This window comes from Xiphophorus hellerii, chromosome 8 (genome assembly GCF_003331165.1).
Source record: "Xiphophorus hellerii strain 12219 chromosome 8, Xiphophorus_hellerii-4.1, whole genome shotgun sequence".
In the NCBI taxonomy this organism is placed as follows: domain Eukaryota; kingdom Metazoa; phylum Chordata; class Actinopteri; order Cyprinodontiformes; family Poeciliidae; genus Xiphophorus; species Xiphophorus hellerii.
Genome location: NC_045679.1, coordinates 8015224 through 8137967, shown reverse-complemented (window position 1 = coordinate 8137967; position 122744 = coordinate 8015224). Strand labels below are relative to the sequence as shown.

General features: G+C 37.8%; 7 protein-coding genes and 2 long non-coding RNA genes across 17 annotated transcripts in view; 3 read left to right on the top strand and 6 right to left on the bottom strand.

Annotated features, from left to right (window-relative positions):
- The first annotated feature begins 1758 nt into the window (after positions 1–1758).
- On the top strand, positions 1759–10814 carry adra1ab (adrenoceptor alpha 1Ab). Its single transcript, XM_032570299.1, has 2 exons — positions 1759–3394; positions 7387–10814. Exons 1-2 carry the CDS (start codon positions 2476–2478, stop codon positions 7866–7868), a joined length of 1401 nt encoding a protein of 466 aa, XP_032426190.1. The 5' UTR covers positions 1759–2475; the 3' UTR covers positions 7869–10814.
- Positions 10815–17336: 6522 nt separating this feature from the next.
- On the bottom strand, positions 17337–48629 carry dpysl2b (dihydropyrimidinase like 2b). Of its 2 annotated transcripts, XM_032570248.1 has the most exons (15): positions 48518–48629; positions 48007–48430; positions 33902–33990; positions 33642–33826; positions 31361–31525; positions 30921–30982; positions 29323–29403; positions 28111–28179; positions 27553–27673; positions 25915–26071; positions 25636–25777; positions 23491–23661; positions 21805–21984; positions 21559–21724; positions 17339–20376 (listed from the first exon to the last, which is right to left on the bottom strand). In XM_032570248.1, exons 2-15 carry the CDS (start codon positions 48277–48279, stop codon positions 20285–20287), a joined length of 1953 nt encoding a protein of 650 aa, XP_032426139.1. In that variant the 5' UTR covers positions 48280–48430; positions 48518–48629; the 3' UTR covers positions 17339–20284. The 2 variants fall into 2 exon arrangements, with proteins under 2 accessions (XP_032426140.1, XP_032426139.1); XM_032570249.1 differs by lacking the exons at positions 48007–48430; positions 48518–48629 and adding an exon at positions 45208–45858 and having other exon boundaries at positions 17337–20376.
- A 158-nt stretch (positions 48630–48787) lies between these two features.
- On the top strand, positions 48788–52056 carry LOC116724662 (uncharacterized). 2 transcript variants are annotated; one of them, XR_004340219.1, is made up of 3 exons: positions 48788–48900; positions 51612–51828; positions 51934–52056. It is a non-coding gene; the product is annotated as an uncharacterized LOC116724662 (long non-coding RNA). The 2 variants fall into 2 exon arrangements; XR_004340218.1 differs by having other exon boundaries at positions 51612–52056.
- A 3284-nt stretch (positions 52057–55340) lies between these two features.
- On the bottom strand, positions 55341–66135 carry bnip3lb (BCL2 interacting protein 3 like b). Its single transcript, XM_032570361.1, has 6 exons — positions 65884–66135; positions 61578–61803; positions 58571–58649; positions 58363–58466; positions 57347–57496; positions 55341–55941 (listed from the first exon to the last, which is right to left on the bottom strand). Exons 1-6 carry the CDS (start codon positions 65939–65941, stop codon positions 55893–55895), a joined length of 666 nt encoding a protein of 221 aa, XP_032426252.1. The 5' UTR covers positions 65942–66135; the 3' UTR covers positions 55341–55892.
- Positions 66136–67648: 1513 nt separating this feature from the next.
- ppp2r2ab (protein phosphatase 2, regulatory subunit B, alpha b) lies at positions 67649–80449 on the bottom strand. Its single transcript, XM_032570320.1, has 10 exons — positions 80147–80449; positions 77289–77357; positions 75736–75833; positions 75476–75641; positions 74725–74837; positions 74436–74613; positions 73161–73325; positions 71731–71900; positions 70820–70911; positions 67649–69584 (listed from the first exon to the last, which is right to left on the bottom strand). The coding sequence occupies exons 1-10, from the start codon at positions 80151–80153 to the stop codon at positions 69305–69307; spliced, it is 1338 nt and encodes a 445-aa protein (XP_032426211.1). The 5' UTR covers positions 80154–80449; the 3' UTR covers positions 67649–69304.
- Positions 80450–83334: 2885 nt separating this feature from the next.
- gsna (gelsolin a) lies at positions 83335–105254 on the top strand. 2 transcript variants are annotated; one of them, XM_032570239.1, is made up of 17 exons: positions 83335–83499; positions 90119–90319; positions 92234–92388; positions 93783–93944; positions 94085–94234; positions 94312–94401; positions 95176–95308; positions 95381–95685; positions 96550–96683; positions 97535–97625; positions 97782–97808; positions 100065–100235; positions 101922–102099; positions 103071–103192; positions 103316–103393; positions 103480–103540; positions 104679–105254. In XM_032570239.1, exons 2-17 carry the CDS (start codon positions 90124–90126, stop codon positions 104846–104848), a joined length of 2223 nt encoding a protein of 740 aa, XP_032426130.1. In that variant the 5' UTR covers positions 83335–83499; positions 90119–90123; the 3' UTR covers positions 104849–105254. The 2 variants fall into 2 exon arrangements, with proteins under 2 accessions (XP_032426130.1, XP_032426131.1); XM_032570240.1 differs by lacking the exon at positions 97782–97808.
- On the bottom strand, positions 84577–90122 carry LOC116724631 (uncharacterized). Of its 3 annotated transcripts, XR_004340186.1 has the most exons (4): positions 89913–90122; positions 89037–89162; positions 88166–88429; positions 84577–84588 (listed from the first exon to the last, which is right to left on the bottom strand). It is a non-coding gene; the product is annotated as an uncharacterized LOC116724631 (long non-coding RNA). The 3 variants fall into 3 exon arrangements; XR_004340184.1 differs by having other exon boundaries at positions 89037–90122; XR_004340185.1 differs by lacking the exon at positions 84577–84588 and having other exon boundaries at positions 87162–88429; positions 89037–90122.
- Positions 105255–106438: 1184 nt separating the features above from the next.
- On the bottom strand, positions 106439–113151 carry LOC116724582 (erythrocyte band 7 integral membrane protein-like). The gene is made up of 8 exons (XM_032570354.1): positions 112985–113151; positions 111467–111576; positions 110724–110796; positions 109719–109801; positions 109333–109536; positions 108302–108436; positions 106728–107199; positions 106439–106474 (listed from the first exon to the last, which is right to left on the bottom strand). Exons 1-7 carry the CDS (start codon positions 113016–113018, stop codon positions 107011–107013), a joined length of 828 nt encoding a protein of 275 aa, XP_032426245.1. The 5' UTR covers positions 113019–113151; the 3' UTR covers positions 106439–106474; positions 106728–107010.
- A 3223-nt stretch (positions 113152–116374) lies between these two features.
- The window catches only part of stom (stomatin), a 10197-nt gene continuing 3827 nt past the window's right edge, over positions 116375–122744 (bottom strand). For all 4 annotated transcript variants that reach the window (XM_032570345.1, XM_032570346.1, XM_032570347.1 and 1 more), the window contains 5 exons: positions 120920–120992; positions 120127–120209; positions 119208–119411; positions 117419–117553; positions 116375–116673 (listed from right to left, as the gene is read on the bottom strand). In XM_032570345.1, the coding sequence (XP_032426236.1) occupies positions 116485–116673; positions 117419–117553; positions 119208–119411; positions 120127–120209; positions 120920–120992 (684 nt within the window). In that variant the 3' untranslated portion in view covers positions 116375–116484. The remainder of the gene's footprint in view (positions 116674–117418; positions 117554–119207; positions 119412–120126; positions 120210–120919; positions 120993–122744) is intronic.

The following is a 122744-nucleotide window of genomic DNA, read 5'->3' as shown; positions in this document are numbered from 1 at the left end:
ATACATTTCTGAGCTTGAAAAGTGAAAAATTTGAATGCTAAAAATTTTCAGAAATTTCCACAGTTTCTGAGTTCTTTCTCAATTTTCAGCTTTTCAAACTCAGAAATTTCCAAGTTTTTACTAAAAAACTAATCTAGTAAAATTTCAAAATTTCAGAGTTTTTTGGGGCAGAAATCTACTTTTACCTACAGCAGCCTTAATACTTTACTAACACACACTAAACAGGTGTTAAAAATTGTCACTACTAATAATCTCTCCACCATCGTTTGGCGCCCCTCTAGAGCAGCACCCACATGTGCTGCATAAAACACAACCTGTTGTTTTTACACCACTGACTCCTCACACTAAGAAATCTCATTAAACTGTATTCAGAGTCACAGTTCATTCAAGCCGTTCGCCTCTTTCATTTCTGCCTCAGGCTCCTGAAATCGCAGCATCCAGTGATGGCGAGTGTGTGGTTCCGCCTCACAGCAGGACGTGCAGCACAACAAGTCTTGATTCTGCACAAACATGCGACAATTACTTTTTTAAAAAAAAAAAAGCTTTTTCATTCTGCCGCAGCTCATCTCTGTCAGCGACATTTCTCACTCTGAAAGGTATGGAGTGAGATTATCGGCACTCGCAGCACTCAGGGGGGTTGTGTAGCGCCCTCCTCACGGTTCAATTCTCCGCCTGTCATCCGACGAATGACATAAAGCCCAACACACACACACACACACACACACACAGAGACCTTCAGCAGAGCTGTCGCGGGCGCTTGGTGGACTGTTTGCCCTTAAAAACATAATTATATGGCTTTCATTTATCGTCTGGCTGCATGCTTGGTTGGGTTTCTCATAATGCCGCGAATGATTTTGCTGTTGCTCCCTGGAGATCATCATTTCCACTCTGGTGTCTTTGTGTTTACATCTTATTTTTATTCAAAGTGATGATGCTGAGGGCTAGTTCAGAGCTTCAAAACTGCTAACTGAAGCTACAGCTCAGATAATATTAACCAGGAGGTCCAAAAACAAAATCACTATTATTTTGAACTTTAATGTGAAAGACTTATAAATTTCTACAAAATGACAACAAATAAAATGATTCAACGAAAAATAAGTACATCAATATCCATTCCTTTCAGCATTTATGCTATGTTTGGAAATCCTGACTTCCCAGTCGGAAAAATCAACTGGCCCACCCTCCAAAGTCACATTTCCCACTGGGAAACTGGGAGTAGTTTAGTGGATCCAAATTGCTCTTTGTATCCAAGCCGATCCAAGAAAATCGGCTTGAAAAATTCAAAAGTTTTGAGATTAATCTTTTTTCATTTTTTTATTATTATTTCTGAGCTTGAAAAGTCAAAATTTGGCAAAAGAAAAACTCCCACATTTTTTTTATTAATTTGAGAAATTTTATACAAAAGTACAAAATTTCCCAATTCAAAAAGTTTAAAATTTCCTCCAAAAAGACAAAAAAAAAATGTTTTTTAACTCAAAAATTTTGTAAGAAAAATGTATTACATTTCTGAGCATAAGAAGTTAAGAACGGATGTGAAAAAACTCAGAAATTCTCTAGAAAATAATTAGGTTCAGAGCTGCTGTGAAAAACGGAAAGATTTTGAAATTAATCTGAGAAACTTTATAGAAAACAACATTTCCAGAAAAAATTCCGCCATTTTAAATAAATATCAGAAATTTTGTAAGAAAAAAATGGAAATTTTTGAGTTTGAAAAGTTGAAAATTAGCTTGTAAAAAAATAAACTTTGTAGAGAAGAAATTAGACTTTTTGAGCTCAAAGTCAAACATTTCTGACTTTAAAAATTTAGCAAATTTCCAAAAGTTGAAAAATTTAAGTTCACCCAAAGTGGGGCAGTTTAGTGGCTCTAGATAACTCCTGGATCCAGGTGTGAGGGGTGCAGCTCACTACCAATAGACTCTTAGATCACGTATTGGAATCAATGCTTTCTGATCAGTTTCTTTCAGTTTGTTTCACACAGTTTTTCCTTCGACTCCATCTGGGCGTCTTCACTTTGTCTGATTTCGCTTGCAGAGGCAGAAAGACAACAGGCTGAGATACTTCTGGATAATTGTGTGTATTCTCTACTTCATTACTCGGATCTCTGCTGCAGATCTAATGAAGGGAGAAGATTGTTATTTAACCACATCGGAGATGTAATGAGCTTTGTTTTGCCATTTGCGTCTAATGTGTTTTGTCATTTGGCTTCTCCACCAGCAGAGAAAGAGCATCACTTCGGTTTGTTTACTAGTAAATGTCACTATTATGAATATTTTTTATTCTTCTACAGATATCCTGATCAATGGCTGCTTTTTGAGTATTTCCAGACCGACTGTGACCAAATTTGACGTTCAGCCAAAGGAATCCGAACCACAAGATCTATGGGTTGTTGGCAAAAGTCGGTGTATCTGCAAATGAAGCGGCAGAGCGGTTTGTGCAGCTGGGGAAGCTTTTGTCCTCTGTTGGAGCGCGACCATAATGGTTCCCACTGAGAACACAAGTGTTTTGTCGCCAGATGACTTCTGCCCCAACTGCAGCTCGTCCCCCCAGTCGGAAGTGCATCTGGCGAAGGCGGTGGCGTTGGGGGCGGTCCTGGTGGTGTTTCTGTTGTTCGGCGTCCTCGGTAACATCCTGGTCATCCTGTCCGTGCTGCTCCATCACCAGTGGCGATCCGTGACGCATTATTTCATCGCCAACTTGGCGGCGGCGGACCTCTTGTTGAGTTCGGCGGTGCTGCCGTTCTCGGCCGCCTCAGAGGCGCTTGGCCGGTGGGTGTTCGGACGCTCCTTCTGCAACGTCTGGGCCGCCCTGGACGTCCTCTGCTGCACCGCGTCCATCCTCAGCCTCTGCGTGATTTCCATCGACCGCTATCTGGCGGTGAGCTACCCCCTGCGCTACCCTGCGATCGCTACCGGACGGCGCGGCTTGACAGCAGTGGCGGCACTCTGGGGAGTCTCCGCCGCCATATCGGTGGGCCCTCTATTCGGCTGGAAGGAGCCCGACCCGGAAGACGAAACAGACTGCCGCATAACGCAGGAACCTGGATACGCCTTGTTTTCCGCATTGGGGTCTTTCTACATACCGCTAGCCATCATCCTGGCCATGTACTGCCAAGTTTACACTGTGGCAAGACGAGAAACCAAAAGCATCAGGGAGAGCACAAAGGGAGAGGAGGTGGAGATGGGAGGAGTCACGTTGAGGATGCACAGGGGGAACGCGGCGGCCCAGGCGGGGACACACGAAGACGGCGAGGAGGCGGGGACGCACAAGCGGCCGTCGTTTCCTCTGCCGAAGCTGCTGAGGTTCTCAGGGGAAGAAAAGGCGGCCAGGACTCTTGGCATTGTGGTCGGCTGCTTCATCCTGTGCTGGCTCCCCTTTTTTCTGGTTTTACCAATAGGTAGGTAACTGGAAAACAACTTTTTTCATTACTCATTTTTTGCGTGACATTCATGATGCAGGGTTTTCCCAAGTGAATTATAAGCCTGGCGGGCCACCAGGCTTCACTTGTACCCCCACCAGGCTTAGCATTGCTTATTTATTTAAGTTTTTTTTATGTTTGCATTTTTAAGACTTTATATTTGGTATTCAGATATTCATCTTCCAATAACACATATTTATCAAGTCATATTTCCAAGTTTCCTGTCAACTGTAAACATTTTTCAACTAAAAAACACGGCGGGCCGCTGGATGATCGAACCAACCACCTGGCTTAGCTGGTTTTTGGGGGTAAATCCTCAAAATATCATGATACTGTATGATATTCTGTTCTCCTGTCACCTAAAGACGTGGTTATTCATAGCGGAAAGCTGCAGGCGTCGCTTGTCTTTTGTAGTTTAATCATTTTCGTTCAAATTACTATTCCTTTCTACACATTTTCTTCACACCAGAATATAAGATGATACAAAGAAAATATACAGCACCTGAGCTTGTAAGACGTTTTATAAATGTTTGATTTTTTTAATTATTATTATAGTCCCACCAACCCAGTGTTGTCATAGTGTTGACAATTAGTAGCAAAGCACCTTTTTTTAAACGCATACATTTCAGATTGAGCGCATTATATTGACAACAGCTAAAACCAATGCTAATCGTCATTAGCCAGCAACTGTGGCCCTCCACCTGAGAGATGGGGTGACATCACACTGCAAGGGGTCCGTTAGTGAGATAAATCAGATCTATGGATGCACTAAAATTAAATTTTCTGACATTTTGGTTTAGACATTCACTACACATTCTAATTTAAGAGCATAAAACATGTATAACTGAATTTTCTACCCAAGTAGAGATTCAGTTTCTTTCTTTTTTTGCAGTGTTTTTTTTTTTCTTTTGCTGCAACCATGAGAAAGCAGTGCCTCATGTTGTGACGAGAGTTCAGAGGTGCCAACATAACATGTCTGAGTGTTTATTAAAAACAAAAGTAACAGAGTCGCCAAAAAAACTGCAAAACCACAGTTTCAACCTTTTCAGAAGTGAGTATCTAGTAGCAAATTGCCATCACTGTGCAATTTGAGCGATTCAACCAGAGGGAGCAATTAAGCTCTGCTTTTCCAAGCGAGGCTCGGGTTTGATGCGCCTGCCAAGAAAACAAGTTATTATGTCAGATGATTTATGCAGTAGAAAATAGATATGTCACCAATGTCTGTGTTTGGCTTGGATGGATTCACGCAAATTGAGCGCTACTGTTATTCAGTTCCCCTAATCTTATGTTGGCGTATACAAAGTAAACTTAAAAAGTTCACTTTAAGTCTGGAAAAGTTTTTTCCAAGATATTTATTGATGAATTTTCACAAACAGGCAAAGTTAAAGAGACATTACGAACATTTTTGTTTGTTTGTTTTTGCTTTTGCAGCAAAACTATTAAGCTTAACAGTTTTAGACGGGAAAAAAATGTGATTAAAATACATAAAAGTACATTGAAAATATTTATTAAAGAAGATAATATTTACAATTTGAGAGGATCGCCAAATACGTCAAAACTATTTACAGTTAGCTTACTAACAAATGGAACATTGCATTTCTATTTAAGCCAAGTGTAGTTAGCTTACCATCTGTAAACCAACTACAGTTAGCTAACAGTTGGTAAGCAAACAGTCAGTTACCTTACCGACAGCAAGCTAACTCTTGGCTATGTATTGTAATAGTATTCAAAAACCAAAGTTCTGCAACTCTCCGTGAGAAACTTTCCATCGCTATCTTTTTAGCAATTCGGTTTTAAGCTACTAATCCATTATTATTTCTTAGTACAATCCTTTGGTAAATTAACTATAGCTTATCAAATTTCCTTTTACAAAATACCAACTAACAAATGGAGCATTGTATTTCTATTTAAGCCAACTGTTGTTAGCTTACAGCTACAGTTGTAAGCCAACTGTAAGCTAACGCTCAGCAAATAAACGCTTGTTTACATGCAGTACCTCTCAGACCACTAGGGGGTGGCAACGGACCACAGTTTGAGAAAGACTGCTCTAAATCATCAGGTCCAGTGGAGCAATTTTAGCCAGGATGTGGAGGAACAAACAAATTTCTTTAGGTGAAGTGCAGAAATGCATCATGTTTCCAAGCCGACCAAAATCCCAGAGGAATGTTGAATCAATGCCACAAAGAACAAACGCAACTTTCATTTAATGTCCGAGGAAAGATTAAATCTTTAAAATGCAAAGCTGTAACATAAATTAGCGCTTTAGCAGCCGCTTCTGTTGAGGCATGAACCTTGGCGCTTTAATTAATTCGCTGTGAGCACAACAACAGGGAAGCCATCTTTTGTTGACTCCTGTGTCTTGACCCAAATCGGCCTATTGCGTCGCTGAAAGGAGACAAAGAAATTCAATTACAAGCAAGCAAATAGAGCAAACAAAACGGTACAATGGGCTTCCTCTGCGAGATGAAATGGAATAACCCACCTATTGCTCTCATCTAAGAGAAAACTATTATAGATAACACGCAGGAGGTTTAATGGACTGCTATACCAGAGTCACCACTAACTTCCAAAGCAGCCAGTCATATAAGCAGAGCCGTGCATTTCAATGGAGACAGACCTTCACCGCTCATGAAGCTGCTCTCAGACTTTCACCGCCTCAGCGTTTTGTATGACATTCACAGAAAAACCGCATTTTTGTTCAAAACTCTGCGAATGAAAAGCCCGTTTCAAGCTTATTAATGACGGCTTTCAATGAAGCTGCAGAGATATTGCAAGAGCGCCAGTTGTTTACAAGGCAGCTCCGTTTTCTGAACGCCAAAGAGTCTGTAAAGTGCGTGTGACGCATTGATGTAAAGAGAATCAACAGACCAGAAAACTGGACAGATTTGTGAATCTATGAGGAAAGGTTCAAAGTGGTTTCCATCGGATTTTGGTTATAAAAATTTATATTTTGTGCGTTTTGGATGAGTGCACATGCATTTTGAGTCCAGCGACCAGGCAGGGAGCCCCAACAGGATTAATTTAGTTTGGAAACGGCTGGAAAAATGCCACATTTCAGCATTTTCCAGCTTTGGATTAACACGCAAACAGAAAAGAGTAAATATTTCCAGCTTCTGACCCTTATTTCAGGTTCTTTTGTCTACATGATAAATACCAGACTTTCTAAACATAAGTTGCTGCAATCAGATGGGTTTGACCTGTGTTAGTCTTTTCATTATGTTTGTATCTTAAAATTAAATCACCAATTGATTGAGAATCCTGGACATTTAAGACCAAACTAGCTAGATGAAAAGCTACTTGTAAGTTAGTTAAATCTTACTTGGTAATATTTTGTATTTTTGAAGTGTTGCTGATGCATTACTATCAAATACAGACGACTAGCACTGAAAAAACACAAGGTAATATGGAGTCGACTTATTGCAATGGTGAGCTATTCTTCTGCTGAAGAACAACCAGTTTATAGTTTACGTTTCTAAATTAAAATGAATTCTGATTTAATTTTTTTTAATCAATTGACTTAAAAATATATATTTGTGTTACATATTTGTTCAAACTGTCACTAAGTCATTGTGACAGTTTGGTTTGTGACAGAAAATGTGTGAAAAAAAAGTATCTCCGCCTTCTCCCAGTGCTAACTAGAACCAACCAATCAAAGCTAGGGGGTGGGTCATAGTGCTGTCAATCATGCCCGTGTGCTTCACTACATATTATTTTGGTGCCACGCCCTCAATTTCATCCGCCATTGTACACAGACACCAGCAGCAGAAAATAACGGTTTGTTCCAAAGAGCATCTAGAGCAAAATGTCAAGCGATTATGATGCGTTCAGTGTGAATGCACCAAAATCCTTTGTGAATTACAGAATATTCAGAATTAATTTGTGCAACAAATTCTTGCACAGTAACTTTCTCCAGGATGTTTAAACCTTCCCTTAAACTTCTACCTAAGTTTTTTTTACTTCTCTTTCCCCAGGCTCCATCTTCCCATCCTGTAAGCCTCCTGAAACCATCTTCAAGATAACCTTCTGGCTGGGTTACCTCAACAGCTGCATCAACCCCATCATCTACCCGTGCTTCAGCCAGGAGTTCAAAAAAGCTTTCCACAACATGCTGAGAGGGCGCTGCGTAAGAACCGCTGTTCCCGTTACCAAGCAAGGACACGTCGCTGCTCATTCCTCCAGCCCAGGTCCGACATCCAACGCATCCGTTAGCTTTGTCCAAAACCGCGCCGCCGCTTCTTCTTCTTCTTCGTGGGCTTGCTGCAGGACGCTGTCAACGTCATCATCGTCTGTTGGTGGTCAAGACCCGGATCGGATTGGACACGTTCAGGGGAAAGGTCTATTAAAGGCCTGGTGCCTTTCAGCCCGGCGAACCTCTGTACCACAGAACCCGTCCACAAATGGGTCAGCTAAAGTCTTACGGCTCTCTCTTGGCATTTCCGGCGACGCCGTTTAATTTGCTTCTCAGCGTTTGGGACATTCAGTCTTGTTATCCAGCCTCCTTGGAGGAACAATTATCTACAACTCTGTCGTTAAACGCGAGATAAAAATGACTGCAGAAAGAGAAACATGCATGCTCAGCAGGAAACTTCTGGACCAGTTCTGCTGTTGGACTGAGCCAAGAACACAAAGATAGATGGCAATTCCATGAGTGCTTGCCAAGGATTAACAGATACAAGCAATCTGCTAAAAAAGAAATTGCACAGCAACCAACGGGACGTGATTGATCTAAACAGTCTACAGTTTGCACCAAAGGGAACGTCTGTAAGGATAATTTCTACAAAGGAAGCTGTTGTTGGGCTGTGTTAGCTAAGATTGAAAGAGAAGCATTTCAAACGACAATGTCACAACAGAAACTTTCGGTGCCTTGTTTTCACACTCATTTGTCAGGCTATTGCCACAAACCCAAACATGTTTGATGTTGGGATTCAATGCGACAGAACATCATGAAGTATAAGCCCAGCTGTACTCTGATAGCGTCAGAGGTTTGAGAGAGAACATTAGTGAACTTTAGCGCCAAAATTAACACTATTGTGCACCCAAAGGTGGCTACTTCCTTGTCACAGGAAATTATATCGAGTCTAAAGCCAATTACTGGTCTGAATAATGATAAACAATGTTACTGGCATGTATGCTAGTTGTTAGCTTCTGCAAAGCTAACTTAATGATTACTCTCCTTCTCATTTGCTCATTACTAGCTCCAGTCTATAATCAGATCAGTTGATGGGTTTATTTAGGATATAAACTTTCACAACAAGGACGTAGCCACTGCTGCCTCAGCAATAGTCTTAATTTTGGCCCCAATGACGCACCATATTCAACAAATCGCATCATGAAGACCAAGAAACAGATCAGGCAGGTCAGGAAAGAAGCCAGAGAAGTTATAGGGTGTTTTCACACCTGATAGTCCAGCAGGTTTGGTTCGATTGGAACATTTGTTCAATTTTCAGCTGCTGTGGTTGTTATTCACACTGCACTGTGTCCAACAAGCCAAACAAATCGAAAAAGATGTTCCCCTCCTCACCTGTGGGGGCGCTGCACAAAGAACCACTGAAGGAAACGACACGAAAACCTCAAGAGAAGACATTGAGAGCAACTTCACAACACGTAAACAAAAAAAAAGCAGTTGTAGGATTTCATTTTTGTCTTTGGTAAAAGACCACGAGTCGTTTTTCCTGCTAGCGCTACAATCACATTTGTTTGTTTTAGTTGTGTTTACCCAGAATGCAATGCACTGTAGTTCACTTCCTGATTTTGGAGCGGTCTCCAGTCCACTTAGTGTTCACATACAAATTTGAACAACAACAGAATTCACTTTAACCGAACTGAGACCAAAGTTTATAGGTGGACCACAGTTCGATTTTGCGTTCACTTCCCCAAACGAACTAAACTTTGCAGAAACTAGATTACAAAACACAATTGTATGAATTCACCATTAGTGTCAGTTTGGGTTGTTTGTAAAAAAACACCAATGAGCAACCGACGTCTCTATCCTTCACTCCTATATGTTAAATCCTCACACATTTTGCGCGAGAGCAGCTAATAAACCAAGATTTCTAAACGCACAAGGCTTGCTAGCTTGAGAATTGGGTTTGAATGTTGAAAACATTTTCAAAATGTTCTTATGAGAGTTGAACATGAGCCTAAAGTGGAAACTCTGTGCTTTAATTTCACTCTACCCACACCAAATTAAAAGGAGGAGATTGGAAATTATAGTTTTGTAGCAGAGTCATTTGACGAATGCACAATTAATTTTTTGTTACTCTGCTATCACTCCTCGAGTTTTGAAACAGTCTGATCAAATAAGTACTCTCTAGTGATACACGTTGCCAGGTTTAAAATATTCTGAAGTTACCCAGAACTTGCTTCGTTTTGTGAAGAAGAAAAAAGGTTCATTTTTATTTTTCAAGTCAATATAAGAGCAGCTCTTGTAGTGGTGAAAGCTTCAAAACACTGCTAGCCTAAACTGAGCGTGTCCATCATGTCTGCATCTGATTTTTGCCTTTACAGCTGGTTTCTTGAGTGATTGTCTTGAAATTAAGTCAAGAAGTGTCACATCTGACTCCATCAGTTTGGCTATTATTCATGGAAATAAATGCACAAGCCTCCTATTAGACATTCAGCTCTCATTTTTCGAGAAGCAGCGGATCCAAAGGGTGACACCGCAGCCGTCGCATTAAGGCAACGGCTGTCGTGATGAATGGATCCGGGCTCCCGTTACTGGAAAGACGGGCTTTAACCCAATCAGTCGACTGGAATGTGAAGTCATCACAAAGGGTGATTATGATGAATAATGTCGAGGCAGCAGAGCGACGCAGATGACGTGGATTGAAACTGAATCGGGAGCCTCTGGTTTGTGTCAAGCTGGAAGTCTGTTCCTGCTACAGAGTATCAAAGTTTCTCTGAGTGAATTAATGTGAAATTTACATTGATTAAAAAAAACCCTACTTGATTTGATGACTTGTAAAAATCATTTTCTTTTGTGAAAATGTGCAAAAATGGACATTCTTTGTTTGCCACACAGGAAAAAGACCAAATCCTACCAAGAATTTTTGTCTTGTTTATAGTGCAAATATCTTACTACATTTTAAATAAGACAAAACTAAGTTTTATCAAGATATAGGAGCTTGTTTAAAGTCAATAATTATTGAATATTGATCAAAAGTACTGGTCCTACCAGCAGATTATTTCACTTGTTCAAAATGTCTTGTTATAAGTTGAACTAGTATTTTTGGAAAAATCAATTTTAAGGAATTATTGACTTAAAACAAGCTTACAAAATTTACTTTCTTTTACTTTTATCTTTTTAAGATATTTGTACTAGAAATACTTTTGCTGTATTTGCAGCATATTTCATGTTGTGGAAAGAATTATCCTGATAAAGTTACCAAAGTTCCCTTCAGTGTTGTCTTCTGGAATTATTTTCTGTCTTGTTAAATGTAAGAACAATATATTGTCTAATCCTGACAGAATGCAACTTAATACCTGGCTATGAGGGACTAAAATGCTACTGTAAAGCTAAATAAACATCATCGACCTGCATAGTAAAATATTTTCTTCTGATACAGTAAGACAGGGACTCTATTGGATAACAAATTGAATATTGATCAACTATATTTAATTAATCAACAAGAGTCTAAATAAGAATGATATAATCCCACAGAGTAATCAACTTATTAAGGATATTATATTATTGTACTCAAATTTAACAGCAAATCAATGCAAATATCGTCTTTTGTCAGTTCAGCTGCTTTCTGGGTTCCCAAATGTCTGCTTAAAAGTGCAAACTTTCAGACTTGTCCAACTATGTTTTAGGGCCATTTTGTAGGTAGAAAAAAAAATTAACTAAATAAATTCTACCCCAAAAAAATTTTCTAGGAAAAAAAAAAATTTCTGGGTTCCAAAAGATTCTGATTTGCAAGAAAAAAAACTCAAATTTTGAGATTAATCTCAGAGGTTTTTTTGAAAATCTTGACATGTTTTGAGCTCCTACAGCCGAAAATGTTCAACTTCACACAATTTTTCAAAAGTTTCAAAAGTTGAACATTTTGAACTTTCACCTCAGAAATGTTCAAAATGTCAAGCGATTATGGTGCGTTCAGTGTGAATGCACCATAATCCTTTGTGAATAAAATATTCAGAATTAATTCGTGCAACAAATTCTTGCACAGTAACTTTCTCCAGGATGTTAAACCTTTCCCTTTTTTGTAGAAAATTTCTGAGATTAATCTTAAAATTTCTGAGGTTTTTCACTCTAATTTTTGACTTTCGGAGCACAAAAATGGTTGTTTTTTCTAGAAAATGTCTGAGATAAATCTGAAAATTTCCGAGTTTGTTCACAATAATTTAAGACTTTTAGAGCTAAAAAATTTCCACATTTTTTATAGAAAATTTCCAAAGTTAATCTCAAACTTTCTGAGGTTTTTTGGCTGAAATTTATTGTTTTTTCAAAGGCCCTAATATGAAGTCATAGACCCATCCTACTGTACAGTTAGCCTCAGCATTTTTATGTAACTGCAGTTTAACCACCATGTTTGATGCTTTTAAAGGAAAATAAACAGACATCCTGATACTAAGAGATCATATAATATCCCACAAAATCTTATGTAACTTACAAAAGTGCCTTGAATTGGCTCAACACGATCGATGAAGGTGACACAGTATAAGCTAAATATTAGCTGAAAAACACTGCAAACACAGGATAAACCCATTATACTAAGTAAAACTGGTTCTCTATTGTCCATTTATCATCTTTACCTGCGTTTCCTCCCAGGGTCCAGCGGCCATTGAGCCGGAAGTACGGACTCTGGACGGGTCACGTTCCCTTACAGACAAATACGACAAGTTAGCTAAACATGCTACTCGCTGCATTAGCTTAACGTTGCGCATATTTAAGGTGATTTGTCTTTCGACAGTTTTACATACATGTCAGATTTGTGAAGAGTACGACGTACAGTTCTTCTATGAACAGGTTCTCCCACCTGAACAGTTTCAAAAAGCAGCTCCAGATTGATTTCAACATGCTAAACATGTTAGCCTGTAGCTAACTACCGTTAGCCGACCGGAAGAAGTAAAAATTAGCTTAAAATGAGGTCTCCGTCTCCCTGTAAGATCAGACAAGGGATAAATAAATGTTTTTAGGATGATGCATAAAATATATCATCATGAAAATATCTTAAAAATCGAACATTTTATATTACTTTTTGGGGAAATGTACAACTCCAGACTTTTCTCAGACTTACTTGTCTGTCATGCTCTTAAATTGTAGCGTAGATGTCACTGTGGGTGAAGCAGAGCTGGTTTAACCAAATCCTAAAGTGAAAGTGATGGGCAGGCAGGTGGAGAGGTGAAGGGTAACTACATGCAGCAGCGCTCAGTTACCTGTCAGGTAGTCAAGCTGCTCGTTCTCTGCTTTCCTGCAGAAAAAAGCCTCTGTCCAATCTCTTTCCAACTTCTCTAAAAATGTTATAGTAATTTACAGAGTGCTGATTTTTAATATCTGCACATTTTGAGCTATTTGTGCTTGGTATAGTTACCTTTCAAATGATTTCCATTACAATTTATCACCCTACATCTACTAACTTGTAATCTTTTAACTGGAAAATCTGGAGCAGCTGCAGAAATCTCCACAAATTTGGCTTATATAAAACTATCAAAAGAAATCAAAATTAAAACATTTATTGTCCGGAAAACAATATATGTGGGAGGAAAACAAAAAGAGCCCACAGCTATGGAGGGTTAGAGGTGACAAAAGTAAACAAATAAATATACCATGAAATACATACCAAATCATAAAGTGATTAAAGTCATTAAATAATTAAAATGACCTTTAAATATTTAAATATATTCAATGGCATATTAGGGCCAAAAAAGTTAATTCCCGCCAAAAAAAACAACTAGAAAAGAAAACAAGAAAATTACTGAGTTTGAGAATATTTTCTTGAAAAAAACTCTCTTTCTTCTCAAAACTTGTAATGCTTGTACTCGCGTTTACTTAGTCGCTGCTCAGACTCTCTGGTCGCTTTTGAAAACGCCTTTTGGCACTGTCGCCTGGCAACCTCTCAGCCAATAGAATGAAAGTGTTGTACTGGGTGCGTTTGTTTTCTTCTAGCGGGTGTGCCTTTGTGGCTACTATTGATTGTAGCAACCTGCGCCACCCACTGGATGTAGAGAGAAACAACAATGTCAGCTTTCCGCTCCGTAGTACACTGAACATCTGCTAGCAGTATGCTACTGATTGCTAATAGCTACTGATCTTAGGCAGGAATTTGTTCACCCAAACAACTCCCTACATCCAGTGGGTGGTGCAGGTTGGTACAATTGATAGTAGCCACACAGGCACACCTGCTAGAAGGAAACAAACGCGCCCAGTGCAACACTTTCATTGAGAGAAGTTGAGAGGTTGCCAGGTGACTGTGCCAAAAGGCGTTTCCAAAAGCGAGCAGAGACTAACTGTGAGCGTGAAGAGAAGTTTTGAGTACAAGGGTTACAATTTTGAGAAGAAAGATATGAAGTCCTGCTTTCAAAATAAAAATGTAAGCAAAAGTGTTAAAGGTTTTGAGAACAAAAGACATGAAATCTTGTTTTCAGACTGAAAATGTGTGCTCTTGGATTACGGCAATAAAATTCCCCCATATCTGTGTTGCTTTTCTTCTTGCACATCTACAGTATGCATCTCCACAGCAACTGAACCGCTCACCTTGAAGTTCTTGATGAGAAAGAAAATTATTCTTCCAGCTGTAAAACTCTGACTTGTGAGGTAAATTTGTTGCAAAGTGATGATGGATGCAGCCTTTTCTTTGGCATTGCTAACCGAAGAAGATAAATTCTGCATTTCTTTTAAATCAGTCTGTTAATTAAAGTGATTTCAGATTAACCTGAAATACATGAGCTGGATTATTTTGTGTAAGTGAGAAATGTAACTTAAATATGTTAAATAAAGGATAGAAATTGATATGTAGCCCTAAAAGGTTATTTGGTTTTCAGAACATAAATGTAAGGCTATTGGAAAAGATTAGGGCCAGTTAAGAAAAAGTCCAAATTCTGACTTTTTTCCCCAGAATTTGAAAAAAAGGAAATAATCAGAATTATCACTTTTTTCCAGGAATTTGGAATTTAATCTTTAAAAAGTACAAATTCAGACGTTTTCTTTCTATAATTTGAATCTTAATGTGAAAAAAAGGAATTCTAACATTTTTTTCTAGAATTTGACATTTAATCTGGAAAAAAAAACTGAATTCTGACTTTTCTTCTAGAATTTGAATCTTAACATGAAAAATAATCAGAATTCTGCTTATTTCAGTGAAATTTAACATGAAAAAAACCTCCTCTGAATTTTTCAGAATTTAAAATTTAGTATAATAAAATCTAAATTCAGAATCTTTTCCGCCCCAGAATCCCAAATTTGATATAAAACCATCTCAGATTTCTCTTTTTTTTTCTGGAATTTGGAATTTCATCAGAAAAAAAGTCACAATTTTGACTTTTTTCTTTCCAGAATGTGAGATTTAGTCTGAAAAAAAGAATTTGAATTATAACTTCCAGAATTTGACATTTAATTTAAAAAAAAGAATATTCTGAATACTGAATAAACAAGTTTAGACTTTTTCCCCCTCATAATTCTGACTTTAATCTGGAGAATAAATGTCAGATTATTGCTTTCCTAACACTCTTCCATATTTTTCATCAGATTTTAAAGAATCCAAGCAATTTTTCCTTCCTTTTTCAAGCTAAATATTCTGAGAATTTTTCTTCTTAGAAATAAACACATGGAAGTGTAACTCTTAATATTTGGAAATATTTACACAAACTGGCCAGTAGGGGCCACAATGCTCTCATAAACCTTGCAAATAATTTCTTTGAAAGAAAATTCATTAGTTTAGCATTTATAAAATAATAAAAAGTTAATTTAAACATTAAAAGTATCAAGTTAATTCAGACTTCCGGTAAATATGTTGTAGTTGATTATTTAAAATGCGTAACTGATGTATTTTATTTAGCAGCTGCTGTTGAATGATGAAGGATTTATAGAAACAGGCGTTGGGTCTCAACAAGCTTGATCTGTACATAGGACAGCACCGCCCCCTAGTGGAAAACTATAATATCTCTGGATTCCTCTAAAAAGCTTTGAGATGCCACACGATTAGAGTTACTTGCTTATATTTAATTCAATATTGAAAGAAGCTATTTGGGAAATGAATTTGTTGTTGCTATTTTAGTTTTACAAATAAAAATCTGAATAGTGTGGCATGCATTTGTTGTAATTACAGTTCCAAGACCCTGGGGTGTGTCTGTACCAACTTTACAGTTCTTGAAACTGAAGTTCTGCTCTTTATTCTTTAAAATAAAAATCTTTCACAGATTCTCGATTGGATTTAGGGCCGGACTTTGACTGTACCGTTCCAAACACATGGATATACATTGACCTAAATCATTACAGTGGGTCAAGGGTCAACATTATACACGACTTGGTGACAATTAATTAACCATTGACTAATCATTAATGATGTCACTTTGTTGCCATTGCCAAAAGACCTTCATATATTTCTTTAAACTTTGACTATAGGTCAGTTTAATTATGTACAAAGGTGATAGAAAAAATGCCACCCATCAAGTTTCAGGACAGATTTGTAAAAAGAGGAAACGACTTAAACTGATTTGATGTTTTCAAAATATGTAGATTCATTACAGCAGCAGTGGAAAGCATTTTAACAATCCTGAATGTGAAATAAATCTTTCTGCCTCTTACAGAAATGTGAAAGTCATTTTGATTAAGCAACATGGAAATGAATAAGCTAATGTTTTTGTTGTGTCATTTTTGCATATTTGAAATCATGGCTGAAAAAAAGGTTTTGTTTTTTTTTATCAGTCGACATCGATAATTATTGAATAGTTTTTTTGTTTTAAATATCTGAAATAGAAAATCTTGTTTTCACTCCACGTCGTTTCGTTTTAAGCAGTTGTGAAGCACAGAGTCAAAACCTTAAAAACTGCTGCTGCGTAAGTTACTCAACAAGTTGTTGCTAGGTAACCAAAGAATGAGTGAGTTGCTAGGCAACCAAAGAGCAAGTGAGTTAGCTGATAGCTGCTTCAGTGGATATCTTATTTATTGAATATTGACTATTCTATCAGATGTATTATCTACTGAGATATATAAAGTTATTGATTTATTGTCCAGACTTATATGAAATATATTTAATATAAGTATTTTTGAATTGAATCTGAATTTATTTGAATTTGGAATAGTCTTTGGAGTTAAATATCTAACATTCTCTTCATGTGACTACAGGTCAGGTATATGTTTATACCTTTTCATTTATGATTTCCTTTAGTTGTTACATTAATTATTTGTATTTATTGTGAAAATTAAAGAAAAAAATAATAAATTTGTGTAGTCCAATAAATACTACAAGTAGGACAACTAATCGATAGCGATAATGCAGTAGACACACGATCAATATCAACCAATAATACATCAGAATATTAACTATATAGAATTCAAGATATAGAATCATTTAATTTAAAAAATATATGAAATAATAAAAATTTAATAACATTTCTTTTGGGATTAATAAAGTATTTTTGAATTGAACTGAACTGAATCTCTTACGGCAGTTGGTGGAATCAACAAACTCACTCTTTGGTTACCTAGCAACTACTTGAGTAACTTGCGCAGCAGCAGTTTAAGATTTTTTGCTTCATAACTGCTTAAAAATGAACAACAACGGTTTGAAGTGAAAACTGTATGTGAAACAAGAAAGGTCACTTCACATGTCTGGCAGTATTTCAAATATTTTAAACAAAAAAACCCCAAATCAATAATCATCGATATCGACTGATATGAATCGCCAATGTGAACAGCATTAACTAATGAGTGAAGCTGCAAGTGTCAAACGAGAACAACAAAAGAAAACGCTTAATACTCTGAAGTTCTTGTTTCGTTTATTTTATTTTCCGCTGCCCACATGATCTTTTCGTCATAACAAGCAAGCATCCCAGAAACCCTACAGCCACCAGGACGAACACCATCACACAGTTTCACTTTCACAAAAAGTAGGGGGAGAGCTTACAGAGGAGGAGGTTTGGGGTGACTACGGGCCTCAAGGGGGGGGAAAGGCGGCGTTCAACAGCATCAACAACCTCAGAGCAGAAGGAAGAACCTGTCAGTCTGCAGCATGTTGGGTACATACATGTCACTCATATAGCGTTAGCGTAATATGGCATAGAAAGAAAGCATCCAAGCTGACAGAGCATCAAAGGAGTAAAGCTGTGCGTGTAAACGGAGGAGGCATGAGACACACCGAGGACGCCAGTGGAGACGTTTGCCGTTTTTAGCATCAAAGTCAATTCTTCTAAGCCTGCAGAATCTTGTCGGAACCATCTGGAGTCCACACAACAACATAATTTAAAAAATATGTCGGCGCAGGGTTGTCGGTAATAGCGCCGAGTTGCCATGACAAACAGAGGTTAGAGGTTTGTCGCCAACAGCCAAAGGAGTGGGGAGAGAAAAAGTTCAGAGGAAGGGGGTGAAAGCGCGGTTCGCTGCCAAGTCGTGTTACTGTGTTTTTAGACTAACTCAACTGCATAATAAATCTTTAAAAACAGTGGGCTTCCAAAAGGTTTCCAGCCATTGCAAATGGAATAATGCTTCATGTAACGGATGCCAAAAGAGAAAAGTAGTGCTTTATTATTCAATACTGTTCACAGGCCAGATTAGCACAGGCTAGCTAGCATTAAAGCTAAAGCCATTCAATGCAAATTAAATCTTTTGCTTTGACAATATGATTAAAATAAAAAGCTTAATTTCTTAACACTGAAATTTCAAATGTTTACTCATTTACTTAAGATACTTTGAATGAATAAGTAGTGGATATTATTACCCAGCTGTTCCTGGGTATAATTCACGATTTGCACTTTATACTGTAATTTATGCATTTAAATATTACTCAAATCCTAGAATGACAACAAAACTGAAAATTGCAGTTTTATAGGTGTGAATACAAGCTTACTAACATTAGCTACTAACATGCTAGCATAAACAGAGACTTGCAGGAATTGTCTATCAAAAGAAATCGTTAAATTAAAAAATACGCCCAAAGCTAATTCACTTAATTAAAGAATTAACTCCAGGTTGTGGTTTTAGATTTGAATCAGGATGCTAACAAAAGCAGAAGTACTTGTTTTTGGGAGCATGAAAATGACAATTATTAGCTTTGAACATTACCATACTATAGTTAGTTGTTAGCATTCTAATATCCATCCATTAGCTGAGCCTCATACTTAGATGTAGATGTCAATGTTAGCATTCTAGTGTTAGCATAATAGGTATTAGACTGTTGTTTTTGTGAATGCTAGTGCTTCTGTAGCATGCTAAGAATGAGCACATATTTGTTCATGGCCCATAATTAGCATGAATGCTAACAATAGCATGCTGGTATTCACTCTAGCGGATATTACCATCCGCGTACCATTAGTTGCCATCATGCTAATGTAGCAAATATTTAGCTGAAGCTAAATATTTGGTGAAAAATTAACTCTTTTTTTGCAGGCGCCTCCTGTAGGTGTCCCATCCCTCATCCGCATCAACACTAAATATCAGTCAGAACTACGTTAGCTCATGTCTATGTTCAAGCGTAAATCAATAGTGCTCAGCCCTTAGGCACCTAGTTACAGAATAACACTAAAAAGCAGTTTGACAACAAGGTAAAAACTCTAAAACATTAGAACATTTCAAGATATCAATCTCGTTTTTCCTTTGCGTAGGGCTCAATCGAGCTGAATAGCCCCTACGAAAGCACAAAAATCTGGCACCTTTGAATCGGTTAATCCTGGCTATTTTACATCTTTTTATCTTACATCCTTCACTTACTTCAACAACAAATTAAAAAAAAGAACAAAATCAAAATATCAGTACAACTTCTGTTTGTTCAGGCACATAAAAAGTGGAAATGAAGGAGAGATTTCGATGAGTAGAAAACAGTCTGTATGCTAAAGCAGCAGTTGGTTGGTTGGTTGGTGGAGGACGGCTGGGAATTTCGCAGCTTTTCGCAGCTTCCGCTGTGAAATTTGGACCTTTGTAACTCAGGAATGCAAACAAAGTGGAAAATCAGTCACTTCCCAGGCGGGACAGATCGAGGATGTAAAGAGACAATAAGGCATGGAAGGGCTAAGTCTGACAAAATAAAACTTCTCAACCACCAATTCTGCAATGCAGTTATGACCGAAAACAGAAATGAAACGTGACGGTTTTCCAACCATCACATGCCACAGATACACTGCAAAACAAACAAAAAACAAGATCTAAAAAATCTCTTTCATTATTTCAACTCTTAAGGCAGCATTCATTGTAAATTATCAACGGAATTTGAGATTCTTGACCTTACTGCTGCAACACCTTTAAGACTGATCAATTTGTTACCCATTCTTCATTTTAGCTACAACCAAAACAAAAAGTAAAAGAAATGAACAGAAATACAGCATCTTGCATAAACACAGCCTTTTTTGTCCTAACTGACTAACCCGACAAAAACTGCAAAGCAAAAAATAAAAAGGACAAACGGAATAAAGTAAGAACAATATATATATAAAAAAAACCAAAACAATGCAGTCAAAAGTGCTCAAAAAGCAGTGTTATTTTTTTCTCTTTCTTCCTTTATGTTTGTTTTCTATTTATTTCTAACTGTGTCCAATAGAGGCTGGGGAAACAGGAAAGTTGGTAGGTGAGAAAAACTGCATAGGAGGAAGTGCCGGGATCTACGGTGAGGCGCAGTGAAAGGTTCGGCTCCTCTCGACTTGATCTCACCGGCTGAATGCTATCCTTTGACAAATTTCCTCCTAGGCAGGGTTAAGGGTCAGGGTTTGTGAGGCGGAGCTTTAACCCAGGCTGGTGATGTTGGCCCTGCCACCCGGGGGCGCCACAATGCGCTGGGTGTTCCTGCGTGGAACGTTGTCGTCGATCTGAGCACCTGTGTAGCCAAACAGAAAGTGAGCTGTTATGGTTCCTTGAACACGTCAAAACAAAACATGTTCATTACATTTTTGAGACGTTTTAGGTTGTCTTGCCACTTTAAATCCAAGTAATCTGCTGCTGGCCACGCCCCCCAACTCAACTCATATGGTTGTATGTTTACAGATGCGCAAACATACAGCTGTACATCTTTGAAACCAACAAGAATGGAGCAAGTGGTTTCCTAATGGTAAGTCAACAACAAAACATTTGTCTTTTTCAGCAGCCATTGTACAGCGCATTCATCCTGACTATTCTCTTCATGATTCTGTATTAGAAAAACAGAGTGTCTTTAGTAAGAGGTTTCTTCAAATTTGCTGTAATACAGACTGCTACAGGCGGTAACCGCCATTTACAAAAAACTCTTGTTTTTGAATTAATATGATTTACAACAACATTTACTTTCCCTTTGGGTTCAATAAAGTATTTTTGAATTTGAATTGAATTAATACAGCAGTAAAACCAGCTGACCTAATGTCTTGGAGTTCATCTTGTGTTGCTAGGTAACGGGCGGAATTCCGCTGGGGTTGCTAGGTAATGGGCCAGGCTTCTCTGGGGTTACTGGGTGAAGGGTCGGTGCGTGTTGATTTGTGGCATTGCATTCCTCAGGTTTTTGAAACGGCTCATTGTCCAGACAACAAGAAACGTGAACTTATTGTCAAAAACCATCTGGGATTTTTTTTTTTTTTTTTTGGAAGCAGTACAAACCCAAATGGATGAATTAATTCTCAATTTAATCCACAGTTTTATATATTTATCATGTTAAAATCATGGTATCATCCACGACAGTGGATTAATGGCATTATATGGTTTAAAATGGTTGATTAGATCATAAATATCTCATTATTGACACAGAGAAACGTAAGCCAACCCCATGTCTGACACAGTAAAAATAAAGCAAAGCTCCTCATTGGTTCCTTACATTTTCAAATATGACCAAAATATTCTTTAAGTTTTCTAGAAGTCTTTAAAAATTTTCCAAAAGCTTGGCTTTCTTCCAAATGGTGGCAGTGTCTGAAATCTTCAACTGGGTTATATTTTTGAAATAAACTCAAAGTATCACCTTTCTCCTACCAGACAGAAACAATCTACAGGTTCCTGACTGTCAGTAAAGTTTATGGACTGATGGTTCCTGACTGACCGGACAGGCTGAAGCCAGACTGGTGCAGGTTGCGGACAGGCTGGTTGGGTTGTTTGGCAGGTGAGGTCTTCGCAGAAGAAACAGGGGTCATGGTTTTAGGAGTGACGGATACCTCGCACACCGGTCCGTCGTACAGTCCTCTAGGCACACCCCTCAGCTCAGCCAGCTGCAATAAGAAAAACAACACGCAATATTAAATGCAAGAACCAAAACGACAGTCCTCAAAACAACAATGCAGCACTATACCCTGCTGCGAGCCTTTATCCTCTTGTAGACGTAGTCAGGGAAAGGTTTACGGGCCACGAAGCGTCCTGAGCCCTCAGTGGCGTGGAGAGTCCCCTCCTCCAAAACAATCTTTCCCTGACTGATGACCACCAGAGGCCCGCCGCGCACCTCCAGGCCTTCAAAGATGTTGTACTCTACAGTCTAAGAAAAGAAAAGTAAGCACATAAAAAATAGGGTTATTTTTTGCAAACTAGAAGAATTTGAATTCATTCTGTCAATTTGTTTATTTTGGTATGTTTCCCAAGTTACAACTGCTGAAATAACAAAACTTAAAAGAAGCTCAAGACAGACTTTTTTCCCCGTCAGAAGACTGAATTAATTTTTGGTCTTTTAACTGCAGTAGACGGTAACCTTTAGATAATAACCTACATAAATTATCAGAAACTAAAGCCAACAGCTACAAAAGCTAGCAGTTAACAGCTATAAACACCAACAGCTACTTTAACTGACAGTTACTAACACTAATGGCTGCCTAAACTAACATCTAATAATACTAACAGCTATCAAAGCTAACAAATACTTAAGCTAACAGCAGCTCGAGCTAGCATTTCGCTAAACTAGCACTTACCTAAAGCTAACAGATAATACCTAACATCTAACTAACATCTATTCAAGCTAGTATCTACCAAAACTAAATGCTATTTAGTCTAGTAGATATTAAAGTAAACCGTGCTTTAATAATAACATCTAATTAAGCTAACAGTAATGGACTAATTCAAGCTAATGGCTACTTAGGCTAGTAGAAACCTAAAAAACCATTAGATTAGATTATTTTAAATGACACAAGAACAAAATATTTTCAGTCAAGAGAATAGTTGACAATATTAATAGTTGTGAAATGCAGAAAGTGACCAGGTTTAAACAGAATTTGTTCAGTGTCTGGAGGTTTTGGGTTTGAGTTCTTTTAGGTTGAACCGGTTTTAAGCTCCTTTTACCTTGACTAAGATTACAAGTCCTTCCAGATTCTCCAAACTGGAGCTCACTCTACCAGGTGGACAGATGAGACTCCACAAATCTGACTTACAAAACATCCACAACTATTCCTTTAACCGATTTGTTACAATGTGTTTTCTGTGGTCTAATGCTAATAAAAGAGCTAATTGTATGGACAAGAGGGATAAGCTGATGGGGAACAGAGGCGTTCATTTTTGTCGCAACAGATGAGGAGGCCTGGCCAATGAAGAGGTTTGTGTGTTTGTGTGTGTCCACTCTGGAAGCCTTATAATGCTCTTTCCTAAAAGCTACTGAAGCTAACGCTGAGGTCATGGCAATCTGGCAAAACTTTATCCCAACATGAGCTCACCAGTAGGATTAGCCACCCCATTACTCACACGCTGCTATACATAATTTCTCCCATGGAACAAAAAGAGGCTCGGGGACATAACAGGATTAAATTATCAGATTCCCAGAACATCCACAGCAATGGTCTCCATGTCTTTCTAAAACATACATACACAGACAGGCAGCCTGCAAACAATCAGACCCTGATGTGTTTCAGTTCTCTGGCAGATTTTATGAATGACATCACTCCCTCGACACCGTGTGAGGCCCACGCCCTGTTCAGCAGTCTTCCCAGCCACCACAGCAGTGGACTAACACCCCCTCGCTCCCACTGACACCGGTTTCAGAAAATGGAGGACATCGTACGGAGTTGTGGCTCTTGGCAGAGATGATCTTCGTGACGTCCGGGTCCCAGAGCACCAGGTCCGCGTCCGAACCCACTGCGATGCGGCCCTTGCGGGGGTACAGGTTGAAAATCTTGGCTGCGTTGGTGCTGGTGACGGCTACAAACTGGTTTTCGTCCATCTTACCAGTCACCTGGAATACATTACAACTGAGTGTTAGAACTGGCTTGATTCTCTAAGCTCCCATGTTGCATGTTTAGTCTATCGTTCCTGACCAATTGTTTGACTGTTCTCATTTGTTTTGTTTCACCAAAAGTGGTTTGTTTTTGCCTAAAGCATTTTTTGAAAGAAAAAACTTTTTGTCAAAAAATATGCAAATTAAAGAGCTGCTTAGGGCCCCCACACCACCAGGGGGCCCCAAGAGAACCAAGCTAGCATAATAAAAATACAAATATATTTAAAATAACATTGAATAACACAAACTAAATAGTATTACACATGAAAAAGAAACTATTTCTATTCACCTTAATCCTGGGAGGCTTACTGGGGAAACGATTATGGGTCCTACTTCCGGCACCCACCGGAAGTAGCAGTATTTCATTGTAATTTGTAGGGTTTTTTGCTAATCTATATTCATGATAGAAGTTACATCTCTCTTTTCGGTTATAATACAATATTTAGTAAAACTTGTTTACGGACACACCGTCTGCTATCAGAGAGCTGCTCAGTACAGAGAATCGTAATTGTGAGTTTAATCACGGGGAGCGACAGGAACACGATCGTTAAGTTTCGTAACAGAATGACCGTGAATTAGCAACGCTAGCTAGCAGCTCGTTTCTCTGGAGAACTGACAGTAATAAAGAGAAAAGCAGGTCAGAGATCTGAGCTGCTGTTTTGCGCCGACATTGTAAAGCACCAGAACTACACAATATTAGCTTTGTGTGATGTGAATTTTTTTGTTTTGTTTTGTTTGAATTTAAAAAAATAATAAAGTTCATGATCTGAGTCTTTATCATTATGATTGGGCCAAAAAAATTTATTTATAAGACAAAATAAAATATCTGGGATTATTTAGTCCATCACAACCAGAACCTCGAGGTTCTCCGTTGCTGAGTGTCGCTGCGAATCAGCGGAGAAATAATAGCGTAATATGGAGAATCTCCCCACTGGACTAGAACCGAACCGAATCACACATTAACCGGTTATAGAGAGCAACTTGCCACTGGAAAGTGTCGTAAGATGCCCTTGTGGAGCTCGGGTAACTGTTGTGCTGTTCGTCGCTGTACTCTAATATTCAGACCACGTTTAGTTTGTGGCTGCAGCAAGTGTGTTTTGAACGGGCTCCCAAAACAAAAGCGATAGTTTCCATCGCCTATCGACAGATAAGCAAACAAAAAGAATTTGGCTAAAAATTCAAAACTTGAAGAGAGAACCCAAAATGCTTTATGTATGATCATTTCATTGTGTGGACAAAAAGCCAACGGAAGAAAACCCGCATCTGCATCCGAAGCAACTGAGTCAGTGAAGTAGCTAACTATGCTAGTGCGACTTGAAGAAATGCAGCCATTTCTTCAAGTTGCCATCCCTCCCCGCAATAGCTGTAGGTAGCGGTAAACCAATTTTGTCACATTTAAGCTTTGATAGCTGGTGTTCTCACATATTTTATAGCCTAAAAGCTCTGATGAAAGCTGGTTAGCGAGTTCCTAAGATATAAACAAATGGCGGTTCTGGTTTGCGGCGGAAGTCGCACCCATAAATCACGCAAAGCCTTATGGGGGCTAGGAATAAGGTGGACATTGTTTTTATATTTGTAATAATGGTTTTCAGTTTTAAATCTTTTTTCTTCTTCAGTTCAAATCTTTCTTTTTTTTTCTTCAGTCCTATTTTTTTCTGTTGACCAAACTTTTTGCCTCAATTCAGCTCCATATACACTTAAATACCACACTCCAATTTTTTTTGTTACTCCTGTAAAATTAAAATCAATATAATAACATTGGTATGATTTTAGTTAATAAAAAAGAATGATAATAATAATAGGCCTGTTACACACAGAGTTACTCAGGAATTATAAAGAATTTGTTGTTGACAGGTTGGGATGGGGGGCCCCAAATAAAAATCTGCTCTGGCCCCCAAAAAGTCTTGGGCCGGCCCTGGCCAGGACACGTACCACACATTTGTCCCAGATGATTGACATCCTCTCTTCTGTGCCATTGACACCCTCAGGAATCAAGGTGAAGTCATCTTTCCCCACAGCGCGCTGGGCTGTGTTAAAGGGACAGTGCGCACTTCCTGTCACCTGCAGGTCGCCACTAGAAAGATTAAAAAGGACAACACACACACACACACACACACACAGAAAGAAAAAAGAAAGAAAGAAAATGAATATAACCGGAATGCTGAGACAGAAACATTTCCAAATGTGTCTCCAGTTGGATCCAACTTTTACCAGGACAGCAGGGAGTTCAGATAGTCCGGAGTGGCCGGGTCAGGACTAAGCGGAGGGGACGTGACATAAGCCGCAGCCTTGGCCCAGTTCTTACTCCAGTAGTGCGACCCGTCCGTCCCCAGACTGGCCGTGATCGGCTCTCCATAGACCACAGTGCCTGGAAAAATGGTACAATAAGGATCTGCTACCAGACAGAGGCAGGTTACTACAACAGCATGTTAGGGACACTGTGGACAGAAAAATGTCTGCCAAAAAACTCAGGCATTTTTAGAATAATAATGAACATTTAGGAGATTAATTCCAAACTTTTGGAGCTTTCTTGAAGCAATTTTTATACTTTTCTAACTCAGAAATGTCCTTGTTTGTTATATCTACTAGGACCTTAACAGACCCTTGTAATTTACAGGAAAAAGGTTTTAAAAACTGATTTTTTCATTTTGCCACATTGATTTTTACTGAATAAGCATTTACGACCACTGACAACAAAAAAAATTCAAACTTTTTCTTCAGAATCAAAAGTCAGAAAAAATGAAAAATTTTGAGAAAAATGTCAGAATTTTGATAAAAAATTCTAATTTGTTTTTCTATTTTACAGAGGTCCTCTCCTGTAAGCACGAGATAATATCAATAAACTTGAAAAGTATACCTTAAAAAATTATATATAATAATTAAAAAGCTTCAACAATTTCTTAAATCTATAAATAAGATACTTTTTAAAAAATCATAACATTTGTACGTCGCCAATTTGTACATATATAAGTTTTTTTTTCATGTTGCTGTGTTGCATAGATTCTCAAAAGTGTCTCAAACCAACAAAAATTATCATTTGCCATATAAATATTTACGTATGTAAAGCTTAAATAAAATTGGAAATACATATATTGAGTTATTTACTAAAAACATAATGAATTATTCCTGAAATATTTGTATTCACATTATAATTAATAATTATAATCACATTATAATTTATAATTAACAACAAATTAATCAAACAGCTGCAGCTGATCCAGAATGCTGCTGCTCGCGTTCTCACTAAAACCAGGAAGATAGAGCACATAACACCAGTTTTAAAGTCCCTCCACTGGCTCCCTGTAGCTCAAAGAATAGACTTTAAAATACTGTTGTTAGTTTATAAATCACTGAACGGCTTAGCACCACAATACATTAAAGATCTGCTTTTATTGTATCAACCTTCCAGACCTCTCAGGTCTTCCGGTTCTGGTCTGCTCTGCATCCCCAGAACCAGAACCAAACGAGGAGAAGCAGCTTTCAGCATCTATGCACCACGAATTTGGAACAAACTTCCAGAAAACTGTAAAACAGCTGAAACACTGACTTCTTTTAAATCTCAACTGAAAACCCACCTGTTTAGAATTGTATTTGAAATGTAATCAATTACAAATTTATTGATGTAACTTGACTTAATGATTGATTCTATATTGCATTGTGATTCTGTGTTTGTTATGATGTAAAGCACTTTGAAATGCCTTGCTGCTGAAATGTGCTATACAAATAAAATTTGATTGATTGATTGATTGATAATTAAAGCATTTTTATCAAAATACTTATTTGTTTTTGTTCTGCTTTGTAAAAATGGCCAAAATTAGCAAAAAAGACATTTACATATACTTTCCTCACCCTTCTTCCTAGCCTGAGCGATGACATCAGCAGCGCTCTTGCTCATCACCTTGGTAACGTACAGCGGGCAGTTCGTCTGATTGGCCACCGTCACGGCGCGGTTCACAGCTTCCGCTTCCACCTGGAAAACAAAGGCGGTTTCATGAAAAACAGTGTAGATATAGACATCACAATCTTCTCTAAGCGTCTAATTGGGTGACTTTATTTAGTTGTATCAGTAAAAGCAGGTGAACACAAATCAAATACAATCTTTTTGTGCCCTGACTTATGTTTTACAGTTAAGCTTAAACATCAACGTTGTACTTTTTCCCACCAGATAGAAGGAAAAGGGGAAGAAAATAAATGTTTTAGCAACAACACAGTGTTATCTTTATAACAGATGTCCTGATGACAAACCCCATCCTTTGTTTTGGCGTCTTGTTTTCGCCGAGGCAGAGAATTGTCCAACGATTATAAAACTGTCAAACACTTTAGTACCAAGCAGAGAACGACTGAAAAGGTCAAACTGTTCTGGCAAAGAAAGAGGCAGGAGTAGAAATGCAAAGTCCAAGCGTTCACCTCCTCTGGATGGCTCAACACGTGTCCTTCAGGTCCGGTGATCCCCTGCTCCAAGATCCGCCTCTGCTCCTAAAAATGCACAAACACACAAACAAACTCGTTGGAAAAGTCAACCGCTGAGTCACGTCCAGGTGTTTCCGATCAACAGCAGAGAAAACCGATCACAGCCATGACCCCCCGTCACCGACTGTCCTCATCTGGTGGCAATTACAAAGGTCATTTGGCGGCCATCGAGCGCGACTCGTACATGTTAGAACAGGACTACAGGCCACACACAGCATGGTCATTACATTTTCTGCACAAAATTATTCTTAAATAATGACGTTTTAGTCTGTGTATCTTGAGCTCCTTTCAGAATGAGCTGTTTGAGTGCATCTTGTCACTTTAAATCCAAATAAATTCCTGATCACCCCCAAATCAGCGTTTACACATGAAAATAGCTTTATTTTGAGACAGAAAGTAGTCCATACTATTTAAAAATAATAAAAATATATATTGTGTCATAATTCATCACGTCGACATCAGAATCAGAATTCATTTTATTGTCATTGTGCATGAACAAAAGCACAACGAAACTTAAAAAATAGCAACTCTCAAAGGCAACAATAAATATGTACATATCAATGAATAAAAACACACAGAAACGACTGAGATGTTAAAGCAAAATAAAAAATAAATAAACGATAAGATGATCAGCTTTCAAATGAATTTGCTGTGTTCAGGGAAACAACAGTTCTCCAAGCAACCATTGTCCAGCACATAAAGCAGTAAAACCAGCTGGCCAAATGTGCCAGAATTCCAATTGAGTTGCTAGGTAACGGGCAGCGGAACTCTGCTTTGGTTGCTAGGTAACGGCTGGGCAGTGCCTGCTAAATTGTTACATTCAGAAACCAAAAAACTTTTAGATAAGATAAATCTTTATTGTCATTGTCACAAGGACAACGAAATTTAAAAGGTGCCATCAGTCAGTGCATATGCTTAAAAACAAAAAATAACTGTCTCACAATTCACACACAATGTAAGAATTAACAAATAAATGGTAAAAAAAAAAAAAAAACTTACTTATTGTCAAACAATGAGGAGGGAGGGTAGATTTTTAAAGTGTTTTGGCTGTTTTTAAAAGCGGTAGAAACTCAAAATGGAAGTACAAAAACATGCAAAACAAGCTAAATATTTGGATCCCGGTTAAGGGAAAACAGCTCATATTCATACCTCAGCAACGATGTCCCCGTTCTCGGCGTGAACCTGGGCAATGGCTCCCAGATCGCGGATCACGCTGAACACCTCGTACACCTGCATCGATTAAAATGTACTATTTGAAATCAGATTTGATGAAAATATCTACATATCTGTGAAAAAGTCATTTTTCAAAGTGATATTTTCACCATGCTACTCACTCATTTATAAATGTCACAGTTTCCAACTGACAATTTAGTTAGCAAGCTAAATATTTAATAAACTAACTAAATATTAAGTTAGCAAGCATGCTAGCATGTAGGTAGCAGGAGTTTATATAGAGGTTCACAAGACCCACCTTTTATTTTTGTGGTCCACTTCAGTTTATTAGCAAGTAATTTGAATATTAGCTAAGTATTTAGCTAGCTCAGTGTTTAGTTTGTGAACTAAGTATTCTGAGCTAAATATTTATTCTGAGCTAACATTTAGCTTGTTTAGCTCTGTGCTAAATATTTAGCTCTAGGTTAGCTAAATATTTCTAATTGTAGCTTTATTCTGAGCTAACATTTAGCTTGTTTAGCTCTGTGCTAAATATTTAGCTCTAGGTTAGCTAAATATTTCTAACTTACTATATATTGAGCTAACATTTAGTATTTAAAAGGCTAAATCAGAGCGTTCCTGCTCTGAGTTAGCCAAATATTTTCAAGCTAGCTCAGATCTAAATATTTAATTTGGAGCGTAATATTTAGCTTCCTCACTAAATATTTATGCCAGAGTTAAATATTAAGTCGGTCAGCTTCCCAACTAAATATTTAATTAGCTAGCTGTGTAGTTTGTAATCTAAATATTTAGCTAAATAATTAAACAATTAGTTTGAAACTGTGACATTTTATAAATTAATAAATAATATTATGAAAATATTACTTTTTCTTTCTCTTATAACTAAAGAACCCAGATTATTAGTTCATTTTTTACAAACAGCATCTCATTATTCAATCTGGAAACAAGGTTTTGAACTGAAAAGTAAACATTTTTTCCCCAAGTTTCCACAACTTCCTTGGTATTGCAGTAAAATGGGTTCATTGAAGGAATCAAACATGCAACAGCGCGACGCCGTCAGAGTTCAGCAGAAACAAAAGAGGAATAAATTGCAGCCGGCATTCCTCACGCAGGTGCAAAAACCGGCACAGATCTTTGAAGCAGATCTGTGCCGAACGGGATTAATTCATTTTCACCATGACTCAGAGTGAGATCTGCGCTGAGACGTGGCTTTTATTACATCTCACTCTCCCAAGAGAAACACTCAGACTCTCATTTTGAGAAAGAGCCTCGCCAAGACAAACAGACTCTGGATTTGCCAGAGGCTTGATTTATTTTATCATAAAATCATATGGTAAAGTCCCAGCCATTCTCAGAAAATACAGGAAAAACCACTGCTGATACTCAAAATCACCGCAATCAAGCTTTATTTAAAGAGATGTTTCCATTTTAATCTGATTTACAAGACAAACTGACCCGCTACAACATAAATTTTGTAACATTATGCTAATTTAATTACAGATTTATAAATTTTCACATGGCAGAATAATTCAGGGTGGATGTAAATGTTGTTTGGAGAAATAAAGGAGCCTTACCTGAGCATCAGTAAGCTGGAAAATATCTTTATACGCCAAGTAGACCAGGAAAGAGTTGACACCTGAAAATAACCAGATAAAAAAATTATCAGGAAAGCAGGAAATATGAAGATCTCAAATGAATTTCTTTAAGCAGACAATGAAAGCAAACTGTTACAAGAATCTCCAAGCTGTTAGACCCACTTCAGATTTAAATCCTTCATTTACTTACTTTTCTTCTTCCTTCATATTTTTTTGAAAGTAAAACAAAAAAAAACCCAACCTTAATAGTATATTAAGAGATTGTATCTCCTTCTTCTAAACTCCTTAGATAATTTATTTGGAACAAATATAGGTTGTCAGAAAAACTCCTTAAATTTTTACAGGTTTCTAAGAATTTTCTACCAATTTTGTTTGTTTCGTTGTGATGTACGGACGGATCCGACGTCCAGCGTTCGTACCGTGATCCTTCACCAGCGTCTCCATCTCCTCCTGGATCCCCTTGTGCCACTCGGTGATGTCGACGTGCAGCGAGTAGTCGCAGCAGGACTTGCCGTCAGCCCATTCGCGCCACTGCTCGAAGGCGGACATGAGGCTGACGCCGGGCTCGGGAACCACATGGTCAACTGGACATGCGAACAGAAACCAGAAGTTCAACCGGAGCTTTTTAAACAGGCATTTTGGTGTAGCATTTCTGACAGGCTTTTATTTTAACAATGTTATACAGTAGATATGAAGTTTGTCAAAATGTGTTTATTTATTCTTTGAATTCATTTTGTTAAGTCTTATGACATTTATTGGTGTTTTAAGTTCTGTTATGCTGCTGTTGGCAGCTGGAGGTTCCCATAGTAACCAGTAACTGACAGTTACGACCACCTTTTTCTGTTGCCATGGGTAACTGCGCTATGCAGTAGGATCAGCTCTATGTTTTCTTTACAAAAGTTATATTTCAACATTTACTTTGGACAAATTTAATAATATACAGTTTCATGGGTAATTTTGCTATGTCTTGTATATGTTTTTAACTGTTATTATTATTATTATTAATGTTGTCCATTTTAGATGTGTTTAATTTTACAAATGTTAACTGCTGTTAACTGATGCTAACTGATGCTAACTGTTGTTAACTGCTGTTAACTGCTGCTAACTGCTGTTAACTGCTGCTAACTGATGCTAACTGCTGTTAACTGATGCTAACTGCTGTTAACTGCTGTTAACTGCTGCTAACTGCTGTTAACTGCTGCTAACTGATGCTAACTGCTGTTAACTGCTGTTAACTGCTGCTAACTGCTGTTAACTGCTGCTAACTGATGCTAACTGCTGTTAACTGATGCTAACTGCTGTTAACTGCTGTTAACTGATGCTAACTGCTGTTAACTGATGTTAACTGATGCTAACTGTTGTTAACTGCTGTTAACTGCTGCTAACTGCTGTTAACTGCTGCTAACTGATGCTAACTGCTGTTAACTGATGCTAACTGCTGTTAACTGCTGTTAACTGCTGCTAACTGCTGTTAACTGCTGCTAACTGCTGTTAACTGCTGCTAACTGCTGTTAACTGATGCTAACTGATGCTAACTGTTGTTAACTGCTGTTAACTGCTGCTAACTGCTGTTAACTGCTGCTAACTGATGCTAACTGCTGTTAACTGATGCTAACTGCTGTTAACTAATGCTAACTGCTGTTAACTGATGCTAACTGCTGTTAACTGATGCTAACTGCTGTTAACTGCTGCTAACTGCTGTTAACTGATGCTAACTGCTGTTAACTAATGCTAACTGCTGCTAACTGCTGTTAACTGATGCTAACTGCTCAGTGAGAGCTATTGTTTTGCAGTTTCTTTATGGTTATTTATTTGTATTTTAGTTCATGTTTAGGGACAGAAGCTGCTGGACTGATGTTAGCCACCATCTTGATTTCCTCTTTTTTTATTTTTTTTAAATAAATACAGTGAACTTGAATATTTCTGTTGTTAAATCAACCTACTGGACCTGAGCCGAACATTGAAAGGTTACACATTAATGATCTTGAATGAATTTTCTAATATATTCTAAAGAGTTATTCTGATTGTATGTTTCTGTTTCGTCTTCAAAATGGCGGCGGTTATTTTTGCGTCAATGTTCCAGACCTGACTGCAGCAGTCAGCGTTTAGCCTGAAGGGAGTTTGTTTTTGCTGCTGATTCAGTACAGGGGGGGCTATTGTGACATTTAGTTTCAATTAGGTGCTTTGTTTTTTTATAGTTCACATAATCATCAAATATATTTTACTTTTTAAAGCTGAAATAACAAGGAATAATAGCTAGATTTTTTTTATTTAAGCTGTTTAATAGATGCTTTTATATGATAACTGATGCAATTATGAGATTTTTCCCAACCATTAAGGCATCAGGGTATTTAAGAATACCTTGGTGCCTTTTTCTTCTTAAGATAAAAGAAATGCAAAGGTTTATGACGAGAAAAAGACCAAAAGATTAAAACAATACTGTGGGAATAAAATAAAGTTTGATGTGATTAATATGAAATATTGTACATTTTCTTACAATCAAAACTGATTTCATCAGACAGTGTGAGTGAGCATTTATGCTAAATCAGGGGTGTTCAAAGTAGGGCCTGGGGGCCTTTTGTATCTCTTGAAATGATTTTATTTGGCCCCTCACCATGAGTCAAGAATGGTAAAAACAATTGATGTCCCAAAAAATGAAATGAAATGAAGAATTGCAACTTTTTCAGTTGAGCGACTCACTGATCATCGTGGTACCGCCGGCCAGCGCCGCCTTGGTTCCCTGGTAGAAGTCATCAGCCGCCGTCATGCCCCGGTCGGGCATCTGGAAGCGCGTGTGCACGTCGATGCCGCCGGGCATCAGCATGCGACCGTGGGCGTCGATGGTCTTCACCCCGCCGGGAACGATGAGGTTCTCTCCGATTTGTCTGAAGCGGCGACATTGAAAAGGGTTGGGCCGAGCAGGGAACGGAGGGCAACATAAACAAGCGACGTAAACTCACTTAATGACGCCATCCTCCATGTAGACGTCAGCACAGAACGACTGGTCATCATTCGCGATCTTCGCTCCTTTGATCAAGAGACGGTCACTCTGACAAAAAAAACAAAACAAACAACGACAGGACATCATCAAATCAGTTGCTGCTTTAGTTTCCAATAATTTATTGATATCCATTCAGTGGAAGTGGAAATAAATTATTATAGAAGTTGCTCTCCTGGGTCTCCTAAAGCAGCTTTACAAAATGTACATTAAAATAATTAATTTTTATTCCTTTAGTTCCAGTTCACAACAAATCTCAGAGTCTTTTAAAAGCAAACAAATCCAACCATCTTCAATCCTACTTACAATATTAATACGCCGTTTTATTTCTGTTTTTCTCGAGAAAAATCACTTGAATAAACAGACTTGTTGCCGTAGCAACTGACAACAATACCACTTGATGTTTCAGGATTCAACACCAAAAACCACTCAAATATTTCCCACACAAAGAACAAAACATTCAGTCCGTTAGAGTTTTACGTTTTCAGTTTGATGTTTATTTTGTGATCATTAATAATTGATCACTGTGGTAGATTAGCTACCGCTGCTATTAGCTAAGCTAACACTGCGTTGCTTTTAATCAGCTAATCAATTAGTTGATTAGCTAATTTAAACACCTGCTCTGCTGATGATCTGTCAGAGTTGGTGATTAGGTTGCCTAATTTTTCATTATTTTTTTGTAACTGAACCGAAACACAACAAATTCCACAGCACATCTACATATCAAGGTTATCATAGTCAAGTTAGCATAACTAGCTTACTTCCCACTCCCTCGATTAGTTTTTTCTTAATTAAATCTTTTTCCTGAGCTTGTTGTCTAGATGTTGTAGTGTAGCATTGCGTCCCTTTTTCTTTCATATATTAGCAGTAATTTCAGATTTAACACTTTATATTGAAAGCTTAACAGCTAAAACCAATGCTAGTCATCAATGCTGAATCAATGCTAGCAACTTTTTGCCACCAATCAATCAATCAATCAATCAAATTTTATTTGTATAGCACATTTCAGCAGCAAGACATTTCAAAGTGCTTTACATCATTACAAACACAGAAACACAAAGCAACATAGAATCAATAATCAAAACAAAGCATTAAGTCAAGTTCCATCCATAAATTTGTAATTGATTACATTTCAAATACAATTCTAAACAGGTGGGTTTTTAGTTGAGATTTAAAAGAAGTCAGTGTTTCAGCTGTTTTACAGTTTTCTGGAAGTTTGTTCCAAATTTGTGGTGCATAGATGCTGAAAGCTGCTTCTCCTCGTTTGGTTCTGGTTCTGGGGATGCAGAGCAGAACCAGAACCGGAAGACCTGAGAGGTCTGGAAGGTTCATACAACAACAGCAGATCTTTAATGTATTGTGGTGCTAAGCCGTTCAGTGATTTATAAACTAACAACACTATTTTAAAGTCTATTCTTTGAGCTACAGGGAGCCAGTGTAGGGACTTTAAAACTGGCGTTATATGCTCTATCTTCCTGGTTTTAGTGAGAACGCGAGCAGCAGCATTCTGGATCAGCTGCAGCTGTTTGATTGATTTGTTGGACAGACCTGTGAAGACGCTGTTGCAATAATCAATACGACTGAAGATGAACGCATGGATGAGTTTCTCTAGATCTGGCTGAGACATTAGTCCTTTAATCCTGGAAATGTTCTTCAGGTGATAGAAGGCCGACTTTGTAACTGTCTTTATGTGGCTCTGGAGGTTCAGGTCAGAGTCCATCACTACTCCCAGGTTTCGGGCCTGATCGCTGGTTTTCAGTTGTAATAACTGAAGCTGTGCGTTGACTCTAGATCGTTCCTCTTTAGGTCCAAAAATGGACCTAAAGAGGAAGGGAGATGGGATCTTATGCTCACGTTTTAAGGTATCCATAAGCTAATTACAAACAACAGTAATGATATGTATTGTATACACATAGAGAAACTTCGGACATGTTGGTATGGAGGGCCCAATTGAAAATCTGCTTAGGGCCCCAAAAAGGCTTGGACCGGCCCTGGTCAGAAGACAATAAAAGAACCGATTGGACACACCCATTCTGCCTCAGCACTGCAGAGACACAAGGGGCCGACCAATGAGAGCCAAAAGCATGTGATCAATCATCCTCGCCCACTGCGGTACCAGCAGAGGAAGAGGAAGAGGAGGAGGAGGGGAGCCCCTCATATCCACCAGTGTCCCCGTCTCTCCCTCTCTAAAGAAGGCGTGGCCGGTCTGGTCACAAGGACTCGGGCGTCCCCAGCTAACAAAGGCCTCTCTGTTCGAGGCGGGCAGCAGCAGAACCGGACCCAGCGCCACTCTGGCTCCACTAAACGAAACATCTCTGCAAGGCTTCGGGACTTCTGTCCAAAAGTTGGTCAGCTTTAGGTCCGGACGGTAAATTCTGCTTTAGAACCAAACTACATTTATTTGGCAACTTAAACTTCTCTGCTGGATGATTAAAGTGAAGCCGTGTTACAGTTAAATTAAAAAATGTTTTATTGTCGCAACTCAAATTGAGGGCTGAAGCAATTAATCAGATTAATCAGAGTCGTTATTAATAATTATTGATTAGTTGTTTTGTTTTGGATAAATTTTTGGGGGCCACAAATGGCCCACGTGCCGCACTTTGGACACACCTGGTTTAGTGAATGTTCAGGGTTTGAGCCAAGCATGAAAACAGGAATAAAGCAAACAGGAAGTGGACGACAAAGCGACTGAGATGAGTAAAAATTATCTGTAATTCTTTAAAACAAAGTATTTACACCCACTTTTCACAGAAAATGACGAGTTTGGAAAATTTTCTCACCTGATTTGCTTCCACTTTGCAAAAACACAAAATCTCACCAAGACCTTTTGGTCTAATTACTAGTTTAAATATATTATTACACTCAAAATAAGACAATACTAACTAAGAAGTAACATTTCTAAGTTATTGGGAGAAATGCGCCGATCCGATACAAATATTGGCATCGGCCCCAATATTGGGAGAAATTCTAAATTGGGTATCATGATGAATATAATAAATCTATTCCGTCTATTTCTACGCTTTATTATTCATTTTACATTATGATTCCTAATTGAACTTTCTGAACCATTTGAGTTTATTGCAGTTTATTCTTACACGTTTGACCAACATTTTGTTTCTGTCTTTATTATTTGTTTTACGTTAAGTGCACTGATTAAAGATATTTTTGACCAATGCTGTGAAGCTATTTGTATATTTAAATGTTCAGTACTGGTGCAAAGTTATCAGATAAATTAGAATTTTAGTACATTTATGTCTGTGTTTTGAAAAAAAGAAACATTGTAAGTGAATTCATCTGTTTTTCTGTATCGGACTCGGCCGATACTAAACCTCAGATATCGGTATCAGAAGTGAATAAAGTGGATCGGTGCGTCAAGGGTTATCGGTAGAATATCACAAGTTGAAATGTCTTGGTTTACTGGCAGATCATTTAACTTTTTCATCAATATTAAGGAATTATTTACTTTCAACAAACCTCTATAAATTGCTGAAAAGTTTCTTCTAAGTTAATTTTGTCTTATTTCAATAAAAATAGACAAAAATACAGATGAGCTCCACCAATTTATTTCTACACGTAAAACTGAACTTTACATCTAGACAGTGAGAAATGTAATAAAAAACTTTATTTTTGTGCTGGACATTTAGCATACTGTTGTTTTTGTAATGAGAACAGCTGCAGTAAAGTGACTCCTTGGTTTAATGAGAGAGAATTACAGCAGCTGCAGGCTGTAAAACCAAAACAATGATGGAAAAGACGCTAAAACTCACTTTAGAGACGAGGAACATGAGCTAAAATGGTGCCTTAATTAAAAAGAAACAGAAACGAGAAAGTAACCTGACGAAATGCAGGATGCAGAGTAAAAAGTCTGCCTCAGGCGTAACCTGGCAACAGCTTGTGTTGTGTTTCCGAAGGGGAAAATATCCTGGGAAACGTCGAGGAAGTCAGGTGGAGAAAGCTGCCAGCTGAATTACGTGTCTCCTCCTGGATGAAGCAAAAACGAAAACCCAAAACAACTGGATTTCTGTTCGCAAAGCTGCAGGAAAAACCATAAAAACGGACTAAATGTGCAGAAAAAAGCACCACAAAATGAGCTGAAACTTGGTTTAAAATATGAAACATGAAACTTTAGCTCAACATGAAACAACTAAGACAAAATGAGCTAATTAAAACTTATTTTTCCGATTTAGTAATAATAAAAAGCCCCTCAATCTTCAGCTGAAGGATTAAAACTTTACTCTCAACTTATTTCCTGCTTGTTAGCAACAAAAAAATGGATTTTATTTTTTTTTAAATATTTAAACGCAATGTATTAAACTTGTATATTAATGCATTTTTTGCTTCTTCTATTTTTATTTTGCCCCACAAACTCCCTTTAGCTTGAGAGAGTTTGAGTCAAAAATGTTAAAAACGGGAACGTTATATATATATATTTTTTACATTAAATAATGACCTTAAAACCCTTAAATTTAATTTAATGAAGCTGTTTACTGCAACTAAGTAGCATTTGTCTAACAACCTTTTAGCATAAAAAACCTGTTTTATAGGTAAATATGTTTCTAAATCTTAGATCTCGATTTGTAACACACAAAACAACTAATAATTTTTTTTTCAACAGAAAGAGTTTTTATTTTTAGCTTTATTTTGCTATAAAAACCTGAAATATGTTGTTTAATTTATCCAAACTGTTTTTTTGACTCAAAGTTTGTAACAAAATCCTCTCTGGTCGTCGTTGACCCCTCGTTGACCTCCTTTCTGCCGCCAGGCGGCGAGGATTTAACAGAGTCTCTGTTGTGATTACAGCAGAGTTCGTTTCTGGGTTTTATGAATGAAGACGCTCAGATTGAAGCTGAAAGGCTCAGAAATGCCAAGCGGAGTCGGACGGTGCGGCTGATTGGCCGACGGCGAGGCAGGGAGCTGGAACTGGTTCCCAGCACCAAACCAACAAACACTGCTGGTAACAACAGCATAAAGCACATAGACAAGATAAGAGAGGAAATTTCTGCCAAAAAACTCTGGAATTATTAGATTAATGTATAAATAATTCTAGAAAAATCAAAGATATTTCAGAGATTTTTTTGATTTTTGGAATTCAAAAAATTCCTTTTTTTTTTTTTTTTTTTACAAATTTTTCTGAGATTAATCTCAAATTTAAGATTTTTTTTCCTTGCACATTTTTGACGTTAGGTGCTAAGAATAATTTTTTTCTGGAAAATTTTTAACTCTAAAATTCTTGGGGGGGGGGGGGGTTTAATGAAAATTACAGATTCATCTAAAAGTTTGGGGGGTTTTCTAGCAAATTTTCAACTTTTTGAACTGAAAATTGTCCTTATCTTTTGTTCAAATTTTCAGATATTCAGTTACTTTCCCGTAAATTTACATTTGGAGCTCAGAAAATTTATTGTTTTTGTTGAAAATCTTTGAGAGTAATCTCACATTTTTTTAGAAAAAAAAATTCCCCCAAAAAACTTTTTTCTTTTCTTTTAGAAAAAATAAATCTAGAAAAAAGTTTTTCTTTGAACAAATATTCTGGTAAAAAAAAAATGAAATTTCCTCTTTTTTAAAAAAATTTATGAGTTGTTGTTTTTTTTTTAGCAATTTTTCAGCTTTTGGAGCTCAGAAAATCAAAAGTATTCTTCTGGGAAATTTATGAGATTAACGTAAAAATTTCAGAATTTTTGGGTGGAAATGTACTCTATTTTTATTTACAATCAGCCCAACACTCTGCTTCTTCACCTGACAGCAAAATAATTTTTTTAACTTTGAGAAAAATAAATGAATAAACCGCAGTTAGAATCTGATGAGTGTAGAATAATTCAGTCCAGGTTATGATTTATTGTGAGTCGGCCAAAAAAACGGCAATGTGGTTTCACACTAAAGAAAAAAATTTAAGAATCACAAACTTGTTGTAAAACTGGTAAATTTGGTGTAGAGCCGCCAACAGATCACTCTGTTGTATAAAAACTTATTTGTTCTGAGCTGAACTGAACTTTGTTACGTCCTTATAACAAGAAACTTTCTCATATTTTATGAGTTTTGTGTCATATATACTCGTTCCCGCCCACGACACAGCGGCGCCCTTGGCAAAGAGCCTTATCACCCAACAGAAAACACCAAACATTAACTGCATGTGTGGGAAACAAGTCTGATATGTCAGAAACCATGTAATGATCTTTGAAATGTTTTTTATTTTATTTTAATCCTTTGATTCCACCTAATAATCTACAAACAGTCTTAAAATAGAGAAGCTATTTTTATCCTCCATCCTGAACAAAAGGCTTTTTGTTTCCTAAAATAACTTTTTATTTCTGTTTTATTCTTCCTCTCATTTAAATTTATGACTCACATTAAAATGAAAATATGTTTTGTAACTCGGTCTGATTTTAAAGTGAAAGTCAGATTAACTTAGCAATGATAACATTATATTTCAACCAATACAATTTATTTAATGTTTAATTTTTTTCATTTTTCAAATCAAATATTTTAAAGCATATTTTCTTAAATGGGTTCCTATTGAGAGATTATTGGCAGTCACTATCTTACCTACACTAGATGATTCTCAAAGTGAAATCTGTTTGTGACATACAGTTAATAATCCAGAATAATAAGTAGATTAAATTATTTTTTCACAGAAAACTAGGGATTGAAGGATCATTTATTACTATTTTCAGGTTTTTATATCAATTTACAGAAAAGAAAACATATATTTTATTTTTCTTTCATTATCAAATTTCCTTTTAGTTACATTAGATTGTTTTATCCAATTATTTAATCAGATATTCAAAGGTTTAGTCAATGACTGTGTTCCTGTGGAGAGACTATGAGCAGTCAGTGTCTCACCGTTAATGCTCCAACTAACAGTTACTTTAGTAATCGAATATTTTTCTAACGATTAATTGTATTAGAAATATCATAAAAGATGCAAATAAATAACCCACTTCGTTTTATGGATAAGAAAATAAACAGCCAATGGTGTTTTTGTCTTAAATGTCAAATTGTATATTTATTGTAGTGTTCAGGATCAATAACTTCTCTGAATATGTCATTTTTTATATTATTTTTGTTTACAATGAATCAATTAGTTGACGATTAATTCAATTACCAATGAATCCGATTGTTTCAGCCTTTAATTACAATCTGAATGAATAATCAAATAAAACAATATTTTTCAGTAGTGATGCGGCGGCGCATGCATCGAGCCCAGAGACAAAACCCGCGTCGCTGCGCGTATCGCTTTCAGCAAGTCACGTGACCGATACAGAACTGTTTCGAAATGAACTGAAACGCGCCAAACTGTGTTTATAAGGAAGAGAATCTGTCAGCGGGATGAATTTGCCAAAAATAATTCTTGATCTTTTACAGCGTCAACATATGGAGCCTCAAGGCAAACGAAAGGTTTTGTCGTTTGGGACCATTTTGATCTTACATCAGAAATAAAATATCGGTTCTCACTTCGTTGTTGTTTCATCCGGTTCTGTTCAGCTCCTATTTGATCTGTCTGAATCCAAATTCAGCTGAAATTGACTCTTGGTTTACTTTCATTTCATGTTCTGCAGGTTAAGTGTTGCATATGTTTGACTGAACTGTTTTATTTAAATAAATCCACGTCCTCAATGCTGAGGCATTACAGGGCATCAGAATGAATCCCAGATACACCAGGATAAACTCAGCCATTCTACAAATTACTTTTTATAAATTATTTCATATAAATGTATTTTTTACTTCATTTTTTCCTACAGCAGGAGAAGTTGTGTCAAAAAAGCGTAACAGACTAAACTTCAAAATGTTGGAAAAACTTCTTTTTTTTTAGATGAAAATTTATGAAAGAAAAAAAAAACAGTCCACAAGCATCTTCATTCCAAACACGTTCACTTAAATTTCCACTTTATGGTACATCATCACATTATTTATTGACTGTATCGAAGAATGTCAAATATATTTTGAATTTAACTGAAGATATGACTTAATACAATATATAATATACAATAAAATAAAATGACTAAAATCTTATTGTATAGACTAGGTCATCAAATCAGTCTGTCAACTGTGTTGCCTGTAGGGATTTTTAATGTCCAGCAGGTGTCAGTATTCAGTGACACAGTATCAATACAGTATCAATACAGTATCGACACAGTTTGGGTCGAAACGCTTCACGACGCCTCATTTACCCATCACTATTCTTCAGGTATTTTTGCTGTTTGAAATATTTTTCTCCCACCTTTTCATTCATTTAGTCATCAAAAAAGATCCATAACGGACTGGTGGAACGAAACATATGGAAGACCAAAACTGACGAGATTAAAAGTAAAAGCAGAAATATTTGTCCTTTCACTTAAACATGCATTTTTGTCAAGAAATGTCTATATTTTGTTTTGTCTTTTTCTTGTACAAGCTTTTCATTGCCTTGTCTCTGTTTTCTTTACCGTTAGCATTTCTGGCTCCTTATGCAAATGAGTTGAAGCTTAGTAACTTTATTAGAAAGTAAAGCTTCTTTTTCTTTTTAAAACAACCATAAATACAAACTCTGTTTTTGCTCATATATGGTCAGAGTTAGTTGCCACATTTTCGCTGCAGAAGCTTCCAGGTGGTGAATTTGCAGATCCTCATTCATATTTAATGAAAGTGCAGCTGGACTCAGGATTCAGACTCAGCTAAATATTTAACTCAAACCGATTCACTAAAACCAAAAACGGTCGGCCAAACACCGACATCTTTTGTCTCTTGCTTCGGCTTTTCCTGCTTTGGGTTTTAATCAACTTAACATTCATTTCCTCCACGGCGTCTGTTCAGTTTAATGGCTGCTGGATGAAATTAGAAAGAAAAAAGAAAGAGATCAAAACCTAAAAATAAAAAGAATCGATAGGAGATGACAGAAAAAGCACGGCTTAATGTATTTAAATCTCAGGTTTCCAGAGACATCAGCTTGGTCTCTGACCCACTTTTTCTTTCAAGTGCTTCTCAAGAATAATCACGTCTATCCATTTATGTCCGACTGCAGGAACCCCCTAATCCGCTGATCTCTGCGCCGAGCAGCAGCTGCTCCTGCAGCGCTTCAGCAGAAGAAGAAAATCTACAAAACCTCCCGTCAGAAACACCTCCAGACCCACAGACATCCTGTTTCTGCTTCTAAATGACATGTAAAGGTGTCAGATTAAGTAAAATTTTAAATCAGACAAACAAAAGCTGAAAATATAAACATAAAAAGTAGCTAAACCGCAAAGACACAAAATATTACAAAGTATTTTTGTCTAAATTCTAATAAAAATGTCTCAGTAAACTTGGAATAAGACAAAATTAGCTTACAAGTAACTTTTCACCAAGATACAGGAGCTTTTTCTAAGTAAGTAATTCATTAATATTGATTTTTTAAAAAGTTCTAGTTCCACTGGTAACATTTTCCTCTGCACCGTTACCTAGCAACCACAGCCAAGCCCCGCCCGTCACCTAGCAACCCAGTTCTGGTTCCGCTGGCAGATTACTTCACTTGTAACAAGACATTTTCCCCCATTTTATAAGGAATAAGCTCCTGTAGCGCAATATGGAAGGAAAAGCAATAGATTTCTGCCATAAAAAATCTCAGAAATGTCGACAATAAGCTAAGAAATTTCTTGTTTAAAAATTTGAAATTTTGTCAGATTTCTTTTTTTTGAAACTCTGAAAATTTCAGAATTTTTTTCCAGAAAATTTTATCTAAAAATTGCAGAATTTTTTTCCAGAAAATTTTCAAGTTTTTTGATGAAAATTTGCTCCTTTTTTCCTCTAACATGCTGGCTTATGACTTTTTTTTACGTTTGAGCCTGTTTTTTCCACTTAGCGGTTAATCGATTACTAAACTAGCCAACAATTATCTCAGTCAGAATACAACACTTCATGCCTCTATCTAAAGAAATAAAAGCTTTAAAAAAAACCTACATACACAAATTGAGAAAAATAAAATTATCCCAAGAGACGACCAACAGTTCATGATCCAACAATAAACAATAAAAAGAGAGAAACCGGGCAAAAGTGGCATTCGCGGGACTAAAATTTTACCCAAAATATTTCTCTTATTAATAAAAAAATAAAAATCTTCCAATGTGGCTGAAAAATTATTGATTGATTCAGAATCAGTTGCTGGACAAGTTCTCTGCATCTATAATTTCAACATTTTAACACAACAGAAATCGTCCGACAAAACTGCAATCGGTGAGTTTTTCTTGACGTCTTTGTTGTCGGTTTGTGAAGAATCATCCGATTCTGGTCACCAGGCAATTTATTTTCCAAAACTTGACAAATAAATCTGAACTGACGAATAAAACTTACAAAATTTCAGAGATTTTGACAGAAATTTACACTTATTTTTCCTTTTTTTTTGCACATTTGCTGTATTTAAAAACAGCATTTTTTTGGTTTTGTTTTTTTAGGTTTGATTGAATACATTCATTTTAACTAATAAAAACAGAATTTGGGTCACTTTGTTTCTAAACACTTACCATATTTATCCAAGTTTAAGGAATAATTTAAGGCATAAAAGCTGATTTTGGTGTGGATTTCGGTAAAAGTCTGAATAAACTTGGCTTTATCTTTTTGTTAAACCACTTTATGTTGCATTTTACATTTTCTTGTGTAAGGAAATGTAAATTAAACGTCTCCGTCTGCATATTTGGACTCCCCTGTTGTAAATGTTTTATCTTTTTATCTGATTTAAATTCCAGTTTATAGAGTCGGTGACCTCCTTCCTGCCCTGCCTGCATGCATCCTGCCCTCTGCACAGCTGAAGCAGAAACATGAAGGAAATAGGACCCTGCGTCCCCTCCCTGTTCGCCACTGTCCATTGAAACCATCATCCCTGCAGCTCTGCCATGAATTCAGGGGAATAATTTGCTCCCACGGCTAATATCTGCTAAAAATAGCGCGGAAGGAATGAAGGCGGCTGTCCTGGAGGAATAAATAAATGAATAAAAAGGCAGTCTGAGGAGGGGGATCGCTGTGCTCCCACCTAACAAAGACCACCGGCGTGAAATCTCCACTGGCGTGCAAACCGCAGGAGACAAAGCGTGGGGGAATCTAAGCTCGGATCCACGCAGGCACTTGCAGAGATGCTGCGGACACAGCGCTGCTTCTTTCTGCTAAAAATCATTTTTAGAAAGGCGTTTGAAGAGACAAACTCCTGCAGATCTGAGCTGAGATTTTGCGTCACCAAACGCACCCCGGTGACATCCCGCGTCCACGCCCGCAGGCCCGCGCCGAACCCGAGCCGCGGGACTGACCCGCAGGAAGCCGGGGACTCACTGTGATGCGGGGGATGTTCTTCTTGCCCTGGTATCCGGACATCTTTTCCCGGCGCTCCTGCTCGTTTTGGGTGTATTTTTTGTTGTTGTTGATTTTCTCTTGGAGACGGAGGAGTGCGGATTATCAGCGCGCAGCCTCTTAAAGGGAGCGGAAACAGCCGAACCTGGAGCGACCCAAACCGCCTCGGAAGTTCAGACCCGAACCCTGACAGCCGAACCCAGCTCTCCACCGGCGCGCCGAGACCCGTTACCTTCCCAACGCGGAACCAGACAAGAGCAGAAAGGAGGCGCAGCCCGCACTGGGAGGGTCCGCACCGCGCATGCGCAGAGCCTCGCCCTGCTCCATTGACAGGCGAGCGGCTGTAATGCCATCAATTCCCTTCATGGATTAGGATGGAGGGAGAGGAAGAAACGCCCAGCAGCCATCTTAACTCCAGGATCTGATTTAATCACAAACTGGCTCCACAAACCGGGGATTTTATTTAAATAAAGACGTTTTTCTGCCTCTAGAGGCTAAACTGTGAGGTAAAGCAGGAACATTTACAGACAATAGGAGATTATTTTATACATTCCTTTAACTAAAGACTGAAAAACACAATTTTCTTCTGCTTTTGGACCATAATAAATGAAACACTGACCAACAAATTTTATGTGTGTGATGAAACTTTACTAATTTTTGACTTGAAATGTGCTGCACAAATAAACTTGAGAAATGTGAGGAAATATCAAATAAACCTGGATGACTGTTGCTAAGCAACGGCTCAATTCAATTACACCAACAAATTATCTGATTATTTAGTTCTGGGGTGTCAAATTCATTTTCCTTTTTTTAAAAAAACAAAACATATTAAGATTATTATAGTCAAGAATTTTGACTCTTGAAATGCAGAAATTCATCATAAATTGAAAATTTTTCTTCTAAATTTCTGAGATTAATCTAAATTTTTTTTTTTTTAATTCTAGCAAGTTTTCAACTTTTGGAGCTGAAAAATGTCTTTTGTGTTTTGCTGAATTTTTCTGAGATTAATCTCAAAGTTTCTTTCCCACACATTGACAATATTTGGAGCTCAGAACATTTCAGTTTTTTTCTTGAAAATTACTGAGAATAATCTCAACATTTGTGGGACATGTACTACATAAACAACTTTTGGGAAAAAAGTTCTTCTAGAAAAAACTTTTTCTTAAAAAAAATGTACAGAAAAAACTTGAAGATTTTCTCATTTTTGTTTTCTAGACAATTTTTGATATTAACCTAAATATTTCTGGGTTTATGGGTGTAAATTTACTCCTTTATTTTCTATCTGTAGCGGCCCTGATACATCGTTGTGTTTTTATCCCAACTACAAACGCTGAAACGTTTTTTCCCACCAGAACCAGAACAAAGACGCTCCGCCGCTAAAACCTGGTGATGTTTTTAGCATCAGAGCCATTAAATGCAACTATATAATGTTATATAACTTTTAAAAGCTGTAAACTCTACACTAATATTGCTGCAGTAAAGAGAAAGTAAAGTCATAATGGGTGAGTTTCTTGTATGTCGGGTGGAAAAGGCTCGGTTCCTTAATGCTGCCAATCAATATGTAACAGGATGCAGCGACTCAACCCGACCCAAAGCTCTTAGCAGCAGGAAGCTCTTAAAGGAGCCGCAGCTTTAAACATAAACAAGAGAAAATATGTTCAGATTTTAATCAGTTACCAACAAAAAAAAATCAAAATTACAGATTTTATTGATTTGTTTTTATATTTGATTAGATATTTATTTAATAAATTATTGAAACATTCAAATATTTTCCAGATTTTATCAATAATATCTTAAAAATATCTCACACAAATATTTATTTACTGGTTAGATTATAAATTTATTTGTGACTTGCTTTTCCATGAAATGTTTTGGTGTTTAAATATCTATGAGATAATTAAATAAAATAAATACTTATATGCTCCAAGTCTATCGTAAATGCAATTTACATTTATTTTTCAGTTATTATATTTTTTTAAATCAAAACATCAACATGAAAGAAACAAGGAAATTCCCGAGGTAAAAGATATTCGAAACAAAATTTCAAAGGAAATTTTAACAATAAAGTAAAAAATGTTCTAAAAAAAGAAAAAGAAACCTGAGTTTAGAAAGTAAAAAACTTGCAAGAAAAAAACTATTTTTTATATTTATCTCAGAAATTTTCTAGAAAAAAACAAGGAAATTTCTGAGCTAAAAAAAAGATAAAATTTGAAAATTGATCTACAAAAAATTCTCAAAAAACATGAAAACTGAGTTTGAAAAAATGACGAATTTGCAAGAAAACCGTCCCAGAAATGTTTAGATTAATCTCAGGAAAAAAAATGCGCTCCAAAATAAATCCAGTGTTAAATGTTCATTAGAATTTAATGTTTATTGATAATTGATAAAAACCAAAATATTATTGTTAATGCAATGACTTCTGCAGCAATTAATCACCCAGAAAGTGTTTACTGTGACAGGAATGTGTGTTTATAAAAACGCGTCATCTATTCATTAATTCATATATAAATGAATCTTTATTTAAAGACTTTTTCGCTCCACAACCATCGGGGTGAAAAAAGCAGAGCCACTCCCTTCAGCTCTTAGGCATCAACGCCTCGTTTCGGCGCAACGCCTTCTGGGAAACGCAGTCCAGCCAAGTTAACGGCTCATGCAGGATTCAACTTACTCATCCTGCGCACGTTTAGATTTAAACGACCAATTGTTGAATGAAAGATGTGAGTGCAGAAAAAGCGGGTCATATCTCTGGTACCATGTGGGATTGAAACGGGGGGAAATTACCCGCCTGTCGTCCAGGTTCTGGAGCGCCTCCTTGCCGGTGCTTTCCCGGATCTCCACCTTCCTGGGCTGGGAGATGTCGCTCTGCCGGTCGATGACTCTGCCGCCGGCGGCGCTCCGTCCTCTGCACGCCGACAGCGCGTCAAAGTCCAGCGTCTTCGCCTCGGAGGAGCCCTCCACCGGGCAGAACACGCCGCAGAATTTCTGCCTGGGCCTGTTGGGGCTGTCGGAACCCACGCTGTGGAAAAAAGGTGGCACTTCCCCAGCGGTTGACATCTTTTTTTATTTTTATTTTTTCCTGCCTGCACAGACGCTCAGAGCCGCTCCTTTTCTTTTTATTTGTCTTCTTCTTCTCCTCCTTCAGTCCTGCCTGTCTCCAGCTGGACAGCCGCCGCCTTGAGCCGGTTCCGGAGCGCAGGTGGTCGCACTGTGACAAAAGGAATCACTGAAATCACTCCCACAGCGGCAGAAATAATGGAGATTAGATTTTAAAAAAAGGAGCTGCTGAAGCGACCTCTGCAACAATCCCGAACTGCTTACTCATCCGTCCAAACGAACCCGCATCGTAAGGTGGGGAGACCACAGCGCGGCTTTGTCAGATAAACCGACCAGGGAGGAGTTTTCCTCTCTCTGTTCACACCGATGAGGAATTACCTGTAGCCGGTTCAGATCGGGTTTCTTCCAAACGAGCCGATTGGACCGATCAGAACCTGAATCGGATCCGATCAGGACCCTGGAGAGTTCCTGAAAGCCACACCCAGTCCGGGCGCGCAGGGCGCTGTCCCTCCAGCACCACACCCACACCTTCACAACCCAAAGTTTGGCCACTTCCACTAATCCCACCAACAACACAGCAGAAGCCATCGAGCTATTTTCTGAATAAAGATGAATTTAGATGTGAGGAAACTTTGTCCAGCAGAAACTGTCCAACAAAAATGGACTGAAATTGTGCAAGAAGCAGCCAAGCTGCGATACCTTCCTTTACCTGCTAGCTTTGCTGGAGGATTTAGCTTCCAGCAGCAGTTAGCTTTGCTATGATGCTAACCTTAACTTCAAATATTAACTAGCTATCTTATATATAGTGCTAACTTTACTTTCCAGATGTGGTTAACGTCCCATATTAGCTAGCTGTGCTGCAATGCAAACTTTAACTACAAATATTCTAGTGCTAACATCTGATATTACACATCTGTGCCAAAAAAAACGACAAAAATATTAATTATCTGTGCGACAAAACAAACTTTAGATTAAAATATTAGCTAGTTTTTCTGTAGTACTAACTTTAAATTCCAGTTGTGGCTAACTTTTGATATGAGGTAGTTTCTGAAATGCTAACTTTAACTTCAAATATTAGTTATCTGTTTTATAGTGCTAACTTCTGATGTCAGATATCTGTGCTGCGGTGCTAAGTTTAAATATTAGCTATCTGTGCTACAAAATAAACTTTAAGTTCAAATAATGATAATTCTCCTGTAGTATTAACTTTAAATTCCAGTTTTGCTAACTTCTGCTATTAGCTAGCTGTCCAGTAGTGCTAACTTTATCTTTCAGTTGGGTAGCATCATATGTTACCCAACTGTGCTGCAGTGCTAACTTTAATTTTGAATATTAGCTAAATATCCTGTAAAGCTAACTTTAACTACCAGTTTTGGCTAACATCTGATATTAGCTAGCTGTGCTGCAATGTTAACTTTAACTTCAAGTATTAACTAGTTGTCTTGTAGTGCTATCTTTAAGCGCCATGGCTGTAAAAAAAAATATTTGCCTCTTTGCAGATTTCTTCTGTTACATTTTAGACAAATTGTAATCAGACAAAGTAAATTTATTTACAAAATAAACACAAAAATGAAAGCCTTACTCAGGCAGCCTTGACAAATAATTACCAAGGCTGCTCCACCATGATTCATCTTTAGCTTAGCATCATAAGTGGAGTGTTTCCGTGAGTTGTAAATACATTAGTGCTGCATGACGATCAATACCAGCGCACTCTAACACATGTCAATGTCTGAGCAGACAAAAGCTCTCCCTAGCTGAGGCCATGAGAACGAGTTAGCGGCGAATCCATGCCGGCCCAGTTTCCATAACAACGCGGTGGGCAGCTAATGGTTCTCTACTGCAGCCATTAAATCTCCCGGGGGATTAAGTGGGGGTGGAAACACACGTCTGAATATCAGCGGTAAATCCTGAATGTATGTGTTTTTTGTAGCAGAGACAGATTAAATAGTTTGGGGAAAGTTGGCAGCTGGCCCAAAAAAAAGAGAGAGTGATCTGAGTGGAGAGTTAGGGCACGACGTTGGCATCCATAACAGATGTAGGACAAACTGACATCAGCAAAACAAGACATGATCCACTTACTGGGAGTGCAAACATGGACGGATTACTTTGGATCGGTTCTGCCTGTTCAGACTGAAGTATGAACAGAGATTATGCACATTTTTCACAAATTGTCTAGTTTTTATTCTAGATTAAATGAGACACAAAAGACCTAAAGCTGTTATTTAGTAGCAATGATGGAGTAGAAACTGAAAAGGATTAGGGACGCTGAAAGAAATAAAATGTTAATATTCTGACATCAAAAGTCAAAATTTTGAGGAAAAAGTTAAGAGTTCTAAGAATTTTGAGATTAAAGTCATAATTATAAGAAAAAAGTCAGAATTCTGACTTTAAAGTCTGAAATCTGAGAAAAAAACTAATAGAATTCTAAAAAAAATGAATTCTGAGATTAGAATCATAATTCTGAGGAAAATCTCATAATTTTGAGATTAGAGGCAGAATTCTAAAAACCAAACAAAAGTCTGAATACATTTTTTTTTTGTAGCTGTGGTACTTCTGCTCTGATTTGTTCTATTTCTAGACTTTTGTTCCATCACATTTTTATTTGAGACTCTGGATATTTAAAATTACTCTGGTTTTTGGAGAGTTGCTATGATACGCAACCATGGCAACAAAGGTCAAATAATACCAGCGCTGTGGCCCAAAATCCCACAGGAGTTGAAATAGAGGCTTCATGGATGGAGCAGACAGAGAAGGAGAAAGTTTAAACTATCTTTACCATTCATCATAATGGGGGGTAATAATATCCCCAACTCTAACGTCTTCCTACCAGACAGAGATTTAAAGAGAAGCAGCAAAGCAAATGAAGTGGATTAGCAGTTTTTTGTTATCCCAGAAATTGAGCTGCTAGTGCGTCAGAATACAGCAAGTCTTCAGTCAGAAGCTTCTTCAGACTGACTGCTACTGGAGAGCCATCCTGCCCACAGCATTATCATCCAAAATGGCTGAAGATACGTGGGTGAAAGAAGCTAAGAGAGCTAGCTGCAATGTTACAAACTTACCTTGTTGCTTTGTGGCAGCTAGCGGCTAAATGAGGTTAGCTAGCATTACTACGGCAGTACTGCTAGATGAGATTAGAAGATAGAGCACAACTAACTGCTACTGGAAGCTAATGTTAGCATCGCGGCACAACCTGTTGCTATTTTGATGTCAACAGCAGCCAAACAAAGCTAACGTTGTGAAAAGTTCCTCTGATATGGAGGAGAAAGAACAGGTTTATACAGAAATCATGTTAAATCTGTAATAATCCCTTTTTCCGTGTGTTCATATGTTAGTGGAAGCTGTCTACATGAAGTCTCACCATAGAGACGGAGCTGGCCGCCACCCTGTAACCCATAGCAACGCCATCAGCTGCAGTGGGCGGAGCCGCCGGCATTGAAGCTTCTGATTGGCCGATAACAGGTGTCCTGACATTCCATATAAGGAAGGTGGAGGAAGCATCGTTCATTTTTAAACATGTCAGGAATGAACACGCTGGATAACCTGCAACATGTAATTAAATAGTTATTTGTAAATACAAATACATTATAATTATTTATTTTACACAATGTGGTTTTATATCTCTATTATTTTTTATTTTTGTGTACATCTTGACAGGTTTAAGTGAGACTGATTGTGATCATTTCAGTGTAACTGACAGGATGGGACAACAGAGAGCAGTGCAGATCATCTCCCACCAGAGTGCACTGCTTCCCTGGAAACTAAAGGTTGATTTCTGTGTATGGTTTCAAATTTCCATTCATGTAACGCTATCCAGCTCTGGCCGCAAGCTGCTACACACCCAGATATACGCTCACAGCATCCATCGTTTTCTCAAAATATGTAAACAAACAGATGAATATTAATTAATTAGAACATTATATATTATTCCAGTAATTCAGTTTATATAGTGGAACTAATAATTAGTCATGTTTTCAAACTTTTAGTCAATTTAGATGATTATGGCTTACAACTAATTAAGATGCAAAATTCAAGAACAGTTTTCCTTCTACTAAACTTTCCATTATTAGGCTAGCATAAAATACTGTATAAGGAGACATAGTCCTCATGAATTAACATTTTGCAGATTTCATTAGAAATGTGTGAAAAACTATCATTTCGCTAATGTAGAAAAAACTATTTTGGAATTGTGGTGTTTTTGTTAAATAAGAAACACTTTTAAAATCGGATGTGAACAAGTTTGTTTGCGTAAAAAAGATTGTTTTCATTTCAGTTTTGCAAACAACCAATTTTTATACGGCCAAAAAACACCGCACTTCATATTAGTGGCAAAACTTTTTAACTAAAGACGAGTTTTTTCAAAAATGAATTTTTCCATTAAGTGAATTTATTGAAAAATGTCAAATTGTGCCGTTTTGTGGTCGAAAATAATCCAAAATGATTCATCAGTCGAACACTAAATAGAAAAACAGAGTCCACCTCTTTCAAAAATTATATTTTTTTACTAAATGTTGAGGCATGGAATTCATTCAGGCTGCTGCAGAGCGAGAGAAAGCAAGACTTCAATTAACATAAAGGATACATTTATCACCACAAAGTTGTTTATTTTTGTCCTTTAAAGCTTTTAAACTCCTTCTGTTATGGATTATGCTGGATTTTAAAGTATTGGCACCTTTTAGGGATGAATTCTTATTCTCACCTGCTAATTTTGTTATGTTAGCTACGCTAACCGCTGATGCTAAATACTCCATGATGGTTATAATTGTGTTTTAGAACAGCAAAACTCTATTTTACAGAGACTTACGTCTCTCACACAGTGTGACATCACCATAATTAACAGAAATCAGGTGAAAAAGCTAAAAAATGATTACAAAACTAACATTTAACCAATTGGACCAGAAATCGTCCAATATCTTTAACAAAAAAACAAAACCAAGCCACTCAGGTCATGTTTATTGACAAAATGTTTATCAATGTTTTCAATGTAGCAGGAAAAAATTAAAGCAAATGCATCATTACAAGAACTTCTCTCAGACCAGTCTTATGGAGGAAAATCTCTCTCCACACTTTCCTTTTCCTTCAGCAAGATTTATTTTCCCGCTTTTGAAACATTTTCACGTCAAGCTTGATTCCCAGTGTGTGCGCTCACAATCGCTTCTTAGACAGCAGGAAACAAAAACGGTTCAAAACAAAAAACAGAAAAGAATACAAAATGTAAGGTTTAACTGTAGCAGGAACAAATACAAGCACCAGCACAAGGGGGCAGCAAACAAAAACAAAACAGGAAGTTAAAAAACAAAACAGGAAGTTACAAGGTTTTTAATGCAGAGGCATGCTGAGCTGTTTTGTTGAATTGTTTCGATGAGGGAACGGGGAACGTTCTTGATTTGTTTCTGTTCAACAAGTGCAAAAAAAAAGAGAGTAAAAATCACAATTTCCATTTATTTCCTCCTGAAATAAAAGTATCTGCTGATGGTGCCGGTTAAACCCATCAACAAATTATAATACTTTTATGATGATTATGACTTACAGCCCATGGAAACATAAAATTCAGCTCCTCAGAAATGTAGAATAAGACCAATAAATCATTTTAGAAAGAGAAATAGAATAATTCTCTTCGAAACAAACATTGATGGAAAGTTTAATGGAAGGAAAAAACTTGGAGTGAACTGTCAGAAGAGAGAAAACGAAAGTAAACTTCTATTTTGAAATTCCAGATTTTTAATAACATTTTAGGAGAAAGAAATCAGTTATTTTATGATCTGATTATTTAATTTATTTACCTTCCATGCTTCATCTGGTTTCAGAAGGAGGCAAAATAAAAGTAAAAGTGATTCATTTATAAATCTGACAAATATTGAAGTTATGATCATGTAAGTAAAAGGTCAAATATATAATTTAATTAGAAATTAAAGTAAAAAGCCTTTTAGTTTTTTATACTTTCAGATTTTTTTATTTTAGGAATTTAATTTAGGGATAAAACGTAGAAAATCTAATATTTTTTTAATGATAATTTCGATGATAATTCATCAACAAGTCCAAAGTCGGAGCATTTTCACTGCTTGGATTTAATATCCTAACTTCTAAAAACAGAATTTTTTGAGCTGTAAATAATAATCATCCATTTTTTAAATCATTTTCTCATTCCTGGTTTGAGGCCGTCATGCAAGTACCGTCTGTTAGTGCTTTTCTATGTTTGCACAGCCACATTCTATCACCTGCAGATCTGCGGAGTGCTTCGCTGGAGTTCAGGAGCGATGCTTTCCTTCAACAAAAGCATCTCTGAAACTATAAACTCCTAATAGAAACTTTAAATTTCTTTGTGAAAAATTTTCTTCTTGAAAAACATTCAGGAAAAAGTCGATTAAAACGAGCAAGACTGAACCTGAAGAGTCCTGCACTGCAAAAACACGACATTTTACCGAGGGTTTTTATCTAGTTTCTAGTGTAAATATCTTAGTATGCTTGAAATAAGACAAAACTGACTTAAAAGGAACTTTTCAGCAAAAATTATGAGATTGTTTTATGTCTATAATTCCTTAATATTGATGAAAAATTACTAGTTCCACTGGCAGATTATTGCTACGCCTGAAAGGAGTAAATTTTCACCAAAAACCTCCGAAATTTTTACATTAATCACTGAAATTTTGTAGAACAAACAAGAAAGTTTTGAGCTTGAAAAGTCAAAAACTTGGTAGAAAAAAATCTCAGGAGTTTTGAGATGAATCTCAGAAATTTTCTGAAATTTTCGAGATTCAAAAGTCAAAAATGTTAAATTTTTGAAACTCAGAAATTGCCAAGTTTTTTCTAGAAAATTTCTGAGATTTTTTTTCCCCAGAAAATTTTCCACTTTTGGAGCTTGGAAATTTCTACATTTTCTCAAGAAAATTTCTCAGATTAATCTAAACATTTTTGAGTTTCTTGGCAGAAAAAAATATCATATTTTTCATCAATATTAAAGAATTATTGACTTAAAACAAGCTCCAATATATTGATAAAAAGTTATTTGTAAATTTGTTTTGTCTTATTTTAAACATACCTAAATATTTCCACTATAAACTACACCAAAACTACTTGGTAATATTTAGATTTTTCCCAGTGTGTGCAACCCAAACTGGTTCCCAGTTAGTGTCAAAGTGTCTTTTTCTCTCAAAACTGGTCAGAATAAAGGTTTGAGTTGGCTGCTGTCTCTGTAGACAACCACTGTTTGCAAAATAAATAAAGTAGACACAATTAGCAGAAGAAGAAGAAACAAAAATGGCCACTTTCAGAAAAAGAAAAAAAAGGCGCGATCACATTTCCAGGCTGCGTTTGGGCCTGAATTTGGTCGTGATCGAGAGCTGGGCTACGTCACGCAGGTGGCACAATCTCTGGTCAGTCTCTGTTTTCAACGCTGCAACAATCCGCTTAGAAACTTCTAGAGGGGAAAATACGACCTCAGAAAGCTGCAGACGGTTAGAGGAAAACAGGAGGAGGGGTTAAAAAGAAGCAGGAGGAAGAGGAGGCAGGCAGGAGAGGAAGAGGGATGAGAGACGGGCAATCTTCTCACAACAGCACAAATCCTCCAGAAACGGGTCGTGGCAACTTCTCTTCAGGCACTTTTCTTCAGTTTGGGTTCAGAAGGAGCTGGCCGGCGGCGTGGTCAGCCTCTTCCCGATGTAAACACTGACGGGAGGAGCAGAGGAACCGTCAAACCGGGCCAACAGAACCAGCTCCATTTGGCTGTAGCTGCCACTTCACCCACATTGAGAAAGAAATCGCGTTTTTCTGTCACCTGTCTGTCTTGAAGTGTTAAATTTACAGAATAAATGTAAAAATCTCCACAGAATAAGAATGAGCCTAAAATATAAATATAATACTTTGTATGGAAGTCATTATTTTCTACTACTTTTTCCTAATTAAATATTAAAAGTCATGATGGGGCCCAAATTTGTATTGTGCTAGAACAAAAAACTCATTTCAAGAGCCACAAATGGCCCACGCGCCTCACTTTGGACAACCTAAAGTTTAGAGCTTTCAAACATTTTCATGAAAGAAGCCGACGATTGAGAAAAATCAGTTCCACATGAACGCAGGGAGCGTAATGTAAGCAAATAAAAACTTTAATCGTTTTGACTTCAGACGTTACGGCGCGTTTCGTTCCTGCTCAAACCTCGGCTTTACTCTGACTGCTGCAGCACATGTTATCAGAGGCAGCGCAGCAGCTGCTGCACACTGCTGCTGCAGCTGCTGTTGCTGCTGCAGCTGCTGCACCACTCCCCTTGCTGGTCGAACTGGGAAACTGCACTGGTTCCGGTTTAATCACAGGATCAGCAAAAAAAAATTAATAAAACAGCAACACGGTTTGTGTAAAGCATCTGAAAATAAATGAAATAATAAATATATAATGGATTCCTTCAATAAAGTTTGCATTATGTAATCCTGCTGCCCTGCTAAAAGCCCGACTTCACCATAAAATCAAAGTAAAACAGTGAAGTTTGAGGTTTTAAAGAAACAAAACATGGACTAGTGAATACTTCTATAGGGACACCAGAGTTTAGCCTTTTATATAGAGACAAATATGCTAAATTGATATAAAAATACAATATTGAACCTGAAAATGAAGCTAAAGTTGTTAACTGAGTTGTTTTCGACTACAAATGTGGCTGAAATGATTAATCGTCTATTAATTTAGTAATTGATTAATCGTTAACTGGAATACATAAACTTAAATAAAAAGCAATTGGCCAATAGAACAACACAATCAGGGGAGTAGTTAAGACAAAACTGTACAAAATTATACCAAATAAAATGAAGAGATTTGTTTTTAAATTTGTTTTACCAAAAACACCAACAGTGGAACTTTTAGCTTCAAATTCTGTAAAAAACTTAAATAAAAAGCAACTTTTGTTGTGCAATTACTAATCAGTAACTGAAAAAAAATCATAAATAAAGATAACTGAAGCAGAAAGAGCTGAACTTCTCACTAAAATGGCTGAAAGTTTGCAGAAAGTGTCATTTTTTTCTACCCGATTAATCGATTAATAGTCACAATAATTGATAGATAATGTGTTGGTCAGTTAATTCGTACCCCAGGCCCAGAGCGAGGATGTGCGATAGCAGCAACGAGGGGATGAAGACTTTGAGGAACTCGGCAGAGAAGATCCCGCCCTTCTTCATGGCGCTGGTCTTCCTCATGCTGAGCATCACCGAGCGACGAGGGTGGCGGAAATGAAACTCCCTGAAACAGAAAAGATCGCACACACACACACACCCACACACACACACACACACACCCACACACACACACACACACACACCTTAAACACACACCTTAACATTAACTCTGATCGTTTCATCCATCTGGTAAACAAAAATCATTTGGTAATTCTAAATTTATTAAAACCAGAGACATTTGGACTGATTTCACTTCAGACACCCAGGGAAAAAAAGGTTAGTGTTTCTTTAAATCAGTAGTTGGAAGGAAAACATTTAATGCTGCTTGATGTTTGTTTTAGTTTTTAGCTGTAATTATAGATAATTATTCATATAAATTCCAGTCACACTGTTTTAAAACAAAACGATCCATGAAGGTGAATCTGTTCACATGCTAACATGCTTTAAGACAGGGGTGTCCAAACTGCGGCTTGGGGGCCATTTGTGGCCCTTGGATTGATTTTTGTGGCCCCTTTTGTGCAATTCAACAATGACACAAATGTGGCCTTTTGTACTTTTTTTAGAATGAGATTTTCTTCTTAAACCGAAAATGTTAAATACAAAAAAAAGAATTTTTCTCTTCATAGTCTATTATTTTTGTATTTTGTATTTTGTATTTGTAGTCGTGTCACAAACATCTAGCGAGTTGTTACTAAAAAACAGAAAATTAGGCATTATATACAGACATTATATTAATGTTTTTGAGTTTAAAACCATTGTAAACTTAAAAAACGTAAAATAATAAAGCTAAATGACGGTTAAGACCAACATAAAATATTTTACATATCGTTGTTTCAGTATCACAGTCTCCTCTGTATTCAGACTGACCATTTCCTGTGCACAAACATGGACCCGGACGCCTGTTGCTATGGAAACGTGGGGAGACCTTACTTGGGGGGAATGTTTTCCGGTCGACTGGACCAGTCGGCGACCCAGTCTGCGTCCTTCATCAGGATGTCCATGTCCCTCTCCTTGTCCAGGGCGTCCTCCTCAGACTGACGGGAGCAGGAAAGGCGAGTTATCAAAAACACCGCAAGACGACGGGGAGCAAGATGGCAGCAGCACTGGCGTTTCCGTGGAAACGGGACAAGCGTCTGACCTGGCTGTCTCTTCTGCCGGTCGTGTCCACGTCGAAGATGATCTGTCCCTCGTCCTGGGGAGAGTGGGGCCGCGGCGGGCTGCGCCGTGAAAAGCAGCAAACAGCAGAAACCAAAGAAAATCTGACTGATACAGTTTAATAAAGACAATACCGCAGTTTCACCGATTAGTTTTTACAGCGTGAAAACGAATCTGCCCTTCTTACTGTCACACAACGCTAGTAACTTCTTACTTAATTCAGAAACATTTAGCTCAGACTCATAAAACTCATAAAACTATTCTGGATCATGATACACTGCAAAAACACAAAATATTACAATGTAATTTAAAGTATACTTTCTAGTGCAAATATCTTCGTAAACTTGAAACAATACAAAACAAACTTTTGTTTTGTATTGTTTTAAGAAAGTAATTTCTTAACAGTTATTAAAAAGTAGTGGTTCCACTAGCAGATTATTACACTTATGACAAAAATATTTTGCAACAAATTAAATAATATGCCAGTGGAACAAGTGCTATTTAATTAAAATTAGGGAATTATTTACATTAAACAAGCTGCTACGTCTTTCTGAAAAGTTACTTGTAAGTTATTTTTAAATTATTTAAAGTGTACTAAGATATTTACACTAGAAACTAATCCCAAATTACTCGGTAATATTTTGTTTTTGCAGTGTATCACTATCCAGAATAGTTTTTATTTTATTTAAAACTCTCATTAGACTTAAAAATTAAGTTTAAAAAAAGGTTAAAGTTGTTTTCTAGTAAATTGTTACTTTTCTGGCAACTAAAAATCAATCTAAAACCAGGTCACTTCAGTAAAGAGCTTTAAAATTTAAAATCTGTTAAATTTGTCCGACAAAAATCTAAATTTTGGGTCGGTCCCATTTTTCTGCGTGGGGAAGCATATTGAGCTTCGTTACCATGGTAATCTAAGAGGGATAAATAGATCTAGTTTTGTTACTATGGTGATTTAAGTGAGCTCAAATAGACTCATCTTTGTTACCATGGTAATCTAAGTAGGCTTAAACAGATCAGTCTTGGTTACCATGGTAATTTAAGTGGGCTCAAATAGATTGTTGTGTTGCCATGGAAATCTAGGTGGGTTTAAATACATTCAATGTTGTTACCATGGCAATCTAAGTTGATTCGAAAAGCTCCGTCTTTGTTACCATGGTGATCTAAGTGGATTCATATAGATCCATACTTGTTGCCGTGGTGATCCAAGCTAGCTCCAGCAGCTTTAGCTTTTTTAATAACGAAACCTTCAACTCAAAATAGCAAACAATGGCAGCGTAAACGGAAGAAAAAGTAAAATAGTAAATGTTTTTCAGCACAGGCTCCCTCCTCATCTTGACCTTTCTACAAGAGAAGCTGAAGTGGAAGAATTAGAGGATTAAGTGAACTAAAAAATGAAGATATTGTTACTCAGAAAGCTGCTGAGTCTGCAGTGTGAGGATTCGGTTGCTGATTCAGCGTTCTTGGCTTGAAAACATCGTAAGATGTCGACTCACTGGTGGCTGTAAGTCCAGCGGCTGATAAAATCCTCTTTATCGCTCCAGAGGCACATGATGTGTCCACAGGATGAAGGGTCGCATGTTTTTAACACGCTTCATAAAACACTGACCTCGTTGTCAACATCGCTCTGGTTTTATCTTCCGTAAATAAAACTGCTGACCTTTTTCTGACCCTGGACTTCATGACTTCATTGTTTTTATTTAACTGACAGAAAATGTTTTGTTCTCAATGAGGGAAAATGCATCAGAACATTTCAGTCTTCATTAAAACAAAGCGTCAATTTCTGAAACTTCTCCACACTCAAACTTTTGGGTTGTATGTGAAAAATACAAATTCACAAAAAAAGATATTTCCACAGACTGAAAGGAAGGACGGATATTTTTTATATTTCCCTTTGGTTTTCAATCCTGCAGTTTCTAAACTTTTCCTACAGTAAAATTCAAACATTTCCAATTAGACACAAAAACAAAACAAATAACAAAAAACTGTTTTAATTCACTGTTATATAATTTATTACTGCTCTACATTCTACAGCAGGAGGAAGATAAACTAAAATATAAATAATTTTTATGTTTTGAAATTTCTCTCTAAAAAACCTCGACAAAACACTAATTAAACAATTTTAATAATTTTATTTAACGTGTAAAATATAAACCAACATTTATTTCAATAAGTCATTCATGATAAATGTTCCTACTTTTAAAATTATTGACTATTATAGTTCCTTTAGTCTGTTTCTTTTGTTTATTTTTTGTTTTATTCTGTTTTAATGTTTTCTGAATGTTGTTAAAAATGAGAATTTATTCTCAATCAAGTTAACTAGTTAAATAAAAGCTAAAAAATGTAAAACATAAAGAATAATAAATATTGTTAAAATGTTATTGCTACGTTTTATGGCAGGGATGTCAAACTCTTGATCTCAAAGGGCTTTAATGTGTTGATAAAACCCGTTTAAAAAAGTCTAAAATATAAATAAATATCCATTTCTGTCTTCAGTAAGTACTTATTAAAGTTAAATCATATTGAACATCTTTCCACATTGATGTTTTCAGGCAAAAACTGATTCAACTTGATTAATATAACAATATTTAAGCACAGAAGGTTTAGAATCTAGAGGGCCACATAAAAAGTTATGGCGGGCCACATTTGGCCCCCGGGCCTTGAGTTTGACACACGTGTTTTATAGAATTTAGTAAATAGAAATAATTTCGGTATTTCCTACTAACCTAAAACAAGAAATGTTTCCTCTAATTTAACTTCAGACATTGAGAAAGAAATCTCTGTTAATTATTAAAAATATCTGATTTAAAATGTAAATAGCGTTTTCTCTTGAAAAGAGTCCAAAAAAGCGCGATAAAATTTTTATTATTATTCCCCTTTATTACAAACCTATGCAGTTTGAATAATCAAGCACTTTCCAAACCTGGAAAACACCTGACTGAACCTCCAGGTTGTTCCAGGATTTGTTTTGGCGGAGCTTTTCCTGGGCCTACCTGTCGCAGGACGAGTTGCTGCGGCTCGACTCGTGCTGGGCGTCCAGCAGGATCTTCTCCATGTCTCCGTTGTGGATGGAGGAGGACGACGGGACGTGCTCCAGCCCCCCCACCATGGCCTCCTCTTCCTCCACCTGAGGAAGGGGCAGCAGGCCCGGCGCCGGCCCGGCCGGCGAGGACGACTGGGCCTGGTGGGTTCTGTTCATCTCCAACTCCACCCAGGACCCTGCGAGGAGGAACCGGACGGGTAATTTACTCCTTTATGTTTCCCAGAAGGTTAAACCAGGATAAATAATCAGAAATGACCAGAGAAGAAGAAATATAACACAATTAACATGGTTATAATTATAAAAATCACTCAAAAAACGAATTTGTTTTCATTTAAAGTTAAGTAGGCCTTTAATAATCACTAATTTTGCTGGAGGATAAATTGTTTCAGATGTTATCATGATAAATGATAATATTGTTATTTTGAGACAATTTTAAGTGATATAAGAACAAATTCTCAAATATCAATAAACTTTCAATTTTAATCAACATGTAACACTGGAACTGGAAGATATTTTAAATATCCAAAATAAACAACAAATAAAATGATTTATGAAAACTGTAAACAAATATATCCTTCAAAATAAGAGCTTCAACTGAAGATTTTTATCATCCAGTTTTTTGTAGAAAAAGAGAGAAAAAGGACAATAAAACAAAAAATAGACTTTATTGAAGTTACCTTAATTTATTGATTTATTGCTTATTGTGCCAGGCCTTTTGTGATTTTACTATCAGATTCATCAACTTTCAGTGAAATTCAGTTTTAATTTTCACAGTATTAAGATTTTAAAAAGAGAAAACCTGTAACAGAGTTTGAAAATAATGATTTAAAAGTCAAACTCACCATAACTAATTTTACTGGAGGATAAACTGTCCCAGAAGTTTTTGCAATAAAATGATAATATTGTTGTTTTGAGATCATTTCAAGTCACTTAATGTAAGAACACAATCTCAAATATCAATAAACTTTTAATTTTAATAAACATTCAACACTGGAACTGGAAAACATTTTAAATGTTTAACAAAACAACAAATAAAATTAATTAGGAAGTCTCTGTAAACAAACAAAAACGAATAGTTGAGACCAAAACTGAAAAACTGAAATCTTTTATCATCCAGTTTTTGGTAGGAAAAGAGAAAAACAATTAATCATACAAAAGGAAATAATTGAGTTTGCTTTAATTCACCATGTGATTACCTGATTTATTGTGACAGGTCTAACAATCAACAACTTCTTAATGTTATTTCTGAGCTTAAACTCAAACACTGTCGTGTTTCTGATAAGATTTGAGTCACGATATTTGATTCAACAAACCACTTTTATGTCTAAAATTGTCAAAAAAAAAAAATTGGCACTAATTATAAACTTACAAAACCTGCACTAATGTTCTTACATTTTGTGACAATAAAGCTGGTCTCATTAAGTCGGTGTAGGAAAGTTTTTCACTTATTTGTGAGGCCAGAGTGTGGATGAGAAATAAAGCCACCAGACGTTTGGGTTCTATTTATTGCAGCTGGCAGGAAACGCTGGCCTGTGTAAGCAGACGTTGGCTGGGGAATGAAACGCTCCCACCGGCTCGTACGTGAGCTCCGGCATGGACCTGCAGCTCAGACGGCAGCGGTACAAATATAGAGGAGGAGGAGGAAGAGTAGCAGGACGAAGAGGAGGAGGAGGGACGGCTTGTTACAGACGCTTCAGAGTAACAAAACAACGAGGAAGAGCAGAAACACGTAAACAGGAAAACACGCCAGAAACGGAGAAGCTGCTCCGCTGGCCAGCAGCCGGGCTCAACCTGCGGATTACGCGGCGGACCGCGGGCCATTGTGCCGGCCCGGTGGGCTAAAGCCGCGTTGCCATGGCGCCCATCGCTCAGAACATTCTGGCCAGACGGACAATATCAGCTGCTGGATCGTGATGTGACCTCTCTGCTGGACCAGAGGGGCAGATGGGAGCAAAGTAACATGTTTTATACCAAAACAGAGCAACACGGACGGGAGTATGAAGAATAATCTGAACATGAACACAAGATTCACCAAATAATCTAATTAATCCAAGAGTTAGAAGATTTTCACTGCAAAAACACAAAATCCTACCAAGTATTTTTGGTCTAGTTTCTACTGAAAACATCTTGAAATAAGACAAAAACTAACTTACAAGTAACTTTTTAACAATAATTCCTATATATTGATTAAAAAGTACAACTTCTATTGGCAGATTATTTCACTTATAACATGGAAAAAACATCTTGTTATAAGTAAGATAATCTGCCTGTGAAACCAGAACGTTTTCATCAATATTAAGGAATTATTTACTTAAAACAAACTCCTATTTCTTATTTAAAGGTTACTAATAAGTTATCTTTGTCTTACTTCAAATGTACTAAGATATTTTGCCTGGAAATTAGGCCAGAAATACTCTGTAATATTTTGTGTTTTTGCAGTGCAGGTTGAGGTTTATGTGCCTGAAATAATTCATGTTTTTTACTTCAAAATTTAGGCAAAGAGCTCAATCAGATTAGAAGGTGAAAATCAGTTTTCTAAAATGGATAAAAGTTTGGACTTTTGATTTAAACAAACAAAGGATTCTCAAAGCGGGGTCCGAGGGCCATTTGCGGCCCTTTGGCTGATTTTGTGCGGCCCCCTAGACTACAATTCAAGTATAAATTAAATAAATTAGGATGAAACTATGACTTTTAAATTGAAATCTAATTAAACAAATGTTAAATGAAACAGAAAGTTATCATCTTCTCCAACATTTTTGGTTTTCTTTTCTATTTTCATGTTAATAGTACGACATCTACTCATTGATTTATACTCTAAAGTACATCTTGGTAGGCCTGTCGCAATAAAAATTTCACTTTTTATAAATTGTCCCAGTAATTATTGTGTTAAACAATTTTGTGACCATGTTCAAGTAATATATTGATAATGGCGTAAAACTACCAGAACACTCGACACTGGAAGATATTTTAAATATCCTAAATAAAGCAAAAACTATAAATAAAAAACAAACACAACCAAACCCATAAACACAATAAAAACACAACTGACCTTCATAAAAATATTAATCATCAGAATGGAAATTAACGAGCATATTTTAATTCATCATGCGATTAATTGGTTAATTACTTATTGTGACAGGTTTACACTTTGGTGCACCAAAACCTGCCTATAATTTATGTTTTAAAACTTAGTTAAAAACAGAATTTTGTTTCAAAATTAAGACTGATTTATATACTGTTTTTACTGATGAGAATAGATGAAATATTTTTCAGTTTTCTTTAATTAACCCCAAAATAATAAGCAAACCGGATGCCTTTAATTTAATTTAGCAAAAACTATTTGAATTTCTGGATCTATGATCCCATAAAGAAATCCGATTACTTTATTTGTTTAACTGATCTACTTCATACTTAGTTTATTGTTGAGTATTACTGACAACATTTTCTCCGAGTGAAAGTACCCCCACAGCATGACACTGCCACCACCATGCTTTACAGTGGAGAGGGTCAGGGTTACACTGCACACAGATGGGCTGCGTTTACTAATTAGAGAGATTGCACTGGGTTTTATTTAGAGAATGAGAATAAAAACATAAAACATTCAAATTAAAACATGTTTTGCTTCATCCACCTTTAACTAGCGTGAACCATGCGACTCCCCCACCTTTCTCATATCTAAAACTTCAGTCCCCTTGTTGTCATGACCATAAATAGCAGGCCAAGTCACAGCTCCCCCCTAAATAGTGCTGTAAAACATTTTCCAACCCCTGTTAGCTGGGCCTGAGTCAGTGCAGCAGTGTAATATTTAATGAACACCTCATAGTTTGTGTCATAGTTGTATCTTACATACATATTAATCGGTTATTTACCTTATAAACCGCTGTTATTAAGGGTAAACTATCAAACATTTGCGTCAGTTTCACCACGTTGGACATCTTCCAACTAGGCCTGTTGACAAGAGTCCAGCCCGCCTCCAGGGAAGCTCTGATTGGTTCACGTCACTGTCGCTAACAAGCTAACTGTCGCTCCACAGACTGTCAATAAACACGGAACATTACGTGCTAGGCCCTCCCCCTTTTCTGAGGCTTCGCTTGCAAAAAAAAATACATAAATGTGAAAATTAAACCACTGTTGTTGACACACGCCGATCTATAAACGACTTTTATTTATAAACCAGAGTATTTAGAGACGGTAGCAGAGGGGAAAAATAGCCTTAAGGATGTTTTAGGGCATCGGGTTGGTAGCAGTTAGCTTACCGTTAAGCCCCGAGTCTCCGTTGTTGTCTGTAGAAGTAACGTTAGCCGCGTCGGACATGGTGGTTCCGAGTGAGGAGGGAGGGTTGCATTAAGAGCTACAACTGCTCCTTTATATACACATTCAGACGAGCTTTAATGTAACCGAGCCGAGGCGTCGTCAGCCCTGGGCAACAGAACCAAAAAACTGAGACGCCAACTCGAAGCGCCGTTTGTTATCGTAGGCTTAGCTGGCCTACAAGCAGCTGCAGACACCAGCCAATCACAGCTCATCGGAGGCGGGGCCGTGGGATGACGTAACAGCCTCTGTTTGACACGACCGGGGTGGGTGCGGAGTCAGATTACGTAACGAGTTAGAAAAAAAAAAAGGATGGAAAGTCGATTTATCATATTATAGTTATATGTAGTTAAAGGAAACAGCTAGACGAGAGCGTAGTTTTCAGAAAACATAGCAAGCTCAGGGTTAAATAAAATAAAATAAAAATATTTTTACTGCTCTCTAGTAAACATTTAATCGTCTAATATAACCTAGGGAGGTCAGCTCACCACAGAAAAATTGAAATATTATCTCTAAACAGCTGAAAATCCATTTATTTTAAATACATTTATTTGAAAAGAAGTATTTTCGAAATAGCTGACATATTAGCGATTAGGAAAAACTGTTTTAGATAGCGATATCTACATTTTTAAAATTCCTTTATATTACAACCTGACTTGCCATATTTCAGATTCACCTTTAACTCTGAAGAATGTTCTACTTTTACAAAAATAAATCCCAATACTTATATTTAAAAAAAACAAAACAAAACAAAAAATCTACATATATATGTTTCCAGAGTTCATTATATGCTACAATGTCTTGCCATACAGAGAGCTAACTGTTAGCCTGAAATGTATAAACATGGCATCTCAGTTTGCCTCGGTCGGTGGGGACATGCATGCCCCCACGTACACAGTCACGCCTCTAACCCGATGGGAGCTTCTTCACAAACTCCTGTAACTGGACCCCATCGGAGCAGATTTCAATCCACTGACGGTTCAAATCCGAGAACTTTTCCATGACGCCTTTGAGCAATCTCGTTAAAAATAAAAATAGTAAAACCCAAACAGACTTCTTATGAGTTGAATTTTATGCATCAGAAACTAAATTGTGACACTAAGAAGGTATTTAAAATAAAAAAAGTTCCAGTAATTGAATTTAAAAAGTAAAACTTAATTTTGACCTTATAATACAAAAAAATCTGGAATATTTAGGCTTTATAAGCCACAGAAGGTAAATTTTAAAGGCGCTGTAGCCAAGTAGAAAGTTTAGTGAAAGGAAAAAGTGTCAACAGGAATGTCTTCAACTTCAACAGCGACATGAGGACGCTGTTTAATCTCAGTAAGTAACCTAAATTTTTTTAAGACCTCACCAATTCTACATGCCAATTCACACTAAAGAATACCACATGTTTTCCTTCCACAAACCTTTCCATTGGATACAGCTCTAAATGCTTAATCAGCTTATTTTCTGTGTTTTATCCCAATTTTCATAACTGAAGGTCATATTAAATCTGTTCTGTTTTAACTGATATTTTGTCATGTTTAATTTTATGAATTTTTCAGCCATAATCAACAAACAGAAAGGTAAAAAAAACCCACTAGAAATACATCACTTTTTGTGTAATAAATCAAACTTTCACCTTTTCAGCTGGATCATTATAATAAAATGTTGAACATCATCTTAACTTAAACAAAAACAGACGGTGAAACAAAGTCACTCAACCAAAACGATGCAAAATAATTCCTTTATTTTTCTTTTTCCTTCCACCATCAGAGTAAAATTATAATTCCACATTACTGGAGGAATCCGTGTCCTGAAAAAAAAAATCCTAATTACAGTAATGTTTTCAGTGGTTAAAATAAGTTATTCAGTGCCTCAAATAATTTTGCGGTTTTTAAATCGCAGTCGCACAACGCAGACTTCCAGAGGACTGGATTGGTGCACAGAAAGAGTCCAGTGTGAAACTTAAAGATCTCTGAAAAAGAAGCTAAAAGTCCAGCTTTGTTTCACAAAGCGTGACGGAAAACAACCGGCGACATTTTCAACAGCATTTCACATAAATATGACAATCATAATATTAACGATATCATATTTGTAAAGCCTTTCTTTATCACCCGACTGCTGTTGCACACAGGAAAATAAAGATAAAAAAAGAGGAAGAGGATCCGATGCAGAAAGACGGCCATCTTGAAGGGAGATAAAAGAATAACTTCTGGAGTTTGGGAGAGTACGACGGAGAATTAGGGACACGCCAAGAAAATATAAAATAAAAAAAATACAAGAATATAGCACAGTATCACGAGTATAGTCGTATAACAAGAAAGTCATAATATATAAAGAATAAAGTCTTAATAAGACTAGAATAAACTCGTAAAATACAAGAACAAAGTCATAGTTTTGTGAGAACAAAGTTGTAATACGAGAATAAATTCATATTATAAAAAAAACTGAAATATAGAAATATAGTCAAAATAATACAAGTTGTAATAACAAAAGAATAAAGTCATAATACCACTAGATTAGTCGTAATAACTCGAGAATGAAGTTGTATTAACGCCAGAATAAAGTCATACCACTAAAGTCGTAATAACTCAAGAATAAAGTCGTATTAACGCGAGAATAAAAGTCGTAATAACAAGAGAATAAAGTCGTAATAACACGAGAATAAAGTTGTATTAACGCCAGAATAAAGTCATACCACTAAAGTCGTAATAACTCGAGAATAAAGTCTTAACACGAGAATAAAGTTGTAATAACGCGAGAATAAAGTTGCATTAACGCAAAAATAGTCGTATGAATAGTCGTGATAAGATTAAAGTCGCACTACTACGAGAATTACATTACAAAAATAATGTCAAAATAATATTGTATTACGAGAATAAGGTTGTAACATTACAACAATTCAAATATTATTACGACTTTATTCATATATTACTGCAGCTTTGTTCTCGTTTGAGTTTATTCTTGTAATTTAATTCTTTATTTTCCTTTTTTTCTTATGATCCTAATTCTCCGTCGTAGCTCAGACATGGACAACCTGTGATTTTAAAATCATGAAGGAAATGAGTAAAAATGTGATTTCTTTTAGAAATGTAAACACCACGTCATGAGAGACAGAAGAAAAAAAACCTGTTTTAATTCTACCAGAGAAAGAATCAGAGGGACCGTTTATAAAAAAAAAGTCTAGTCAAAGTTTGAAGAAACGACGGGATGAGACGTAAAGGTCGGGTCGGCAGGCGAAAGGAAAAACATTGGCACGACTTTAACAAGGCAGCGGACGACTGGAGACTCCCGTCCACAAAAAGGTCACGCAGGGGTCACGGAGCTCCTTCCAGATGATCCTGCAGGTTAAACTCCCCCCCCCTCTGGCCTCCATCTCCGTTAGTTCACTTTATCCTGGAATATGTAGAGGTTGTTTGTGGTTGCCACGGCAATGATGTTGTCCTGCGGATGCCAGGCGGTGTGGAGGATTTTCTTGTTGAAGTCCAAACTGTCCACGCTGATCTCGTCCTTCTTGCGTTTGCCGCCCGTGCAGACCTTCCGCGGCTTGAGGACCTGCAGCGGCTTGCTGTTCTCCCGCGACGCCTCCAGCGTGGCGTCGCGCCGCTGGCCGCGCTCGAACATCCGGAAGAAGTTGTTGTAGGAGCCGGTCATCACCACGCTGCCACGGGAAGGAGGGCGAGACAGAGACAACAAAACACAAACAGAAAACACTGAAAAAAATGTACATTTTTATACGAGTATGTGGAGAAAGAAAGTTTAGTGGAAGAAAAACCATTATGGTGTTGATTTCAAAGAGCACCAGCAAGGTTCCCAGAGGGATTTGGAGAATAAAGAATGAGACTTATAACTGCTTATTTTTTGCTAAATGATCAAATTTAAACTGAACGTCTTGCTAACATCAAAATATTTCTGTCTGTATATTAAATGCTTCTCACTTTCAAACTGAAAAGTTATAGAACAGGAAAATAGAAAATAAAAAATGTAGCAAAATTAAACGTTGAATTCTTCTGAATACGTGAGATGCATTATTTATCTTTTTCTTTAAATTCAAATGTGCAAAAAAACTGAATAAGAGTAAAATCCCACCAAAAAAAAACTCAGAACTTTTTAAATTAATATCTGAACATTTGTACAAAAAAATTTGCAAATGAGTTTCAAAAGATGTTTGACTCAGAATTTTCCATGTTTTTTCTATAAAATTTAAAAGATTAGTCTCAAAATTACAGATTTTTTTTCCGAGCAAATTTTAAACTTTTAAAGCTCAGAAATGTTCTGGCTTTTTCTACAACATTTCTAAGATTAATCTAAAAAAATCCAGCATATTTTTTCAAGGAAATGTCCGATTTTTTAAGGTCAGAAATTTTTATGTTTTTTTCTGTGAAAGTTCTGAGATTAATCTCATAATCGCTGAGTTACCTTTCTATGAGATTTTCAACTTGTAAGCTCAAAATTTCACATTTTTTCCAGGGGAATTTTCGACCTTTCTAAGTCAGAAATTTCATGTTTTTTCATAAAATTTGTTTAGGTCAATCTCAAAAAGTTCCTTTTTTTTCTAGGAATTTTTCAACTTTTCAAGCTTGTACATTTCCTTGTTTTTTCTAAACATTTTCTAAGATTATTCTCAATATTTCTGACTTTTTTTTTGCTGGAAATGTACTACTCTTTTTTCCATCTACAATGGCCTTACAGTACACCTCTGTAAATTAATCCTGGAACCTGTTTTTAACCAGGGAGTGGAGATAATTGAACCCGTCAAACAGAGGAATCATTCAAATCGGCTCAACGTCTGAGCGGATGACACAGAGGGAAAACAAAAAGCTCGTCTGGGTGTCCCGACCGGCGACAGATTAGTCACGGATTCTTGGAGCGTCATAACGGGCGTTGTGCTCCTACCTGTCGTTTCCGTTCCAGCAGCACTCGAACTTGTCGAAGATGCAGTCGTTTTCGTAGAGCGAGCACAGCTTGTTCCTCAGATATTCATGAACCTGAAACGATTCAACCAAACAGCCGTGAAGCAGAAGAAGAAGAATCACTTCTCCCTACAGCTCTGATACCTGAAATGGTTTTGTCTTTTACCGCAAATGTCCCTTACAAATTGTTCATCCTGACCTCTAGTGGCCGCTATGCAAAATTACAAGGAGTGACTTGAAATGTGTTTTTTGTTCGTTTAATTTTAAGGTGGGACTGACATTAGTTGAGTAATAACTAGTTACATTTACTTGGGTAACTGGAAAAACATTTACTTTTACCACACTGTACTTTAAGTAATTTTATTATAAATAACTGCTACTTTTACTTGAGTAAAATTTCTGGAAATTCACCAGATAAAGACAAATATTATTTGTTATTATAATATTATAACAACTAATATTATAATATTAGTTATTATTCAAGTTTTATACATTTTAGAGTGAAAGAAACTGATTTGGGAAAATGTTTTTTCTGATTTTATTTTGCAATTATGACCTAGCATGTCCCTGTTACTGTGTTGTACACAATTATGTTATTTATATAAATTATTTTCATTTTGGTATATTAAATACAAAAGCTTCCATACAGCTTTACATTTTGATCCACCTCATGAAGTAAATTTAAATATAATTATTTGATGTTTTGATCAGTTTCTCAGTACTTAGTTTTTTTTTTCTTCTTTTTTAATCTTGCATAATTTCTTGGACAGCACATTTTTTTCATTTTCCTCGAGTAAAAATACGTTTATGGCCACTTTTGGATACCTAAACGTCTCAGAGAATTCAGTTTGAGCCAATCAGAGTCTAAGGAGATCCAACCATCAGCGCGCTCACCTGGTACGTCTCCACCGGCCGGTTTTCCATGTTCAGGTCCCAGATCTTCACAGATAAATAGTCTCTGGTCATCAGGTAGCGTCCGTTGTGACTGAACTTGACGTCTGAGATGGACGATATGATCTCTGAGAAGAAGGAGCGGTTGCTGGGGTTTTCTGGCTCCTCAAACACTGGAAGAGAAGCAGGAGGAGACCAGCTGTGACCAGAGGGATCCTCACTTCATCCGGCCGTCATTACAGGAGGGAAATAACGATTACCGTCACGAATGGACTGGAGTAACTCATGTTACCGTGTTGGTTCCAGTGCTGCTGACCAGAACAACAACTGGCTCCATTAAAAATATTAAAACCTAGTGCCAACTCAAATTAACTCACTCAGATGTGTTTTTTGAGTTTCAGATGTTTGGATGTCATGGAAGACGAGTTCAATCATCAAGTGTCGCTACTGTCGGCCATTTTTCAGCCATATAATGATCGAAAAATTAAAGTATTTCGACAAAAATGTTCCAGTACGACAGAATATTAAAGAAAAATTACATGAAAATTAAATTACGTGAATAAAGTTGGAATAATACCAAAGAAAAGTCAATAATACGAGTTATAAAACTACAAGAATTAGTCGCAATAATACAAGAAAAAACTTTTTACAATATGGTGATAAAGTCACAATATTATGAGGATAAAGTTGAAAAAAGTCTAAATAAAATATGAAAAAAATTCATGATATAATAATAAAGTTGTAATGGTACAATAAAAAAAAGCCACAGTAATACGAGAAAAAAGTAATGCGACAAAATATCAGAAAATTACAATAATACAAGAAAAAAACGCGGATTGATAAAAGAAAAAGTCGCGATAAGGAAATAACGTATTAGAAAGTCATACGGGAAAAAAGTCGGAATGATACGAAAAGTTGGAATAATGTGAGAAAAAGTCAAAATACAAGAATAATGTCGTAAAATTAGGAGAACTAAGTTGTAACCTTATAACTCTTACATGGAAAGTAATAAAAAAATTTAAGTGAGGAATTCTGAGCATCTTTTGAAATTATACTTTAGTATCGGTTTACAGATGAGGAAATACTTTATCTTTCAACACATCAGAAGTTAAACAATTGCTCAAATAACTATTCATATAAAAAAATCGAGTTGGTTACATCAGATCTTAAAAACTAACAAAAAAAACTTTTTTCACGTAATTATACGATTCCCTTCTGGCAACATAAAATCTCTATTCAGCTTTTACGTGACTTTATTCTTATAATTTAAGAGAAATAAAAATCTCAGCCTGTCCCTAATTCTTATGTCCGGGAATTTACCTACTTAAGACTCTAATCTGATATTTTATTATTATTTTCATTGATGACGTTTTGATTTTACTCGCATCGTTTTCCTTTATAATTTTCTGCTTAGAAACGTGGAGCCAACTCACGCTTGGAGTGCTTGTCGCAGAGAGCCGACGCCCGCATGTCGCAGAGGCGGATTGTCCCTTTGCTGCTGCTGTAGACGAAGGTGTTGCACTGGTGAGGATGAAACTCCGCCGCCGTTATCACCTCGGTCAGCTCCTCCATGTTGGCCGGCTTGATGTCAACGATGTCTGAGGTAGCGCGCAGTCAGGGAGCGCCAACAATTCACACACCAGCCCTGATCGGCCGCTTTCATTCAACTCCGGGTCGGTTGTCTAGAAAGTGCGGTTCGTTTTGGGAGGTGAAAATTAGCAATCGAATAAATAAAATTAAAAAAGAAAGCCGGCTGTTCTGTATGATTAGCATTCGCTGTCAAGAGTAGCATACTAGCAGTGAGTACGCATGCGCGCGCATGCGCAGTAATAGGTCCACCACATTTACAGGAACTGTCAATTAAGCATACGCGACCAGATTCGACAAAAATAAGTCGATAAATTGTTTTCGGTGATAACTAAATGGATATACATCCGTTGTCATGGTTTCAAAGTGCATTTAATGAGGATCTAGCTGTAGCTACAGTCAACTACGAAACACGGCCCGTCGAAAACTCGCCTCCCTGTTCCTCGATGATGGTCTGACTAGCTAACCGCAAAGTCGGGACGTCATACAGCTGTTAATAATAATAGTAATATGGCGATCTCACTTTTACGTCATGATTTTATGTTGCTAATGAAATTAAAGCATGTGGTAATGACAGTGTATACTTGCCTGACAGACGCAGCCGTCAGTTTGTCCTGACAGTTTATCAGCTTATTTCCCTTCAACGACAGAAATTGGACTAATGACTGACCCGTTTGATTGTAGAACGTAGCGATATTCATAACCATCAAATAGCATGAAATATTTCATAAAGCATAGGAGCTCTTGCGGACGTGACTCACTGACTCACAGTAATGGCGCCTGCAGGAGCGTTGCTAGGTTTAGCTGCTAACCCCAAACCAGTTATGTATATTAACAGCTAAATCATTCAACCGCTAAAATCTGACAGTTCTCCATTTTTGTTTACATTTTATGAAGCAGAAAGTTGTGATCAGCGTCTTCTTCAGAGGCTTTGTGTCGATTCCTTCAGTATTTCTCAGTGCAGCGCCACCACAGGCGAGGGGTGGAACAGATTTTTATATTGGTTTGGCTCGTTTGACACAGTGACGCAGCAGCTGAAAATGTATCAAATGTCGCGATTTTGGTCCCAAATCGGGTTACCTAAATGTAAATAAAGTCTCTCAGGTTGTGTTTGAGGATACTGAAGCTGCGGTCGGTGATCTCCAGGTTCCACAGGTTGATGCGCAGGTCATCCGCAGACAGGTAGGTCTCGTCGTCGCTGTTGACCGAGATGGAGTTGATGTGGTAGGTGTGAGCGTTGGAGAACACCCGGCGAGGGCTGGCCTCCACCATCAGGTCCATGGGGATTAATACCGGGACCTGCAGCAGGAAAGCGACTTTTAAACACTGAAATGTGCAGAAAAACTAATAAAAACTCTCTGATTTTCTTTGAATGCATCACGGCAGCATCAAGGTGTGGTTCTGACCGACCCGCAGTGCCGTGATCGTGTTGGGATCTCTGTATCGGCCATCTTCCTCTTTCAGGTTGTAGCCTTCTGGTCGCTTGTCTCTTTCACTTATTTTCCACAATTTTATAGTTTTATCTGCAACAGGAAGAAAAAATAGACTCAAAGTTCACAAACTTCAAATTCAAACACATTGTCAAAGTAAGCTTTCAAACTTTTGGAGCTTCATTTGGTTAAATATTAAAGTTCAAACCAGTCAGCGTGGGATAAACGTTTAGTATTCTGCTCCAAACATGTTTTGTTGTTACAGCCTTTTTATTTTTGTATTTTTAAACATTTTCTAAAATAAATGTAGGTATAAAATCCATTCAAAGGACTTCGGCACCGTGTTTACTCGTAAATATGATTTAAAATCGAGACAAACAGAAAATTTTCCTATTATCTGAATATTTCTGTCTTTAGATTGTGTTGATATTGATATCTGATGTTAGCATTTTGTTGTTATGGCTGATAACTGATATTCACCAATATTATATATATTTCGCTACGGTTTCGACACCTATAGGAAAAAAACAACCAGAAAAAGATTCAAAATAATGATTATATCAATTATGATATCAATGTTTTTGCCGATATATTGTTAATTTCTAGTTGAGAATAAACAGAAATCCAGGTTTTAGCATATCTAAATGAAGGTTTATTATTTACTCTCCTCCTTGTTTAGGTCGGAAAAATGCAGAGGAGAAATGTTTGGGTGATAAAATCTGCAGCTTTACCGTTGGTGGACAACAGGAACTGAGCGGCGTTCTTCTGGGGAAGCCAGCGGATCTTGTTGATTTTCTCCTCGATTTCTAAACTCTTCAGGTAGTCGAACTCGGGCTCGTGGCTCTGGAAGGTGCTGTAGACGTTGTACTCGCTCCGGAACTGGGGCAGGTTCTTGTTCTGCCAGGAGAAACACGGACACTTATGAGACGAAGCGCGATTTAATCCAAACGAAAAAAACCCAAAACACACCGAACATTTAGGAGGGCTTTACTTCTACTTCCTGCTGGAAGATGACGACGCGGCCGCCCTTGTCTCCGGTGGCGAGCAGCTCCCCCGTGTGGTTGAACTCAACCGTTGATATGATGTCGGCTGGGCAGAGAAACGACACATCAGAATGGAAACATTTAGTTACTAAACGCAGCAGTAGCAGTCTGTGTCGGTGGGAAGGAGGGCGGACGGAACGTGATCGGTTTCATTTTCGCTCCAGTTACTCAAACCGTCTTTCATATCCTGGACTCCTCACACTGAAACACAAACACACACAAACACACACACCCCCACACACACACACACACACACACACTTTAACGTCCACTGGAGCAGAAAGACAATGAGCGACCAGATTGTAGTGAGGGGCCTTTGTGCTGCCGGAGGCCCAGAACGGGGTGTATAAAAGTTTGCAGAGACATTTTGTCTTGTTGTCTCCTTAAACTTCGATGTATTATATCATGAAACATGGTGGCGGCTGCATCATGCTGTGGGAAGCTGGTCAGAGCTGATTGGACGATGGGTGGAGATAAATTTAAAACCGCCGAAGAAAACCTGTCAGAGTTTAACTATTTTGTGCTGATTTGTCAAATAAAATATTCGGGCTGAAACAATTAATCGTATTAATCGTTAACTAATTAAGTAATCGATTAATCGCTAACTGCAGCGTGAAAACTAAAGAAAAACTACAAAATATATTAACGTTTTTCATTTAAGATGATTTAAAAAAACTTTTTGTAGATGTTTTACCCAGAATTTCTAAAGTTGCAGTTTTAGCTTCACCTTGTTCAAATACTGTAAAAAAAATAAAAAAAAACTCATATTAATACAATTTTTATCAATAAAATAATCACCAGATTAGCTCTACACTGTATTAATGCTAACTTAAGTAGAAAGAGCTGAACTTTTCACATGTTGATGTAAAAGTATTTTTTTAGCTGCGAGCGTTCACTAAAGAAATGCAGTTATTGCGTTTTGGGCAATAAAATGTTTATTTTCCTCTTAAAAAAGAAATTATTTGCATCTTTTATTGCGTTTCCAATACTACTTAATAGGGGTTAGGTGGTTAAATGAAAAATCTTAAGAATGTGCCAATTTAAAAACAACAACAATGTATCGATTAATCATTATACTAATTGATTAATCGTCAAAGTATTTGATTACTAAAATAACCGTTAGTTGCAGCCCTGTTAAATAAACATTTCAGATTTGTCTCCTAATAAAAGCTGCATCCTTAAAGTTCCCTTAATACCAAAAACCAGTTTTCTGAAGCTCAGATTTTAAGTCATTTTCATAAAACTCTGAACTCCATAAAGTTTGGATTTTCCCCGTTTAGAAACCAACAGCACCAGTAAGTGACGAGTCCAACCCTAATGGAGATAAGGGAGGGTTTCCTGTTATAAAAACGTTTAGGGATTTCAGGTTAAGAGATAAACTTTGGGGAGGAAACATTTCAACATAAAGGATCAAGAGCTCCGACATCCAGATGCTAACCAAGCAGAATCAATTAGATTTGGAGCAAAATGTTGTCGTACGAAGGATTATTTTAAATCGTACCTTCAGCTACGTCGTCATCAATGGCTCCCTTCACCTGGGAGAAGCACCACTGCATGTCGCCTCCGGGTCCTTTCAGAAGGAAAAAAACTTGTTACTTTTCTATCCAGGTTTATTGCATCAATAAATACCAATTTAAATAATAAATGCATTTGATAATAAGTCAAATAACTGCACCTTGTAATTTTCTTGCTAATGTTTTCAAATTTGTCAATAAATAATTTAAAAAAAGCTTAAGTTTCATCAGTGGCAGTAAGTAAGCAATAAATAAACAGGATGCAGAAGCTTCTTTAACTACTGCTGCAAACTGAACCTTAAAACACAAAAACTTGTCTAAAAAAAGATACAAAAGTCTAAATATTTTACAAATTTAACATCCACACAATTCATGTGTGTCCCAGTAAAACTTAGAAGAAACTCTTCATTTTTAATTTCAACACCAGATCATAAAAAACTGAAGACATCGATTACCCAACAGACACAACTTTGGTCAGAGTTCTGCGGTTAACACTTATTACAGGAAGGATCTCCAGTAGCAGTCCGTCTCACAGCTACTCTGAACAAGCCTCTGACTGAAGACTGTTGCTGCATGGCGTTCTAATGACGTTTTAACAGCTGAGGAAGACACTTTGCTTCCATTGTGATTAAATAAATATGGACTCGTGAGAACTGGAACCATTTATGATGATGTCGGATCCAGCTTCTGTTTTTGGGCCAGAACCGCATAAACAAACTATCAGTGGGAAGGAATGCAAAAGTTTTGATCAATTAGTTAGAAAACTGTAAACATTTTTCATCAGTTACAGGTAAACTTAGTGTGTGTTTATTCTATAGGTCAAAATTAGAGTACATTTTATTGATAACATGTTATATTTCTAATGATTAATCTAAATTTTTAGGCAAAGAAATTTGTTGTTGCTGTTTTAAAGCCAGAAATATATATTTGTGCATATTTTTAGAGTGAAATACTTCATAGTTGTGAAATTGTGGTTATAACACTGTGAGGATCTCATACCTGAGCATGTCTGGGCTCAGTTTTCTTTCATTTCTCAAGAACAGCTCGCAGATAATGTTGATAAACATTTTTTAAGCCACTTAATTATCCTGCAATTAAAAAAAACCCCAAAAACTATGGGTTATCGCTTTACTTTCATTCCTTTATATGCTTGAATGACAGCTGGTTAAACGTAAAATGCCTTTTATTTAGTTAAAGAAAAACAGTCTCATCTAGATCTGTCCTACAAGGAAACAACCACTGCTGAAAAAACACAAATAAATTGACAAGAAGCTTAGATATTACAGCTCAAAAGCAATTTATAAATATATATTTTAGCACTAAATGTTTGGAAGATTTAAAACATTAAATTACATATATATATTTGTAGATAGCAATATCTACATGTAAAATATTCACAGCCCTGAAGGTATTTTTTTTTAGATTAGATTCCTGTTTGGACTTGACGCTACGATGGATCAGTGATTTTCAGGTATACAGATGAACAGATTTCAGTACCACTGCAGAATAAGAGCAAATATCCAGGAATAAATATTACAAACAGGTACGGTAATCTTCTTCACGTGTTTTAATCACAGAATTTATACTGAGAAATGGAAGCAACTATAAAAAAATACCAATTAATTTAATTCAGGAGACATTAAATCACGCTAAACTAAACTTCTCTTAGGTCAGTTACAATTTTCTAAATTATTTTTATCTGCTAAATGGCAGAAAAACAACATCATTATCATAATTTTATTTAAATCTCTGAAGTTTACAGTTGGAGCTGCATAAGATATCAATAGTGCAATAAGAAATGAGAGCTGAAAATAACATAATTTCACTCTTAGATCGGACTTTTAAGGTGTAATTTTAATGGTTAATATGCTGAAAGTAAAAACAGACATGTGATGAAAGGAGAGAAAGAAAAATCAGAAAAAATTATTGATATTGCCCTTTAAATCCAACTCAGAATCTATAAAATAAGTAATAAATTATCCGCTGTTGTTTTTACTAATGTAAGCTGATTGGAGATTTAAAGGGGAACAGCAAAAGCAACCGACGTGGATTAGCATTGCGTGTGTTCAGTCAGTGGCTTTTTCAGATTGGTTGGAACACTGACTGCTACTGGAGATCAGTCACAGCATCTCCTATGATAAATATTGGATATCTTCCCCAATTTTCCTTTGGGATAAATAAAGCATTTCATTTTGCCTTTCGTGACGTCATCAGCCCCTCCCAAGAATCACATTTTAGAGAACAGTATGATATCTTTAATTACACGTGTGCGTCTCTTCTAAAGTGGTCGTGAAAGGAACAGACGGTTCTTCTGGGTGATCCGAGTCAAGTGATCCGGCTCTCTGAAAGTAGCCGACATTCCCACCAGCAGCGCTAACGCCATAACTCGCCTCGCCTCGTCAAAGCCAGCAGCCGGGGTGTGTTTAGGGACAACCAGGCATCCCGTGGAAACCAACACGTATTTTCCAGTCAAAGCAAACCTCCCAGTTTCATGTTTTGGTTGGTCGGACCGGAGCGCAACTCTTGACAATGAACCGTTAGAGCGGAAAGAACTGCAGCAGAGCTCGGCTAAAGCGACAGTTAGCTTGCAAAAATAGTCCCAGCGATACGGTTACCGGCGATCATCTGCTGCCAGCAGCTGGCCGCTCATTTTTAGCCGGCAGAGGCAGCCAGTCCGTGGGGTGACACTTGTTTCTGCTGGCTAGCTAAGGGTTAGCGCTGCTAACTTTGGCTAGCTGGTTATCTTCCGTTACCCCCACGCAACATAAAACGAGTCGTTGCGAACCAGAACCAAGCAGCAGACCGGCGGCCGGACGGGGTGAAACCCAGCTCCAGGCTGATTTACCTGCCATGACGAGACACGCAGCGGAGCTCGAACCTGCTCCCCACTCCCACGCGCTGATCCGTGGGATCTGAACTTTTTCTTCCGCTCAGGATCCGATGGCGGTGTGCACAGACCTGCACGTTGCGCCCCAAATGAACCGTATAACCAGTTAATTTACTACACCACCCTTTATTTCCCGCTCTTCCTTCAGCTGGTTCCTGTAGATGTCACCCACTCAGCCGCCCGGCTACTTCGCATCCCATAAGTCACTTCTTCTTCTCTTCTTCTCTTCTTCTTCTTCTTCCTCTCCACCCCTCACCAGACGTTTTTCCGCACGTGAATCAGAAGGCTCTTATGCGCGCGCATGTATCGCAGGAAATAAGAAGGCGCCTTCTATCTATCTATCTATCTATCTATCTATCTATCTATCTATCTATCTATCTATCTATCTATCTATCTATCATCAAATACAAAGGAACACTCGCTACACCACTGGTGTCAAACTCAAGGCTCGTGGGCCAAATGCGGCCCACCATAGCTATTTATATGGCCCTCTAGATTTGAGAGAGTCACATAGACTGATAACAGTTATGTGCTTAAACATTATTTTATAAGTCAAATCAAACTAGTTTTCATTTCTATAGGGCCAAATTACATAAATGTGAAAAGATGCTAAAATTATTTGTGTTTTAAGGAGTACTAATCGAACACTATTTTAATAGTTTCTTAACAAGTAGTTTAATTGTTACATTCTGTCGCAACCGGCCCTTTAAGGACATTCGTGACCTTGATGAGGCCCAAAATGAAAATGAGTTTGACCCCTCTGCAGTAGACGCTACCTTCGGGGGAAACTGTCTTAGCACTAGCTAACTAGCTAGCTTAGTTTCCACTGTATGTATTAATGCAGAATTAATGAAGAATTAATGTCTTCAGTTTGTAAGTGTTAACAGTTATAAACGCCGTTAAAGCGAGTCTCAAGTATTTGTGGGTATTAATACCTCTACCGAATACCAGAGGTCCACTCTGACCCCAAAAACAAACTGATGTCTTATGAAGGCGATCAAAAAGAACCCACAACAGCATCAAGAAAATGGGCAAATATGGCCTTCATGGGAGAGTTACAAGACCAAAATCTCCCCAAAAAACAAAACAAACAAAAAAACACAAGTTGTCAGGGCAATGACAGTTCATATTTTGTTTCTGTGGATTTGGAGAAGACGTCTGGCTGTGGGTCATACTTTGGGATTATGGGGTACCAAGCTTCTTTTGGTCCTTCTACAACCGGTGTCAGATCTTGGTCTGCATTGCTATCATTTCTGGTCAAGAGTTGTATTTAGGTTGCCCTTTGTCACTGATTCAGTTCATAACCTTCATTGGCAGACTTTCTAGGTACAGCTAAAGTGTTGAGGGGATCCATGTTGGAGGTATCAGGATCAGGTTGCTACTTTTTGCAGATGATGTTGTTCTCTTAGCTTCATTAGATTGTAATCTTCAGCTTTCATTGGAACAGCACCTCCAAATCCTAGACAGTTGTCTCTGGAAAAATGTATAGAGTGTCTTTTCTGGGTCAAGGACGAGGTCTTGTCCCTAGCAGAGGAGTTCAAGTATCTTTGGGTCTTCTTCATGAATGTCCGGCGATGTACTGGTGCGTCATGGTAAAGAAAGAGTTGAGCCAAGGCTATTGGCCTACTGGTCTATCTACGTTCCTGCTCTCATCTATGGTCATGGGTTTTGGGTAGAGAACGAAAGAACAAAATCGCGAATACAAGCCGAAATCAGGGTGTGTGAACTCTCCCTTGAAGACAGGGTGAGACTCTTGGCCACTGCCCAAAGTTTGTCCAAACTGGGGTACAAACTGCATTTAGGGTCCAATAATCGCAATATACAAGTCACAACCAGCTGAAGAGGACGATAATACATCTACCTATCTTACATAACGTACATTAACTATCTATCAACATATTACTGCCTTTGGTGTGACTAAAATCCCTTTTGAATGTTTTTCTTCTTGCAGTATTTTCTGTGAGTCATGTGTGCTTTAAAGGATCCACTTCTCGGCTGGAGGTACCAACGCGCTCCGTAAATGTCTTATAGCACAAACACGCAGGCCTTGACTTGAGTGAGCAATAGCTCCGCCGCCCACATGGATACGTCAGACTCTGTTTCTCCTTGAAAGACTGAGCATGCCAAGTAAAGAGGACTAAAATACAGTGTTTGTACACCACTGCAAAAACAGCAATGATGAAAAAGGGGAGAAAGAAATGGCAACTCTAAAAGAAAAGAAACAGAGCTGTAATCTGACGAAACTCTCTTTAGAAGTCTTATAGACATGTTTGTAATTCTAAAGTCTAAAAATCATTAAGAAGTTTTCATGGGAATACATTTAAAATGGTATTTTATTAATCTTACAGGCTACTGCCAGTCATATGCAGTTACATTTTTTCGCCACCAGAGGGCGACAAAGTTTTAAAGAGCTGTGATTTAAAACCCAGCCAGATTTCCAAAGAAATTTCTAGTCGTTTTCATCAGGCCTTATAAGGACATAACACGTTAAATTATATGTAAATATATTCAAATTAATTAAAGATGAAGTAGCTGTCAAGAAATTACTCAAAGGTATTTAGTAAAACTTTTGACTCGAGTAACTTATCAAATTATTAATAATTTATTATTTAAAAATTACATCATCAAATGGACCAAAATATAAAGTTAAGTGGAAATTTTGTTATTTTAAAGATGAAAATGACAATAATTCATATAAGTAACAAAAAAATAACAAAATCAGGCAAAAGATAATAAATGTTTCCAAATCAGTTTCTTTCCATAAAAAACTTCAGAAATTTTATCAAAACTGCAGGTGTGGGTCTGTTTATGGCACATTTTTGGTTAAAACATGTTTGGTTTTTTTTTCATTCAGTGGGAAGACAATCCAGGAATTTTACTCAAATAAGAGCAGAAATACTTTGTAAAATCAAACAATTACTCAAGTAAAAAATACAGCAATCCTAAAAGTTAAGTAAATGTAATTGAGTAAATGTAACGAGTTACTACCCAGCTCTGTTTAAAACCTATTTATTTACGGGTAGCAGGGTAAAAATCAATAAAATAAGCGCTTTTCAGTTTGTTTAGTTAATTAAAAATGGCGTTTGGTTGCCAGTTTGGTTCGGTTGCCGCTGTGGGATCAGGGAGGGGACTATTCGGGGTGTGTCCCGTCCCGGCAGCATAAACAGCGGCTCGGCGCTGTGTGCCACGCCGACTCGACGCCTCTCCGCCCCGGCTGCAGCTCGGAAGCGTTCCCCCATCGGCTCGCTCACACCCAGGCAGCACCGTTCATCCACCCATCCGTCCGTCCGTCCATCAGCCTCCACATTCAGGTAATCTGCGCGTTTCTGACCATCTCTTCACTGTTTAAACCACAAGAGGACAGATTACGGAATTATAATCTGGGTTTCACTGCAGCCTACTTATGGCCTCGGTTGGAATAACGGCCTGATGTCGCGGTGGATAAAGAATCGCGTTTGTTTAATCGGACTTTTTCTTTTGCAGAGGAGATTTAAAGACGGACTAAAAGTGTTTTTTATTTGCCTTTGTGCGACGCAGCAGGCGCCATATATGGGACTGAAACTGCAGTTTAGATGTCTGTGGTTGCACACACACTCACTCACTCACTCACTCACTCACTCACTCACTCACTCACTCACTCACTCACTCACTCACTCACTCACTCACTCACTCACTCACTCACTCACTCACTCACTCACTCACTCACTCACTCACTCACTCACTCACTCACTCACTCACTCACTCACTCACTCACTCACTCACTCACTCACTCACTCACACGCAGTCAGTTCAGTTCTTACAAAATGAGAAAAATGCAATATATGGCAAGCAATTCTGTATTTATTCTGTATTCACTACTGCATGGGTACAGCTAGATATTTTCAAAGTACAAATAGTTGTTAAATATAAAAAGAAAGAAAAAAAATCCCAAATAGAAATTTCGCGCCCCGTTTTGGGTGACGCCCCTATTCAGCACCCACCCACTTTCTGCATCACTGGTCCTACTCATTAAGTTTAATTCAATTTTCTGTATTTATAGAGATGCAGTTGAAAACAGATGTTATTTTAGGTTCAGTTATTCAGAGTTTTCTGTGAAATGTGACTCTAATTTATTACAATTGCCTGTTCACAGATATTTTTTTTATAGAGCAAATCTAATATTCTAAAGCAAATGCAGTTTTGGCAACTGAAATAAGTTATAATAGTACCTGACATGCTGTTTACAAAGAAAACGCATCATTTACAGTCTAATTTATTTAAAGGTTTGCCAGTTTTTATATTGAAAGTGAGCTAATAGACCTTACTATATAGTTCACTTATACAAGTGAACTCTCCACTTGTATAAGTGAACTATATAAGTGAACTGTAGAGCTCAAAATATTTACTTATAATTAGTAAACCTTTTGCAAAATGTATGTTTTCCCTCAGATAAGAAGTAAAGTCAGTTGACTGATTCAAGCTAATATTGCATCATTGCAAACAATAACATGGTTAGCAAAGGTTATTACAATGTTTAGGTCAACTGCACTTTTCTGCCTATTGATCTAATTTTCTCAGCTAAAAATAACAATAAGTTTACTAGTTTACCTCAAATGTACCTAAACTTTGAGGCTCAGATTCTCTGTAGTTTGCTAGCAACACAATTTGTCCTTACAAATTGACTAGTAATGTTTATTATGACCTTCCAAGTTAACCAAAGCTACAAAAGTGCGAAATTATAAAAAACTTAGAGTACTTCATAAATGTCTTTTAACATGAGAATTTTTGCCTTCAATGCAATTATAAACCCCCAAAACGTTCACTAATTAACTAATATTAAGTATTTTTGCCTTCAGAAGAAACTAATAAAGAATAAAATGCAGTTTTGCATTAATATTTCATTACAGCAACTAAAAGTTAAAAAAAAAGATGGCAGAATGACTCTTGGTCCTGTCATGAGACATATTTGGTTTCTATGGAGACAAACTGTTTGGAGGAAGTTTTACCTCAACAGAAATGAGATTTCCCTGAACTAATGGGACGTTTTCTGTGCCAGTGCATGTTTCCTGTTGGGTTGGACTCTGGGGTGTGTCTCCTACTGCTGACATGCGCGACATTTCCTTTCAGCTGTTGGGTCCAGATGGCCTAATTTGGCATCCTGTCCTCAAACAGCTGAAGCATTCCTGATGGGCGATTCTCTGAATTCGGTGCATTTTGGCGTCTCAGGTTACTTAAAAATATACCACAAAAAATTGTGTTTTTGATCACTGCATCTACTGAAAGACTCTTTGAACCTCCAAGAAAATATGTCTCCCCATTTTATGCATGAAATCCCAAACAGTATTATGAATTTCTTTGTTACTTAGGTTGCTTTAAATTGCGTAACGGGACAATTTGATTCCTCTATGAATGTAACTCTGCAACATAATAAACTAATTCTTCCAGTTCCTTTGAGATCACCTGTCCCTTGATTAAAATAACTAATTGTAAGTATATTTTATTTGATTCTGAATAATAATTAGACTGATAAGTAGAATATGGCAACTTGATGTAAAAGCGCTTTTCATAAATCATGAAAAAACACTTTAAAGCAAACATTAAATCAGGCTTTTTTATATTTTTGAATCATTCTTTAAACTTTGCATACAGCCCAAAAAATATTAGTTTAATATTTGCTGTTATTATTTTAAAAAAAAATCATAATATCTCACGTTACGGGGTTGAACCCAGTGTAACAGTTGACCAGCCTGTAACGGGTTGAACAGTCCAACGTTCAACTCCGTAACAAAACCACTGTTTTTCTAACGGGGTTGAAGATTTTCGCTAAAAGTTGCCATCAGCTAGGATATGGAGCAACATATGATAAAAACAAGAAATTAATGTGTTTTAAAGACAATTCTTTACTTTTTCCCAAACAACAATAAATATCATTTATGTACGTAACAGTGTTGAAAGGTTTAGCTTGATGATGACGATCTATGGATAAAAATAATCAAATATAGGTAAGAAACTATATTAACACTTAAATCTCTTTACAGTGTGAGCAGGAAGAGACTAAAGTGATGTCACTTCCAGGGTGCTGAGGAAATTGGACTGAACTATTATTTATAAAAAGGAGGGATTGGTCTGCTGTTAGTGTTGAACAAAACTGAAGGGACATGATTAAAAAGTGATATTTTATAAATAATTCATGTATTTTTCTCATGTTTCTTTTATTTAGGTTAAAGTATACCTAAAAATGTTTATATTAGTAGAAATAGCTTGCAGTTACTGGCTATTTTTATTGGTTTTATAAAATATATAAAATATATTTGCATGTTACATTACCAAGACACATGGATATTTCCATTTCTTTATTTTCTCCAAAAAAAAAAGTGATTTGCATTATATGAAAATCTTTGAGATAAACCTGAGACACAAAATGCACCGAATTCAGAGAATGACCTTGATAATACAGTGAATAAACTACAATATAGGTTAAATTAAAACTTCCTGATGAGTGATTTCATTCAGTCACACCATCAGCCTGCAGAGGCAACTTATCAATGCTAATTAGCTAACAGGTTGGATCGGTAGAATCAGCGCCTGATAGTCCCTGGTTTTTTGTTTATTTTGGTTTTTGTAACATGAAGGAAATTTCTCTCATTGTCTCCACAAATATTTGAGATCCCTTATAAGGAGCTTTTAACCGCTTATTAATGCTCATAAGCCGTACGAAACTTTCTTAGTTAAGCTAGCTAATTAGCTAGCGCTAGCATAGCTTCCCCTGAAGCTAACGGCTATGGCAGCTTCAGGGGAAGCTCATTTTCATTTATGGAAAAACGCCTCACTACTTCTAGCTGCCTTTTTAGGGAAAAAAATTAACTTTTTAGTCATTTTTTAATGCCTGGTTAAGTTTATTTTGTGGTGTTGTCAGTTGTTGGTAAAAAATAACTCTGTTATATCCCTTCATAACATAGAGGCTGTCAATAACAGATGTTAGGGAAGCAGTGAGGATGTTAACAAGTATGCACAGATCTTTATCTGATATATCAGAGATCCACAAAAGAATGAGGAAGAATGGCGTTCAAGGAGAAAATGAGTCATGAGAAGATCCCCTCCTCTCCGCTGGAGCAGGGCACTTATTTTTATCAGGGTGGGGGATGGAAACCCTGGACGGGCTCTCCAGGCCTTCAAATCCACTTAATACTATCTTTGGGTTCCTTTTCAGCAGCAGACAGATCAGAAAGCACAATAAAAATGTAGTTTCTCTTCAAACGAATTCCCAGTTTGAGTTTCCAGTCAGACAACAGGGAGGGAGGCTGGTGGAAAGTGGGGGAGGGGATGAAGTATGCGAGGCCGGGTGGCACGGCAGGAAGGGCTGCTGGGTCGGACCGGGACACGTTTCAGTCTGCAGAGAGGCGCTGAGCGATAATCATATGACCCGGTCCGTTTGACAACAGCCTGTTTTTATTCCAAACATCTGCATGAGTCACTGGGCGAACGCACTGCAAAAACACAACATGTTGCAAAGCATTTTAATGCAAATATCTTATTACACTTCAAATAAAAGACTAACTAAAAAGTAACTTTTCAGCAAGAAATATTCTACCAGTGTCACTAGTGCTTTTGCATGAATATTAAGAAATTATTTACTTAAAACAAGCTCCTATATCTTGATTAAAAGTTACTTTTGTCTCATTTTAAGATATTTGCAGAGTTAAATCTGTTTGGTTCTTTTCCGAATTGAATTGGTATTAATTTAACTCTTCCAGTTATTTCAACAAGAGATGGAGTAAATTTAACACTGGAAATAGTTGTAACTGTGCAATCGCTTGTTGACTTAACTCTGCACATTTTGCTGCGAAACCTATGAAAACATGTTCCTGGTGCTTTTAGTGGCATTTTTTGTGGAAATTCAAGGCAAATATTGCAGGAAAACAATTAAAAAGTGGCTAAAAAGCTGCACTTGTTATTATATATGTTTTTATTAAGAGCCATTGCAGACCTGTGATCTACTGCTGTCTCGCTTAGCAGTAAAATGAGCTTTTTAAACATTTTTTTAGTTTTAGTTTCTGATAATATAAGATATCAGTTTGATTGTGAATAACAGGATGTGTTTTAGTTTTCAGAGTTTATTCTCCCAGCTCTGAGCTTCACAGTTACATAAGAGGAAGAGGAGAAACAAGGCGAACAAAAAGGGAAGCCGGTCTCGGTTCCCTCGGTTCCCTCTGCCGGGTCGGGATCAGATTCCTGCCGTGTCTGTGGGCTCAAACTCCATTCCTGTGGAAAAACAAACTCTTTCAGTTCTTAAATACAAAAAAATCGAGTTTAAAACAAGCTGGGAATTAAATTTTAAAGATGTCATGTTCTGGTTTACTACAGATGAATCGTTTTCAGTATCTGTTGTGTTTTCTGAAGTATTTTGCTTTTTTTGCTGCAAATGTAAAACTGATGAAGTATTAGCTGAAGCTACATTCACATGAACCAGAACTGTAAAATTAGTTTGTTTCTCCTGCCTCTGAACTCAAAAACAAACTAAACTACTTTTGCGCTTCATCTACAATAAATGTATTTTCTTAATGAATACACTAAACATTAAACTCCAGCTGAGTTTATATTCTGTTTAATTTACTGGATTATAAAAGTTTATAGAAATGTAACTAAAAACAAAATGTTCAACTCGAGGCTGCAATCATAAGGAAGGAGAGAAAAAAAAGTCTAAATTATAAGAAAAAAGTTACAATTCTGAGAAAAAAAGTCTAAATTATAAGAAAAAAGTTACAATTCTGAGAGAAAAATCACAGTTCTGAGATTTAACTGTCAGAATTTTTTTTCTTGTAATGTCCCTAATGGTCTTCCGTACGACCCGGTTCAGATAAACACTTACCTAATCTGTCCATGTGGCGCCGAGCGTCTTCGGGATAACGATGAAGTGTTTGCTATTTGTGAGCGCAGACGGTCAGGACGGCCATGTTTCTGTTTGTCTGGAAACATTTTGTCGGAGCTGGAGGAGCTAAAGACAGGAAGAAAACCTCTTAGCGGATGATATACAGCACAAGAAATCTGTGTTAGAATGGCCTAGTCAAAGTCCAGAACTAAATCTAATTAAGAATATGGGGCGAGACTTGAAGAGTGAGGCTCTCTCCGGTAAGACTTGCATCTGGATCTGCAGTGACAGTCGGTTCTACAAAGTAGAGACTGTAGCTGGTTACAAATGCAAGCCACACTTTTCAGATTTCAGAAGTTGCTAAGCAGCCATGTCTGCGACCTTGTTGTGACAAAGTGACAAAATGTGACGGTTGGTGTGAAACGTTTTGGCTGAAAGTATGAAAGTGGCAATTAATACAAAGAACACTGTAAAAACACAAAACCTTAGCAAGTAATTTAGTTTAGTTTTTATAGCAAATATCTTAGAAACGCTTTAAATAAGACAAAAACTAACTTACAAGTAATTGTAGCAAGATATAAAGGCTTGTTTTAAGCTAGTAATTACTTAATACTGACGAAAAATTCTTAGTCCTACTGCAGATTATTTAACTTGTAACCTGGAAAAAATGTCTTGATATACGTAAAATAGTATAAAAATGGCGCTAGAACTTTTTCATCAATGTTACTAACTTAAAACAAGCTCTTATATCTTGCTGAAAAGTTACTTGTAAGTTAGTTTTGTCTTATTTCAAGCATTCTAAGATATGTGCCATAAAAACTAGACTAAATGACTTGGTAAGGTTTTGTGTTTTTACAGTGTTCAGCAGTAAATTACGTTTTTCTCTTCCTGCTTCAGTTTTCTGCACACGCAGCGTTTCGGTTGCCATCACCAGGATTTCCTCTTGGTGGTGAATCATCCTCCCGCTTGTTAATAACTACCCGGGGCCCTGATCTTTATCTGCGTAGCCATGGCGACGGCGCGGCGCTCAAAGGGCGCGGCGGCCGCAGCCTGTGGCTCATACGTGGCGTTTCAATCTGCAGGCAGGATGGCAGCGCAGCACGCCGAGTTCCAGCGGGCCGGTCAGAACCCGGGTCTGCAGGTGTGGAGGGTGGAGAACTTCGACCTGGTGCCGGTTCCGGAGAACCTGTACGGCGGGTTCTACACCGGCGACGCCTACCTCGTCCTCAACACCATCAAGCAGCGATCCGGGAACCTGCAGTACGACCTCCACTTCTGGCTGGGTGAGTGTGAGAGAAAAACAGAAACATCTCTGCATTTATGTTTAAAAGTCCAGATGATCTCGGTTTTCCAGCTGCGACTCTGTTTGACTTGCAAAGCGTGATGATGATGATGATGATGATGGCGGCTCTGACTTTGCTCCTCTGGATTCTCAGGAAACCGTTTTGCTGCTTTGCATGTTTCTCTGAAATTCCTGAAAACATTTCAGTCAGAAGCGAAAAACATTTGAATATCCGACAGTTTCTGCACAGAACGGCTCAGTAAACACGACGACGGATCAAATGTGAAATCATTGAATGAACAGCTTCGCTTTTCATTATCATCACACTGTAAAAACACACAAAAAAGTGTTTTTATCCAGTTTCTTGAGCAAATTTCTCAAAATAAAACAAAACTAACTTACAATTAACTTTTCAGTAACACACAGGAGCTTGTTTACGTGAATAATTAATTCATATTGATTAAATAAGGAGATATTTCAATTAAAACAAGAAATTATTCACATTTTATAAGTGAAATAATCTGTCAAATTATTTTTTTTATTTTTAATACTAGAAAAAAAATAGTATTAATTTTTATAGTATGAAAATGTAGCACATTTTAAAAATATTAAACAATGTAATTTTTTAATCAATATTAAAAACTTATTTATGTAAAACAAGCTCCTATAACTTACTGAAAAGTTACTGTAAGTTATTTTCCTCTTATTTCTATTGTGCTAAGATATTTGCACTAAGATCTGCACAAAAATACTTGGTAAGATTTTGTGTTTTTACAGTGCAGGAACTGGTGACACATTAAAAGCAGCATTATATTATAAAATAATAAAAACATAAAACTTCCAGTTCCCTTTTTCTACCTAGAAACATGCGAGCAGTAAAAAGAAATACATTTTATTGGTTTGATTATTCCAGAAGCAGATTAGTTCATGAATTTGCATAACAAATGTTAGCTTAAGCATTTTTTTTTACTGTATTATCTTAAGCTTACAGTTTCATTATTTGAAGTTAGCTTATCTTTATTGGTTCCTTATTGGAACCGACTGTTGGTAGATGATTAAGAGAGCTGGGTTTGGGTGGTTTTATAGATTTACCTGCTTTTATTCAGACTTGGCAACAATTCTGTTTAAATATTTGTGCATTTTCTCTGCATCATTGTAGTTTGACTTCCGGAACAATGTTATTTGCTGCTAATAAGCTGCATTTAACATGTTAACAATTTATTTATTTTGTTCAAGCAAAGTCCGCTTTTCAAGAAAATAACTTTTTGTTTTAGTTTGTGACCTAAAAGAATTTCTTTATCTTGAGATAAATGTGTTTTAAAAGTACTTATATGCTTAGAAAAGGAATAGAAAAATAAGATTATGATTGATTTATGTTTAAAGTTCACAATATTTGGTTTTTTCGGTTTTAAAAGCTACAACAACAACTGAGCACTCCCCACCAAATCAATGCAGGGGTTGCTGATGCTTGCTTTTAATACAGTTACTTTCAAATGACAATAAACTACTTAGTATTCTTCTGAATTGTTATTAAATTGTACTTGGTTATATGTTTCCAAAAAAACAAACAAGAAAAAAAACCTGATTTACCAGTAGAAGGTGTTTTTCTGGTTCCTAAAGGGGCGGAAATTTGGTTCAAATTGGAATCAGATCCAAAATAACTGGAAATATGGTGCAAATATATGAAAATGAATTAAATATTTTAATATTTTATGACTTTTTTAAAATCATAATTTGTCAAAAAACATATACTAGGAGAAACTTAAAAGATTTGGAATGATTTAAATATACGGTTTGCAAAACTACAAAATGGCTTCTTCTTATATTAAAAAATGTAAAAATTTCAAGTATTTGTATCTTTTGGACTCAGAACAAACAATATTAATATGTAAATGTACCATTTCTTGTGATGCAGGTGATTTCTGCAGCCAGGATGAGAGCGGCGCGGCGGCCATCTTTACTGTCCAAATGGACGACTTCCTTGGGGGGAAACCGATCCAGTACCGCGAGGTGCAGGGACACGAGTCCAAAACGTTTCTGGGCTACTTCAAATCTGGAATCAAGTACATGGTAGGACATCAAACTGGGATTATATTATAATCCAGCCTGTTGTGGAAACATTTAACGTTTTAAAATGATAATAACTAAAAGAAGCTTGTTGCAGACTTGATTTATTGGAACTGAAATGTAAAATTTATGTTATTAGCATAATTATTACATTATTATTGTCATTTTACTATCATTATTTATTAATTTAACTGATTATTAGTTGTTATTTACAGTTGTCATTATTACCATTATTATTATTATAATTATGGCTCAGTAAATTTACTGGTCCTTGTATGAAAATCAGTTTGGAATCATTGTGTTTACTGTAATTTTCAAATTACAAATATATTTTATTGATCCCAAAGTGAAATTATATGTTGTTGTAACTCATATTAATTTAAATTCCTAAAAGCAAATTATAATTTATTTCCATTGTATCTAATTAAATTAAATGAGTGCTTACGTCTTCCTACTCTTTTTCAAACAGAAAAGTAGTTGCATGGATCCTTTGCATCACAATTCTCTGCTTTAGGGCACAAAGCCTCTGGCTAACGATGGCTAGCATGCCATGGTTTCAGCTGTTATGTTGTCAACATAACGTGCTAAATCTTAAATATACGCCTGATATACGAAAGAAAAAAAGCATTCAGTGCTTTGGTGAACTATGACAACTAGATAACTAGGCCAGAAAAATGTTTTAATTAAGAAAATAATAGCGAGAGAGAGTGAAGTAGTTGAATGATGCTAGCTTGACTATGAAGACCTGAACATGTAGATGTGATGTGGAATTTGGTGTTTCAGTTAAAAAATAGTGAAAAAGTCGACCTAAATACCAACTCTGACAGATCATCAGTATAGCAGGTGTTTAAATTAGCTAACCACTGCCGGTGTGTTAGCTTAGTTAATAGCAGCAGTAGCTAATCTATCACAACAATCACTTATCAATAATTGCAAAATAAACATAAAATCTAAAAATAACAACTGTAATGGACTTAATGTTCTGTTCTTTGTGTGAGAAATGTTTGAGGCTGTTTTTTTGTGTTGAATCCTGAAACATAAAGTGGCGTTGTTGTCGGTTGCTATGGCAACGAGTACGCATGTAGCATAGCCGACACGGAGAGGGAGGAAAAAAGTTGTTTTGAGTTGTTCTTCAGCGGTTTTTCTGAAGTATTTTTCCTTTTGCTGTGTCGCACTGCACTGAATTAATAATATCTACACCTCCAGGTTCCATTTTGTTAGAGTTTTCGTACCGCTGCAGCGGATGGCATGTGAAAGAATCGTCTTTTTGCCCTCCAACGTTGAGCACAGGCACTAAACAAACAATAACATTCAAAGGTTCCATATGCACATGCTCTCTTCTTTTCTTCATGTTTAAAAACCGGTTTGAAATAAACAAATATAAATGTACCTTCCAGAAAGGAGGCGTGGCTTCTGGGTTCAAACACGTCGTGACCAATGAGGTGTCGGTGCAGCGGGTGCTCCAGGTCAAAGGTCGGCGTGTCGTCCGGGCAACGGAGGTGCCAGTCAGCTGGGACAGCTTCAACCAAGGCGACTGCTTCATCTTGGACCTGGGGGATGTGAGTCAGACGGAGAAGATCCTCATTAGTTATGGAACAAAACATCATGTGACCGTCACCAGAAACAAATAAACCAGCTGCTTCTGCTCATTTAATTAGAGAATCTCTGGGAACCAAACGCTCTTCCTCTCATCCCACAGGAGATCTACCAGTGGTGTGGCTCTCAGAGCAACCGCTTCGAGAAGCTCAAGGCTACGCAGGTCGCCAAAGGTATCCGTGACAACGAGCGCAGCGGCAGGGCCCGGGTGTACGTCTGCGACGAGGGAGCGGAGAGAGAGAAGATGACGGAGGTCCGACCAGTAAACCCACTGAAGCAAACGACCAAGCAAACAGAGATGTTTACTGAAACCGCTGCCTCTGCTCACAGGTTTTGGGGCCCAAACCAGATTTGCCTCCTGGGGCTTCGGATGACATCAAAGCTGATGCTTCAAACAGGAAGCGGGCGAAACTATACAAGGTCAGAGCGTGAATGTGTGAGCAGATGATAGATGGAAGCATAGAGAATCAAATCAAACCTCGACTCCATCTGATTACACTTTAAATGGTTGTCAGGATTAGCGACTAGCGTCAACATTACAAACAGCTGAGTGTCACCTTCATAGAGAACAATAACGAAAAATCAAACTTCTCCTTTCTGAAAGTTTTACACTTGTTTGACTTCCTCTAGTTTATGTGTGTGAACGTAATAAAACACGTTGTCTGGATTTAAAGTGTCCTATTAACTGCTTTACAAACATCCCACACTATTTCAACCATCCAATCGTTAGGTTCAGGTGTGTCAGCCATTTTACACTTTGTAAACATCACCAGGTGATTTGAGTCTTACTATTGGTCACCTGAGAAATGATGAAAAGCCAACCGCAGTGAAAAGTGGACATGTCAGGGGAAAACTTTGTTAAACCGGCGTAAACAAAGCTAAAGCCACAACAGGAAGTTAGCAGTTAGCCCAAATGTTTCACAACCAAAGCAACAAAGCTTGCTGCTACAGGAAGTTAGCATTATTGACATCAACATCAAAATAATGTTGTCCACTTAAACTTAGCTTTAGCGCTAGAGCTCAGTTTACTGCAACAGGAAGCTGTAATCCCAACCAATCCAATCCCAACTCTCCAGATTCTCCTCAGTCCGGGTTGGTGTGGACTTCCGGACAGATCCGTCCTCATTCTGGTTGGTTTTTTACATCGTACTGGTTGGTACTGGGACATGACTCTTCCTGTTTCACATGTTCCAGGTTTCCAATGCCAGCGGCGGCATGACCGTTACTCTGGTGGCGGCGGAGAACCCGTTTGCTCAGAGCGCCCTGGAGTCCGGCGACTGCTTCATCCTGGACCACGGCTCCGACGGCAAGATCTTCGTCTGGAAAGGTCAGCATAAACTTCGTCACAGGACGTACTTCTCCAAGCGGTGGAAGCTGAACTCAGTGATTCTTTCTCCAGGGAAAGACGCCAACATGGACGAACGAAAAGCTGCGCTGAAGGCAGCCGACGAGTTCATCAAGAAGATGGGCTACCCCAAACACACGGAGGTCCAGATCCTGCCAGAGTCGGGCGAGACGCCGCTCTTCAAGCAGTTCTTCAAGAACTGGCGCGACAAAGACCAGACGGAGGGTCTGGGCGTCGCCTACATCGCCAACAGCATCGCCAAGATCGAGAAGGTGGAGTTCGACGCCGCCAGCCTGCACGAGTCGTCGGCCATGGCGGCGCAGCACGGCATGGTGGACGACGGCAGCGGAGAGAAGCAGGTGAGATGGGATTGGTCAATGAGCATGCAGCAGCTCTCAGTTAGCTACAGAGCCCCCTACTGGACGTGGGGGGGATTTTTTTTTCTTCTGCATTGAATTGCAAAAGTACGATGGAGTATTAGAGCCATACTGCGAAAAAATTAAATATAAACCAAAAGGGTAAAGTCAGAATATTATGACAATATTTACTTTTACAACAATAAACTTGTTTGAGAATAAAGTCGTACAAGACTAAAGTTAAAATAATATGAGAATAACATCAAAATTACAAGAATGTCGTAATATTATGAGAATAACCAAATAAGAATAAAGTTGAAATAGTCATAATATTACCAGAATATTCTTAATTCTATCACAATAAAGCTGTGCGAAAATAAAGTCATAAAATTACGAGAATAAAGTTAAAATACGACCATAAAATGAAATAATTTGAGGATAAAGTCATATTACTAGAATAAAGATAAAATATGATGTCAAAGTCATACAAGCATTTAATAATACGAGGATAAAATCTAAGTAATACAAGAAAAAAGTATTGATATTATAACTTTATTCTCAGAATTTCATTTATTTTTTCTTGGCCCTAATGTTTCGTCGTACTTTTGCAATTTAACACCAAAGAAAAAAAAAATCCCCCCCATATCTACTAGGGGGCTCCATAATTCTCTCTACTAACTTTATGAGTTAACAGTAACTCAGAAATATTGGCAGATGTAAAAGCATTACAGTAACACATAACACTCATTAATCTGCAGTATTAAATCTATTGATCTTATTATCTTGAGTTTAGCAGAATATTTCAGGTGGAAATATTTCAGATATTTGAGACAAAGACTGATTTATTTGTTTAATTAACCATGTCAGATCTGGCGTATTGAGGGATCCGATAAGGCGGCGGTGGATCCGTCCACGTATGGACAGTTCTTCGGAGGAGACAGTTACATCATCCTGTACAACTACCGTCATGGCGGACGGCAGGGACACATCATCTACATGTGGTGAGAGGACGGCACACTGCGGCACTTTTCCTTCGTCTAACGCGAAAGCTTCAACGTAGTTTATTAAGCCTCAGTGGTCGTCCATATTGGCTTTGATTTTAAATCTTAGGTTTGTGTTTATCCCTGTTTCTACCATATTTTTTCCTTCCACAAAACTTTTATTAGTATTATTAAACACAGCAGTGAAAACATGAAGCATGTGGAACAAAAACACAAAATCTTACCAAGTATTTTGGTTAAGTTTCCAACACGAATATTTTAGTGCATGTTATATCTCACATGTTGATATAAAGGTAAACACATATTTGGTTTGTTAAAAATGTAAATAAAATATCTCCACACTGTAAAAATCTTACCAATAATGTTTTAGTTTCTTACACTTAAAATGAGACAAAATTAACTTGCAAGTAATTTTTTTAGCAAAATACAGGAGCTTGTTTTAAGCAAAAATATTTCTTAATATTGATGAAAAAGTTCTAGTTCCACTTGTAGGTTATTTAATTTACAACCAGACATTTTGCCCATCTTATAAGTGAAATAATCTGCCAGTGGAACTAGAACTTTTTATTAATATTAAGGAATTATTTACTTAAAACAAACTGCTATATCTTCTTGAAAACTTAACTGTAAGTAAGTTTTGTCTTATTTCAAAGAATACTTGGACTAAAAACTAGACCAAAAATATATTATTTTGCTTTTGCAGTGAATTTTTTATAATTTTCTACCACAGATTTTCCTTCCACTAAACTTTAAATGAATACAGCCCTCTGATGCTTTGTGGTTTTTCACCATCTGATTGAAAACGTCCTCATAACTTTTCTGTTTCCAAAATATTTGCTTTTGTTTTTCAGGCAGGGGTCGGACTCCAGTCAGGATGAAATCGGCGCCTGTGCGATCCTCGGCTCCCAGCTGGACGACGAGCTCGGCGGCGGTCCTGTCCAGGTGCGACTCGTTGTTGTCATGGCAACCTCCTCTTTTCTCACGCCCATGAACTCTCAGCTCCGTTTCCTCCTGACCTTTCCATCCTTTCGTTCCCCGTTATGTTTTTGTTTTCTCCCGCTGCTTCTTTGCTCATTGGTTTCTGCCCCGCCTCCTCAGGTTGTCGGTGCTCCCATAACCACCCAGGTATTTCCCTCCCCGCCTGCTTCTCATCCGCTGATGCTCAACTAACCGTCTGACCTTTACTTGTGATCTGACTTCGCATGGAAAACATTTTGTGTTTCTGTTGCTGCAAGAAAACAATCCATTCATGCAGAATCATACAGCGACGGCGTACTGGGGCCCTTGTGGACCAAAAGTGAAAGAGTTAAACTTTTGAAACAATTAGACAATTTTCTGAGATTAATCTCAAAATTTCTGAGTTTTTTGGCAGTAATTTACTCCTCCCCTTTTTATCTACAATTGCCTTTATACGCCGTTGTAGAAAAATGCCCTTCTGCCACATCATCATCTCCAAATGAACCCCTTTGCAATGCTCAAAATCGTTTCAATTGAAATAAATCATATTGCAAAATGTAAGTTTGTGCACCTACAGTCATTTTGAAAAGAAATTACATCCTTCTTCTGTTCTATCAAGATCTAAATTTGTTTTAAAATTGAACCTGAAGTGAGCAAGAAAAATTAATTTTGCACATCTCCAGTCATTCAACGACTTTAATGTTTATAAAATCACAAGAGAAATCAGTTTAAAAACTAAGTACACCCCTGCTGCTTCCTTAATATGGGAAATAGTAACTAAAGCATCTTTAGGTCTTAGCCATGAAAGTAGAGATATTTGTCCGTAACGAACAGACCCTGAATGGAGAAAATTACTCACAGCTCATCATGTAGGCACGGTGGTGGCGGTGTGGAGATGTGGGCACGTTGGGGTCACTGAGTCGACCTTGAACTCTTCTGTGCAGAGCAATGTGAAAGTCTGGACCTCAGTCTGATTAAATTGCTGCGGTGGGAGTCACTGCGCAAAAACAGTGAAGAACAACACTGGAAAGAAAATGAGTTATTTCTGCTGAAGAGTGTACTTACTTTCTCACTCAATCAGCTGTTTGTTTTTATACAGGGTGTACTTTCTTTTTAAACCACATAAATAGTAAACATTCTACAGACTTTTACATGAACTAGACCGTTTTCTGCTTTCCTCTCCTACCTGTTCGATTCGTTCCCTGCTGACTTCGGTGATTTATCCAACAGGAAGTTACATCACCAGCCATTACAAAGCTTTACGGATATTTGGTCAAACTTCGCAGCAGACGTGATGAACGTGTGAAACGTCATGTTTCACACGTTCATCACGTCTGCTGATCTGATCCGAAGCTCGTCTGTAAATATTTATCTCTCCTGGCTCTGCTCCCGCACGTTCGGGATTAGCATGATCTGGATTGTTGACCGACAGCGCCACGTCACAGCTAAAAATAAAGATGGCGGACATGACGAGAATTCTCTGCTGCCATCTGGTGTTTATAATAAAAACTGCAGAACTATTTATTACAGAATGTATTTTAAACGTTCAGCTCTTATAATTTTGATGATTTTCAGCTCGTAGGTAATTAAAAAAGTCAATAAATGGGACCTTAAAAAAATCTAAAGAAGGATTTTAACATAAAACTGTGGCATCCTGGCTTGCAGATTGATAGAGAAGGTCAGAAAAAAAAACAATTCCTAAATAAGCTGTCCACACTGAAAGGATGTTAACTGAAAGTTGAGTGGAAGGAGTTGTCAATAAAACACTCTACAAGAAGGCTGAGTCACTAAATAAGCTGGCTGATCACCAATATGTATACATGGAGTCATGAAAGGTTTAGTGGAAGGAAAAACTCTTTAAAAAACTTGAGGTGAATGCTTGGATAGAGTTGGCTTTACTAGAAATTAGGTTTTTGTGGCTTACCCTCCATATGGATGGTGTCAATGGCTGTCCAATCAGAAGATGTAGATTTTTTTTTAACAGTTTTCCTTCCACTAAACTTTACATCAATATGCTTGCACTATGATTAACAGCCAGCTTCTTTAGTGATGACCCTTGAGTTTTAGCCTGCTTGTGGAGCATTTTAATGACAACTCAAGAGTGTTTAAGCCATAGTTGTAGCTTGCCTACATATACTTTTTCCTTCCACTAAACTTTCCATCAAAATGTTTGCACATGGACTAACAGTGACTGAGTCTCAACCTGCTTGTAGAGAGTTTTAATGACTCACATTTCCATTCACATGTTTGCACTCAGCAGTGATTGTGTAGACTATAACATGATTGTATTAATTGATCGTTTTGATGACGTTGATATTGATCAGCGTCTGATGAGTCGCTGTGGAGCGTTTGATGTGGATAACTCACGGCTCTGAGCCCTGAGCGTCCCGCCTGGGCTGGCTAACGCTGCTGTCTGTGCGCCAGGTGAGGGTGGTCCAGGGCAAGGAGCCGGCCCACCTCATGAGCCTGTTCGGCGGCCAGCCCATGGTGGTCTACAGGGGGGGGACGTCCAGGGACGGGGGCCAGTCGGCTCCGGCAGAGACCCGGCTCTTCCAGGTGCGCTCCAACTCTGCGGGGCACACCAGAGCCGTGGAGGTGAGTGGTGATCATCACGTCATTCTGTCTGCTTCTTGTTCATCTATTTGGAGTCGATTTATCCCGTGAAGAGGCCCGGCGCCAGCCTTAACAAGTGTTGCCTGCTTAGCCGGAGCGGAGCTGATTCCTCTGCGCCTCAGAGCAGATTAAACGCCATGCAGCGCCGCAGTAAGAGGTCTGCTCCGTTATTAACAGACACACTGTAGTTTATTTTCAGGCGCCGTCCGGCTGGCACCATAAACCTTCTAGATCTGTATTAATCCGCTGCTGAAAATAGTCCCCGAACACCATTTGCTCTTGTTTGACTACGAATTGATGCGCTGCAAAAAAAAACTAAAAGTATTTTTTGTCTAGTTTCTACTGCAAATATCTAATTGAAATGAGGCAAAACTAACTTACAAGTAACTTTTTAACAACATATAATTCCTTAATGTTGATTAAAAACTCAGTTTCACTGGAAGATTATTTCACTTTTCATACGGTAAAAATTTCTTGTTATAATTTAAATAATCTGCCAGTCGAACTAGAAGTTTTAATTCAATATTAAGGAACCCCAGTGGGAGGATCTGGGTATTTTAACTCCTACACTTTTCATCGGTTTGCTCTAAAAACTGCATTTCTGTGCCGTTGTTTCAGTACCTTCTATCTAATTCTGCAGTGAAACTGATGCGAGCGCATATATTTATGTAAGCAAACAATGACAAACAGTTTGCGGTCCGATTTTATCTCAGGTATGCGTCTGACTCGTTCCACCTCTTATTACACTTTAAATAAGACAAAACTAACTTACAAGTAATTTTTCAGCAATAAATAGGAGCTTGATTTAAGCCAATAGTTTCTTAATATTAATAAAAAAGTTCTAATTCCACAGTCTGATTACTTCAATTATATCTAGTACTTATTCATTGATATTCAGGATTTACTGACTTAAAGTAGACCTGTTATGCAAAATTCACATTTTGCACATTTTTAATTCTTCCCTTTGGGTTTCTACTGCTTCTAAAAACAGCCTATACATTTAAAGAAAATTCACTCTGCTGGTTATTGTTTCATGTTTTTTGGTGTCTGGAAAATGAACCCTAATGAAGTTTCAAAGACTTCCTGATTGTTAAGTCACAACCTAGGGAAGTCAGCTGTTACCTAGCAACCCAAGAAAAGTTACACCCGTCACCTAGCAACCCAAGCTGAGCTCCAGCAAGTTTGGTCAGCTAGTTTTAACCACTGTATGTGCTGTACAATGGCTGCTGGAAAAGACAAGTGTTTTGCTGTTGACTTACCATACAGAAACCTGCATTCTTGTTGTTACGCAGGAGGCTCCACTTCTGCTTTTCAATTACACAATTGTATAATTACATATTTGTTTGCAGTCATTTTTACATGCGAGTGTAAACGTTGAGAATATCAGCAGATTATTTGGATTCAAAGATGAACTCAAAATAAGCAGAACTAATTAGACTAAAATCTGATTATCTAAGAATTATTTGTGCAAAAAATGTAATGAAGATTTTTCGTGTAGCCCGTAGACATGTCCTAACCTGTTCAAGGAATCAGAATAGGTCACCTTTAAAACAAGCACCTACATTTTCCTGAAAAGCTACTTGTTAGTTTTGCATTAGAAACTAAAACAAAAATAGATTTTGTGTTTTCTTTAGCCCGTTAGCCTCCAGCCTCTCTGTGTTCCTGCAGCTCGACGCCGTGGCCACCAACCTGAACTCCAACGACGCTTTCCTTCTTGTGAGCCCCGACGGCGCCTCCCTGTGGATGGGAGTGGGCGCCAGCGACACCGAGAAGCAGGGAGCTCAGCAGCTGTGTGGCATCCTGGGAGTGTCGGCGTCCGACGAGCTTTCAGAGGGAGGAGAAACTGGTGAGCACACTGTAAAAACACAAAACCTTACCAAGAAATCGTCATCTAGTCTCTAGTGCAAATATCTTAGTGAAATAAGACTAAACTAACTTAGAAGTTAGTTTTCAGCAAGATATAGGGGCTTGTTTTAAGTAAATCATTCCTTAATATTGACTAAATGTGGACAGATTATTTCACTTATGCCAGAAATAATTCCAATTTTATAGGTGACATAATCTACCAATGGAACTAGAACTTTTTTTTATCAATATTAACCCTTTCATGCATAGTGGTCACTACAGTGGACAGCTATCTAAAAGCCATTTTCTTGTGCTTCCTGTGGATTTTTATGTTATAAATGCACACAGACCACTGAAGTGGACACTAATGCATCATAAAATATACCATCAACTACTGGCCATCAGCTGCAAATGCAAGAAATTATTTTTGTTAAATACAATATGGCCGACAGACAAAAAAGCATGAGAACCGACCCGGTCCCTCCTTCTACTGTAGACGACTCTTGCAAGTAAAAAAAATATTGTGACATCAGATAACCCCTAAGGAACAATACAACTGATGTATTTTTCAAATAACAACTTTGTATTTGGACAAAATTACAATTGATCACATAAAAATAAAAAATAAAAAAAAAATTATTTTTACAAAAAAATGTTCCTACCTTTTTTATGCCTTAAGAAAAGAATTTTAAAAAATGGAAAAAAAATTCTGACACAAAGGATCATAATTCATGCATCAGAGGGTTAAGGAATTATTCACTTAAATCAAGCTCCTGTTTCATACTGAAAAGTTACTTGTAAGTTAGTTTTGTCTTACTTCAGATGAACTAAAGATATTTGTACTATAAAGTAGATCAAAAATACTTGGTAAGACATTGTGTTTTTGCAGTGTAAGGCGGTCAATTAGCCACAGTAAACCTGGTTTACTGGAAGACAAATGGTTCTTAAAGGGACGATGTGTTGCTTTTCCAGATCAGTTCTGGGCCGCTCTGGGCGGGAAGGCGGAGTACCGCACCTCCCCTAGACTCAAGGACAAGATGGACGCTCACCCGCCACGACTCTTCGCCTGCTCCAATAAAACCGGGAACTTCATCGTAAGTTCTTCCAAAAAAAAAATTAAAACTCCTGACAATGTCCAGAGAAAAAAAACTAATTAAGACGGGATTTTAGCTTTGGTTCACCCAAAATGTTTACCCAACAACTGTTCTCCCTCACAGATCGAGGAGGTTCCCGGGGAGATGACCCAGGATGACCTCGCCACTGATGATGTCATGATCCTCGACACCTGGGAGCAGGTAAACATCCCAACTTCCTGTCTGCTGTCAGTTCTGTGCTAACAAGGATGCTAATATAACCTGAAACCAAACCTTTTTCACTTCAGGTGTTTGTTTGGATCGGGAATGAAGCTCAGGAGGAAGAAAAAACTGAAGCCATGGCGTCTGGTGAGAATAAACAGAAAATATTCACACCTTACAAACAGAAACTAAAGAGTTCACTGTAAAAACACAAAATCTTGCCAACTATTTTTAGTCTAGACTGTAACTTTTCAGCAAAAACATGAGCTTGTTTTAAGTCAATAATTCCTTAATATTGGTTTTAAAAAGTTCTAGTTCCATTGGTAGAATATTCCATCGGCGCCGTTACCTAGCAACCCCAGCCACGCCCAGCCCGTCACCTAGCAACCAAGTACTAGTTCCACTGGCAGATTAATTCACATATAACAGACATTTTTCCCATGTTATAAATTAACTAGAATTTTTCATCAATATTAAGGAATTATTGACTTAAAACAAGCTACTATATCTTGCTGAAAAATTACTTGTAACTCGTAGCTAAAGTTTTGTCTAATTTCAAGTACTGATGTTCTAGAACAGTGGTGTCCAAACTTTTTGCCAAAACTGGCTAATTTAAACTACTGGTGGGTCACAAAATTAGTTAAATCAAATTCATTTTTAGTTTTACCTGCTCAAAAATAAGATTTTTTTAAAACAAAATCTGTATATCATTAATGACTTAAAACCATAAAAAGGGATTCAAATAAAAGAAAAAACATTTAAAATTTTTTTCAAAAAGGGCTGAACACCAGACTTCCATTTTATGTTGGACTATCACAGGTGTTGAACTCGCGGTCCGGGGGCCAAATCTGGCCCGCTTGACTCCAAATTACATCAATAAGTCCCTCCAGTTTTTCACTAATCTGCCAAATTCACACAAAATCAAAAAACTTTCTGATTTTTATTGTAATTTTTTTCTCAAAATTGGCCAAAGAAAGGGACATCTGCCTCAGCCTCAAGTTATAGTCCATGATCCATGTGGCGTTTATTAAAAAGCCAGATTTTACACAAATATTGCAAAAAATCTTTACAAATATTCCTAAATTAGCACCACACAATCTGTCATTTTGACTGAAAAGATGTTTAATATTATTTAATTTCAATTAAGACTTACTGAAGGCTGATATTTTACCAGTTTAATTGGTTTTATCAATACATTCTGGCTGAACCGGCCCTTTAAGAACATTCAGCCTATCAATTACGATCCTGATGAAAACAGTAAAGATGGCTTCCTGTGCTCCCTCAGCGGTGCGCTACATCGAGACCGACCCGGCCAACAGAGACGCCCGGACCCCCATCGTCAAGATCAAGCAGGGCTTCGAGCCGCCCACGTTCACCGGCTGGTTCCTGGGCTGGGACCACGACTACTGGACCAGCGACCCGCTGGAGCGGGCCATGGCAGAACTGGCTCTGTGAGCGAATCACCGCCACCGTCACTCTTCCTCTTCAAGCATTATGCAACAAACGCCAAGAACGGCTTTGTTTTTTAGCTTCCAGCTCACTTTGTTTTAGTCTTTAGTTTGTTTTCCTGTCCTTAGTGCCACATCAGTGCCTTCGTTTGTATTAGAACCAACGGGAGACATTTTGTTTTGCACTTTTAAACTTTTATCGTAGACTGTTCTAATTTTATATTGAATCCGCAACTCAGAAGGAAAACAAGCGATGCCTTAATCTCATTTAGTTTATCGTTTTATAAGGTACAGCACCTGTTTGCTGATTTCTTTCAGTTCTGTATTTATTTTTTAATTATTGTCAGAAACCAAACTACTTTAAAATAAAAAAATGCAGCTGCTTCTGTTTCAAATAAACCAAATTCAACACATTTCTGTGGGTTGCGTCTTTATTTAAAGTCCTCATAAATATTAAATATTGAAATTAAAATTCACAACAAACAAGCTGGTAAAAGAATAAGATGCATAAACCTCGAACACAGGCTCAGATCTGGTGTTGTGTAAGGAGTTTTTGGCAAAACCTTTAAATGTATGTTTTTTGTTTTTTCAAAAGTAAACATGTAGAAATACAACAGCATATTAGGGCTATTGTAGGTAAAATTTCTTAGATTAACCTCAGAAATTTTTGAGAAAAAAAAAAACGTAAAAATTTCTGAGTTTCAAAACTCAAAAACTTTCAATTTTTGAAGCTCAGATCATTCCTGAAAGTCAAAAATCTTCTAGTAAATTTAATGTAAATAGGATTTTTTTGATTCAACAATTTCCTTGTTTTGTCTCAAATATTTTTAGGATTTTTGGCAGAAATTTTCTTAAAACTAATTTCAAAATTTCCAGGTTTTTCGGCGTAAATTTGCTCTTTTTTCCCCATCTACAATGGCTCCGACCACACAGTGTAAAGTGTAGTTGGAGGTTTTCCTTCTTCCTGTGATAAAAATGTGATTCCACTCACTTTCTGCAGAAAACTAAACTTTGCTGCAGCAGCACATTGACCAGCCAAAACATTATGACCGCTGACTGGTGGGAGCGAAACAAAATAAGATGTTCGTGTTGGAAATCAGGGTTTCTTTTTGAGATTCACACTTTTCCATAAACAATTACATTTTTTTTGCATTTGTTAATGACATTTTGGATACTTAACTATAAGATTAACTAAATGTGGTTTTTAATTTAAAATATTAAAAGTTAATTTCTAAGACGAAGCAGGAAAGATGGATCAACCAGGGAGACAATGAACATCCTATGAGTCAGTAAGAAATGGATCCGATTAAAGAACATGGATCCAGAACCAGCATCAGGCTGAACAGTGAGTGAAAGGAAAAACATTTTAGTTAGAAAGATGTTCCATCGATTCAATGAAGAATCCAGGTGATGTGTAGAAATCGCTACTTTTGATCCCAATCTTTAGTAAAGTGGTCATAATGTAATGCCTGATCACAACATGCTACAAACAGTCAAGCTAACATGTTCTATGTTATATTTAATAAATTAAAATAAAGTATCTGGTTTGTTAAAAATATAAATAAATTCTCCCTACACTGTAAAAACACAAAATCTTACCAAATACGTACATTTGGTCTGGTTTCTACTGCAACTAACTTGGTACATTAGAAATAAGACAAAACTAACCTAAAAGTCACTTTTCAGCAATAAAAAAAACAACTTGTTATAAGTCAATAATTTTTCAGGCAGATTGCATCACTAATATCAGAGGAGCTAGAACCTTTTTCATCAATATTAAGGAATTATTTACTTAAAATTAGCTCCTATTTCTTGATAAAAAGTTACTTGAAAGTTAGTTTTGTCTACTTTCAAGCAAACTAAGGTGTTTGCAGTAGAAACTAGACTAAAATACTGGTAAATATTTTATGTTTTTGCAGTGTGTGGCTCATGTGGTGAAATGCTGTCAGTGTTATAATATCAGGACAGATTAGGAGGGGGTGTGTGTGTTTATCTTTGATTTAACAGCAGGAGATTTGGTTTGAGGCCTCCTGGATCCTTCAGTTAAAACGATTTAAGGAGTTTTAAAATCCAAACAGCTGCTTTCAGAGGCAGGAAGCCTACCTGACCTGTCTGTGTGTGTGTGTGTGTGTGTGTGTGTGTGTGTGTGTGTGTGGGCGGCGTTCTTCCTCAGCGCTTCATCAGGCTGTGCATCATGTCCATCGGCAGCGGGAAGATGATGGTGGAGTTCTTCTCGGCGGCGATGGTGTTGAGGGTCTGCAGGTAGCGCAGCTGCAGAGCCGACGGGGCCTCAGAGATCACCAGGGACGCCTCCTTCAGGGCCCGCGACGCGTTCATCTCACCCTCCGCGGCGATCACCTGCAGGAGGAAGAGGAGGAGAGGAAGAGGAGAGCCTTCATCGCTACATAAAACCAAAGATTCAGACAACAGCAAGCAGGTTTCCAGAGATAAAACACTACAGCTACGTTTACACTGCAGCCTGAAGTGACCCAAATCTGATTTATTTTATTTTTTGTTATAATGTCTGATTTTGTCATGTCACAAACTGACATGGTTATTTATTTTGGTTTTTCAAAGGCAACTTGGATACGCGTTCCTAAACCCGATACGTATCTGATCGTTTCAAATGTTACCCGAGTCTGTTCGGTTGGCCTGCAATCATCCGACCTGAACCTGTCAGGTCTCCCGTTTTGGTCGGGAAATGGCCATATTTCATCCCTCTTTCCCGCCGCGCTCCCGTTTTAGTATTTTCCTGTAAATTGCCCGCATTACATCATAATTACCCGCCCGAGCGGCAGTCACTAACTCTCTCCCCCTCCCCGCTCTACCGGTTATGCCTGAACGTCATCGATACTCGACAAACGTCACAATTCTGAGTCCAGGTTAAAAACAACAAACATGGCGGACGGTAATGAGGATTAAGTTGTTAATATGCTGACTCTGGTCGGACAACAACTTTAAAATCTTAAGATATGCTCCACCGTTAGCATCCATGTTTACTTACGTAAACACAGAGCGCGTCTTCTTCTTCTTTTCATTTTAGTATGGCTAAAATAACTTGCTCCTGGCAAGCAGCTTCCAGGAGCGTACCGCCACCTACTGTACTGTGTCGCACTAAACACTTCCTTTTTTACGGTAAAACACCGAGCACGCTCGTTACGTGTGACGTTACTGCGCCCTCTGCTGCACATGCGGGACACTTTCAGGTCGTTTATAGTTCACACTGGAGATCACATACAAATCGAACATATTTGGAAGTGTTAAAGACCACAGCAAGAAAATAAATTTGGACTTGGGTCACTTTAGGCTGGAATGTGCCGTAGCCTAAATTAAGCCTTTACTTTGAGCTTCTCAGCACCACATTATTAAATGCCACATGAAGGGATCATGGGCCTTTATCGTATCGTTTATCATTCATGGTGATCAATCAGTCATCCTGGCTGACGGCGCTCCGCCTCACCTTGGCTCTGGCCTCGCGGCTCGCCTCCGCCTCGGCCGCCATGGCTCTCTGGAGCTGCAGAGGCAGCTTCACGTCCTTGATCTCCACGCGCTCCACCTTGATCCCCCAGTCGTCTGTGGCGTCGTCCAGAGTGGCCTACAACATTTACAGCTAACTTCCTGGCTCGACTCGTCACCGTGTTGCTAATCTTCTTTAAATGCTTTAACTTTTCAAAATGATGTTTGGCACAGTGCTATTACATAGTACTTTCAGATTTTTCTTGGCGCCAATTATGTTGCTCATTTTGCTCTATTGCCTAAATGTCATCTTGACAATGGCCAGTTAAATGTGTAGTGTGTGAATGCTGCTTTTCCCTGTTTAAAAATTTAATTAATTAATTTATAGTTCCCACAAGTCTGAACCAGAAGTTGTCTGCGCCATCTTGGTAGGCAATGGCAGCACGAGGCATAGCGAACCCACGGATTCTGGACCAACATAAAGAAAATATGTGGACACTCTGAAACGCTGTACGAGAGAAAGACACATGAACAAAATGGCTGCTGTCAGAATCGATAACTCTTCTTGTGAATAACAAGTTTCTGGTGACTGGCAGGGTAAGTACATGTCCGTGTTAGCTAGTAGATAAAAGCCACATTAACTAAGCTAATTTTGCTAGCTCGGCCGTAAGTACTACAGTAAATACCACTGATATTTAGTATTACACAGAGGTGTGTAGAGTACTCAAGTAGTTGTAATGTCCTTATATTGTTTATAAGTTAGATGGGAACGAGGCGAGAACAAGCTCTAAGCTTGTGGCTTGTTCATTGTTGTCATAGCAACTCCATAGCAACTGCCTACCAAGATGGCTGTCAGTTACAAAGTTCATGGAAGTGTGACGTCACATTGAAACGGAGCTTCATTTCCATAATGTATATTATTTTAGAGGACGGGACTTTGACAAGGAGGTTAAGCACAAAAAAAGAGAATCGTAGCCGAGATAAATCAACAAACCTTCATGTTTTCATGAATGTTGGAGGGGTTGTCCGTTCTACCTGCATGCTGCGAGCGATCTCCTCGCGGTCGGACAGGATCTCCGCCAGGTTCTTGGTGCCCAGGACGTTCCTCAGGGTGGTCTGGGCCAGCAGCCGGGTGGCGGCGTCCGCGTTGGTGATGTTGGCCACAGCCAGGGTGGCGTTCTGGACCCGGTAGTACACCACGCCGTCAACGCACACCGTCACCGAGTCTTTGGTCAGAACCTGACAGAGCGGGAACGTTTTCAAATAAATTCAACTGAATCAGTAAAATCCGTTTTTATTTGCTTTGTGCTGCTTTAACTTTCTTAGACATTGAATTTAGTTTCTTTATTAGCTCTAAGCCATAATCATTAAAATAATAAATGCTTGAAATATACCACAAGTGTATAAAAAGCGAGTCGTACCTCTTGTGGCGGGATGTCGAAGATGATAGTACGCATGTCCACATTGATGAAGATGTCAGTGCACGGTACGATGAAGAACAACCCTGTGGTGTTACAAGAACGTAAATAACTTTTACCAGTGTAAACACAATAATGAGAAACCCTGTCAAGTCAAACTCTGCTGATAAAAGTGCAGCTGTGCACAGGGATGGATGTTTGCATGCTTCGGTCTCCATGACGGACAACACATTGACAGGATGAAAACACATCAGCAATGGACTTAGATGTTGCTGGACATCTATCTGGGTTATGAGGCAATTTCTAAAGAATTGGGAAAATTTCAAAATAAAAAGAGTTTCTGAAGAAAATACCAATCAACGAACACAAGTGAATGCTTTTTACATGTTCTTGATTCTACACAAGAACTCCAAAGCTGTGAGCTCCAAAGCTCAAAGAATGACCCAGTGTTATAATGTCACTTTTAAGACCTTTTAATGCTAGCTTGAGTTAAATTTAAGACCAAAAAAATATAAATATAGGGGTTCATCGAGGGATCCTACTGGCTCATATGGGTTGGCAACAAGAGAGCCAGTGGCAGAAATGAACGTCGTCCACCATGATAGATTTTTTTAAAAAGCTACCTAGCTAGCAAATGCATTTAGCAACTAGTTAGCGGTAGCCTCAACCATCTCAAGATGCAGAACAAATGAACAAATTCACCAGTTTGCGATTCAAACTTTTTCCGCACAGAAAAGTCCAGGAAACCAAAAAAACTACTAAATACATTAGCTAACTTAAAGACAATTTACATGTTTTAAAAGTATTTGAGACTTGTTATGTACTCCTTCAAATTTATTGACTAGCTCCTGTTGTCATCCCATCCAATTTATCTTCCAAGCTGTCAACCAAGCCATCCCTTCTAATATATATTTTTATCTTTGGTGCAAGAATAAGTTAAAGAAAATGAAGCGATGTGAAAACCGGAGGTGTATAAATGTGGTAAAGAGTCGTTTAAACCAGACTGACCTGGTCCCTTGTCTCCTCCTTTCACAATGCGGCCAAGGCGAAAGATAATGGCTCGCTCGTACTCCTGCACTATCTGAACAGAGGAAACACAAGGGTACTTTCTGTATCTTTAACATGCAAAATAAATAAAAACAAAATAAATATAGTCATGTTAAAAAAAAAAAAAAAAAGAGAGAGACGCCTATAGAGTTCTAACATGTTTAACGTACAGCTCTGGAAAAAAATAAGAGAAATTGTGAAAAATGAAAAGCAAGTGAACTCTGGCGCAGTTCGAAGGCATAAGATGCAAGCGGACCGGAGACCGCTCCATAAGCAGGAAGTGAAGAGGAAGTTTAGGGAATTCTGGGTTAAAACAAAACAAATGTGTGAGTCCAGCGCTAGAGGGAGAAATAGAGAAATGGTTCATGGGCTTTTACTAAACACAAAAGAGAAATCCTACATTTTTGTTTACATTTTGTGAAAAAGGATGCTGTGCTCTGAGTGTACTTCACAAGTTTTTGGTGCAGCGCCACCACAGGCGAGGAGGGGAACAGGTTTCCAAATAGTTTGATATGTTTGACTCAGTGTAATGTGAAAGCGAACCGCTTGACCAGCTGAAAATGTAACAAAAGTTTCAATTTTGGTCCACAATCTACAGGACTAGTCAAATACTGTATATGTTAACACCAAAAATGATTACTCAATTAATTTAGTTTGTGTTTGCTTTAAAGACATGCCTAACTTAGATTTGATAACCAGCTGACCTTAAAGCACATCCATATGGAGAGGGGGAACGTGACCAGCACCAGCAGGAGAGAAAGTCCAACCAGCACCCAGCCGAACATGCCAATGTCAGAGTCTGAGTTCTCGAGAACTAGGAGAATAAACAACATTATTAAATTATTTCTTACACTTCCACCTAATATTAGACCAAACTGTTCTTCCTTCCTTTCATTTTCCTTGCAATAATCTGATTTGTTGTAAATACAGCCAACAGAAAACAGTGACCTCTCATTTCCCTATTAACCTGAATATTTACAAGTCTCCTATTCATGCACAGATATACCTTACCAACTCTTTTTCAACCAGTTTCCTTTTCTAAAAGGAAACTGGTCTATAATATCTTTAGTTTATCCTTCTTCCTCTTTCATTTTCTTTCACCAAGTCTTCTTTTCAGAGGTGAAGGAGCAGAGAGGCGTCTCGCCTAATCAGTGCCACGAGTCTGTTATTGAACATGACATTTACATATTAATAACTACAAATGATTTTTTTTCCCACCATTGTTTCTGGCGCCCCCTTTAGCTCAGCGCCCATATAACTTTCATAATGTTACCCACATTGTGCGCCAGTTGGCATGTAGTTCCTATGCATTGGTTTATTTCTTAGTTGGTAGTATTGTTTTCTATAAATTATAGATATAGCTAATCATAGAGACAGAGAAACCTCAAAGATAATTTTCTTATCCTATAATTGAACTGCACAGCTCCGTCTTTTTGCTAACTGCACTGTATTTTATGTCGCAATTTTGCATTGACTGCGCAGTATGTTATTCTTAATTTTGTTGTACATTTAGATTTTTTTTCTTTTTTTGAATCTATATAAATCAATTTGTTGCTGTTAGACCTGAATTAAACCCCACCGTGGGACAATAATAATGGAGTTTTAATTTTAGTCACTTATACGATCAAAATTGATTACTAGAAATAGCAACCGACATTAATCATAATCCCATTTACTTTTAATCACACCATGGCCTGCTCTATACTAAAATATCTACATACTGTAACAGAATATTTTCGGCTTTTTTAAAAGTCTGGCGGCCATCCGCCATTTTGACAGATAACAGCACAAACTGTTTCAACTTTATGCAGAGAGAGCATTCCGAGAGTCAATAAATCAATCAATATAAGAAAAAATTCACTCAGATTATCGATTCTGGTCAATTTAAATGTTTACTGCTATAAAACACTTAATTTGTATAACAAAAAAACAACAACATCGCTTTTCTCTTTGGGAGAACGACAGGAAGGTTGCTAACGGCTGTTACCGTTAGCATTCCGTTGTTTAGCATTGAGCTAACAAGTGAAGCCGCTGCTTAATTTGACCAAATTTCACAATTTTTAACATCATGTGACGGTGAAGCTTTAAAAGAAACAGTTTATGTTGGAGAAGGAAGAAAACGTAGTGGCGTGCAGTGCGGCTCAGGCTACAACCTGGAAACGGCTAAAACCCCCGTTAACGGGGCGATAATATAGCAGCTCAGAAAATGGACCGAACCTCACCGGACTGGCAGTTTCCTTTTTTGGAGTCGTTCATCGAAACACGCTGGTTGTCCACAACCCAGAAAGCGGGATAAATCCTGGGATAAACGCTTCAACGTGTGCGCTGGGAGAAGCAGCTTCAACGGAAACACCGACTGCGGCCTGGATGTTTGAGTTCAGATCGCGGTGCACCGCCACACCTTCACAATTAAGTTTTAAAAAATGCATATATTAAAAAACATATCGTGATGTCATGATCTTCCACACCTGGGAGCAAGTAAACAACAATACTTTCTGATAATGTTGTTTGTTCCTTTCCTCTCTGTATTTATTATTATTTGTTTCAAATAAACCAAATTTATGATGTTTCTGTCTTCCTTGAACTGAAACAAACCAAATCACAAACGTGTCTGTTGATCACATCTTTATTTAAAGTAGTCATGTATATGATTTATATTTAAAATCAGAGCAAACATGAAGGTAAAAAAATAAAATGGACGCATAAGCCTGGAACACAGCCTCAAATCTGGCCTTGTGTAAAGGCTTTATTGGCCTAAACATTTAAACTGAAAGGCAACTATCACAGAGAACAGTGCGGGGTTGACCAGCAGGGGGCAGAAGAGCCCAGGTTGAAGGCTTTCCTTCTTGACTCAGTAAAAAAGAAACAATCATCCAGTGGTCAACAGTAACACTCAACAGTAAAACGTAACAGATACTTTCCACAGTGTTACAACAACACACACTGATCAGGCAGAACATTATGACCACTGACAGCTGAAAGTGAAAAAACTCCAGACTCAAATTTTCTTAAGTGCTGTGAAGGCCTGTTGTAATTCAGATTTTTCTTCTTACAATTTGACACAAAAGAAGAGCTCATTTAGAGGCCGAAATATTTAACAAATCTGAAATTTCACCCAAATTTGTCGCTGACTGAAATTGTAGCACTTTAATGGAATTTCAAATGGGATCTACAGCGCCCCCTAACCTTAGATTGGCCAGCTGGTAAACCAGAGAGATGCGACTTGGTTTATAGGTAGAACCACCCAAAAGCCCTAAACCAAACAGGAAGTTGGCCATTTTGGATCAAAGGGTCATTTCTGACTTTTCATTCCTGTTAAACTTTAACGAACTCCTCCTAGGGATTTGGAGGTATTGGCTTCCTACTTGGTCAATTTGTCCTGAAGGTTTTGGGGATTAAAGTTACCAAAAGTTTGGGTTTTTGTGCACGTCAGAGGGGCAGCACCAAGCCTCAAATCTGGCCTTCTCGCCAAACATTCTGACACGCTTTAACTGTCACATAGACTCCATTACACCAAAGTTGGTAAGAATGATCCGTCTCAGTTGCCCAATAATCAGATGTGGTCAAACGCTGCATCATCTAAGCCCCGCCCCCTCACAACAGGAAGCCACTGTTTTTCTGGGAAAGCTTCATCTCCGACCCTCTGGGTCTAATCAACATGATCTTGTGTTAGAGGACAGATAGAAAGTTGTTCTCCTTGGCTTTAAAGCTCAAATAGTTTTCGCTGGAGGGCGTTGCCATGGCAGCAAGGCGAAGTCAGACGTCACGCCATTGTTATACGTTTGGCACCAAACTATGGCTATGATCGATTCTAATCCACCAACATTTGGTGGGCGTGGCCTAACTCCCCCCAGGATTCACACCAAATGAAAGGAAAACCTTTTCAGTTCAGACGGATGTTTTATCAATCCACTAAAGCATCCTGGTGGTGTTCTGTGAAAAATGGAAGCTGCTACTTTAGGAAGGCGGTCATAATGTAATGGCTGATCTGTGTAATAAATAACAGCTAAACCTACGGGATGCATAAACTACCAACAGTCGAGCAAACAGGGATGCATGTTATACGTCACAGATTAATATAAAAGGTAAACACGTGTTTGGTTTGTTAAAATTGTAAATAAATTTTCCGGAGCAGACAGAAGGAGAATAAAAACAACAGGTTGGCAGTGAGTTAAGGCTTCTGGCTGAAAGGTTTGTAGCCCCTGATTTAGTAAAAAGTAAGAAAACTGAAGGTTAGATCAAATGAAAGGCACCACTGACATATGAACTGTTATACTCTGGGTTTTAATGGCTTATATGAGTCTCCAGTCTATCAGTGAGTATAAATACTTCAGGTCCTCTGGGTTGATAGAAAGCTTTTAGTATCTATGTACAGGCGTCCGAATCCAGCCTGAAGACTGGAAACGTTTCGTCTTATAAATGGATCATAATAATTTACAGAATATAAATGCGGCTCAACATGGAGAGCTGCTGCCCGTCCTCCATGTTGTTTATTTACACTTAAACTTTTACACAGCAAGGGGGGAAATCTGAAAAGTGTGGCATTCATCTGTATTCTCCCCTAAATTTAATCCATTTCCCAAATCCGTTAAGTTACGTTTTCCAGTAGTCACTTAACTTCTGAAGTAATCTGTAAACAGACGGCGGTGGCAGCATCATGCTGTGGGGTCATTTTCTACAGAGTTAATGGATGAAGCTAAACAACCCTGGAAGAGGGTGAAGACAGATGCATGCCACACTTTTCAGATCTTCCAGTTGTCTTCCGCTTCATCACTAAACACCAGCTTACACTGCAAAAACTCAAAATCAGACCAAGTACTTTAGTTTCTATTTCAAGTACACTTGAAATAAGACAAGACTAACTAACAGGTTAGTCAGAATATGAGCTTATTCTAAGTCAATAATTCCTCAATATTGATTGAAAACTTCTACTTCCACTGGCAGATTATTTCACTTATAACATGGGAATAAAATCTTGTTTTATTTCAAGTGTGCGAAGATATTTACTGTAAAAACTAAACCAAAGATACTTGGTAATATTTTGTGTTTTTACAGTGTGTTTAATGAAATCCTAATAAAACACTGAGGTTTGTGGATGTGAGGAACAGATGAGGAAGAGGAGGTGTGAATAGTTTTGCAAGGCACTGAAAGCGATGAATCAAAGAATCACCAGTATGTTTTTTAACACCAGTTAACGTGGCGCTTTCTCTACTGGGAACTCTGGTTTTGACCTTTTAAAGTTAAAATACTGGATTTAATAGTTGTGTGACTCTCGTGGTGAAACGCTGTCATGGCGGCGTTGGAAATTCAAATTCTAAAATACTTTGTTGATCCCAAAGGGAAATTAAATGTTGCTGTAACTCGCATTATTTCAGATTCTTCAGAGAGTTACTGTAAATGTTGGCAGGAGAGATCTGACAGCGAATCTGAACAAACAGCTGTGTTACAATGTAAGGACAGATTAGGAGAGTGTGTGTGTGTGTGTGTGTGTGCGCGCGCTTGTTTCTAATACCTTGTGGGGACCATTTTCCTGACATATGCTACATTGTGGGGACCCACTGCGGCTTGTGGGGACCGAAGCCACCCTGTTTTTGGGTCAGGGGTCAGATTTAGGACTAAGGTGTGAATTGAGTTTTGGTTACGGTTAGAAATGAATGGAAGTCAATGGAAAGTCCCCGCAAACATAGCTGCGCAAACATGTGTGTGTGGGCGGCGTTCTTCCTCAGCGCTTCATCAGGCTGTGCATCATGTCCATCGGCAGCGGGAAGATGATGGTGGAGTTCTTCTCGGCGGCGATGGTGTTGAGGGTCTGCAGGTAGCGCAGCTGCAGAGCCGACGGGGCCTCAGAGATCACCAGGGACGCCTCCTTCAGGGCCCGAGACGCGTTCATCTCACCCTCCGCCGCGATCACCTGCAGGAGGAAGAGGAGGAGAGGAAGAGGGGAGCCTTCGTCTCACAGGAACTAAAACACCAAAGCTTTCTGAACAACAGATGCTAAAAGTCTCGGTTTTATCGTGAACGCCACAGGAGCAGTTTGGGAAAACCAGTTTAGTTTGGAGCGTTTTCAGACCATCATACTGCCACCGCCGTGTCTGACTGTAGGATAAGGTGATGTGTCTCATGGAGCCGCAGAGATCACAAAGATGATTCTTAGTAAATGATGCGAGATGATCTCTTTGTTCTTTTGGGTCAGAGTTTCTCTCCTTACATTGATCATAATAAAAATAACTTTAATAAACACTAAATATATCTCTGAGTAATGAATCAGTCTTTACCAGCATAAGATTACTTTAGAATTTCATTCTAATGTATTTTATCCTATATTATATGAAAAGACAATTAGTACAACCACTTATGGAAAGATTTAAAGTATTATTTGTATATTTTCTGTCATTGATCTGATTATAACACCTGCTTTATTATTTATAGAGAATATTTTTACTAAAATTAAATGGATTTCCTGAATATTCTATTAAATCCCAATCCGTTCTTTCCTCAGTAAGGATCTAATTATTGTTTAGCAGGATTAGGATTGATGATGTAACCATTTTGTGAAGACAGATTAAGATCCATTACAGTTTTGAGAGGAAGCGGGCCTGGATCTGGATCAGACATTAAACATGGCGCCTGGCTGACGGCGCTCCGCTCCGCCTCACCTTGGCTCTGGCCTCGCGGCTCGCCTCCGCCTCGGCCGCCATGGCTCTCTGGAGCTGCAGAGGCAGCTTCACGTCCTTGATCTCCACGCGCTCCACCTTGATCCCCCAGTCGTCTGTGGCGTCGTCCAGAGTCGACTGGAAGCAGAGAGACGGACACACCCTGTAGTTTCAAACATCGTCCAGCAGGTGGAGCCTTTCAGCAAAGCCACCTGCTGCTGCGCTGCATCTTGGGAGGAAATCTCTGGGCTCCTTTCTGGGAAAACGTTGACTGGTCCATCTCACAGCTCAGCAATCCAACGGTCTTTTCTTTGGACTGTCGGAGGAAGCCGGAGCAAACCTACCAACTCGATGCAGAAAGACGCCAGGCCGGGGTTTGAACCCAGGACCTCATGTACGGCATATTTATTCTAAAACAAAACAGTTATTCCTCTGGTTTTCTCTCTGAGCGTTCACACAGGAGGTGCTCTGGCCCAAAGGCGGTGGGATTAATCAAGCTTCATTTATAAAGCAGTTTTCATACAAACAAAGGTTAAAGGTTAAAACATCCAAACAGACATAAAACCCCCAGAGACGTACACACTAGGAAGCATCAGACTTAATTACAAAAAAATGGTTTATATTAATAACAAGAAAAGCCCTTTACAGAACAGAAGAAAATATACTGAGACTCATTTACACAGTAAGACTAAATTCACTGATCAGGTTTCAAGCATTAACCTTCTATAATACTCTGAGTTAGAGGATGTAGTTTGGAACCAAACTAAAGTAAAGACAGTTTTAAGCGTTTATCATTTTTTCTATATTTTTGACAGTTCTGTGGCTTTAATGTTACATTTGTGAGAAACTGAGCTGAACTGTAACACTGAGGTAACATTAACTTTGTAGCAAAAGCTAAAGTTGACTTTCTAAATGGTTTAAATTAATTTTTCCCAACATGACAATGACAGAATTTAAGCTAACAGTAGCTTTCTCGCTAATTTGGACTCAATAGCTCAAGCTAGCTGAATGGTCTGAGTTAAAGTTAGCCATCACACTAGTGTAAGACAACATAGTAATGATACATTTAAGCTAACAGTAGCTTCTTAGCTATTGTTGACTCAAAAGCTAAAGTTAGCTTTCTAAATGGGTTAAATTAATGTCACCCAACTGGATAATAGCATTTTGCTAACATTAGCTTTTTAGCTAACACTGACTCAAACATTAAAGTAGGAAGAAAACAGAAGTGAGTTCAGGAGAAAGATGTGGAGCTGCAGAGGTTACAGACTCTTGAGTCTTCCTGTAGTTTCAACTGCAATGTAACGTAAAGTATTGCTAATAAAGATGGCATGAGGTCATATTTGTATCTGTAGCTATGAGATGCTTGTCTACCAGGCTTAGAGTTCAGTATAAAACCAAGCTGCCTTTGGGAGCACAGCTAACTGGGTTGACCTTGCTGGTTTGGTTCTGACAGGATGTAGGTGACGGCCTCTTTCTGCAGCCGGCAGGTCGGTCTGAACCTCCCAGCAGGTTTTCTCTATCAGTCTGATCTCAGATCAAAAAGGTTTCGGGAAACTCAGAGCAAAACCTCAACAAACAATAAGCAAAACCACAAGCAGCATAAAGAGGAGAGCGCCCACACAGAGAGGGGCTGATGCTCTGCTAATGCTCAGAGCTGAAGGAGGAGACAAAGTTTCACTTTTATACTGCAGCTTATTGATAAGGAGCTACTTTAAGTTTAACAAATGTGTAAAAACCAATAACCCTCATTTAGAACATTTTTGATGAATGTTGGAGGGGTTGTCTGTTCTACCTGCATGCTGTGAGCGATCTCCTCGCGGTCGGACAGGATCTCCGCCAGGTTCTTGGTGCCCAGGACGTTCCTCAGGGTGGTCTGGGCCAGCAGCCGGGTGGCGGCGTCCGCGTTGGTGATGTTGGCCACAGCCAGGGTGGCGTTCTGGACCCGGTAGTACACCACGCCGTCAACGCTCACCGTCACCGAGTCTTTGGTCAGAACCTGACAGAACGGGAACGTTTTCAAATAAATTCAACTGAAACGTTGAATCATTTCAGTAATTCAACTCAAAAACCGATTCTGATATATTTAACAGTGAATTACTTCTGTTTCTCATTTTTGATTATAACACGAGACCAACGAAAATGATTTTTAATAAAGAAACGTTTTTTTCAGGGGGAAGAACTGACATTTATCTAGCAGTGACTTTACACAAAAGCTAGAGGAATACTGATAAAGCATATTAATGGAAAGTTTAGTGGAAGGAAAAGTGGAGTAGGAAAGGAATGCAGGTTATCACTACTGTGCTGCTCTGTTGGTGGGCTGTAGATTGAGTCAGAGCTTGAAGAACTGCCACACCCAGACATATACTGCTTTACTATCAAACCTGTAACTCTCCCTGTGTCTCCTGCACCTTTCACTACAACATGTCTTCCTTCCACTAAACCTTCCATTAATACTCTTGGATAAATCCTTTCATAACCAACTTGTTTCTTTCAAAATGCCCCTCGGTGTGTTTTCCTCCTCACTGAGGGCATCAATGCCAGTCTGGGGCAGCTGTTACTGCGTTGGTCAAAGCAACATTTTTACACTAAAAATCATTTTTATTTGCTTTGTGTTGCAATTTAATTCACAATAAAGAAAGTAAATTCAGTTCCTAAGCCATAATCACATAAAAATATCTGTAATCAAGTGTAAAAATGAAAGCGAGTCGTACCTCTTGCGGCGGGATGTCGAAGGTGATGGTTCGCATGTCGACGTTGATGAAGTTGTCGGTGCACGGTAAGATGAAGAACAACCCTGTGGCGTCACAAGAACGTAAATAACTTTTACCAAACCATGAAGGCGTTATTGTGTGAACACAAAGATGAGAAAACGAATCAGTAAATGTTTGGGAACAGAATGAGCGTCAAGTCGAACCCAGCTGGTTGAACTGCGGCGCTGCACAGGGACGGACGGACAGACGGATGTTCGCAGCTTTCATTAGCTTTCATTAGCTTGATCCACATGTGCATCAAACTGCACATGTGTACGGTGCCTGAGCATTATGGAGCGTTCACAACAAACGCGTCCGACGCACTTTGAATGCAGATGCTTGACCTTTGATCTACACGTAGCGTTTTGTCTACGTGGAGGCGCATCAGCTCTAAGCCTTGTTTTCCATTTAATGCTCTTGATGCGTCAAACGCTCCAAACGGCTCAAATCACGCCGCGCCTGATGCTCAAAACGCGTTCGGTGTGAACGCGCCATTAAGGACATCATGATCATATAAACTTTTAACAAAAAACGTCCATTAATGAAGGATTGGATGCGTCCGTCCATGTGATTCACCAGAAACACGCAGCTGCTTATCCTAATTTACCAGGATCTCAACCAAATAGTCCCTTTGGATGTCTTCTTAAATCTTCGGTGTTAAAAATAAGTTTAAAGTATTTAATCAATAAAAATGAATTGATGTGAGAACCAGAGGCGTTTATCTGAAGTAAAGAGCCGTTTAAACCAGACTGACCCGGTCCTTTAGCTCCTCCTTTCAGAATGCGCCCAAGGCGGAAGATAATGGCTCGCTCGTACTCCTTCACTATCTGAACAGAGGAAACAAATAAATAAAAACACAATAAATACAGTCATGGTAAAAGACAGACACTTATTTCATATATGGTAATCCTTTTTTTACTTAATCTTATCTATGTATATATAGAAACCTGTCTTAGACAGAAAAACACCAGGAGCTTCCAGTTCTGATCATCAGTGAGAGCCTCTACAGACTCCTTTGTTTTTCACAAAGCAGGCGATCCTGAATAAATCAATCGATTAATTGATCATGAGTTGGTGTGCCGGAGATCAATTGTTGCTGCGCATCAGTCAATGAGACGGCCATTTTGAAACAACTTCAACCCAAATATTTAGCTGAAAGACATTCCAGAAAGGCGGAAAAGTTTTACTGCCTCCAGGAGTGAAAATCAACAGATTCATCAATTTAAAGAAACTTCAACAGCAGAGGCTCATCTCAGGCGCTGCACTGTAAAAACTATAAAACTTACCAAGTAGTTATTGTCTAGTCTCTGGTACAAATGTCTTATTACACATGAATTAACCTTTAAAGTAATTTAATCAGCAAGATATAGAGGCTTGTTTTAAGTAAGCAATTCCTTGATATTGATAAAGTTCTAGTTTCGTTGCCAGATTGTTTCACTTATAAATTGCCTTGTTACAAGTAAATTTATCTGCCAATAAAACTAGACATTTTTCACCAATAATAAAGAATTATTGATTTAAAACAGATTATTTTGGCAGATTATTTTACTTGTCTTGTTATAAGTGAAATAATCTACCAATGGAACTAGAACTGGGTTGCTAGGTAACAGGCTGGGCTTGGCTGGGGTTGCTAGGTAACGGCGTAGTGGAATATTCCCCCAATGGAGCTAGGACTTTTGCAAGCGCCAATAAATTGCCAATAAGTTATTTGTAAGTTAGTTTTGTTTTATTTCAAGTGTTCTAAGATATTCACACTAGAAATGAGACTAAAAATACTTAGTTAGCACGTTAAAGGTTAAAGTTCATGACAGGATGATTAGAAATCGGATGAGCACGCTCAGTTTGGAACGGCTGGAGGAGCCTTGAAAAACTAAATGGTAGCACAACTTCTGGACCAAACATCTGGATCAGAGTCCTGTGGATGATGAGACCAAAGAAACTCCTTAGAGGCCGGAGTTCGGTCCAAACTGGCTCATCAGCAGGACAATAGTCCTGGAAACATTGTGTGGATCAAGATGTTCAAGCGTGTCCATCAAAGTTCAGACCTTAACCTGACGGAAACGCTGCCGTGCGACCCAGACTGAACCACAAACCGCACAGAACAGCAGCATGTTGAGGGTAAACCAATCACTGAACAGCAGCACAAACACTTCCTGCAGCCTGTTTTTCAGACGCAGTAGGGGAAGGGTGGTGGTCGGCCATGTTGTTCATCTGCTAAAACTTTACAGTAAATATACAACTGTTGGCTCCAATTACAAGAAACTTTGAGCAGCTAACACACAAAACCATGAATCATGAGTCAGAATGATTTCCTTCATTACATTACTGCGGAGGGCTTTTATCATTTAACGGATTAAATTTCTTGCCATAATAAGAATTAGATTTAGCGTTGTCGCAATAAATTCAAATTAAAACTCCCCCAAACTAACCACATTTTCTGAGTTTATTTTCTCCACCTTTTGTTCCATGACAATATGAAAAGATGGTTAAATGCAGGTTAGTGACACAAATCACACTTCTTTACATGACATGGGGTGTGTTTCTAGGAGCGATAATTACTGTAACACGCAGTCATAGTT

What these genes read in the sequence shown, in the direction of transcription:
- dpysl2b (XM_032570248.1), bottom strand. Translation starts at nt 48,279, where the DNA reads ATGTCAACCGCTGGGGAAGTGCCACCTTTTTTCCACAGCGTGGGTTCC. An exon ending in CGGCGGTACCACGATGATCA is followed by an intron (nt 31,526 to 33,641) that starts GTGAGTCGCTCA and finishes TCGCATGTCCAG; the next exon opens with TTGACCATGTGGTTCCCGAG. An exon ending in GACGCTGGTGAAGGATCACG is followed by an intron (nt 30,983 to 31,360) that starts GTACGAACGCTG and finishes GGTTATTTTCAG; the next exon opens with GTGTCAACTCTTTCCTGGTC.
- gsna (XM_032570239.1), top strand. Translation starts at nt 90,124, where the DNA reads ATGGCAGCGCAGCACGCCGAGTTCCAGCGGGCCGGTCAGAACCCGGGT. An exon ending in AATCTGGAATCAAGTACATG is followed by an intron (nt 92,389 to 93,782) that starts GTAGGACATCAA and finishes TGTACCTTCCAG; the next exon opens with AAAGGAGGCGTGGCTTCTGG. An exon ending in GTGCTCCCATAACCACCCAG is followed by an intron (nt 97,809 to 100,064) that starts GTATTTCCCTCC and finishes TCTGTGCGCCAG; the next exon opens with GTGAGGGTGGTCCAGGGCAA.
- LOC116724582 (XM_032570354.1), bottom strand. Translation starts at nt 113,018, where the DNA reads ATGAACGACTCCAAAAAAGGAAACTGCCAGTCCG. An exon ending in AGGAGGAGACAAGGGACCAG is followed by an intron (nt 109,802 to 110,723) that starts GTCAGTCTGGTT and finishes GTAACACCACAG; the next exon opens with GGTTGTTCTTCATCGTACCG. An exon ending in TCGACATCCCGCCACAAGAG is followed by an intron (nt 109,537 to 109,718) that starts GTACGACTCGCT and finishes CCGCTCTGTCAG; the next exon opens with GTTCTGACCAAAGACTCGGT.
- ppp2r2ab (XM_032570320.1), bottom strand. An exon ending in TGATGACGACGTAGCTGAAG is followed by an intron (nt 75,834 to 77,288) that starts GTACGATTTAAA and finishes TTCTCTGCCCAG; the next exon opens with CCGACATCATATCAACGGTT. An exon ending in TCTTCCAGCAGGAAGTAGAA is followed by an intron (nt 75,642 to 75,735) that starts GTAAAGCCCTCC and finishes TTCTCCTGGCAG; the next exon opens with AACAAGAACCTGCCCCAGTT.
- bnip3lb (XM_032570361.1), bottom strand. Translation starts at nt 65,941, where the DNA reads ATGTCCGACGCGGCTAACGTTACTTCTACAGACAACAACGGAGACTCG. An exon ending in CGGAGACTCGGGGCTTAACG is followed by an intron (nt 61,804 to 65,883) that starts GTAAGCTAACTG and finishes TCCTCCTCGCAG; the next exon opens with GGTCCTGGGTGGAGTTGGAG. An exon ending in ATCCTCGCTCTGGGCCTGGG is followed by an intron (nt 55,942 to 57,346) that starts GTACGAATTAAC and finishes TCCTCCCGTCAG; the next exon opens with TGTTTACATCGGGAAGAGGC.
- adra1ab (XM_032570299.1), top strand. Translation starts at nt 2,476, where the DNA reads ATGGTTCCCACTGAGAACACAAGTGTTTTGTCGCCAGATGACTTCTGC. An exon ending in TTTTCTGGTTTTACCAATAG is followed by an intron (nt 3,395 to 7,386) that starts GTAGGTAACTGG and finishes CTCTTTCCCCAG; the next exon opens with GCTCCATCTTCCCATCCTGT.